We start from the raw sequence: 124,169 nt of genomic DNA, 5'->3' as shown, positions 1-124,169 counted from the left end.
GTTTGGTAGTACGCAAAGTATATAGCTTCAAGCAAATTCCATATGATATTTCTAATTGCTATAGCTTCTATAGAAATGATACCTCTTTGCAAATGACCCTGGTAACCCCAATTCGTTGAAAACCTACACGCATATCTATCCCTCAGGCGTATGGTTTGCGTGTAGGTTTATAACCTTTATATGACTTACTACTCATATGGTACTAAAACGTGGCGCTATCAGTAAAGATTTACATAAAACACGTGAAAATTGCCACTGGCTTTCATATAAGCTCTTATTCGTCCATCTACGAGGATCTATTTTATGTGACGACCCCATTGAAAAAATAAAAATAAAAGAAAGATACATCAGTACTACCCATTTTCCTTGTAGTTTAAGATGGGGGATTGCAAACCTCCGTACAAGAGGTTTTTATGTTGACAATTTCAATGGTTTGCTTTCCAATTTTCGAATCAACTCAATTATGGAAATGGGTACATCAGTGCTACCCATTTTCCTGGTTGTTTAAGATGGGGGATAGCAAAACTCCGTACAAGAGGTTTTTATGTTGACAATTTCAATGGTTTGCTCTCCAATTTTCTAATCAACTCAATTATGGAAATGGCACTCGAATGGGGCGCTATAAATATCGATTTTCAAAAAGTACATGACAATTAACATAAGGCTACTTATGATTTCTTATTCGTCTGCTTATGAACATCTGTTCCATACGACGACCCCATGAAAACAAGGAGACACGTCAGTTCTATTAAGGCAAACATGCAATTTTGTTTTATGTTTTTTGTTTTTGTTGTGTGTTTTGTTTTTTTCAAGACAGGGACTGTGTGCAATAGATCTTCGGTTGAAGATTTTCTATAATGGCAGTTTTAATGGTGTACTTTCCAGTTTTCTAATTCACCCAAAAGTGGCCCTTTCCTATAGCATCTGACATTCAAGCTTGGTGCCATACGTGACAATACAGATTAGCTTTTATTTGATGCCTTATTAATCTTTCTAATTATAATATCTTGTTTTGTATGATGACCCCATGGGAAAAGAGAAGGAAAAACAGAGACACATTAGAAACCATCCAAAAATATAATTTTCCTTGTTTTTAAGATGGGGGACTGTAAATCTTCAGTCAAGGGCTTTCAACAATGGTTATTTGAATAATGTACTTTCATTTCGGTTTGGCATCTTTTCTAAGGGGTTTCAGGTTATATTTAAAAATTCTCAAATGTCTTCATAATCACGAATTATTGACTAGTTAGATCTGAAATCAACTGATCATAAACAAATTCCACTACTAACAACTCACTGCTGCACCAAGGCACCTGAGGCCAACACAGCTACGCACGCTCCTCTTCTATCCCAATCTATTCAAAGCCTCCCTCTTTAATAAATAAATCAATAAAAGTTCCTATTTTGAAATCAGTTTCAATTAGGGAATTTTCCTCACTAGACAATTGTTGCTAAATGTGCTTTTCAAGTCCAGTTATTAAGTTATTATAATTATTATATAGTTATTAATAGTTATTATACTAAGTTGTAGTTACAGCTGCAACAATGATACATGTTCAGAACTAGACAGCAATATTTTTGGCGCCATTTTGTATACTATGGGATTTTGCATACACAATGCTTACGCTTAGAAGGGCAGTTTTTGAATCCTAGATAAGATCCAGATTAAGTAGGATTCATGTAAGTAATCGTACCATAGGTATTTATAGCTTAATGGTCTTTTTTGCGAGCAGGATAATATTTCTACATTATTTTAAAGGTTAAAACCTCTTCGAAGTTTCAAATAATTACGTTACCTGAAATCACAAAATTTGGCGTTAGCCCTTATATATTATTTATACAGAGCCGTTCTTAGGGTTGATGGCACCTGGTTAAAAATTAATTACAGTGCCCCCCCCCACCCCCGACTCAAATATAAGAAAAAAAACGAAACAAAGTGAAAAATTAGATCAAAGTGGGCAATTTCCCACCCGTGCCTCCCCTCCCCTAGGCCACGGAACCTTTGGAAACTTCCCCAGTTGCCTCCCACCCCTAGGAATGGCTCTGAATTAATGTCAGCACTTTTAAAAGGTATGAAAGAAAGTCCATATGTGTCTGTAGTCATTAGATAATAGTGTGTTGGAAGTTCTAAGGTATTAGTTGATTATCTACCGTCAATTCTAACGGAACTCAATTGTTGGAAAGAAAGTCCATAGAGTAAGTGTATGTTTTCAACCTCGAATTTATCAGATGTACGACAGACTTCCTTCGCACCAGAGGTGCCTTAATCTGTGACAGGTCCCCCGCTCTCACCTCTTATAGATTATATTACCGAGTTCGATCTAGTTCCGCAAATATAACGGAACCTAATGAGTCTTCACTAGTAAATAGTGCAATGACTAATATAGGCATTGAGGAACATGAAGAGGCATGAATCTTGAGGCCTCTTGAGTCTGATGCGTCTATTGATAAAGTGACTGTAGGGAATAAATGAGGTGTTTCTTCCCTGGATGAGATTCCAGAGAAATAAAAGCAAACAAAGATCATAGAATTTGATACTTCCGTTATCAAACCTCGTGGCTGTTGATATACAGCCTCTATCTGTTGTTGAAAACCCTAGATTTCAGAAGTAGGTACACAATCCAAAATATTCTCTACAAAGTCGAAAAAGATTCCCACATCCTGGCTATCCACTACATAAGTGCAACAGAGGGTTTTTCTGGCGAAATAGCTGAGTGCAGTTGACTTGATGGAACTTAAGATAGGCATTCAAGGTTCCAGAGCTACTGAAGCACATATAATGATCATATATTACACTGACCCCAATTTCGTACGAAATAGGAGAGGACTGTGTACAAAAAATGAGTGAAAGCCAAACTTCTCTTTATATCTGCTTCACCTTAAAGAGGTGACAGAAGAACGGAAGATTGAAGATATAATCTCAACTGTAGCAACTGACAATGGTGCGAACATAGTGCGTGCAAAATAAAATATGGGTGCTCGCCAAGTATCATGCGTTGCACATATTCTTAATCTAATTGCGACGCAAGTAATTGAATAAATAAGCGTACTGAAGGCACTTGTTGATGCTGTAAGAGTAATTTTGACATACTTTAGAAGAAGCACTGTTGCGGCAGACAAATCCAGGCCCAAAATTCCGATGGAAACCCACCAAAGATTTTATAACTGACGTTTCGACATGGTGAGACTCATGCTTGACAGTGCTGAGAAGTTTGTACTAAGAAGACAGTGCTAAAGAAGATATCTCGACTAGATTTGCAGTGCTAGGTCAGAAGGATTTACTTTGACTGAGAATGAGTGGAACATGGTAGAAACAGGTTGCAGCATATTGCTACCCTTTGAAAAGGTTAAGCTACATAAATAATTAGAAAAATATTCGTCTATGTTGAAAGTCTTGCCTCTAAACACACTGTTGAAATAAAAGGGGAAGAAAGCTATGCTACTAAAACACCTATAAATGCCATTAAGTTTCCTGGAAATCCAGGAAACTTCAGGTAAAATAGTAAAAATCCATCGACTTCGGAATAGAACTTACTTAGTTGAACTTGTAGCAGGACCAGGCATCTTCCACCTCATCTGGCATCTGAAACTCAGATGTTTCGCGGGAAGTTGTTTAACCGTAAGCTCCACAGACTCAAGGCATTTGAGCTTGCAGTCTCATACCACTAACTCCAAACCAAAGGAATGACAACACCATAGTTTGAAACCCGGCCCAAAGAATACAGGACTGGAAGTCCAATGTGCCATCCATTCAGCTAGAGCAGCTCGAAATGGTAACTACGGATATTTTGAGGTAGAGGGTGGGCCCAAAGGACTACTGCTTACTCCTCTTTTAATATTTGCTCTCTATTAACTTTGTACACCTACAGAAACAACCTTCTGACAGCCAACTGGTGCGATAAACTAAAATGCAAAGTAATAGCTGTCTGGAATCGCGTAAAGTATGAGACATCACCAAAATACTGTTTTGAAATTCTGACAAGTGAGGTAGCCAAGTTGAGTTTGGCCAACAGTGTAAATTCAAGTCTTAAAATAAGCCATGTGCCTTTTCATTTGCTTTTGAAAATTTGGAGACACTCTATAGCTTCGTTTGTTAGGAATTAACTTTAAGAGAAACTTTCCAAAAAAGAATTTGCTTTCAAAAAATGTAGAGCTTTTTGAAACTAAACCAAAGACGGGCACTAATAAGGTGAAATAATAATTCAAGCTTAAACGAACAGAGATCACTATCAATGAATCAATAAAACCCAAAATGAACATAAGTTACAATGAAGAATCAAACTAAACTCAAAACGAACAGAAATTACCACAAAGAGGAGTGGGCCTAACACTTCTAAAGTCATTTGTGTTTTACTGAAAAAAAATTTTTGTTTCAAGAAGTGTGTGATAATTTTTTTCGTAACATAAAAAAGAAAACCACCATAATAACCAAGACTACTGAAAAGAACTATTGAAAGTTGAATGACTGTTGAGTATATGATATTGATTCCTAGAAAACTAAGCAATTTTCTAGATAATTTCGTAGACCACAATGCCTTTCCATTTACAATTGAAACGAAAATATATTAATAACGGGTAATTTTTTTCAACAGTGGTTCACTTTACCCGTTATTCATAGATTTTCGCTTCGAATCAGAAATTTTAGATTTATTTGCGTTATAATAGAAAAAAAAAAACTTAAAATATATTTTGTTTTCAGTAAAGCGCCAATGACGCTCTAGCATTTAGAAGACTTAGGGTGCGTTAGCCTTACTCCTGTTTGTGGTTAATTCCTTTCGACAACCTGGAAGTACATAGTGGCTTTCGATTTACATCATCCTTTTCGAGACGCCCAGAAAATTTCAGCTTAATACCCTCACCCGTTTCTGAGATAATGCAGATACGTTCTTTTGACAAATTGGATGCAGACAGTGTCTCTCGATTTAGTTCAACACCCCCCTTAGTACTTCCTGAGAGTTTCAACTTGATACACTATGCCGTTCCTGAGATATCGCAGATATACTCTTTTGACAACTTGGATGTACACAGTGTCTTTAAGTTTAACTCCCACCCTAACATGCCCTGAAAGTTTCAACTAAATACCCTTAGTTGTTCCTGAGATATTACATATACGCCCTTTAGGCAAACTGAGTGAACATTTTGTCTTTTGATTTAGTTCTACACCCCTCCCCTTCAATCTTCCCTGAGAGTTTCAAATTACCCTTAGCCGGCCCTTATTTATTGCACATACACCCTTTTGACAACCCAGTTGTGCCTAGTGTCTTTCGGTTTAATTTTACACATGGCACATGGGGTCTTTTTGATTATTTCAATATTCCCCTTAATATGCCCTGAAAGTTTAAATTTAACCTCTTTAGGCGTTTCCGAGATGTTGCAGATACGCACTTTTGACCACCTGGATCCATTTAGCGTCTTTTGTTTTAGTTCAACATTTCCCTCAATATTCCCTGAAAGTTTAACCTTAATACACTTAGCCGTTTTCAAACATGCTCCCCTTTCTCAATACCAAAACCTATATGTAAACAATGGGCAGTATTGGAATTTTAAAGACCTAGCCACAAGGGTTGTGGGGGGTTATGTCATACACCGAGCCATTGATTTTGAGCCTTTTGACTTTTTTTAAAAAAATGGCTGTCTCAGATATTTGTGGGATGTGATGGCGGTAACGCAGCTAGAAAGGGTACGGTAGGGGGCGGGTTTCCCTCCAAGGCCACAGGGAACTTTTAATTTCAAATCGAATCAGCCCAGTCCAATGTCTCTACGACAAATACTTCCATGCTAAGTGGTCTGGGAAAAAAAAAAATCACATTTTACTTAGGCAGGACTATTGCGCTGCCTATGAGCCTGAATTTTTTTAACATTTCTTGATGAAACCAATTTGTTCATGGATATATCATTTTCTCTTTTTTTGTTATTGAATCTATCGTTCAAAGGGTAAATTAAATTTCAAATTCAACTTCAGATGATTTTGGTGTCAGAGCCCCTATTTTTAGTTTTGAGATATTTCCTTACTGATTGAACCAACTAACACACAAAATCTCTAACTTCCCATATGAACTAACTTTCAGTATGAACATAAATTGGTAACTACTTAGAACCATTAGACTAATTTACTAAGATGGATGATCGCCATTAGAGTTAAGAAAAAAAATGTAAGGAAAAAGAAGCACTACCACCAAAGGAATCACGAATTCCTGCATAAAAGTTCGATAACGGTAACTGACCATTCTAATAAAAATAGTATCAACAACCAAACCGATTTGTTAATATTTTCATGGACATAAAATTTACGTTTTGTCATGTATTTCTAGAATTTTCTAATTTTTATTAGCATGAATTTTCTTGTATTCTCAAGTTTGCAAGTAGGTAATGCCTTATAAATAACACAAATGACAGATGTGGCAGCGTTTCTTCATTTCATCTCTAGGATTGACATCGAATTGTGCTGAAATTTGGATTTGTAAACTAGGGTAAATTATGGTGAATCTACTTGTTCTATAATAAGTTAATTAAATTATAATTTACGTCTCATCTCTGATAATGATATTCAATTGACTAAAAGGAAAAACCATTTATCGTTGCAAGTTATTTTCTTACATAGATTTTGGCATGCTTTCAAGTCTTAAAAGCTTTCATAATCTTTCGATTAATATAGAAAATTAATAATAAAAAAGTGGGAAAGTAGCCTAATAAGCAAGATAGAAAGCTTGTCCTGGATCCTTTAGAATTAAAAAAAATTCTTAAAATCTCCTTTTTGCAAGAACTTAACAGTAAAATCATATTAAAATGTTTCTCTATTTTGTATTTTTTTTTTTAATGTTTCGAATAACTACCATACTATCACCTTTACACAGAATCAATTTTTACAAAGACCAGAAACATGCAGGATAGTCAATTCAAGTTCTAAATTATTAGAAGTAAAAGGTAAAAAAAATGGATGCGGCATCAGACTTGAGAGTCGACACCGGCAGTGCGACCTCAGTCTCATGGCCCTTCAGCCAGGAAGTGAAATGGGGGTGGGGGTCAGCCATCCTTTGGTTTCGCATACCCTTCGTGTTCATCTTCCCCAGATTTTTCCAGGTACCCACTTGAAGTTGGGTTTTCTCTGGCTGAGCTTTCGGAGTCACGCCACTGACCCCCATCCCAAACCAAATGAACGGTGACACCAGGAACAGAACCCCGTCATGACAGACATATAATTGCACGTCCAGCTCGCTAACCACTCTGCTACAACGAGCGGGTAGGATTATAGCGAGTGGTAAATTGCAATAGTGACTTCAAAGTAAATATAACATTCCCACGCGTATACCGGGTGTCTAACTAAATGTTTTAAAACTATCTTCAAATAAAATTAATTACAGCGCCCTAACACTCGGCTGGGACGAGTTGTCGGGATCATGACGAATGGTCAATTATTAGGGAGACTTCAAAGTAAATATGGCATTCCTACACATTTGGAGTGCCTTTCATCTGGTGTTTTGACTAATGCCCTCCCCCTCCATATTATCACTCCAAGCAAATATTCTTATCAACGTGCCTGCTCTTTATCCTTCCGAGTTCTTATGTCACTCTTCAATTTATATATGAGTGGCTTAGGTGCGACATCGATTAACACCAAAAAAAAAAACAAAAAAAAAAACAGAGGAAGTTGACAAAGCAAATATATTGCTGGTACAGATTATATTGTCGGTTGAAAAAAAATATCCATCTATTCGAGGCCTAGCAGTGTGTTCAAATACATTTTACTATCGAGTCAGTCAAATCTATCATATATTTGAAAATTTACGAATTTGTAAACTTAGGCAAATTGATTGCTCAATTCGTTTGTTAGCTGAAGGCTTAAAGCAATATATATGTCACCGCGAAAGACCAAAATCTGGAGAATGTCGACATTCACCGGTGAGAGTCCGAAATAAGGATATTTAACAAATATTTCGTGCCTACACCAAGCAACTATGTGTTTGTTGACCAGTCAGCTTTCTCAGTCTTATGCAAGGATTGATGGTGACAAGTTGGGTTAGGTAATAAATCTCAGAAATGGGTTAGAATCTCAGAAATGTTCAACATTCACTATTAGTGCTTGGTGAATGTCAACAAACACATAGTCGATTGGTGTATAAGTAGGATGCCTCGTCTGGATTTGCTTGGTGCCATAGCAATTCCCATGTTATTTGCTTGCCTGTATAGGACCATGTTATTTGCTTGCCTGTATAGGAATTCCACATTCCATGGCATCTTTCCATGGCAGATTACCAGACTGATTATTGCTATTGTTGCCAATTGCATATGAAATTATACAAAACCTACCAGACAGCTTTCTTGGCCAACCAGACAAGTTTCTGGGCCAACCAGACAGGTTTCTGGGCTAAAACGGGGATTCCCCACCTGTTCCTAAACATTGCAAAAAAAAAGATAGCAGTATGAACGGGGATTGCCCACATAAGTTTGTTTCAACTCCAAGTTTTTCAACCACACTGGTTTTTGAGCCAACATCTGTTTTTTAGGGGGCCAATCAGAGACAGCGGAGGTAATTACTCCTCTCTCTCTATCTCAGACAATTTTTTGTTGCTGCTAGCTCAGTTTCATTATGGCAGTGTGAGTATCAACACATGAAAATATGTTCCATATATGTCCGCTATGTGTGTACACACTGGGCAGCTGGTCATCATGTGAGAATTGCAAAATGATTGATGAGTATGATGAATAGTGTAGATTATGCAACCCGTGTAAATTACATAGAGGATATGCTGTGCAAATTAAAGGTTGTAATTCCTGTTATGAAGAGGTGTGTGACTCTCATCCTAGAGGACACCTATGCTCCAATTGGCATTATGATAAATTTAGTCAGTGGGAGAATAGGTTTACAGGTATTACTGGGAAGTATCCTAAGCGTAATTTTAGTTTATTGCTACGAAATTTGTATTGCCTCGGTCTTCGATTTTTCATGGAGGAAGACTCAGGTCAGCGATTCAACTGTTGGAACAACAAAAGAATATGGTTTCTACGTCATCGTTGTGAAGACGATTTTTATTTGGCTGTGACGGAATGTGATTCGCCGCTTGAGGACACTGTTTGTGAAATTGCTTCAAATAAGCAAATTGAAACATGCAAATTCCATATAATGAATGAGAATAGTATCATTGATAATAAAAAGAGATATATCAAAAGTGAAGTCACACTATTGTATAAAATATGACCCCGACATTGCACTACATCAGGATGAGTATACTATGAATTCGGATAATACACTTGCACTAGTTGTTGTCGATAAATACCTATACCTCGTAAAAGGAGAAGCCCAAAGGGAGGTAAAATCGTTTTTATCGTGCATTTACATTTTTATCTTTATTTGTTGAACAGTTCCGCATACATTTTTAGAACATATTGAACTTAGAGCACTAAAATCTATATCAAACGCATTTGTAAGTACATTTTCCACTAAAAGGTTACCCAATCGAGGTAAGTAAGCGTAGATATTATGGAACTGCTTGTAAGTGTAGCCGCAACAACTGAACATTACAAAAAGTAGTGAATGAAAGCTAAATGTCTTAGTCGTTAAATCCTGTACTCGTCATTGATTTTTAATAATGGGTTTCCCACCGATTTCAATAAAGTAGCTGATGAGTGGAGTATAGATTTAATATGACAGACCAAGAGGATCCCAAACCTCAATATTCTTCGATGTTTGAAAAATAAATAGCCAATGACCGGTCTTCAAAGTCGATGGACTGCTATTAACAATGATTAGGGTATTGTTAACGCTTGGATTTTTTTTCAATGAAGTCCGAGGGTATATAATAGGACTTGTACTGTGACATGTATAGATCCATACTAAATGTGTTGATTATTTGGTTTGTATTCAGGGTACTAGGTCTAGTAGAACAGTGCCATCGGGTGTGGTTTCCCAATAGGTTTCAAATTGACTCCATGATATTAGCTTGATACTATCAGTCAAAGCATCGGAAATTGTGCACTCTAACCGTACATTCCCTGTTTATACTCTTCTTATATCCTGAGTCCCCGACAAGTCCAAAACAATAACCCCATAGTTTTTTGAAAACATTGAATCGGTTATTCCATTTTCAAATAATTGATAGTCATGATCTAGGGATTACAGGGTCAACTCGTACAGAGTTCTATAGGATTTTTTGTCAAATGATAGAGTGTACAGTGGAATATCATTCACTTTGCACACAAGGCTAGATAGGCCGAAAAAATTAAAGTCATGGGGGGATTCAGTCCAGGATCCAACGGCACTGCTACTATTCAAAAAGGTCAAAGACAATTTTGATGGGACTTCACCATGGATAAATGATGAATCGCTAAAGCTACGAGAGCCGTTAGCAATGTGACGTTGATTGGTGATCGAATGGGGGACAATAAGTTTAATGTTGTTACCATTGGCTCTTAGCTTTTCACTGCCAATGCAACAGAGCTCATAACCTTTTTTTTCGGACGTGGAGAATTGTCGATGTGATAATGACATTTGCATCGGGTGCTGCTGGGCGTGTTTTTCTCAAAATGAAATTCGATGGGGCCAGCTTTAACTTTATGTCAATCTTGAGATTGGGGGGTAGCCATTGGGATATATTGAATATCTCATGATTTAATTTTCCAACCAGATGATACTCTTGGCTCACCGCGGTTGTCAACTCACCGTTATTATCAACACCTGATCGATATTCATAGCCTAATGATTGTCTCTCAACTCCTTCTATGCCTTTGGTGTCATCATCATAAATTGTATGTAGCTTGCATAGTTTGATAAATTTTTGCTAGTGCTCAGCAATGTTCCATTAATAAATACATTAATTTGTTTGAATAGGTTGTGTAGAATACAGTTCTCGTAGGAGAGACCATTACCAGCATTCGGAGCTGTATTATCTGACTTATTCTTCACTGCAACAATTAAATCAATAAATGTTGATGACAGATCAAGGAAATAGTCTTCATTCGAAAATATTTGAAAGTGTATATTTTCCAAGAGGGGCTGTTGGGGATGAAATTGTTCATAGTAGCCATACTTGACACTGACATCAACATTTTCAGCATTGAATAGATTCAATGAGGAACTGATTAATGGATATGATTCCTTGTGGGGGAGATAAGTCATCTTAAGAGAAGAAATCCTTCTTTGATCTAAAAATCTTTTTCTTTTTCTTCTTCTGCTTATTGGTATTCCTTGTTTTATTCCTCAAAGTCCTTGTTGATGTCCTTCAGTTCCCGCCTGGGGGGAGACTGATGAGTGAATGACGCGCACGCATCCTTTTCAATCCCTCCCAATTTTGCCGATATTTTAATTGCTCACCAACGGCTCTTGCTGAAAATCTAATATTTTCCTTAACACTCTCCTTAAAATTCTTGCCCGACCCCCAGTCCTGTAGTTTGGAGGCAGCAAAATTTGATGCAGCAGGCACAAGATATTTTCTGGCAAGGGGTAGTGCAGAATGAAATAGCTCAGCAAACCAGTTACCAAGACCATAGCCATAACATTTAGTACAACCCTCGTAGTAGTTCAATCTGTTAACTATTTGACGTAAACTCAAAGCATCAGCAGAGTACTCGATATAGGGGAAGACAAATAGAATTATTCTATTTTTACCTTTAGGTGATTGTGCTTTGGTCGAAAACTGGTCGAAAACGACAGGAAATCACTGCTAAACCTTTTGTTATTGCTAGAGGGTCACCGAATTCACTTCTTAGTTTTAACTGGCAGAGTTCCAAATACGAAGTGTTTACAGGAATATACTGAAGATGCTTTATATTATAGTGATGAACAAGTTCATGAGATGTTTTTCGTTCAAGTACATGTAGGAGGGGGACATTTCAATTACCGACTCTCGATGTTTCCAGAAAGGATGCATATAGAAATATGCAAGAGTCCGAGACGAAACCAGGTGGATAATCAGCAAAAATAACTTGATCCATCCCGTAAACGGCGACAGCGTTTCCCCCATTGATTTTATTCTGTTTAAAGCCAAAAACATCTCTCATATTATCATTGAGAATAATTATTTCAGTGTCAACAGGTGAGGTTATGTAAGTCCTATTGTGTTCTAATGAATAATTAAAATGGAATCTTCCATTCCTACGAGATGAGATTTTCCTATTAATTGTACTACACAAATCTGTCATATTATCATATTCAATATATTTCAATATTGCATGTGTGTATTTGCTATATTTAAGGGCTTCAATCCATGCATAGTCAAAAAGGAATGATCGATCGAATTGTACAACATTTAAATAAGGCACACGAAACCTTCTAAGGATGCCATATGTATTTTTGAGAATACAGTCGACAAGAGCCACTTCATACGCACCGTCAAATTTGATGGCGGGGGAGAGTTTTGTCCAAAAATCACTTGTCCTATTCAAGTCATTGTAGAGACGATCGGGAATTTTGGACATGTATTTTACATAGAAATCATTGGGCATTGTCAATATCTTCAACACTGATCCAAGAATCAAAATCAGAGTTGTATCATCCTAGCCACCGAACAAGTAACTGTTTCCTACCCCTGTGAGTACGAGTCTTTAATATCTTTTCAATTTGATAGATTTCACTAGTATTTTTAACCTTTTGTAGTTTATAGTCATAAAAGCCGCTGAGCATCTCTTCATCTTTGGTATTGCGCAAACAATAAGTTATGGGTTTAGTGTCTAGGATCTTTGCCACTTTAAAAAGTTTGATTGACCAGAAGTATTTCTCCTTTTCAAAAACATTAGTTACCCTATCAGGTCGAACAGTATAACCAAAATTAAATTTATTTTTCTTATTGACAGTTGATTCATTGAAATACTTTTTAAGAAAAGTGTCAATTGTGTCATGATTAGAATGATAAACTTCTAATCGGGCTGAATTGGACAATGATCGACGAAGTCGTTGATTATAAATTGACATGATTTTATCTAAATCATGAATACAAGCAGGTGTATTTTTCAATGTACAATATCTTGAAATAAGAAGTCGAATAGTTCTTATCTATCGTTAAGCCAATGCAGCCTTTATAGGACTATGACAATAATAGAGCAGTGTATTATATTTCACTAATACTTTTGCAACATGGGGATTAACAAATTCACTCCATGATCCGTTTGAATTTTTTAATATGAATCCAGTTTGAAAACTCTTACAATTACCTGAGCAACCTCAACACATCTATTCTTGCGTCTTAGAATGATTCAAGCTTAACGACTATAAACACTGTTTGTGTTAAGAAAGTTATTTCACGGTTTTTCGTAACGTCTCTGTGCTCTTTCTAGATCTTTGTTTCCTACGAGCATTATATGCAATGGGTAAAAGGCTTTATTGTTTCGAGCTTGACTATCACGAAGCCTAGAATTTCTATGCAGAATGTAACTTGATTCATTTTGTAGATAGCAATGCTCACTTTTATTGTGAATACCAATGATCTTGTAGAGAGTAGCGAGGGAACTTAAATTCTACACCTCGAAAACATTTTTATATGCACCTTTCGGTACTTCGACTACTTTGAGTGTTAGTATTTAGTGTAACTTCCGTTACCCTCTTGTATCCTAGTCGCTGGTGGTAGTGGTGACGTTGACTTGATACGTCCTTATGGTTTTATTGCTATCATTGGCGTGCTAGTATTTTCCAAAATCGACTTAAAGTTTCCTTTTTTTTCTTCTTCATGTTCATTTTATTGGTGTTGACAATGGTGCATGTTCATTTAATTTTTTTTAGAACTTTTCTATTTCTAATAAGGCTTTTGGGAAAGTTTAATGTATTTAGAAAGTTGTAGATGAGTGTCAAATAATAATAGTCCTTTACGATTTGTAACCATATCAAATATTAAATCAAGTAGATTATAGCTCTTACCCTGAATTATAATCCCTTTCCCATTGCTCTCAACTTGAAAATGATTTTGACCACTTTCCATGAGATAGGTTATGAGTCGTGTTATTTTTTCACGCTATTAGTGGGGCATTAGATTCACAATTTTCAATACAATTGAATCCAAGTCCTCCTTATTTAATTGTGTTCCAGCAGCAGCAGCAGCAGCAGTAAAATGACGAGATGATTCTTTTTTGTGATCAATACCAGCAGCAGTGGCCTTCACACGATGGGGCCTAGGTTTATCCACTCGGCAAAGCGCACCTTGAGTTAAAAGCAGTTTTTTATCATCCTCAGTTTTCTCGTTGTCAATGAATTTACAGATTGTTCTCAAAATGTTCCACTGGTGAGAGATCGAATTTTACTGGAGTCAATTTATAGGATTTATCCATATAGAGTTAATTGCTTAAATGTTCTGTAATTATCGGTAGTAAAAGTATAAAAAAGCTAACACCTGCCTGAAGAAGTCTTGTACTTTTTAAATTATTTCCTCTGTTTTTCTCTGCCACATTAAGTAAAAATGAACGATTCTGCTTTTTCCTGCTTCTTAAATAAATATGGCAGTTGAACATTACCCTAGGTCAAATTTAAAAAAAGTTAAGATATTAGATTAATGAAATCATTGTCAATACCATGTTTGAGTATGGCTTTCCTAAGCGAAGGTTTTGAAGGGCTTAGAACTGAAAATAAAAGTCGATTTTCATGTAGTTTCTTGAGTTTCATGATAGCAACTAATAGGTCTTTTTAGTGTTCAGGGGAGATATACTGTGTTTTTATTGTCAAAAATATCTGTGACCACACGTAAATCCTCGGGGGTATTTCGATTAAGATCTAATTGGATATAACCTTGGGATTTATTAGTTTTTTGATTTTATGGTGAGAGCAGAAATTTAGAGGCGGCGGGATAGATTTGCTTAGTGTGAGTTATTAGGTTGCTAGAATCATGAACAGCCCTGTAGATGTTACAATGCGTATAGTTCTAAGCAAGTGTTTACACATATTGCTCTGATGAAAAAGATTGTGTAGAACCAGAGTAACGGAAATCTGTTCATGATGAGAGCGAACGGTGAATAATTGCAGCATTTCCTGGGACCATTGTTCAATAGATTCAGTCAGATCATCAATAATCAGCCAAGAGTTTGCTTCAATACTATTGAAAACAGCAAGTCCCTGTATGAATTGTATCTGAAGCACTGCCGTGGTGGCAGTTTCTTTAATATTATTATAGGACTACTGCCCAGTAATATAACAATAGTAAATTTTTTCGGATTCCAAGCAAAAATTTTGTCGCAATATTGCATTATTATATTTAATTTTATTGTTTTTACCGACATTGACGGCCCACATAGAATCAATCTGAATGGCATTTAGAATTGACACATGTTCCCCTTCAACAGTTCACCTGGACAACTAACTGTAGACTATAGATGTCTAATGACTAAATAATTTCCCCACTACTACTACTACTACTACTACTACTACTACTACTACTCCGTTTAAGAACAAAAACAATAAAGAATCATATTTCTTGTATTAAAAAAACAGCACTTTACAGAAAAAACAAAGAAAAAAACACACTTTTTAAATTTATTTATAAAAAAAAATGCACTAAGCATTTAAAATAATATCACTTTTTTTTTATTTCAATGCAGCATGTATATTTATAAAAGCACAAAAAAAATCTGCTCTAAGTAAAAAAGATAACTTTGGTAGTGGCGGTGCGCCCCCCGCTGGCGGCAACCCCCCCCCCCCCCCCGGGACGCGAGGCCCCCCCCTCCTGGGCCGAGAGGCCCCCCCCCAAAGGCCGTGAGGCCCCCCCCCAAAGGTTTTGGGAAAATTTTACTGAACTTTATTCAAACCGAGACTTTCCCTCTGGATAACACATTTCACCCAATCTGAATTTAAAATGCCCCAAGGAAAGTATAGCCCCGCCGTCTTGTATAACCTAGACCTGGTTAGAGACGGTACTCGTTACTATTTTTTCTACATTTACAGTAAAGTTTCTGCAGTGGTGAGGACATCTTACCTATCATGCGGCTTGCAGAATTGTAATCTCAGTCATGCAATCCTTCTTGATGTCTGAGTCGAACGTCTTGAACATATAGCGCGTGGGCACTCTTTTGCAACTTTTCTTTATTTCCTCGTCGTGTGTCTGTATAAAATACACCTTTAGACTTACAAACATACCACGGGAAATCATGTTGCTTTCCGTTTCTGATTAAAAAATAAAAGCGGATTTAGCGCCTGACGTTTCACTAGCTCTGGGTAAAGCCCACTCCAATTGGTGTAGTCCATCCCTGAGCTGATAATTTGACCGTGCGCCAAATCATCAATTAGGTTTAGGGTTTTCATTTTTAACAGTAGAGAATCTGTGACCCCGTAGCAGACCTCTACTTGCCCCTTCTCCGGCCACTGTACCCTAGCCACATTGTAGTAGAATTCCAACAAGAGCTTTTTAGAGATCTCCAAGATCCCACTGCCTGCAGCAATATTTGTATTCAGGACAATGCTTCTTTTTTTTTCTATTCAGTATTCCCATGTCCGGGCCAAAGATTGCGAAGAAAGTGTAGCTTGGATATGCAATATTCTGAGCGCATCGTTTGGGATCAGTTACGATGTTAAAACGATTCCTATTGCCAATATTCTCACATAATTTGTCTAAACTTGAATTTAAAATGAGCTAATAAATTCTTTTTTCGGCTTTCTTTTGCGCTTTAGAACGTTTCTTGACAAAAGTGTCAACAAACGTATTTTAGATATGGTTTTTGGCTAAACTGGAGCGCTCTGTGAACCTTTGTGACGTTGGAACCGTTGTTGCACATCCATTTTAAAGCCATATGATGTACAACAATATTTTTTTTCGGCAGAAAGTCAATAATAAGTTTTTCTTTTGAAGGTGACCAATGCAATCCGTCCACTTCGAATGGACAAACGTCTATTAGACAAACGTCTGCATAGACAAACGCCTATTGCAGGGACTCAAAGAGTCCCTATTCATAGGTCCATTTATGCATGGAAAAACAAAATCCTTTACTGAATCGTGAAGCTCAACTGGTATCTCCCCATCAATTTGAAAAAAACATCCAACTGGTCCAGTCTCCTCAACACTGTCGTCGTCAATGTTGGGGAAATGGGGAGCTTGAGGGTCATTGAGCCATTTATAGTCAACGCAAGGTAGCGCATAATGGGACATGGTCGAGGGGTAGATATAATTCATATAAAGGAAAACTACTTCTGATTTTGTCCCTCTCTTCTTTCCTATCGGATCAGTTTCCCGGTGATAATCCCCGTGAAAAACATACTCACCCAACATTGACTTTTTGATGAAACGGTGCTGATCGATGTCTGTAATTATCCCAATTTTTTCCCCGCTAATTTTTAGGATGAGTTCCATCACCAGATGAGGAGATGAAAAATAATAGCCCAAATCAAGATTAAATTCCACATAGATTTTGTCCGTATTTTTACAAATAATTTCTAACAAAGTTAACATATCACTCGGAAAATACAGCTTACAGCAATCAAAGCCATTTTTACACCCTCCCACTGCCCATACAGTTTTAGAAAAACTGTAATTATCAGGAGTGAACCTACTAGCGTTCAGACTTTTATAAACGATTCATTAAAGGGAATAGTTTCCTCGGCGAATCTCAACATGGAACAATAATAATCATAAGGATATATGCCCTTGACCGTCAACAAATCATATAAATAATTCGGAAATTGTTGCTTGAGAAGGGGGAAAGCGTTGCAGCCGTCATCGTTTTTCTGCACTTGAATTAATTCGCTCAATGATTTGGGGGAAAAACTGTAGGAATCTATAAAGCGAATTTTATTCGTGTACTCAACGTCGGCTTCAACGAATTTCCACATAAATTGAAAAACAAGCAACTTTTCCGATGATTTAGGTATGATTTTGTAGGAAAAGCTATCTATCACCCATACATTATCCACTGTTTAATTTCTTTGAAGATGTGACATTGCTGGTAGCACATTTTTCAGACCGTAGTTAGAATTATGTATTAAAACCGGAAGAAAGAGTTGCTGTTTAATTTTTAAATTACATGAATTGTGAGCCCACCCCCGAAAGTTACTTTTTCCCGTTGAATTGGGGTCAATAAAGTGATTGTGATCCTGAAAAGCGTCTTTTGGGTCAAGAGCACTCCTACAAACCCAACAAATCTTTCCTTTTTCTAGTGCCAGTTGCTCTTTATCTGATAATGTCATTGGATAGTTGGTGTGACGCAATCGTGAAATTGCGGTTTTTGCTGTGTTTATTAAGGATACCAATAGCTTTTCCATATTACCCTCCTCATCCATACCCAAAAAAAACTCTTCCAACTGCATTTTATTATTATAATTGCGACGGGCATGCACGTAGGAACACGCAACTAGTTTGTGGTCATTGACTATTTGGCCTTGATGGGTCTGATACCTCCACCAGTCTTGATTCACAATCGAAAGATACTTTATCAACTTGTAGCAGGGACTTTTGGAAATTTTTAAATTGTAAAGTATCTTTGCCTTCTGCCGGCATTTCAGTTCTTTGATTGCCATGAATTTTGCAATGCCTCGTGTGATCCGAGAATGTTCTTTCAATTTTAAATGAGGAAAGGCACATTGGACAATAGTGACGTTCCCCATATTTTTTGCCTTGGGATAAGAGTCGACTTATTGCTGTAACGGGGAAAAAATGACCATAGGAATTTACATCTTTGGGGGGCTCATAAATAACCCAAACCCAATTTATAACATTATCCACCATCGGTGTCCTAACTGAATACAAAACCCCTTTTTTATTTGGTTTCTATCCCCCATCTACAAATTTCATGTCATTCTGGAGAACAACCACCCCCAACCCAAGATTTTCATTTGCTTTTTCAAATAAGGTTATTTCTTTCAAGGACACCGGATATTTCCCCTCTAAACAATCAAAATTTATTCTAGGGAAATTTTCTCTACCGTCATGAACAAGTCCGTCGAGATTTTTCATTGACAAATCTTTTTTTAGTGTTTTATGGGCTACCGCTAAAAATACGTACTCAATATAATGCTTTCATAATTCAAAATTGAAACCCTGAACTCAATTTAGAACCGAAACGTCTGGGTGTTATTTTACTTTTCGACTACCCCGCCCTTCTAATCAAAAAGTTTTTTTTTAAATCTATTTATATTGAGGTCCCAGCGTTAAAGGCATAAAATTGTGAGCCCGCTTTCCCTCTCATTAAATGTGTCCAAAGTTGAAATTAATTTATTAACCCAGTTGAAAAAGTTATCCTCAAATTCATTTAGACCAGGGTAAAAAGTTTGGTTGCCGGTTGAAAAATGAAAATAAAAAATATCCCCAGATGTTCCCTTTTGTAAATAAACTTTTTGATTTCCTGATGCTTTAACCCCCCTTGACCCCCCCATTTCTGAATCGGATTCTCATGATGGGCTCAAATTTTGTTAATGAAGCGATATAGAACATTTACAGGGTCTGTTAAAATGACCCCACCGTCAATCACGTTTTCCTCGGGAGGGTTAAAATCTACCCTATATTTGCATAAGACTGTCCATTTCTTCAGCTGTAAATTGAAAATCCAAGGGGATATCAAATGGCGGACTTTCACTAATACTATCCGGCAAGAGGGGGCAATTGCCAATGATGGTTTGAAGTTCCGTACCAGGGAAGGCAGAAGTTTTCATAGTTTCCCCCTAATACTAGAAAATGAATGGATTAAGTTTTTTTTTCTTTGACTAAAGTTTTATCACAATTATAACACACATTTTTTTTTTTATCAAACAATTTTTTTTTTGCTTAAAGCCTTATATACAGAACAATGTATAATAAATTAAAAATTTTGTTAATAACACACATACACACGCGCACATGCACGCGCAAACTCATACACGCACACACACACGAGCATACGCACACGAACACTCACACACAAGAATACACACGTTCTATCAAACACGAACACACGATAAAACAAACAAACACACACAAACACACACACACACACAAAATCTTAAACAAACACACACACACACGAACGCACACACACACACACACTGAAATATTCTTACAGGTTGAAAATACGTTTCTAACCCCTATATATATTCCATTAGCCTATAAGTAATTATGTCTCTGAAGTTAAATAGAAACGCGCTGCGGAAACAAATTATGCGACGTTAGAACTTCTACTTCAAAAATTCTTAATTTACTCATAACTTTTGATGGATTACGTTAAACGAAATAATTTAAAGATATTCAAAATCAGCACTAAAATACAATTCATTTGATATGTATATTGAAAAAATTACAGCACCCGGATCAAACATAAGAAATAAGTATACGCCATTCAATCATTACATCGTTATTGAATTTGCACTATTCATTATACTATCTCAATGAATTATTGAGTAGACGCGGCGCATGCACCGCTCACACACACAGACACACACAAACACACACACATGCGCAGACATGCGCACACACTCACACATTCTCACACACACACACACACACACACACACACCTTCACACACACGCACTCACACACACATGCCCACACACGTGTACACACGTGCACACACACACACACACACACATATGCGCACACACTCACACACTCACACATACACACACACACGCACACACACACACACATACACACACTTTTACAGTGTTGAAAAAATGGCGAAAAGGCTAATTCATTAACCTATAGAAAAAAGGTTTTTATTTTCTCTGTGAAATAACCATTATTTTATAAAGTTAAAAAAAAAACATGTTAATTTTTTTTTCACCCCATCCTCAAAACTCAATTCCTCCTAGAATTATCTAAACTAAATACTTACCTCCACCTCCCTCCCACAGAAAGTTCAGAAAGACGCAAAAGAATGCTTTCTTTGCTAATAAAAAATGCATTATATTCAGCTATCTCTGAAAGGGAGCAGAGAAATTTAAAACAATGGTCGGGGGGGGGGGGGGGAATAACATTTTAATATTTCTGACATACACTTTTACGGTGTTGAAAAACGGCAAAAAGTGTAATTCATTAACCTATAGAAAAAGGTTTTATTTTCTATGTGAAATAACCATTATTTTATAAAGTTAAAAAAAACATGTTCATTTTTTCACCCCATCCTCAAAACTCAATTCCTCCAAGAATTATTTAAACTAAATACTTGCTTCCACCTCCCTCCCAAAGAAAGTTCAGAAAGACGCAAAAGAGTGCTTTCTTTGCTAATAAAAAAATTCATTATATTCAGCTATCTCTGAGGGGAGCAGAGAAATTTAAAACAATGGTTGGGGGCGGGGGATTAACATTTTAATATCTCTGACATACACTTTTACGGTGTTGAAAAATGGCGAAAAGAAAATACTTAAAAAAAAAACAAAAAAAAAAGTTGAATAGAAATAGGTAGAAGCGATAGGTGAAAATACTCACATTTCCAAATTAAGACTGCTGTTGAGTGCCGTCCGTTTCTTGCATAGATGTGGTGGCGACGTCAATGGCTTGTACAGATGAGCCAGTGGGGCTCCCCATCATGTGAGTAACCATCCATTCTCTTTTCAGCTTTCTACCTGGCTGCATAGGGGTTGGCACTGGTGGGTTTTGGGCAGGCAGCACCGGTCTGGAATGGTTGTGTGGCCCCCAATGGACCACCTATCTCCGCTTGTTGTATTGGAGTAACGTTGTTAGCCTTAGCTCTCTTTTCCGGGGGAGAGTAATTGTAGGGATCCTCTTCCTTAAAAAAGAAGAAGAAAAATTTAGTAAGGAAATAGTAATAACCTCTCTTTTACAGATAAATTGTCCTCTAAAGTTTATTCTGATGTTTGTAGTGCTATAACTATTAGCACTTTATAAATATTTAAAAAGAAAAGCTTTTAAAGTAAAATTTTGGAAAATTTTGAGTTTGGAGGGAAGGGGGATTTCAAAAAAATCTCCCCATAATATAATTTGGCCTATAAAACCGATTCTGATATTTGTAGGAGTCTATGTCTTAGCGCTTTAGAAATATTTAAAAAAGCTTCTAAAATAAAATTTTGAGTTTGGGGGGAAGGGGGATTTCAAAAACATCTTGCCATAAAATAATTTGGCCTATAATGTCGATTCTGATATTTGTAGGAGTCTATGTCTTAGCGCTTTAGAAATAATTAAAAAAGCTTCTAAAGTAAAATTTTGTAAAATTTTTAGTTTGGGGGGAGGAAGGGGGGGGGGTTTCAAAAACATCTTTTCATAAAATAACTTGGCCTATAAAGCCGATTCTGATATTTGTAGGAGTCTATGTCTTAGCGCTTTAGAAATATTTAAAAAAGCTTCTAAAGTAAAATTTTGGAAAATTTTGAGTTTGGGGGGGGGGGGAGGGGAGATTTCAAAAACATCTACCCATAATATAATTTGCCTTATAAAGTCAATTCCGAGTTTAGTGCACGGTAACGCTAGACCCTATTTTAAACTGATGACATTGTTCAAACATCACTCACATATCACATTTCAAAGGCTTCATTCTCGCCTAATTGACCACAACAAGAATCTATTTTCTCAAGGAAATTATTGGCACTTTGCTTTGGCATGGGGTAATAATAATTCTAGATAATGAACATATAAAAGGTTGTTTTGGAAATTGTCACTCTCGCTAACAAGATAAGACACAGATGCCTTTAGGTAGACCGGAAAAAGACAAAATATCTTAAACACACACAATTGGGAAAAGCCACATTTTGAACGAGATATGTAAAACTACAGAATTATGCTCCTAACAAAGCAATGACAAAGGGGGTTTTTGTTTTACATAATAGAAAAAAGCGTGCTTTGCCTTTTCTATCGATTATACTCATAATATTTTAAAGTTTGTGTTGTTGGAGGGAGGAGGGGGGCTAAGTCCCCCTGAAATTTCAATGTACTGGTAAAGTGCTTCTTATCTGGAAATAAGTTAAGAAAACTATACTCACATTGAAAATAGAAATATCCATTGTTTCAAAGTTAATAAAATTAAGTGTACTATTCTCGATATGTTAAAACATAATGAAAATTAAATTATAATGCATGAACATTTTATACAGAATTTCAAAGACGTAAAAAAACGGATGTTGCCTCGAAAACCACTGGTTGAGCTACATAATTTCGTGCATGCTCCCAAAACATGTTTGACTACTTTATATCATACCAGTTTTTTAAGAAAAAAATTGTGCACGTGAACTCATGACGTACATTCTTATTAATAACAGAAAAAACCTGTTTGACCACATTATACACTGCCAAATAACCAGTCTGGTAATCTGCCTTGGAAAGGTGCCATGGAACGTGGAATTCCTATACAGGCAAGCAAATAACACGGTCCTATACAGGCAAGCAAATAACATGGAAATTCCTATACAGGCAAGCAAATAACATGGTCCTATACTGGCAAGCAAATAACATGGGAATTGCTATGGCACTAAGCAAATCCAGACGAGGCATCCTACTTGTATATCCAAAATATTTGTTAAATATCCTTATTTTGGACTTTCACCGGCCAATGTCGACATTCATCAGATTCCGGTCTTCCACCGTAACATATAAACAAAATAATTCTTTAAAAAATCCAATATATCAAGAAATTAGCACAACAAAGACGTTGATTGAGTTCCAGCTAAGTCATATTAGAGTCTACGCCAATGGCTAGCTTATAAGAATGGGAACTGGTGCTAGCGTCAACAACAAAAAACAAAACAAAAACTAGCAACACCAACTAGCGTCCGACGACATTTGGCATTTTTTCAGTGTAATAATAAATTTAATTAGCGTAATTGGTAAAATTAGGGTATTAATAAGTGTCCGATCTTAGTTCTTGACAGGAAAACGACTACAAAGCTTAAAAAAATGTCAAGTCTCGCCAAACGCTAGATGGCGTTGATGCCTTTTTTGTCGATACTAGCTCCAGTTCCCACTCTTGTAAGTTACCCATGCTATTTGTCTACGCAATAGCGTTGACACAGGAGAGCGATATGCCTTCCTTTTTTCGCAGCAACTTCGCATGCATTGACAGGAAAACGACAACAAAGCTTAAAAAAATGTCAAGTCTCGCCAAACGCTAGATGGCGTTGATGCCTTTTTTGTCGATACTAGCTCCAGTTCCCACTCTTGTAAGTTACCCATGCTATTTGTCTACGCAATAGCGTTGACACAGGAGAGCGATATGCCTTCCTTTTTTCGCAGCAACTTCGCATGCATAGGATAGTCGTAGAATCATCCAAGGGGGTTTATTTGATAACAAACTGAGATTTTATAGTGTCTTTTTTGAGGTTCAAGAGGGACTAAAGGGCAACCATCCCCTTACTGTACCCCTTATTGCCTAAAGGACCCCAATGGTATTGAATTGTAATTTTTAGATAGCCATTTTGCTAAAATAGTTTTTTATCTTATTGTTATAGCATTAAAAAAGTAAAAAAGATTGCTCAAACTTCCAGAATTTCTTTTTGTCATCCATCATTATATTTTAAGCAATAAATCCAATCTCGTTAGTTTGATAGGCAATAAATTTTCATTAATGTTTTCTTCCTTTTAAAGAAAGACATTCCTTCCAAACATATTGAAAATCAACGGGCTAATCATCTATTGATTCGTCGGTTCAAAATATTGCCACAACAAGCTTAACAGATTGCTCCCAAAATTCTCCATATCCTTTTCAAAATGTATTTGAAAAAAAGAAAACAATTTTTTTATATGTTTTAATGAAATAGAATCAAGGATTGATGGTGACAATTAATTGAAAATTACTAATATAACAACTGTATCTTTTTTCTTTAGCCTCGGCTTTTTTCTTTCTGAGTTGATGTCTTGACAAATAAAACTAAGCTGACGTAAAACATTCAAGCCTTTAGAGGATACAGGAGAGCGGCAGTCCCTCTCTTATTAGTGATAATTTATCTTCATTTAGAGTGTGACTTTATTATTCGTTATTTTTGTCTAGTTTATTTTAGGTTCATGTGTTCAACAATAGCAATATCTGTTATTTTTAAGCTTGATACGATTTTCATTTTAATATATGTTTGTTTTAGGTTTCATTTATTCATTCATAGTAATACCGGCTCGAATTAAATTTGACTTGTTTGAGCATGACTTAAATTCAGCCTATTCAGAGGTTTTAATATCGCTATTTACTCTTCTTTGAAAAACTTTTGTTTGGAAATGTTTTTTTTAAATAATCTTCAAAAAGAAACAATGCAAATAACAACCTTAAAATCAAAGTTTAAAAAACTTCACAAAAACTGATTAGAAAGTAGATAATACTTTTCTGTGGTTCTTTTTTCTAATAAACATGCTTCTCCAATATTAGATTTCTCCGTATAAGGCTTGGAACCATTTTATGCCACTCTGCAGCTTTTATCGTTAAAACGATCATGTTTCATACCCAGAAGTTTTCAATTTATGAGGAAATCCCTAACACTTTACCAATTCATTTGTAACTTGGCAGCTCAAAAAAGGATTGAAAAGACTTTTTAGGTCGAATCTAGAGAAGTGCTGGACAGTAACTCATTTGGGAAACGGAAAGTGGGTAAAAATCAGCTTCGACCAGGATAATTCCGAAAAACAGGTGAACGTTTTGAACGTTTACTGCGTTGACTCGCAAAGTAGAATTCAATCATCGTTTATTTTAGAATATGAAAATAATTCAGGTTTACATTCAAAAACAAAAATATGACCCAGAGGTTGCCAAAAATATAAGCTTTAAACGTGCTGGGATGGAGAACTGATTGTGGGTGTTTTGTCCATAGGTGGATTAATACTACCACTAGTTGGTTTTAATGGTAGCAGTAAGTATATGATTCATGTTACTATTATTTGAAAAAAACTACGTTTTCTAAAGAGTTAAAGAGGCTGAGTCACAAGTTCGAACCTTAAAACGTACAGGGATTAGAAGGTACAGTTGGGGGGCTGCCGCCCCCAAACCCCCGCTTTCGCAGCCTTTAAATAAAAAAAAGAATTTAAACTGAAAGTAAGGAGCGACATTAAAACTTAAAACGAACAGAAATTATTCCGTCTATGAAAGGGTCTGTGCCCTCCTCAACGCCTCGCTCTTTACGCTAAAGTTTTTATTGTTTAAAAAAAAGAGTTGTGAGAAAGTCAAACTTTAGCGTAAAGAGCGAGGCGTTGAGGAGGGCACAGCCCCTTTCATATACGGAATAATTTCTGTTCGTATTAAGTTTTAATGTCGCTCCTTACTTTCAGTTAAAAAAAAAATTTTTATTTAAAGGCTGCGAAAGCGGGGGTTTGGGGGGCGGCAGCCCCCAACTGTGCCTCCTAATCCCTGTACGTTTTAAGGTTCGACCTTGTAACTCAGCCTCTTTAACTCTTTAGAAAACGTAGTTTTTTTCAAATAATTTCTGCACGTGTTTGTACAGTTTATTACTTATTATTGCTTGACTAACTGTTAGATGATTGTGTATTATTCTGTTCTTTCTCGACAGGGTGTTTTAAGGGTCGACCTTGTAACTCAGCCTCTTTAACTCTTTAGAAAACGTATTTTTTTTCAAATAATTTAAAAAAGAAACTGAGTTTCTTTTTTAAACTTTAAATTCAGTATATAAAAAGTTTCGTCTGACGGCGAATCAAACCCGGGTCTTCCGCCTGACAGTCAGGAGTATCGACTGCTGTACTAAAGAGACACAATTGTAATTGTTTTTTATTAAGTGGAATCTATTTTTGACGCAAGCAAATCCCCACAAAACTTGATATTTGGTTTTTGGGAAAAAGGGAAGGAGTAATCAGATTGAGCTGAAATTTCGAGGATAAGCTCCCAGGCCCCTGAAAAGCTTATCCTCCAAATTTCAGCTCGATCAGACAACGTTAAAGGGGGGCTGTGGTGGGAAAAATTAACATGGGCTCTTATAGGAAAACGAGGTTTTTCGTAAATGTAAATTCGGGGGATAATTTTTTCGGTCTGAAAATATCAAAAAGCCCTAACAGGTCGAATTCTGCTTCGAATGAGTCCTCATTCACCCGGATCAGTTGCCAACTGTGGCCTGTAGGCGTGGCTAACAAGAAAAAAAAAAATTTTGAGCTTTAAGTGGCTATATTTGGTTTTTGGAAAACAGGGAAGGAGCGATCGGATTGAGCTGAAATTTCGAGGATAATCTCCCGGGCCCTAGGAAAGCTTAACCTCTAAATTTCAGCCCAATCGGACAACGTTAAAGGGGGGCTGTGGTCGGAAGGTCGAAACTTCCGGCCCACTTTTACCCATGCAGATAAAGTCGGAGGGGGGGGTGAAATTTTGCACATTGCTTAGTTTAAGCTTGGGCTACAAAATGAGAGTACCGCTGTCTCTCTGTAACCGCTAGGACTGGAAATCGCTTAACATTGTGGTGGGTCGCCTCTTTATAGAGGCACAATTGTGCCTCCTTGATAACTAAGTTTAGCAACAGCAAATGTGTTAATTTAAATTTTCTGAAGTGAAGAAAAAGATGATCAAAGAACTAAATTTTTTATGGTTTTAGAATATTAAGAAAAAGAATGAAAACAGAGTAGAAGATTCCTTATTATTCATTATCTTATGATCAGGAATTCGGGATTAGCAGAAAAAAAATGCGACTAAATGCAGCTATTATTTGTCGAATATAGAAGTAGCTTGCGACTAAACTTTCTCAGATTTTATAAAAATCAATTTAGTTATTACTTTGTATTTTCTAGTTTAAAAATACGACCTAGATTATAAAAGTCAAGCAAAAAAACAACAACAACAACAACAACAAAACAATGTTGTCAATTCATAGAAATGTAGGGGGAGGGGCAAAAATGTGTTCCTCAAATCTAGGGGGTAGGGTAATTTTGCTGTTCTTCAAATTTTTTTCAATGAAAACACAAAAAAAAAGTTCTTCGACGAAAATACTAAAAAGATATTTTCCAAAATCTAGGGGGAGGGCCAATAAATCTTTTGGGGCACTTACCTTTCCTCCAACTATCACCACTGAAGAAAACTGCGAAAATTTTAATAAGCGAAAATGGCAAAATCTCACCTATTTTGGCAAACCCCTTCGATAAGCCGTCTTAAATGAAAAATTACATTAAAAAAAAATCGTAATTTTCAACCTAGATTTATTTTCGTCTTCTTGTTTTATTTTCGTCTCTCGCAATTTTCATTTATTTGTCCCCATCTTTCTTTTTGTAATCTTCTTGCATTGAAAACGACTTAGCGGACCTTGGTCGAAATATATGCACTCTTATTGTTTCTTTTAAAGGTAAGAAACAAGCAGATTAATCAAATTAGTGATTAATTAGTACAGACAATGAGGATCACCTGGAGGTTAGGGTAAAAATGGATGTAACCCTAGGCGTGGGAAGATCGTTCCAAATCTTACTTTAAGAAGAAGGAGTGTCCGGGAACCGTTTGGTTCTAGGTTCTTTGAAACTCTCATCAGTACTATTGGCGTTAATTCACAGAAATAAAGGGAGAGGGGGTGTAAAAATATAATTCTCACAATCTAGGTGGGTGCAAAAATGCATTATTTAAAATCCAGGGGCGATTTTGTTTTTTCTAAATATTTCAATGAAAATACAAAAAAAGGTAATTTTTTAATAAAAAGACCAAGAAAGGTTTTTTTTATACAATCTACGGTGGACAGAAAACCTTCAGGAGGCAGATGTCCCCCCCCCCATATTGCCCAATTTACGTCACTGATCAGTGCTTGGAGTAATGTAAAAACAAACAACTATTCCTTTAGCAAATTCAGAATCACAGACCGACAAGTTTGTAGGGAATCGTTCAGAGCCCCCCCCCCCCACCAAAAAAGGGAAAGAAAATGATCTCCATTTCATGTGTCCCAACTTTAAGGTTTTAAGTTTTTCGCGGGAACAATTTCAAAGGTTTAAATAAGACAAAATATGAAAAAAATAGATTGTAGCCGAATAATATGGTACCCTTTTGGCACACATTATATAAAATGATTTCAGGTGGTCATCGAGCTAGAGGCACTGATGAATTTTTTTGCGATCAATATTGGTCACATCTATCTCCGATGAAGGAATTAGCAAATGCAAGCATGGATGGGGCCCCCCACAAAAATCTTAGGAGCATAGTAAATCCTTTTCAGCAAGTATATAATACCCCCTTTGGCTCTACAGCTGATCATACAATGCACCCCCATGTACTGATTGGACGAATATGGGCTTACAAAAATATCCCCTACCCTGAAAAGATTAAGTGCTCGAGCCACGCTTTAGAAAATAAAGCTGCAAATAAGGCCACTACACTCCAGTAAGGTCACAAACCTGATTGAATAGATATCCTCAGAAAATTCACAAGAACAATCCCACCTAAGTTTTCCACGTCCTCACATGATATGTCAAGCTTCCCGAATTCGCTTGTTCCAAGAATACACATCCTTAGGCAAATTTCCAGGAGAAGTTAGACAATCATCGAATAGTCATAGCTACTTGTAGGATTTAACAAGTCGTTTTCATTTTTCTCATTTTTTTTTTTTTTTGTAAAATGCTTTTTTTGAAACAAAAAGAGCAACTTAAAAAACAAATGTTTTTTCCTCACGAAAAATAAAAGGCGATCTAGAATCGACAGAAATTAAACAAGCATTTCAAATGAAAGTAAGGAACGGCATTAGGACTTAAAACAAACGGAGATTAGCCTATGCATGAAGCGGGCTGCTACCACCTCAACCCCAAAGTTTTAATGTAGCTCTTTACTTTATTAGAATTTTGTTTTCTTCAACAGTTCAAAATATGTCCATTTTTAACATCTTATTCAGAGTAATCTAAGTATTATGGGGTTACCAATCCCGAAAAAAAAACCTTTTTTTATGCTCAAGTTTTATTTTATGTAACAATACTTTGAAAACAAGGGCTCATTTACATTTAGTGGCAATACACAATAGAATACAAGTTTCCAAAATATGAGATTAAAAGTTTCTATACTGTTAGGTTTCTTTACTTTTTTTAAAGTTTCTTGTAAAAGTTTCTTTACTTTTTTTTACGATGCTAAGAAAAATTTGGGCCTATAAATGCACTTTCGAGGCTTTAGACACACCCTCCCATAGACAGTTGACGTCCAGTAATAGCTGGCACGCAACTCTGCAGTGACATATTATTGTTAATATTGCTGATTGCAGGGTCTAAGATACAGCAACCGTTCGTTTTGTATGGACTGAATTTATTTTTAAGCACGAATGCATCACAGCGTGGCAGTATGTCCTCTCCGACTGGGAGGCTATATATTAGCTTTTTGAAATTTCTACACAGATTGGCTATCTCAAAATCATCGCTCGATGGAATTTTCCTACCATTTGGGCCAAAATCGTCGGCATAAAATGACATAAATCCACACCGTGCAGTAATTTGTTTCCTTTTGTTAACTAAAAAAGGCCACTACAGCCTACTCTCCGTTACTGGACTTAGTACTCTTAGTTGCTCTAGTGCCGCTTCTTTAGAATGGGTGCACCCCCGAGATTAAACGACCTTTATTAATCTGATAAAATGACCCCCCCCCAAAAAAAAAAAAATCCATATCCGTCAACATCCATCCTTTTCGGGAAGCATACGAACCTTCGTACTTATGTGGGCAAAGAGCTCGAAGCTTTCGTTCTAAGCGTATAGATACTAATTCCACTCTCAAAAAACCGTAGGCTGCATTTATTCTAGAGGAGAAATTAAAGGGGGGAGGAACCATCCTCATATGTACGATATATTAATTAATTTCTATTCGTTCATATCATATTGAGTTTATATCCAAAATATGACGGGATTTTTCACCCCCTCAACAGCTCGATCTTTATGCTCAAGCTTAAAATTTGCACAACAATGCTTCAAAAATGAAAATCATTCGTTTTTTTATGATGATTTCTCCGGTAGTGACGTCTAAATCCTATAAGAGGAGGGAGGATTCTTTACGTAAATATTTCTCCTGGGGGATGCCACATCGCCGCCTCTGAGCAAGCAAGCACATGAGAATCTAATCTTTTACTTCACATTATAAATATTTTTATAACAATAGAGAAGCTATTGTTACCTTGGCGTACACACTTCACAGCTCACGCTTAGTTGTTTTTTTCCAATGAAGGGATAAATCTGCTCCGCATACTGATGACAGACCCATCACAAAAAATTAGGCCTAAAAAATAGCCATTTTCAGACTTCAGGCATTCCTAACCTTCCCCCAAAAGAAATATCTACTAACCTTCTTCCTTCCGACTGCCATTAATACCGTAGAAGTACGCAATATTGTACAACCACATATCCATTCGCTGTGATAATTAAAAGGGGGACATATTCCATTTCAGTTGAAAATGAGTTATGTATGTGTCGTGGGTAAACTCGGCACGACGAATCGAAGGGTGTAGTCAGAATTGTCCTATCTCTTACTGTTACGAAGATAAAAAGAGACTCATGTCACTATGTAGCGTAGGTCTCTTTTTTTATCAGGTCTTGTTGCAATTCAGAATGCCAGAAGAGGATTATCTTAGGGAGCTGTAACATAGAGACCAAGCATTTGTCTCCAATTTTTGTCAAGGAAAAAGGAGACACCATAAAAAGGAATAATTTTGAATTGGCTCGGAATAATTGAATTTAATTTACCCCACTGAAAATAGCATAAAAAATGGTTTAGAATATGTTCCCTTTATCTCCATTAGCCTCATACTTCAAAGCGACAACAGCCAACAAATTTTTTTCCGTTTTGGTTCTTCTGAAGTTACAAAAATGGCGTATGTCGCCCTTATAATTACCACAGTCGCGTTCTACACAACTACCGTTCATTTTGTGAAGACTAGATGTGTTGAGGACGAATGAGCCATCACATAGCAGCAAGACCTCTGAAACTGGGAGTAATTGTGTATGGCCTTTTGACAGTGTTAAACTAATTTTGGCTATCTCAGAATTTTTGCTCGGTAGCATTTTGGCCCTCGTCGAGCCAGATTTTTGTAGTAGAACTATTAGTAAAGACCACAGTATAAAGATAATAGCAGTAAGTTTGCCGCAGATAATTTCTGGCTCTTCATTCTCGGTGCGAACAAACATCTTCTCCCACTTCTTCTTGCATTAGCGCGTACAAACAACTCCTCTCATTTGATCTGCCATCAGCGGTTCAATTACCCTGGAACACGTATTTTGGCAGAAACTTTCTCAAAATGCATTTGAAACCAACCTGAGACTTCGAAACCTACTTTTAATTCCTAAAAACATCTAATAATAACATTGCACTACTAGTTACCGATTTTCATATATGTATTGGAATAAATTAATTTAAAATTAGTTTCTTCAAAATTTAGTGTTCCGACGTTGAAGCCAAGTTTCGCTTTCAAGAGAAATCTGACTTGTCTACCCGAGAAAAGATCTAATGTCGCTTATGTTTCTACGTTCTCTGGAGCACTCGCACCTCGGTCCGGGTTTTTATAATGGGTGAGATAGGGAAAGATCATACTGCCTATAATTTATATACTGTGGTAAAGACAATATATGCAGTTAAGTTGTATGAAGTCGAATAGACAAGGCCCAGGGTGTTGGCTACAATGAAAGAGAGGTTAAGATGGCCAGGCCATGTTGACTCTTTACCACACACATTGTAAGTTGATAGTGGTAGTAGATAAGGTGCATTTCGACGGCAAATAGAGCTCGTATGTCGTCTCGAAGAACCCACAACTTTTTCTCTTGGATTTGTGAAACAAATACAAAATTTCAAAGGGTCAGATGTTGAATGGGCCTGGATACTTTGGAATCTACAACAAATTTCAGGCTGAAACCTGTAAATGAGGTAGTTTAGATACCAGCGGAACCTGCTGAGTTCCAAATATTTTGACCATCCAGATCAATAGATGGTTTCACAACTACAACATTTTCTTCATTTCAAGCCGATATGGGACGCCCTAAGTGTTTTCTCTGCAGTGAAACGATTTAAATTTCGAAGTCAATATTATTGCCTTAACGTAGCTCTCTAAACTACAAAAACATTATAGAGCCGACTTGCGCATGACAGAGAAACCTACAGAAAGTACATCCTACATTGTGGACAAAAATTTTTTACGCTTTTTGATCTCCCGTTGATTTTGAATTGAAGTTATCAAGTATTTTGGGCAATAGGTTGCATCAAGACTGGGCTGGGTAATTGTAGACAGAGAAAAGCCAAGACCAGATAGTCCAAGTAATTTAAAAGCAAATGTTTTAATGCCTGAGGCATGGGTAACTGGCAGGAGTATGAAGGACTCTCTTATTGGACACATACTTGTCAGGTTAGTTTTTGGAAAGGCATACCTGCCTAGAGTCTTAGGCATGCTGATCAAGAATTTAAAAAAGAGGCAAACAAGGCAGACCCGCCTATGGTCTTAAACCAAGCTTTGCTAGGTGAAGCGATTTTAGACATAAAGACAGTGTCCGGCGTATCCCCCCCCCCCCCTAGTTGGAATGCAGTGCCCCCATACCTTGATTCACACAAAAGACGTTTTTGTCTAATTTTTCTAGATTTAGTTGTATCGACATTCATTATTTTTGCACCTAATCAATTCATGAGGGGAATCGAATTTTCCGAAAGTCGTGATATATCTAGATTACTTTCCAAATCAGAAAATGACAGTTTGTAAATTTTCAGAAAAAATTTAGTGTCGTATCGAGAAAAATATAGATACACATATATAATTATTGCTCTTTTAAAGACATTAAAAAAACTATTTTTTTTTAACTGAAAGTAAGGAGCGACATTAAAACTTAAAACGAACAGACATTTTTAAAACAATAAAACTTTATCGTAAAGAGCGAGGCTTAGAGGAGGGGACAGCCCCTTTCTTATACGAAATAATTTCTGTTCGTTTCAATGTCACTGCTTACCTTCAGTTAAAAAACTTGTTTTTTTAAATTTAATTTCTGAACGTCTTTCAACTAATGTAGGGTCAAATTTGGCTGACCGCGCAGAAAATATTAAAACTAAATTTGCATATTAATTTTGGCAGATTTACACCGGACATGAAGGGTTACCTCCTCATCAATACCTTATTCTTTACGCAAAAGCTGTTAGCACTTTGAAAAAAACTTCGTATTCTAATTAAACCACCCCAGTTTTTCAATTTCAGTAAACAGTCAAACTTTAGCGTATATGGAAACCAAATAGTCAAACAAACCATATATGGCATAATTTCTTATCGTTTTTCAAATAATGCCGGTAAATCTGGCTAACCCTCTATGAAATATACCCCTCCCCTTCACAGAACTCCTCCGTGGAAATTTCATCCAACGTAAAATACACCCCCGTCAAATTCCATACAGACAGTTCCTTCCTCGCTGAGAAACGCCCCTCCCTGTAAAATTGCTTGCGGATGACCCACCCTGAAAAATTCTTCTTAACATTCTTTCATTTGAACAAGACTTTAATCTCTAATCGGTTTCTCGATCACTCCAAAAATGCCCCTTCCGTGGAAATTATTTCCCAGAAAATAAAACACGCGAAAAAAAAAAACCTTGATAATTCCCCCAGAACATCTCCACATAAAAAATTTGGCAAAGAAAATGCAAGAAAATTAAAAATAATTCGTATATTAATTATGTCGAAACCCCCAGTGTAACATTTCCCCCGGAATATTCACTCCCCAAGGAAGATTCTACCTATAGAATTCTATCCCAAGCACACTCCTCCCCCTAAAAAAAATGGCTGTATACTTACCAATAACAAATACTATACGTAAACAATGGGCGAATCTCATAACTTACAGGTCTCTCCCCACGGACTGTGGGGGATAATTTTCCACCTAAACACATAATTATTTAATCTTTCAACTATACTGAATAAAATGGCTATCGCAAAATTTTGATCAGATCATTTTGGGGGGAAAAGGGCATTGGAGGAGGCCCAGTTGCCCTCCAATCCTTTTGGTCACTTAAAAAGGGCACTAGAGCTTTCAATTTCTGTTCAAATGAGCCCTCTTCCAATATTCTAAGACCTTTGAGTCGATACGATTACCCTGAAAAAAAAAAAAAAAAAAAAAAAAAAAAAAAAAAAACAACGCATCCGTGAAATTTCTTCTGGCAAAAAATTCAAAATTCCAAATTTTCGCAGACAGGAGCTTGAAACCTCTATAATAGGGTTCTCTGACGCTGAATCTGATAGTGCGATTTTCATTAAGATTCTATGACTTTTAAAGGTTGTTTCTCCATTTTTTCAAAAATAAATTTTCTCAGACTCGTAACTTTTTTGGGTAATACTAAACTTAATAAAACTTATATATTTGAAATCATCATAAAAATTTCATTCTTTTGATATATCTATTGGTATAAAAATTCCTTTTTTTAGAGTTTCGGTTATTATTGAGCCGGGTCACTCCTTTTACAGTTCGTTACCACGAACTGTTTGACAAGATATAATTGAATGTTTGGTTCTCCCCAAACACGAACAAAGTTTACAAAAGGGTGATTAAAATTTGCTCTAACACAAGAATTGTGGTATAACATAAAGTGGTTCAACCATTCAATGAGATAAAAAAATAATAGTCACAATTGGCTTTATAATCGTTGTAGATAGAGCCGCGAATCTTAAACAAGAAAAAAACTGTAGTTTGTACATGTAATTACCTACTATTCGGCAGTAGAACTTTGTTAAAAGATTTATCATATTTTATTAAGTCTCGCTTGCATTTGGTGAGAACCAAGTTTAAGGCCACAATAATTCACGAGGGGAGCTAAAAACGTAAAAAAAGAATTATTCTTCTGTAATAGCTTTGCCATCGAAAAAAAAAAAACAAACTTTGCCACAAAAAAACAAGTCTTGTTTTTTTTAGCATTCGTACAAGCAGGGTCATTCCACAAAATGAAGAAAGCTTTTAATACCTTCAGGTACTAGAGATAAGAGTAGATCCGTCGACCAAGCGTACTCAGTACGGCGTCTAAACCTCATCTTGAGTAAAAAACATTAGATTGTATCTTTTTTAATTGGTCGATTTGACCGCCATTCCAGGTATATGATTTACGAATTGGCCATTCGTAATCAAAACACGCCATTTACATTTTTCACGGATTTAGTTTCGATGCCTATAGATTGCCACAGCCTAGCTGCATCAATTGGTAACGTCCGAGAAACGGCAAAAAAATATTTTCGAATCCTTATAAAGCACAAAACTGCATCATTTTCCATCCGCAGTTGCTCAAAATTTTGCTTACAATTAAAGCATTTAATTTGTGATGCCCAATTCCCATTTGAACACCAGAAGATAGATATATTGGATAATAAAAGGACACACAAAAGCTACTTAAAATAGTTCCTTTTTCTACAAACTCATAAATTGTCAACATTTTATCAACACCAGGTTTATTAATTATTCAATAAGAATATGCAGAATCACAAAATAATTAAAATTTAAAGATCGAATTCACTATCTTGAAACACTTATGATGGAGGAGGAGGTGGAGGAGGGGGGAGTACTGATGCAATTCCCCCTTGAGCATAGCCTCCCACATCACTTGATGTACTATCTGACTGACCTATTCGTGGGGGAGGAACACCTGAATAACCACTCCACCCTCCTTGGTACATCTGCATCATGTTGGGAGGCATTCCCATTCCAGCCATGGGATTCCATTGCTGCTGAGTGCTTTGTCCAGGATATCCCCATCCCATCATCTGAAAAAAAAAACAACACAAAAATGATTCTCAAATGATCTATTTTAAAACTTAATAAAACAAAACAAAAACCAAACAATAAACGATGCTTTCTCATTTATTTGGATCATTAGTTACTCAGGTACCAAAACTGGTCAAATCTAAGGCTTTACAAGAATTTCCGAAATACATAACTCGAATTTGACTTTTGTGACTTGTCATATCACCATGTCTCAATAACTCATGGTCGTACATAAGTTTATTAGAAAAGTAGATGTCAACATTTGCCAAAAAAAAACTAATAGCAAGAGGAAAAAAGAGAGCGAAAAATCTCATTTAAAATAGACCGATAATTTATTGTTTTGCAAAATGAAGAATCAAAAACGGAAAGAACCGCTTTCTGTATTCATACCACTACAACCATGCACTTGACAATTTATTACGTTTCTAAATCTATTAATTATATATAAATTAAAGCTCAACCTTTAATTTAGCTGATAATCACTAGCACACATGAAAAGTAACGACGGTTATTGTTATTTATGATGGAAAGTGGCAGACAAAAAAAGAAAACGATAGTAAAAGAAAAAATAAGGAGAGAAAACCTAAAGCAAAGTCGTTAAATGAAGTTGTTTAGTAAAATAAAATAAAAAGGGAAAAGCTTCGCTATTAACATTACAAAAAAACATGCACTTGAATGTATCCTTGCATAATTGTCCAGCACAAAGAAAAACACCAAAACATACCGAACAAAGGAAAAGCCCCTCTACAAAAGAAGAGTTCATAAAAACAAGTCAAATGCTCTTAGGATAGATGTGCTTGATTTTCTTTGTACGCCACCCACCCCAAACATGAATTATCAAATCAGACCAAGGGTTGTACCCAAGCGCGTTCGAACACACATGCTGTTATGAATAGCTTTAGGAATAGATGCACAGTAGACATCAGACATTTCTAAAATGAAGACTCATTCCTGAAGATACCAATAGTCTTCCATTAGATCTTGACCTGTCAAGACGTCTTGTTCTGAAATAAATGACGCTTGTGATTTTTAAGTGAAGACGCGAGATCAGCCTTGTGAACTTTTCTTTAGCAAGTACCAGTGCTAATCCTGGCTTAGGCGACCAGGTTTTAGTTGAAGATATAGTTTCCAATTCAAGGTCTGTCTTGTTTTTATTCCTTAGCCTAGAATGTCCCATCCTTGTAATGAATGCTACAGAAAATGTGGAACTGGGTCTTTCCAGTGCTCTAAGTGCAATGCTTGGTTGCACCCTGCTTGTGCTGGCATAACAAAAAGTAATCGCCTTAAAAACCCTAATTGGTTATGCGTTCAATGCCGAACGTCGATGGTTGAAAATGACGTGATTAATACCATCGATAATAAACCAGAAGTGGTTCAACCAATCGATCCCCTGTTATTTCGGATGAAGAAAATTCATCCATCTCCAACGAAAATCAACTTGAAATGATCGTTCGAAGTGGTATTACAAAACCCCCTACTATACCTTGTGCTTCGAGTAATGTCAACAACAGTTCTGATGGATCGATTGACTCTACAAAAATAACTACAACCCATCATTACCAAATTCCCCCCCAAATCAATGGCTTCAGTAATGGTGAATAGGCAAGCATTGCAGAAACCGCTAGTGTCTTCGAGCCCCATACCTGTGAAGATTGCATAAAAAAAGACGCGGAAATCGTCAATCTCAGGAAACGGATTACTAATCTTGAATTTCTTTATGATAGTTTATCTGATCTTTATGAACGTCATAAAAGTGATCTTTTCAAGGACAATGAGATCAAAATGTTAAAAGTCGGTTTTCAGCTAGCAATTGTTGATGCTATACATGAATTCAAATCCCCTACGTCGCCCAGTGTTTCTCCTTTAGCTGATACTTCTAATTTAAATATGCATTATCCAAATTCTTCAAGTTGCGTAAAAACTGTAAAACCCTTTGAATCTGAAAAATTCACTATATGTAATCAAGCAAGTGCTAGTGAACTTCCCTCGGCAGAGTTTTTTCAAGGGATTAAAAAGGTTACACAAACTAATCATTCTGACCTTGTTTTAACTTAAAATAATTTATTCATGAAATCCAGTGGTAATGACATCTTTAAAGATTGACAATAATCTTGAACTTACAAGCGTTAATTATCACCCAATGCAATAATATATTCAAAAAAATTAGTTCAGTGATCTTAAGTGTAATCAACCGAATATGTGCTTTAGTTTTTTAGACAGTAGATGTATGTCTAGTAATTGTAAATATCTACAAATTGGTAAGTTTCATGTTTTTAGCCGTTGTATGAATAATTTTTGCAAATACCCCCATGTTGATATCTGCAAACGCTTTTCAAGTGGAAGATGCTTTGGCTGTCCAAAACATAATATCAAATTGCCCATTAAGAGTCGTATTAGGTTCCACAAGCTGAGCCACAAAACCAACGTTTTTTAGGGCGACGCCGAAAGTATTCACGACCCCCCCCCCTCCCCTAGGTCGTGTTCCATTCAACTTTCAATCTTTTCCCCCTGCATACCCGATACAGCGCAGTATACCTCAGGAACCCATCCCTCGAAACAATCCTCCGCCCCATGTACGTACGCCTGCCCAGTCAGTCCAACCCCCACAAACACTTTACTCAATTCGGACCATCCCCAAACCCCCCCTTACTCATTTTCCAAATTTGACTTAGTACCAGATCACCCGGAAACCGTTCTCCCGTCCCGTGCACTTTATACCCCCTGGCTACCCAACCAGGATGACTCTGGTTTTAGAGTAAGCAGGCAGAATGATCCACAGTTAACACATCCATGCAAAATTTCTAAAACTTCAAATAGTAAGACGAATTCCTCCGCAGTTCCATCCCAACTTAATAGTGTTCCCATAATTTGTTCGCTGTCCTCCTTTTCTCTCAAGCCCGGTCCAGTCCCGCCTTTTAATAATGCCTCAAAACCACACCCTTACCCACAACACCCTTCTCACAAACTTCAATCCCAAATAACTCCATCACGAATTGAAAAAAAGTCCCAATACCCAAATCGGTTTAAATTTCCTACTTTCCTACTCACCAATGCTGAGAGCCTGAATTTTGACAAAATTAACGAACTCGAGGGTATATCTGAAATTCATAAAATTAATATTATTTCTGTGACAGACGTTCAGTCCCAGAACCCAGATTTCCTAAAAATTAGCAATTATACTCAATTTATAAAACTTCGCCCTCCCGACCACCCTCTCGGGAAAAAAGGGGGTGGTATATTATTTTTTGTCCGAGATAACCTCCAACCTAAACTCATCCTCACCCCCAACTTATCAGATTATGATGAAATTCTGTACCTGAGCCTTCGACCGAAAGTACTTCCCCGCTCTTTCAATTTAATTGTAACCGCCGTCTTTTATCATTCCCCTAACCAATGTATTGACCAGAAACGCAAATTTATCCAACAATTTCTTATAAGTGCTGACTTTGTGTTATCAAAGTATCCGAACGCTGGTATTTGCTTACTTGGTGATGCGAATGACCTGAGGATAGACTCTATCTGCACCTCTCTTAATATTAAACAACTGGTTAAAATATCTACAACAAAAGGTAACACCTCTCTGGATGTTATTTGTTCAAATATGAGTAAGTTTTATAACTCCCCGCAAGCACTGCCACCACTAGGAGGCAGTTACCACTAGTGTCTTCTTTTTTCTCCCTCCTCAGCCATTGAACATTCCTTTACTACCTCCATTGGGGTTTGCCATCCCCTCAGTGACGCAGGACTTTTTTCTTTTGGATCATGGCTGACAAGTGAAAGTTGGTCAGACCTTTATAATTCTAATAACCTTGATGGAAAAATTTTGATTTTTCAAAAAAAACTAATTGATTCCTATTCATTATGTTTCCCAGAAAAAAAAATCAAAAAGTGCTCCAGTGATAGACCTTACATAAATAATCACATAAAAATTTTAATCCGCAAGAAAATAAGCTTATTTAACAGGTGTAATTTAGCTGAAGCAAATAAGTTAATAAAGGAATTAAAAAGTCAAATTAGAAAAGCCGCCCGAGTCTATTATAAAAATAAAATTAAATACTTTTGCTGTTATAAACCAAAGAACTGGTACTCTGAAATTAAAAAACTTACCAGCAAGAGTCAAGAATAACTAAATTTTAATATAAATGAACCTCCAAAGACCACAGCTAATAACTTCAATAAGTTTCTGGCTTCTATTGTCCAGAGTCTCCCGCCACTATCTTATGAATTTCCAGATATTCCTGTTCCTTTTTCACTCCCACATATTTCTCCACTTGATGTTGTAAAAAAAATTGAAAAACTAAAACGATCAAGCATTTGCCCATTAGATATTCCTGTTCTTCTGATTAAAGCTTTCGGTGATTACCTCTCAAAACCCCTATCCACCCTGTTCAATGAAATTACCGAATCTGGACAGTTCCCTGAATATTGGAAACAAGGCTTTATTACCCCAATCAAAAAGAAAAATGGGAAGCCTGGTTTTGATGGCATTCGTCCTATTACCCTCACCTCGATTTTTTCAAAATTGTATGAAAGTTTTCTCGCAGACTGGCTTAAGATGAAAGTCCTCCCCCTCATTGATCTTAGACAGTTTGGTAATCTCAAATCCACGTCAACCTCTCAGTACCTGATCCATCTTGTTGATACCATGGGTAAACTACTTGAAAAACCTAACACTTGGCTTAATCTAATTTCTATTGATCTTCAAAAAGCTTTTGATTTGATTAACCACAATTTACTCATAGATAAACTTATAAATGAATTCCACATTGAAACTTTCCTTGTTAAGCTTGTTGCCTCTTTTCTTTCTAATAGATCTCAAGCAGTTAAATATTTAAATTGTTTCTCAGATTATCTCCCCATATTTAATGGCATTCCTCAGGGGACTATTCTAGGCCCTCTCCTTTTTTCACTTATGATTAATAACCTTTCAACCCTTTACGACAATAGATGGAAATTTGTCGATGACTTGACAGTTTTAGAGATATGTCATAAAAACATCTTTAGCAACCCAATGGGCATACTCCAAGATATTGCCTGTGAGGCCTCTTCCCTTGACATGACTGTTAACCCTTCTAAATCCGCAATAGTTTCAGTAAGTTCCCTTAAATCCCCTCCCCTTTTTCTTGCTCCTATACCTCCGGAAACTTCTGTCACATCTCTTAAACTCCTTGGTATTACAATTTCTTCTAATTTGAAATGGGATGCCCATATAAATAATATCCTACGACAAGCAAACTCCTCGCTTTCCCTCCTTAAACTTTTAAATAAATTCAGTTGCCCCCAATCACATTTACTACAAGTATACATTTCTTTTGTGCGTCCCATATTAGAGTACACTTGTCCTGTGTGGCACCCTGGCCTCTCTAATGAAGCAACACAAAAAATTGAAAATGTCCAAAAGAGAGCTCTAAGAATTATTTTTAAAGAGGGCAAGATACCGTATTTGTATTTGTTAAATATTTCAAACCTAGAGACCCTCGAGAGACGAAGAAATAATTTGTGCCTCCGTTTTGCAAAAAATGTCATAACAAACCCTCGGACGGCAAGTATTTTCCCCAAACGTCACTCCCAATCCAGATTACGGCCGCCTCGAGCTGTTTCTGATCCCATCCCTGTTTTTTCCCCCATTCACTGCGTTACTTCGACATATGAAAGAACTTTTGTCCCCTGTAGTACAGGAAAAATGAATAAAATGTCCCAATAGCTTCTTTTTTTTTCTTTTTTTTGTCTCCCCCCCCCTTCTTGACCAGTTTTTATTTTTTAACTCTTTTATTAACTTACTGTAGTTGGATTATTGACACTTTCTTAGTGTCTCTTTTAATTCATATGCATTTATGTCTCGCTCTTTTTTTTCTGTGTATATGCGTTTATTCCCCCCCCTCCCTTTTTTTATGTCTGTTATAAATATTTTTACGATTCGTATTTGTGTAAGTTTATTTTGATCAGTTTTTATCTTTTTAATTTAATTTTTAAAGTTTTAATTATTGACTGTTAAATGATTGTTCATTATGATTTTTCCATTTCGTTGTTGTTGTTTCATTTTTGCCAGTTTTTAGTGCAACCATTTATGTTGTCGACTCCGAAGTCCGAATTCGGCCCTTTGTGGGCTTGTGATAGTGATCTTTTTGAAATAAATATCTTACCTTATCTTACCTGAAGTGACCCTGGAAAATTTACCACAGTTTTCAACGCAAAAACGTTTGAAATAAAACTGCCAGCTAAGCAACTGTCGCAATTAGAGAGTAAAGGTGGAGATATTTAACCAAGCATTCCTTAAGACTCTTGGGAATATTAAGAGGTATTCAAAAAAGCAAGTGGGAGTGCTATGAAGCATTAAAGACTAGCATCCGATGGAAATCGTATTGCACTTATACATCTTTTACGACTTAAAGTCTGAAATACGAATGGTTATTGAAGCCATTACATGTATTGGGAATTTTCGAAATCATCTCACCTAAACAGAAAGGGTCGATCCTCTAGTTTACCAAAATTGCGAGAAAGCCTTGGAAACAAGGAGGCATCTAATAAAGGAACGACGAGCATGGATTAAATTCAAGTTAAAGATGTTTCATAAACTGGAAGTTAAGCTGGAAACATTAATAGGAACAGTAAAATCCGGCAGCTGTCAAAATATATGACAAGGATGGGTAAACTAATATTAGATCCCCACCATTAATTAGGTTGTAGCTTTCTTTGGGGGGGGGGCGGGCGGTATCGAGGCAATGGGCCTTTTATGGCCTAAGCCATAAAACTTTACAAAATGCAAGTAAAATTGCTTACATGTAAGTTTGTTACTTTTGTACGAGTCGGACAAAATTTCGGAGGGGGGGGGGGAGAAGGGATAAAAATCTTAGCCATTATTGTCACTCGTAAAATATATTTGATAAAGTAGAAACATTAACTTAAGTAAACTTTAAATATTGAATAAATACGAGCATAACAACAGAATGTCTCATGGATACCTCAAAATTCCTCAAGTAATCAAAAGACTCCAGAGAATACTTTGGAACTTTCTATAATAAAAAGTTCTCTAAAAAAAAAACAGAAAAAAGCGACAACCAAAAATTACCGATTGTTGTTGCTGCTGCTGATATTGGCTCTGTTGAGGAGACTGTTGCTGCTGCTGATACTGGCTCTGTTGAGCAGACTGTTGCTGCTGCTGATACTGGCTCTGTTGCTTCTGGTCCATCATTGTTCCACTTATTTGCATCATACCACCAGGAGGTGGGGGTGGCGGGGCAGTGGATTCAGTACCAGGAGGTGGCGGAACACCCGACGGTCTTTGAAGTAGGGATGAGCCCCAGCTTTTGTGCTGCTGCTGTTGCTGTGGTTGAGACTCTTGTTCCTGCAAGAGAAGGAAGTATAGTTGGTTTGCGACTTATACAAATGATTTTTTTTTTTAATTTACGTAAATCTTGAATTTAATAGCTTAGTTTCAGCGTTCATGTCTAATAATATTAAACTGTTAAATTGAATTCAAAGCTAAACTTTTACAGAGCCAAAAAGCAAATAAATAACAAACAAACATAATAACAACCAGACACATTAAGAAAAGCTTATTGAAAAGGCTATACATTCTCGATTTCTTGATTTTCTTAATTCTGAACATTTTTTTCGAGGCTCTCAGTTTGGTTCTGGAATTTTCATGAGAGATGCATGTGCAACTCTCATGAATTATTTGCATTCATCTCTTGATCCTGGTCTGATACCTGCCTCTGTGTTTCTTGATGTGCGAAAAGCATTCGACTCATTAACACACAAGATTCTTCTTCAGAAATTGACCCCTATTTGTATAAGATGTAGTGCTTATTCTTGGTTTCTTTCGTATTTATCTGGTCGTCTTTTGGTTGGTTCGCAAATTTATAATCCTTCCAAATTAGAGCTTTGCGTTCCGCAAGGATCTATTGTTTTGCCAATATTTTTTTAAATCTATGTGAATGACCTTGTTAATGCGGCTATAAGTTCAAAACCAACGATTTGCTGTCGTCTTTGTCAAACAGCCTCAGGCACTATGACAAGATTTCGTCTTTTACTGATAGACTTAATGCTTTTGTTGGTAACAGTACTCATGGCACAACCGGCAGAGATGAGTCCGATCTTTGTTCAAAGATGACAGCCCTTTTAAAAGAGTTATCCAGGGGTTTGATATAAATCAACTTGCTTTAAATGTTGGATAATCATGTTTTCTCAAGAGTCTCAAAGGCTTGTCCATATAAAATGATGAAATACATGCATCAAGAGGTTCTTTAAGTAAAGCTAAAGATCGTTAGGTTTGATTTCTAGGCATCTTGCTTGAAGAAAAAGCTTTCATTTAAGTATCATATTGACCCGATCAAGATGAAAGTCTCCAGGAGTGATAAAACCAATTATTAATAACAAAATAAAACCAACTTTATTAAAAAAAATTTCTTTTGTACTTAATATTGAAAATAAACTTTAAAATTATAGTAAAATTTTGAACTGATGAGCTTTCAGCAATTAACATCATTATACATCAAATATTCAGTTTAATTTATTAGCTCTTTCTAAAGTTGTTCAAGACGAATATAGTTTCACTACAAACAAGAGTTTGGATACTGCCCCCTTCCTTAACTGTAAAAACCAAAAGCCTACTGCGTCACTGGCGCTTCACCGAAAACGAATTATATTGCAAATATTTTCTTTTCCAGTTCTTGCAGCATTGAAAATAAGAATAAAATTACAGTGAAATAAATTCTTGAACTGATGGATCTTTCAACAATTAATATCATTATACATCAAATATTCAATTTGATGTTGTTTATACTTTCCATGACTGTTTAAGACGCATATAGTTTTTAGTAAAGCAACAATGAGGCAGTAGGTTTTAGACTTTTACAGTGAGAAGGAGGGGATATCGGAACCCGAGTTTGCGGTAATATTTGTTCGTCTCAATCTTCAAGTCCGCATTACATTTAGGTATCAATCGTTTCAAAGGTTGCAGATTCATGATTCCTTGTTCCTATTGTATAATTGTTTGCATCAGTTGCTCGTTTACTTTCGATTCGTTTTGAGTTCAATGTATAAATCGTTGGCAGAATATTCTCTTTCGTTTTAAATCATTACTTGTATGTTGTTTGGTATGATTGTCTATTTAATTTCTGTTCGTTTTGAGTTTGAATTTTAACAGGTATTTGTATTTGCTGAGCTTAATTTTAAAATGGCCTTTACTTTTCTTTAAAGAGCTTATTTTTCGGAAAGTTTTTTTCAACTAATTTCCGTTCGTTTTTAATTGTAAAAAATTTCAAGTTTTTAAAAATTCCTTATTTCAAAATGCAACTTAAAAAAAATGTTCATCAAAATATCAAAGCCGGTATCAAAGTAGCAATATCGAATTGAAAAAATGGGTTTGTGTCTACCTCGGAGTTTTTATTATTTGATTTTGGAACTATTTTTAACAAAATGGCTATCCGAAAGTTTTTATCGGATGGGTATGGGGAAAAATGGCGTGGGTGTGGGGGCTAATTGCCCTTCGGTCTCTTTTGACTCTTTAAAAGTGAACTAGAAATTTCTATTTTCAATCAAATGAGAGCCCTCTCTGAAGTTTATACGAGCATCCCTTCTATAAGAACCATCTATACCCCAGAGCAAAATTTATAACGCCTGTTCCAGAGCCCTGGGGGTTGTGTCGACCCCACAGTTTCAGTTGCTGATGTTTGAAAAATTTTTAACAAAATGGTCACCTCAAATTTTTATCGGATGGGTTTATCCATTTGATAAACCCAAAGGGATGGAGGGTGGGAGTGGCTAGTTGCACTCGATCTTTTTTACTCTGAAAACATGAACTAGAACTTTTAATTTCCATTCAAATGAGCCCTCTCTGAAGTTTATACGAGCATCCCTTTCATAAGAACCATATACGGCCCCAGTACATAGCTTACAATGCCTGCCCTCTCCGAAGTTTATACAAGAATCCCTTCCATTAGAACTATATATGCCCCCAGAGCATTACTTACAACACCTGTCTCCGGGCCCTAGGGAGTTGTGTCGACCCCAGTTTTCATTAGATGATCTTTTAACTATTAAAAAAAATGACTATCTTAAAGTTCTTATCGGATGGGTTTGAGGAAAAAAAGGCATGGCGGGGGGGGGGGTCTAGTTGCCCTTTGATATCTTTTGACTCTTTCAAAGCGAACCAGAATTTTCAATTTCCAATCAAATGAGCCCTCTCCGAAGTTTATACGAGCATATCTTCCATAAGAACCGTATATGCCCCCAGAGCCATACTTACAACGCCTGCCCCAGGCCCTGGGAGGTTGCGTCGACAAAGGAGTTTTCTTATCTGACCTTTGAACTATTTTTAACGAAATAGCCAAACGTAAAGGAGTTTTTGTTATATGATCTTTGAACTATTTTTAACAAAATGGCTACCTTAATTTATTTTTTGATGTATTGGGGGAAAATGGGCTTAAGGGGGGGGGGGCTAGTTGCCCTCCGATCACTTTTGACTCTTAAAAGGGCATTACAACTCTTAATTTCCAATCCAATGAGCCCCCTTTGAAGTGTGGGTCAAAGGGCGTGTGTTTTTTTAGGGGGGGGGGGGCTAATTGCCCTCGGATATCTTTTGACTCCTAAAAAGTGAACTAGAACTTTCAATTTCCAATCAAATGAGCCCTCTCTGAAATTTATACGAGCATCCCTTTCATAAGAACCATATACGCCCCAAGGACAACACTTACAACACCTATCCCCCGGGCCCTGGGGGCTGTGTTGACACCTGAATTTGTTGTTATCTAATTTTTGAACAGTTTTCAAAAAACTGACGATCTCAAAATTTGTAGCGGATGAGTTTGGGGAAAAAGGGCGTGGGGGGAGAAGACTAGTTGCCCTTAAATCTCTTGACTCTTAAAAAGTGAAGTAGAACTTTCAATTTCCAATCAAATGAGCCCTCTATGAAGTTTATACGATCATCCCTTTCATAAGAACCATACATAAGAACCTTTAGGGCAAAACTTAGAATGCCTTCCCTCGGGCCCTGGGGGGTTGCATTGACACCGAAGTTCTCTTATCCGACCTTTGAACTATTTTTAATAAAGTGTCTATCTCCAAACTTTCATCAGATGGGTTTGGAAAAAAGGCGTGGGGGGAGAGGGGGGGGGGGGGCTAGTTTCCCTCCGATCTCTTTTGATTATTAAAAAGTGAGCTCGAAATTTCAATTCCCAATCAAGTGAGCCCCCTCTGAAGTTTATACGATCATCCATTTCATAAGAACCATACATGCCCCATGGCATAACCAACAGCACCTGCCCCGGGCCCTGGGGGGTTGTGTTGACACCTGAGTTTTTGTTATCTGATCTTTGAACTATTTTTAACAAAATAGCTATCTCAGAATTTATATCGGATACATTTGGCGGAAAAGGCCGTGAGGGGGGGGGGGGGCTGGTTACCCTCCGATATCTTTTGACTCTTAAAAAATGAACTAGAACTTTCAATTTCCAATCAAAAGAGCCCTCTCTGAAGTTTATACGAGCATTCCTTCGATAAGAACCATATAGGCCCCCAGAGCATAACTTATAGCCCTTACCCTGAAGACTGTGGGGGAGTGTCCTACTGAAAGATATGATTTCCAAAACCTTCGACCACGTTGAACAAAATGGCTATCTCAAATTTTAATTGGATGTGTTTGGGGAAACGGTGGGCGTGGAAGGGGTGTTAGTTACCTTCCAATCACTTTCGACTATTAAAAAGGTTACTATCCATTTAAATTTCCAATCGAATGAGCCCTTTTTGAAGTTTCTACGACAACACTTTCTATAAAAAACCTTATATGCCCCCCGGGCATAAGTTACAGCCAATGCCCTGAGGGCTGGGGGGTCTTCATCCCCGAAGACCTAATTTCCAGAATTTTCAACTACGTTGAACAAAATGGCTATCCCAAAATTTTAATTGGACGTGTTTGGGAAAAAGGTGGGCGTGAAAGAGGGTTTAGTTGCCCTTCAATCACTTTTGACTATTAAAAAGGGCACTAGCCCTTTGAATTTCCAATCGAATGAGCCCTTTTTGAAGTTTCTACGACAAAAGCTTTCTAAAAAAGCTTATATGCCCCCAGGGCATAACTTACAACCCTTGCCCTGAGGGCTGTGTCATCCTCAAAAACATAATTTCTATCCAGAAATCAACTGCGTAGAACAAAATGGCTATCACAAAATTTTGATTGGATGTGTTTGGGGAAATGGTGGGCGTGGAAGGGGTGTAAGTTGCCTTCATATCACGTGTGACCCTTAAAAAGGGCACTAGAGCTCTCGATTTCCAATCGAATGAGCCCCCTTCCGAAGTTTATGCGATGACCCCTTCCATACGAAGTGCCTCTGAAAAAAAACCCAACAACATTGGAGCCGTATGGCCTTTACTATAGGCAACGCTATAGGGTTGCCTGATTCATCACTTCCTGCACTTCCCAATAATTTACAGCTTCCCCAAACTCCGTCATTTCGGTCGGACTTCAACCCTTTGATAGCTTTTAATATGACCCGGGAACATGCTGCCGAAAAAGCTACCACTCATTGGGCCTCTTCAAAAAGAATATCGAAGAATTTCTAGTTACGAATTGATTTTTTTTTTTTGTCTCTCATGAGGTTGATGTCTGGATTGGTTTTAAATGTTTGTAATAAGATTTAGAAATACTTCAGCTTTATTGACTGTTTGGTTTAAAATGCTCCCTTGCCTAGCTTGTAATTTTGGGGATTTTTGAGGTGAGAGATTGGACTTCGTTTTTTTTTCTCTTGGTCATGGAGCCTTAGGGAGGAAACCATGTTCAAGTATTTTATTTCAAATTTATTGCTGAATAAACTCTGAAAAAACATGAGTAAGGCTAAGGCTACGTCTAAACTATAAAATAGCTTCTAAAATAGCTGTCTAAGCACGAAATAGTTGCTTCTTTTTTTCTAGCTTGTTACGATTAAGCGTCCAGCGTTTAATGCTTGTCACTGTTTTAAATGTACATAGCTCCTAGAGCTACAACATAATGGTCGTATATGCGTCTCCCAAGAGAGCATCCAGGGTACAAGAGAGCAGAAGAATTGACGTATAAAATAAGCAATCAACGCCCTAACAAGAAAATATTCGAACAATAACATGTCTTTCTTCAAGTTTAACTGAGAAGTGAATAGCAATTCTCAACTTGTTCCCTCTTAAATTTTTACTAATGCACTTAGGATAATTATGTTTAAGGGTTGCGCTAGAGGGTTTTAAGAGAAAAATCCGGAAAAATTAGTCGTAGGGAAGAATGTAATTAAGCATATAAAATTTTATTACCTTTTGGGTTTCAGCTTGGGAAGCAGTAGAAGACGTACCATATCCTTGCAATAGAGATCGCTGGTTCATTCCTCCTCCAGGAACACCGGGACGTGAAGCACCTGGAGCTCCTGGACGTAGAGTCCCTGGAGCCACAGGACGTAGAGCACCAGGAGCCCCAGGACGGAAAGGACTTGGAGCACCAGGACGTGAAGGAGGAGCAAATCGATTGCCCTGAGTGCCAATGGGCATACCGGGACGCATTTGTGGCCTTGTTCCAAACGACGGTCTTTGAACGTTTCCTTCCTCCATTTTCAATCTTGGTGCCTTCCAAGGTTCCATCTGAGGGGGGGGAGCCGTGTAAGTATTAAGGAGTGAGGTTGGGGGACCTCCTAGGCCACTTGGTGGAGGACCTCGTAGAAGCATACCAGCTGCTGGAGCAGCAGGAGGATTAGCTAATAAAGAAGTAGCGGGCGTGGCTTGACCGATAGCTTTCATTGGACCAGGACGATTAAATAAATTGCTAGCACTGAAACGAGGTGCACCTTGCTGACCAGCCATCCCCGGAGTCTTAACAGCGGGCGGCGTTTCACCAAGTTCCGCCATCAAGGACATATACTGAAAAAGAAAAAAAATGTTTTACGTCCAAATATTTTTTTTAACTGCTTTACATCTTTGAAACAAAACGATACCAATTATACTGAATAAACTGATTGTAGTCCACCTTTTTTAGGAAGCTTTAAAGGAAAACTTAAACCACTACTTAAAATTCAAACTCAAAAGTAGTAAACATATTTTGACCACGAATTCTTTCTTTTCAATAAAAGAATCTTACAACCACGTTTCTTCTTTTGAAAAATACATACTGAAATAAAATAATCAAGTTCTGTATTTAAATATGTATCAAGATAGGAAATTTAAATAAAGATGAGATTAGCCTCTCATAAAAAAAAAAAAAAAAAATTAAAGCCAAAATAACAAAAAAGAAACAAAAGAAAAGAGAAAAAGAAAACAAATATCTGGTTTGTCTCAAAGCAAGGTGTCTTTGGTGCGGATGAAAAACCAAGAAATGGAAGCAGAAATAGCAAAGAACCCCAGAACGAAAAAAAAGAATGAAAACGAGGAAAATAACAACCAGTGAAAAAATACAAGAGAACTATGCAAATATTTCGGTCGAGACCTCTGCTCAAGCGTCTTCAGCGCAGAATAAAATACAGATAAGAGTCCAAAGGAGAATATAAAAAATCATGCCTTAAAACAAACGCTAAACTTAAAAAAAGACCCTTTCCAAGTAACGATGAAAGGATAATTGAATAGAAATCCGACATTGACGGACATTTCAAAGTTTCATTTTATGTAAAGCTGATTTAAAGGCTAATCGCTTACCAGGCAAGGTATTATCAAAGATCCTATTAGGTTGTGAAACAAGATTTTGTGGATCGATATAAAAACAATCGGATAAGTTCATTATAAATGGGGCTTACATAAGTTTCTCCAGTATCTCTATTAATACTGGGTAATCAATCCTGGATAATAATGGGGATAATCTATCCACTAAATCATACTTCATACTTGTCAATGGCCTTAGATCAGTTTATCCACTCGATTTTTTTTTTTAGATTATCTATAATAGCCCGTTCAGATGCATGAGGAAAAGCTTAAAAACCGATCTGTTTTTCCCGTAGTTCCGATCTATTTTGGGGCCAGGAATTTTTTCTAGTTTCCATAAGGTACCAATCGGTTTTTCATCTGTCGTCAAACAAAAATGAGCAAGCATTTTTGAAAGCGGAAAGCATGTCAACTTTCAAGCACGCGAAAGTTCGAGAATTGGTGGTACTTATCCAGAACAATCAGTCTTTATCCAACACAAGTAATCCTTCATATAAAATAACACTAAAGGGGAAGATACTTCCCCTTTAGCAAGAAATACACTTGGCTTAGAGGCTTGGCGCGTACAAGTGAATGTTATCTGTGCTTTTTACGAAAAATTTTGCACCTATCCTTTGTATACTTTTCCTTCGTATCGATCAGAAAACTCTTCATAGTTTTCCCATACGTCTAAACGGACCATAATATGATATTTAACTTTTTTGACAGTAATTGCTTATTTTCATTTATTCTGTGCTTTCGTTTTTTAAACCATGCCCTTTATGGTAGTGCGATTGATTATATACATGCGCAAAGACATTGAAAGAAAGAACGAACTAAAATATAGAATAGAATATTACTAATTCACTAAAACAGTATAAAACTAGCATTCGTACACCACAAGAAAATTCAGAAAGCAGTACGAAAACAGAAGGTGTGCATTTAAAAAAAGGCTTGACAACGTTTAATTTAGAAATCTCCGTGATAGAGCATATCATAATAAATTAAGCATAAATACACAAAGAAACTTTAAAAGGGCAAAAGCCTATTATCAAAATAGGGTACACGATTTTTTTACGTAATGGTCGACATAACTGTACATGTCTATTTCGACACCCCCTGGTCTTTGCATCCAAAGTATTGTAAGCAGAGATTTGGACCCGTGCCTGTCTGAGCTTGGAGATTTTAATATCCGCATATATTGTGCGTTTTATCGAATAATCCCTACCCCGGAACGAATCCTTGAACACATAACAGAGACAAATATCAAAATGAAAAACACAGCAGCGGGTCTACGACCATATTTCGCCTGTATAAAACTAGGCGTCTTCAAAACTAAATATAGAAGAAATTAATTAAAAGAGTAAAGATAAAATGTAAAATAATCTACAAAATGTAAAACTAAAAACAATGAAAAATAATTTCAAACCAATGTCTATACATACAATTAATCGTACCGCCACACACCAAAGAGTATTGATATGAACAATTACCAAAACTCTTGTGAACACACTAAAGCAACTGGATAAAAAATAAGAAATTAATTTTTTTGTTGTGAAACAATATTTCTGTTGGCATTCGATGCTGCGATTTTTTTTGCTCTTGCATTTACTTTAGTCCCCTGGTGATTTTACGAGAATTACTAACTATGGGTTCATTTTTAAGAAATATTAGAAATTGAGTCAATATATAAATATTCCGTGTCAAGAGTGGTCGCTGACCTATTTTTATACACATTCATCTTTATGAATTTAGAACATTATTTACTAATATTAATGGTTTAATTAATTATATATATATTGATAAATTTAATTTATTACATTATATCACTATTGTGCCGTAACTGACACAGACTAATAACGAGTTTCCAAATTCTTTGCGTTCTAACCTTGTACTGGGGAGAATTTCCTGAAGGAGGAACAAGACGTTGGTGGGAGTCGAAGTTGAGGTATTGGAGCTCAAAATTCGCAGTCAGATAATGTCTTCCCTTTAACGTTATGCTGAGTTTTGTCAAACCGTCAAAGTAAGTCTTGTATTGGGAGGGAATTTCCGTAAAATAGGAGAAGTCCTGTTAAGAGCTGAGGCTTTTGAGTTGAAAATCTATAGTTAGACCATATCTTTTTTGAATGACATAAGGTTGGGTCTTGTCAAACCTTCACCTTAAGTACAGTAGCACAGCTTTTTTTTAAGTGGGTTCAAGATTTGAACACTGATCTTTGGTTGATTGAGGACGCCACAAAGAACAAGCGTATTCAAGACAGAGCCTAGCGTAGGAACAGTAAAACTAATTTAAGACTCTGGATTGGTACACCAAATCGTTTGGATTTCAAGAGGATACTGTGTATAGGAACAATTTAATTCGGCGGGAAGTCCGTGTCTCCACTTGAGATAAGTTATTTGAGCATATGCAATTTACTCCAAAACATGTTATATATGGATAGGACTTTATATTACTTCTTTTAGGTATTCTAGTTTAACAACGTCAAGATCATCTTTTAATTTGATCGAACCATCATTCCTAGTCAAATCGTCAGAAGACTTCCCACGACGGTCAGCATTCAATAAAACTTTAAATACAGTTTAAAAAAACAAGATACCCAGTACCCAGTGTTCTCAAGGTATTTAGTATCCTAAGGAGCATCACAAGATACCCAAAAAATTTAACGTGTCGCCATTAGAGACAGCTACACATTGTTAAAGTTAAGATATGAAGCTAGCTAACATACCAAGGACGAAATTCCAGGCATTTACAGTCTTTGTATCATTTATAACAGTTCCGTGATATAAAACTTCACCAGTGTCAGCAAATTAAAGTTCAATGGACGAATCCTTAAATTTTTAAATACTTCAAAACTGTAACCAAAATACAAAATAGAAAAAAAGAAAGTGCAATGGAAGTAGAAGTGCGGAAACTCGAGTGCGGAGAATTTTGATTCATACCTGCTTGACACAAGATGCCAGGTCTTCTCCCTCAAAGACTGGCGACCCTTGACGTAAATATAGCAAAGAAACTGACAAGGTCATGCATTGCCTTAACCTCAAGCGGCTTTGTAATGGAAGTCGTTAGTAATGGAGGTGTTGAGTAAGAGAAGGCATTGAAATGACAAAAAAAGGCGATGTGAGGTATTTTTAGGTTTGAACTTACAGCCCGATCAAAATGCAGAACTACCTGATGTTATTGACCAAATTCAACTGAACTCTGATTTTGACTAAATCCATCATTAGGAGTTAGCAAAACCTGCATTTTAATCGAATTTAAATTCAACTGATCCCATTTCCTATATTATTCATTTCCATTATCCTCATTATCTATGTCTCATAATTTAGCAAAACCTCATAAAGAATAGACCTTTACAAGGCTAATTCTGGTTAGTTTAGTGATATCCAAAGTCTCATCGAGACTGGAGCGAAATACAGAAAAGACAAAAACTAGTTAATCAGTATTAAATCTCGATGAAATAGCGTGTGATAACAAATTAAAAATAAACACAAAATAATTTTATTTCTGTGACAAATACAGCACATAATTTCTAATTGTGGATGCCTGCCCTTAATTTTTCAGGCTACCTTCGGTCTCGTTGTTGAGAATCTTGAGTAATTGATTTTGGAGCTACAAATCATTTACCCTAGTCAGAGACCCCGTACTTAGCTATAGCAACAAGGATGGGACATATATAATAAGAAATTTGGAGCTTCACAGAAACTATTGCAATCCATTTATTGAATTTCATTAGAATTTATTGCAAGGGGTCCTTTAACTTACCTCTTCGTCAATGTTGCCTTTATCTCCTCCATCAAACGGCAGAGCCAATCCTCCAGGTGGCTTTTGCACTTTACAATCCTTGGCTATATGTCCTGCACCACCGCAAATTGTACATATTATATTATGGGTCACGTTAGGTTTGTCTTGACACTAAAACAAAAGACAAACATTAGGCATATGGCATTTCACTTCAACTTTGGTTAAACACTATAAAAAAATACACGAAGATTATAGTACCATGGACTTCTCAAAAGGATATTAATACATATAAATTGAATTACAATACGAAAGTCCAGTGACCGCTAGAGATACGAGCAAACGCTTAGCCTGCGTCTGCCATTTACCCTAAAGAATAGGTTACTTCACCTAACCTCACCCTTATTCCATGCCTATCTACCTTAGTCCGGCCATAGGATGGATGAATGATAGACCATCTATCAACAATTGAAATGACATCATTTTTATACAGTTCTGGAAAAGGCTTATGTTAGCTTTGCCTCTCACTGGGACTATCTGTCTTGTCTTTTTCTCTAATTAGCCATGGCATGGCTCTTAACCTTTTCATCACAGTTCACCAACTTGATTTTAAGCTAAGGGGAATTCTTTATATCCCACTCTTGATCCTCTGGCCCTTTTTGAGATTAGCTAGGTAAATAATTTTTTAAGTTAAATTGGGCAGTTCAAAATTATTTCTATTAGGTAATTTTCAACTAAAATTTAACATGTTGACTGTGGATGTTAATCAAAATATCTTAGCAAAGACTTAATAACAGTATACTTTTTGAATTGAATTTCTGGCCCTTTTCTCATATCCCTCCCTTAGTATGTGTCACAGAAAAACAGTGGATGACGAACCAAACAAACGTAGTGACAAGATTTATGTGAAGTATAATAATAAATCGGTGCAGTTTGCTGGTTGAGCATCGAAACAATAATAAATGGCATCATTCCTGACGTCAGTCCTGAAGAAAGCAACCAGCTTTTGGAGCTACGCACTGCAAACGTCGGTCTTGTCAGTGGTAGTTGCCTGGGCATTGGTAACATAGAAACAGACAAAAAGGATCAGTGAAATAACCAAACTTTATTTTCTGTCATGAATCCCTTTAAGATCAAGAATCTTATGAATCACTTCTTTCGCAAATTATTCCAGATCAAACCATTCGTTTCCTGGACTATTTTCTTGTTTTAATTTGAAAGTAGTTCAAGTATGTACGAGTCTTTAAATTTTTTTTTTTTTCAACCTGTAGATTAAGCAAATGGGTAGTAGCCTGTCAAGGTTTAGACCAAGGAAGTGGACCTGTTGTAGCTGTTCGGCTATGCTGTCCAACTTCTTACATGCTTTATTTAGTATAACCGTGATTGTCGATGGAATAATACCTCCAGTCTGTTGCCTCTTCTGGCATGTAGATTGTGAACTTCAGAGGTTCTTTCTCCTCTTTGTTACACTTCCAAAGCACTTTCGCAACAGCAACGACTTTGTCATAGTACTTCTTGTGCTCTCACATTAGAAAACCGTAATTCACAGAATTTCCCATGAGCTTTCTTCGCTTGCATTATTGTCCCTTACGCTTCCAACTCAGTTTACAAAGATTTCCGTCTTAATCCCTTAGTCCACACAGGAAAGAAAATTCATAAATAGGTTCCAAACTAAATCAGTTTCATTTCCTATTTGAGTTTCTTTTACAAACAAAGAGCCCCCGCGCGTGAAAGGCTAAATGAATTCAATTCAGTGAATAGACATTTCTTGACTTGCGGAGAGTGCTTCCTATTTGCTACCACTCTCTTCTGCGAAAAAAAAAAAAATTCACCCAAAATAATGGCAACTTAAATTGACAACTAGAGATTTTGTTGACAACTAAAGAAAAGTGAGACAATTCATTTCTCAGTTCATTTAGGTTGGTTGACCAGAAATAAACAAAGATGGGAATAGTTTAGTGTAAAACAAACCAATTAAATTAGATGATTCTGCTATTGCCAATATTAGCGACAATTGGCAAGTTTAAATAAGACAGAGAAATTAAATTTCGAACTTCTTTCTTACCTGCCATGATTTGTGGTCAGTGGCACCACAATTGGAGCAGCGTTGGTCAGTATCTCGAAGGGTGCCGTTCAACAAAGCTAGCTCCCTCAGTTGCATTCGACGTAAATCGTTTTGTCCTTCAGGAACTTCAATGCCCTGTCGAATTACCTCTTTAACCTAAAACAGATAAAATACTCGTACTACGCATTTAAAAAGCCTGTTCAAAAAGTACAGAGAACATCCTATGGAACTGTCATAAAAAAATAGGATAATAAACTATAAAGTATTTAGTTTCGCTGCACTTCAATTCATTTGAGTACTCTTCGTCATCAATTAAATACAGTAGTCGTCAAGGTCAACCAATCAAAACTTTCAAATAGTGTATCCAGACAACTTTTCTCCAAAACAAAATAATGGTACATTCCTTAAAGACGGTCTTAAAATATACTGTTTCTGTTTAAAACCACTTTATTATTCTCCGTTCTTGATAACCAATCAATGGTGTTGCTTTAAAAAAAAAATCCTGTGTACAAGCTAAATACTGTGGCACTTTGATCCAAAGAATATGACCGATTATTTGTCTCCCGACGATATTAGACTTATTAGACGATAGTAAGAATTTGGCCCCGATAAAAAGATATTTCTTAGCCTTGAAAAAAGTTTCGTAGCACATCAGAAATCAATAACAGCGATAATGGATACTAGCAAAGCTATAGATCCAGTATTACCGAGATGACAATTTTCGACAGGAGATTGTTATCCCAAAAAGCATAAACCTTACATTTAGTCTGATACTGCTAAGCTTAAAAACGGTGTTCGAAAAAAAAAAAAAAAAAACAACATTGTAATATGATAAGTTTTAACATAGCAGATCATGTGATACTGTGAAATAATTTTACAAACTCAGCACAATACTCTAAGGATAATTACTTTTGAACTTGATATAGCTGCTGTCCTTAGTGCTGCCACCAAACATTTTTTTTAGTAAACCATGGACCTCTTTTCAAACGGCATGCACTATTCCTGCAGAGAGCAAGTCTGATGAGCCGTAACTAAAGTAGAACAGAATTATTCATTAAAAAGCATAAAGGGTAATCTACAGGTAAAGGGATTCTGGCTGAATTTTGTAGTTGAAGTAGCATGACTGTTTTTTTTTTTAAGTTCAAATTGGGGGGGGGGGGGGGTATAGAGGTACCGCCGGCCGCTATGGTCCTACAGTCAATCAGATTGAAAATCCATGCATAATTACACTTCATATAAGGTGAAAAATACCTGCTTTCTAATAAAAGTTGCTGTCGGGGCGAAGAGTTTTTTGGCGGTGTAGGCATACTTTATGCCTCCAAAAGCAAAATCGTAAGGAGGTCCCATACCAAGGACATACACAGTTAACCCAGTGACAGATTTGAGAAAAGTTTAACAAAATTGTCGATTCTTTCACATTGTCCACACGCGATCAGTTTACACGGTAGTTAACCCCAGAAGTGACCACAAATACTGAAATTTGGTAGGCAGCTGCAATGCCCATGACACTTCACCTACGAAATTTTAGATTGCTGACCTTTACAGTCTAGATACAAGCAAGCTTTAGTTCTGAAGAATCCTCAGCTTTTAAAAGTTAAACCTTCTAGCACAAGAACCATACGAGGTACCAGTCTCAATTTTCTTGGGAAGGCGGCTAAGTGCCGATCGTCTTTTTTTCTGCGGCTAAGTGCCGATTAAACTCCAAGCTAAGCCCGGCACTTTCGATGATTAAGTATGATATGTCAAGGACAAGGACAAATCACATGCTGTTGATTAGCGTAAAAAAGAATTATCTCGTCACTTTTATGAAAGCATCAAAGGCTAGACCCCAAACTATTGAAGTTTAGGAGGCACCTGTAATACCTTTCCTTTACTTCAGTCCCAGACACAGATAATGAAACAAAATACCCAACCGAAACTACGGCTACCAACAGTGGATGGCAAAAATGTTGTTTTTTTGTGATTTTTTTTTTTTTAGCCCTATATGTTTGTCTATCAATCTAAGAAGCTATTTTGCTGATGGACCTGGAAGAAAGAGAAAAAAAGAAAGAAATAACTGTTGCGTCATAACACAGCAATCTTACAAAAAAGTTACTTTGGCAGACATGATGTCTAGGTTAACACTAGGCCACTTACTTTTTCGACAGCTTTTTTGACTGCTTCAGCACTTGATGCCGTGATGTAAGCATGCAGCGGCTCATCTTCACCTGGAAGAGGTTGACCATCTTTTCTCCCGACTTTGCCCTCTTTGACAGATCCCTTGCCCCGAATAATGATTTTGGCTCCAGTATCTTTTTCCAAAGCTTTAAAATAGGAAAATGGATTAATGAAATATATACCACAAGGCAAAGAAATATCGAAAGGATACTTAAATCAAGACACTCAATCAAGCACTTCTTAGTTTATAATCTGTAATTACAAGGTGTAATGTCAGGACGCCTCCTTTAGCCATTACATCAAAAAAACTTTAAATGCCACTTATATTTCAGAACGAATTTACAAAATTTTCCGTTGTATCAAGTTTTGGCAGAGGTCAGAAAGCTGGATCAGCAATACGTTTTGATTATTCCGAGACAAAATTGTACCTTACAAAAGCGCTCTTATGTTTCATATTTATTTCACTGTTGCTTTTAAAGGTAAATATATGATATAACGCAAAGGGCCACCATATTCAATTACCCGAACTCGAGGCGTCATTAATTATTTGTCATTTATGGATGCCCCGACTGCCCTACCTGTCCTTTTTGAGCGGATCTATGAGCAAACAGCTTGCCACAGTGGTCCGGCTGATCAAGTAGTTTATTTTTTTTAATTTAAGTGATATTAAACCACTTTTGGATACAGTTCAATGTGGTGTTAATGCGCTTTTATATATATTATGAATCTTTCAGTGTATGTCCTTTTCTTTTGTTTTTGTGTCTTATTCCACTGTTTTTTCTCTTGAGTGGGTAATAAATGTTTGACTGATTGATTGATTATCTCTTTCCAAAGGGTTATTTGAGAAAAAAAAAAAAAATGAGAAGCAAAGGTAAAAAAATCTAAATTTAATTAATAATCTTTGATGACTCAAAGAAACTTTCTACAAAGGATTTCTACAACTTTCTACAAAGGTTAGAAAATCCTTTGGTTGCATTTATGCAATTGATAGAACAAGATGGATAAGAGCATAAAAAGGACACAGAAAGCAGAAGAGCAGAAAAAGATTTCTTTGACATAAATACCAATAAAAAAAAAAAAAAAAAAAAAATGTTTCCAATCTTTCCCATTGTAACTTGTTGTTTTTTTCTCTCTTGTTCATGACCTTTTTCTCAATAGTTTCCTTCTTTTGGCACAGCTTTGACCTCTTCTATTTGAATTATTTTATTCTTTTTCACTAGTCTTTCTCTAGAGTCTAAGTCTTTTCTCTATTACTTTCATTTATAGTTTTATAATGATTTGAATTAGAAGTATAATTGTTTTTTTTTTTTTGCTCCACTTAGATTATCATCTTCCTTAAGATACATCTTGTTTAAAAGGCCATTGAGCCTTATAAAATCTAACTTCATATATTCTCTATTATTTCTGTTTTGTCAATAAATTCTGTTCTATAAAAACTCCTCACATTTCAAAGTATTGCCTCTTGGTCCGATGAGTAATCCAACAAAATTGATGTCTGGGTTTTCATCTTGGGGTATCATGACCTTGTCACAGACACGGTTGGCTGGCGGCCTAAAAAAAGAAAATAAAAAAAAATTTATTAAACTGAAAGAAAACACATGATAAAAGTAATCAACTGAATTTTTAGAGGGACGGGCTCTTGTATCATTAAAGATGGAGGTGGCCGACTTTGTTTTCTTAAAAAAAAAATAAAAAAATCTAAAAATCTTTATAATCAGACTGTGGTTATTTTCTCCTTTAATTTGTCTCTTTTGAATTATTATCTTATTTGTTAACTTTTTTTTTCAAGTTACTCTTCTTTGATTTTTGAAGTTGTACAATTTTTTTTTTTCGGTAAGTCGTCTCTCGATTATAAACAGGCCAAATATATGATTTTCTTTAGATCTTTGTGATGTTGAAGGCTTTTTGGCCGGTTATTACACAGTTCTTTTGCCTTGATTTAGTGATTGTTGCAGTTGCAACATTTGAATTATTGCCAGCTTTTTAGGCTTCTGTAGAATGGAATTCATAGAAAGGTTAGCTGCCGCTATAATCAAGCTCGATCAGAAAAACATATCTGATCGATCTGAATATTTGTAATATTTGAAAGGTCTATTGTTGTTTGTTTTTATGTCTTCCACAGGGCTGTTTCAAATCATTGCAGGAAGAAAGAGGTCTGAAATAGGTGCATCAGCAGACTTTTCGAAAAGGAAGGTACCAGTGGCAATTAGTTAGCTCCCTATCACATACCCGAAATACATTTATTCTCTAGAAAAAAATGATCATAAAAAGATACTCCATTAAAAACAGCTCATATAGAAGAGGAAAAGAGAAGGAGGACAGAGAAAAATAAATACAAGAATAAACAGCATGTGAAAAATTATTCACCTGTAATCAGCTGGTGGCTTATATTCTGGGTTGATGATTTTCATTCTCTCGATCAGCCTGTGTCGCTCCTCCTCTAGTTTTCTACGCGTTCTAAAGTCACGAGTATTCAGCCTCTTGCCTTGAGTATCATAAATTGGCTCAGGAGATGGAGACCTATTCAACGAGTCATTTAAATCATGAAGCCATAAACGTTATCACTACGCTATAGAAGATATCAAAATATGCTCGACTAACTGAATTGAAATTACCACCCTCATTTTTAATTGTATCTCTAAACAGTAGCAAAGCATAATAAAAGCCAATTTGTACTATTTCTTTTCATCCAATTTAAACAATCTTAAATTGTCCATTAGAACTTGTTTTACTTGACAGGGGTTATTGCGCTAATGATTGAATTTTAGCTTAAAAATATAAATCAGAATGCTGATACATGATAAAGTTTTGTTTCCCACACATAAATAATGATTGTTCATAAGTAGGAAGGAGGGGAGAGAACATAAGACAAAAAGGGCGAACCTCCTATTCTAACGACGCTGATTACAGCACTCCGGCCCCGTGCAAACTCGTAAATTTGTGCAATATTTGGCCAACATTTGAAATTTTTCTTTTGAAAGCAGTTTTCTAAAATCCCTATGGAACTACGCTTGGCTCGATTAACTGAATTGTAATCATCACTCTCATTTTTCAAATGTATTTCAAAACAAAAGCAAAATAAAAGCTAACTTTTATTCTTTTTTTTTCACCCGAAATGAGAGATCTTAAATTACTTATTAGAATTTATTTTACTCGATGGACATTTTGAGCAAAAAACACAGTTCAGAATTAAGATATATGAGAAACCTTTGTTTCCCATACACGCAAAAATCATGGGTGTTCATGAGTATGGGGGGGGGGGGGAACAAAAAAGGCATATCTTCTACCAGCGTAGACAACCACATGCCGGCCCCGTGCAAGCTCGCGAATTTGTGCAATACTGGACCTAAATATGAAACTGCTTTTAAAAAATCAGTTTTATTTTTAAATCTGTGCTCTTCCCATGAAACTCTTTTCCGCTTGAACACACAACCCCACCCCTGCTCCAAGAATCCTTGTCTGCGGATCCTTGACCTAAATATCTGACTCAAACCACACAACTAATTACAAGTAAAATAGATTCCTCATTATTTTAATATTGAATCCTCAAACCTCAAATTTTGGCCATTGTACAAAAAAAGAAATAAGAAGAAGGCATTATTACAATTCAGCCAAAAATTATTATTCCGTACTCAGCAAGAGAAATAGCTCACTCAAATAGTTCCTTTAAATCACAAACACGAAACTGTGTTGTCACAAGCGATTAATGGGCAATATCACACAACTTGATACAAACTTTTAGATGTACCTCTTCAAACAAAGTCTTCCTGGGGAGAAAGGCGGTGGGATATTTTACAAGCCTGGTGTATACTTTAACAACAATCCAGACAGCACAGACAACATATATTATATAAGTCAATGGCAAAACCAGCACCAAAGCTTTCAACGAAAATTCTTCTATCTTATACTCATGAATATAAGCCAGGGTAACGAAATTATGATACGAAAAAAGGCTCAGTTAAAACTAGTTAAGAAGATTTTAGAGCACTAGAAAAAAAAAGCATAATCGTTATATAGTAAATGTTTAACTGATTAAGTTCTTTTTTGCAATTGACAAACTCCTACAGAATGAGTGAAGAAGAGGATCTTGCAACTGAAATAACATCCGAGACAGTGCTTGCCCAACAGTAAACATCCGCTTTTCATTTAGCTGTAACAGCACTCAAGAAAAACTGCTAACAAAACAGGAAGATAAAGACAGAAAACTTAGGAGCTTTTTCTTGCACATTATATTAACAACTACCGCTTTTTGAAACGATCTTCAGAACGGTAATAATAATCGAAACTGCTAGAAGACAGCTGATTATTTATTCACGATTCTATTTCACCTTGACCTTCTTTTTAAGAGTATAAACCAAAAACAACCTAATTTTTGGAATAATACTATATTTCCCTGTGGGATAACAAGCTGGAATAAAGAATACTGCTATAGTGAAAATAAACATTAGTTGGGGATTCATGGCTGAGCACAGTTAACAGAACTCATTGTACATGGCAAAGAAAGGGCTAAGATTTTTCTGTGCAACATGCAGAACTGAGAAAACAGTTACTGAAAAAAGAGGACTTAGAAGATAAACAACTACATTGTAACTGAAGCATTAGAAAAACAGTCACCTATCATGGAGATAAGTCTATAGCAAATGTGTTTCTGCTTTAGGCTACTCTTAGAATAGATAATCCCACAACAAACATAGATTGATCTTTGTGTAAATAAATAGTTAGCACTATTTAATTTCTATCAAAATCATAAAGAAGAAATCTGTTGCTGCAAAAACCTGTTACTGCTCTATACCTCATGACCCATCTATGCTGCTGGAATACATATGTATCACACTAATTGTAATAGTCGAATAGTATAAGTGGTAAGTTTACTTGAGGCAAAATTTTAAAATAATGAACCAGACATCAGCAACAGAAAATATTATTTTGATATAAATAAAGATAGTTTAACTTTCAGTCAGTTTAAAAAGTATATAGCATTGTAACTAGAGATGTTTCTAAGCTCCGCGTGACTCTAGATAGACCGAGTTTTTAGGTTAGACAATATGTTGATGACCATTATTTGTTTATGCGCTTCAATTAATTTACGACAACGGGAACAACTTTCGACTGTTTGAGTGCTTATTGAATACCACATACTGCTAAGTTTCATTTTTCGTATGATTGTTTACCATATTAGAATGCGTATTTCAGTACATATGTTTGTTTTTTGATACAAGAAGTAAAAGAAAACCGTTAAATATATGCTCTAATTTACTAATAACATACAATTATATTTCGGACGATCATATGATCAGTTTCAACACAGTTCAAAACGATCCTACCATAATATAATTACATATTTGAGGAATTGAAGCACATTACAGAGAGATGAATCAACAAAACGTGTCAAAATATCTTCTAGCTTATATGTAAAACCTGAAACGGTATTAAGCACTCATATCAGGGTTTAACTGTAAACAGTTTCAATTTTTAAATGTTATGAGGACAAAATAAAATACATTTTTGGTTAATTAGTGGAAACCAATAGATTAAAGAAGACACTGATAAATAGAGAAGTAGATAAAAGACACAGCTATATTAACACAGGGTTAATTGCTTTTCTGGAAGACAAAAACGTATCTACTGTGGGAAGCTGTTCACATATGATCATGTGGAAATGTAGCTTCATGTTTTATGAATTTGCAGCTTTAAGTAAGCTACAGCAATACCAGCGATCTTCATCCTGCAGAAATTAACCCTGTAAGTTTCAGAAATTATACAGCTGAAACGACTGTTTTGGCTTCCTAATAATTTCAAAGTAAAATTAGAAAAAGGGTGATAAAACCGTAGTTTCCATAAAGTTGTCTCTGCATCTTCTCTGAGAAGCTGTAGAAACCTAGCACTAGATATTATGATTAATCGCACCTTTCTTCAGGATTTACTGGTATTCCCAAGTCACCAGTTCGTAATTTTCTAGATAATTCTTCAATTTGTAGTTGAGCTGCAAGAAAACGGATTAACGGGCACAAAGGTGCCCCAAAATTAGTTTGGTCAAAACAAACAGTACAAGCCTACACTTAAGTCTAGGAAAGAAACAGACGAAAATCAAAATAGAAATTCAAGTAAATTTAAGTGTTTAATAATAATTGATTGCAATTTGTACTTAAATTGTTTAGCCACATCTCAATTTTATGCTTTTTATATCTAAATTCAGTTAAATTTATCAATATTATAAAAGACAAAGCTTAAATTATAATAGCAGTAAATTCTAATACACAAACCTACAAAAACATATAAAAACAGAACAAGATAGAAAATGTTCACTGTGCCAGGTCGATGCTGGAGATCCAATAATAATAATAATAATATTACAAAAAAAAAGAAAAATCCAAGAGTGAGGTTTTGCACTAGATCTCTCAACAGAATCGAGGCTAGACCAAAGGAAAAAACGTAAAGCCGAATGCCGGGTAAAAGGAGTCAAGTTCTATATATCTGTGAGACACAGTGTACCTATAAAAAAAGGGTATATACCCCCCTCACTGAAAATCACAGCCTAATAATTCCCTTTTTATATTCGAACTCCCCAGGGTTTAAATCTATGTACACTCATTGCAGACAGTATGTGAGGACCTTGGACCATTTTATAAGTTAAAAGTCTAGTTTTAAAACTTAAAACTTTTTTATTCACTACAGAAAAAAAAGGTTCCGGGTTCCTACGGACACTCTGTTTTTAATTTCTATTAACTTAATTTAATAAATTAAAGTCAAAAAGCAAAGCACGCACAAACACACAATCAATTCTAAGGAATTCCAAGACAAAAGGAAACATTTGTTAATGGTGCATTCAAATCCGATCCTTAGGGGACAGGAATATTGTGATATTTTTTTTTTCCGAGAAAAAAAAAAAAAAAAAGTTTTTGACATGTTATTTAAATTTTCAAGAGGGATTCTTTTGGAACCATCTCCTGATCCCCTCTCCTTGAGTACAAGTAGAAGAAATTGCATTTACAGCTGTGATAACAAACAAGGCCATTATTTTTTAATCTGAATCAAGTTGAAATGCAATCACTGGACTAAGATAATAATCAGAATATTTTCGTAACTAGCATATTAGCAATTAAAATCTCTTCCATCTTTTTTTCTACCCAAAAAAGCTTCAAATATTTATATATCACCAAAATCGTAGCGTACAGTAAGCTTTTATGTGTATCCAACCCCTCTTTCAACAGGGAAAGTTATATACCCCTTCCCAAGCATTAGGCCTTGGTGCACTTCTGAATATTTTAGACCAGGATGTTAGCATGACCAGGTTAGTCAATATAAAACTGGAGGGAACTCAAACGCAATTTTTTTTAAATAATGTAAGTGATTTCGCAAGGTAACCACAGGTCAAAATAAATATTTAACTAGTCATAGCTCTTTTCCGACACCAATGATCATTAAAATTGGACTTTTTTGCATTTTGCTATCATTGGAAGAAAATTACGCTATAATAATATGAACATTTTCCAGAGGGTTACTAACAATGATGACATCAAATCTTGAGCGCCCTCATAAAGGCATAGATCAGAAAAAAATGCAATGCATATATAGGATTACTAACCTAAGCTTCTAGGAATAACCCATATTAGTTCGAAAACGAGAAATTCTACGATCAAGGAACTGCAAAGTAAGACTTATTAGCTAGAATAAAAGAAATAACCACAGAAGCAAGTAACATTGATAATAACTTTATGTCTAATAAAATATACAATGGAACACCACAATATGCAGCTTGGTTAATGAAATAGATAAATTTGCGTCCTGAAATAGTGTCAAGGATAGAATAGTTAAATGTACTAAAAGACAAACCTAATAATACTCACTATCATACATACCCAACATTATTGATAACTTTCAGCTGTAAAGTGCATTTAAAAGAATTTATTAAGTTATTAGCTTCTACGTTCACAGAAATCTAGCTGCAAATGTTCCATATTCAGCAATATATCTCAATGTTTAATTGAAATTGCAAAATCAGCTAGAACCAAAGGCAAAAATAAGGTTAATTTATTAAATGAATTACTTCAATTAATACAGACCTCAAACGCATGGCTACAGCTCCTTAAATCTGATCCACTTTTCTTTAGAAAAAAAAAATGTACCAATGGAGGAAATTGCTAAATTACACATTGATTAAAATAAACCCTTGAATGAGAACACTGAATATATTTAATAATCTTATTTAGTATAATATTCATTTCCAGAACCATAAATTCAAAGACTCCAAATCATATCAAAGGCTAAGAGTAGCACAAGTCTGGCAAAAGCAAATGAAAAATATTGGTGCAATAAGAGCAGAAAAGACAACAAAATTAACTTACCCAAATATGCTTCCTCCTGATCCTTAGTCAAATTGGAAGGAAGCATAGTTGGCATGCCAGGTATAAATGCTTTTTCGGTCTCATCACCAAAACGGGACTTCCTTTTCTTTTTTCTATCATCCTTTTCTTGTTCTCTATCATCTAAAAATTTAAGACATTTCAACAAACAAGCCACAGAAAGGGAACATGTCTCAAAATCCAAATTTTATGAGAGGAAAAACAGAGCCTCTTGTGAACAAATAGACATGAAAGTCTCTAAATTATTCAACAAGCATTGGGTCCCTACGAATCTTAAATTAATAATGAAAGGTGTTCTCAAAACATTATGAATAGGTACTCCTGACTAGTGGTGGTATGTGAAATATACATACCACCCCTTCATTCTAGGAGCTTTGTAGACCCATGTTGGAAATAATAAATAAATGTGCAATTTAGGAATTGGAGTACTATTTTCGATCTATTCCATCCTTATTAGAGAATAGATAAACGGCACGTTGAACAAGAAAACTAGTTGTGGGACTTACTGATAACAAGACTGTCAGACCTATTGACATCCCGCCAACTTTTTCCAGTTATACTTGCCATGGTTGTCTTACTGATCTATACACAATAGATGTTTTCAAAATTCTATTTCTACTCATAAGCTAAACAATTAATTTTTCTTCAAGAAAGGACAAATGGGTGTCAGCACGAGGATCAGAGAAACAAAAAGCCCCCCAAGAAACAAGAAGACTAAAAAAATTTTAAAGTATAAAAATAAGAAATATTTCCATTTGAATCTTGGGAAAAGCCTGGTCGCAATTGCCCAAACTTCCAGTTTTCTCATTTCAAGTTCCATTTTGTAGCTAGGGAATGTTTTTTTTTGTAAAATGATTAATACTTGGTTTCTACCGAATGCAAAAAACGTATACAAATCATTCAAAAACCATTATTTCTAACTTTAAGTTACAGCATGGTATGTTTTTAGAATAAAATTCTGTTATGGACCCTTTAATGGTGGAATCTTAAATCGCCACCACCACTACCTAAATAGTATTCTACATAATGGCAAGCTAAGTGATTTTTTTTCTACTTATTTTAACAATTCAATTTTTTATTGAAGCTTTTCTTAGTTTGAGAATTTAATTGATTTCTTTTCAGAAGAAATGGGCAGCATTTCCCAACAGCATTCATTATTAGAGGAAATCCTTAAATGCTAGATTTATTTTCAAATTGGATAAAAAAAATTAAATAGCCCCAAATTCAAACTACCTTTACTTAAAGTAAAAACCATGTTTTGACTGATCAGTACCTGGTATTCACCTTATTTCACAAGCATGGCATAAACAAAGGCATATTTCTGGTGAGAACAAAGCAAAAAGTTTGCCACATTAAACAAAAAGTTTAGCAAACTTAAATGCATACATCTTAGCAAATCAAATGTATAATTTAATTAAAATATTATCTTAAGAAGTTTAAGATGTTAATAACTCATTATAGAAGTTACATTGTTCAAAAATTCCTATTTCTTCATTAAGCTCGGTTCTCATCAAATGTGTTATTGCAGCTTAATTTCTCTATGCCAAATTACATACAAACTATGCAACATATCTGTAAGCAATTGCTGACATTAGCATGGCATGTGTTTTGAAGAGAAGAATTTATCATTTTGCAAAATGACTAATGAAAGTTGAAAAACAAATTAATGTTCAATGGCAAGCAAAAATTTACTGTGTCATAAAATTTGGAAAATATGGTAACATTTTTGCATCATAATGTTAAAAATTACATCTAGATGGCAATTACAAAAATTTCATGGGAGCATTGCAAAATCTGTCCTTTAAGTTTTTAGTCTCAGTGAAGCATGCTTTTCAGCAAATAAGATTTTATTACCCACAGCAAAGTGAAAAAAAAAAAAAAAAAAAAAAATCAGATTTAACTAAATACAAAAACTCATGTGCAACAAAGCTGCATAAAGATGGAGTACCTTGCAGCTCAGTGCAAGAGTTGCATTGATAGTAAATTTTGGAATTGGTCAGAATCATTAACCTGTTGGAATATAAATCAGCCACAGGCTAGGAGACAGAATATATAAAATAAGAAAAATTAGAAACTTGGTTGTTCTTAAGTTCTATAGCTATACTTGTGAGTAAATAAATATTTGTACTCTTTTTTGGCAATGTGGCAGCAAGGCATCTGTTATAGTTAACCTCTGCACGTCAACCATGTCATGGAAAAAACGGAATTGACAACTGAGCACTGTTATTCAATTAAATTTGGTGCTAAACTGAAAAAAGATATTGATGTGACTAATAAAATGATTTGGGAAGCTTACAGGGACTCTGATCTGTCCTATTCACAAGTTTGGAGGTGGATAAAGACAATCAGGGAGGACTGAAAATGGTTCATAGATCAATTAACCATGGTGCAAGCAATTCAAAGGTTGAATGCTCTGAGTGGCAGTTGACCAGCAAAACAACATGGCTTGTGTTCAATAATTAAATGAACTCTGACCATTGATTGAGCATCAAGATGGTTACCAATAGACAGAGCTTGTTATCAAATTTTGTGTTTTGCATTGTTAGTGAAGTTTCCATGATGAGAAAAGTGTGCACAACGCTTGTGCCCAAGGTGTTGGCAGAAATCAAAGAGAAACAGAGTGGAAATTTTAAATGAATTTTAGCATTGCGCTGAAAATGAACCTGATTATTAGAATTATGTCATCCCTGATAAATAAAACACAAGTTTTTGAATATAACCGAAAAACAAAATACCAAAGCTCTACGTGGCACAGAAACTAGTCCTCCAAGTAAAAAAAAAAAGAGGCAAGGATGAGCAGATCAAATGGTCATTGAGTTCTTCAACATCAAAGGAGTAGTATATAAGGAGTTTGTTCCTCAATGACAGACAGTTACCAGTGGTTACTACATGGATGTACAGGGAAGACTTTGAAAAAGGTCAACAGGATGAGAAAAGACATGAAACACAAACACACCTGGCAACTCAATGAAAACACATCTTGACATAATGCACTACAAGCCTACAAGCTCCTGGCCAAACACAAGATGCTAATACTACCACATCCCTCTATGGTCCTGGAAAGAACCCATTCTTTATCCATTAGAGTGATCCAATCAGCCATATAGATAGATAGATAGACATTTATTGCAATAAAAGCCGCTTTTGGCCATGGCAAAAAAATAGAAAATCGCACAAAATAATAGCACATGATTATAACACTCATAGCAAAGTATAGTAGCTTACATAACAATAACAACACAAAATTACCAAACAAAACAAAAACCTAATAAAGCACATAATACCATTAAACTAACATACATAGATAGATCTATGTTACATCTATCAAGTGCCATGACTACAAAAAATAATAAACAAGAAAACAACTTACACACATACAACAATAATTTCAACACTCATTCCACCCCCTATACAAAAATCTATCTCTATGTGACATACCCAATTTTATATATTTTGCAATCATTCTTATTGTCCCATAATTTTTTGATCCCATTACTGAAACCAACCACTCACTTGTCCCCACATTATCAAAAAATAATTCTTCCCTTAAATCCTGTAATTCGGGACAAAGGGCCGCAAAGTGAAGCAGATCCTCCCATTTTCTCCACACATAGGGCATGAGTAAGGACTGTCCGTTACCCTTACCCTCCCTAAATATTTCCTCCTTTTTCCAAGTGCTAGAAAATTACCCCTCCCTTATATATACCACTTAATTTTTTTACTATTTAAACCCGCTTTAATATCTCCAGACCTCCTTCCATTGCCGGTAAACGCCGAGGGACACCGAGGCTGCGACTTCACACTGCCATTTCTGAACCTCCTGATCTTCAAACATACATAATGAAGACACTGTAAGAGGTCCCTGAAGCCGTCTTCCAGGGTATGTACCATTAATTTATTTATTTATTAATACCAAAATACGGCAAGCTTAAACAAGCTTGTCGCACTAAACAATTATAAAAAAGTCTATAACAATGTTGATGACATAACAAAAACATACAGTAACTGAAAACATAATAACTGAAACATACATTAGCATACCAAACTAACTGAAACATATCTGTTAATAATTGAAACATACCAAAAAGTAAGCCTATAAAATAACTGAAAACAAACTGTCGCAAATCAGCTAATACAAAAGTAAAAATATTCTCAAAATGGATTGTGATAGGACCTAGTATAGAAATCTGTAGAGGCTAAACTATTTTTGAAAGACTCGACAGTGGTACTTGCAACTACCCGGTTCCGCGCCGGCGGATCGACCGAACGCCGCGACAGAGGCGGCGGTGTTCGGTTGACTTTTAGATTAGTTTTGCGGCAACTCTTAATTGCGTCAACCGCAAAGTCGGATCTTTTCCTTCTCGTGTGTTTTAGTATTTCTATTTCCCTGATTAGAAATCAAGCAGGACCTGCACATTCCCCAGATTTTCAGGTATTCCCCGGAAATCTATGCCTCACCCCGAATAAAAATTTGGTTCCCCGAATCCCCGAAAATCACGCAATCACGGTGCCACCCCTAGCGATTTATCACCAGTGACTTTCCCTGCCAAATATTACTTTGCATACCAGAATTCTTCACTACTCTCTTGTTCACTCATTATCGTCTCTTTCGTTACTTTGCATAAAAACGAGACAGATGCAATATGCAATTGCAAGTATTGCAATATACACAGTTCTTCATATGCTGACTAAAAAAAGTATCGTCCTTATAAAATTAGTTTAAATAATTTCGAATGTAGTTTCCCAATCACTATTTCTAATATCGTTCGTAGTCAAGAGTTTTATTTTCAAGTTGAATAGAATTATAGAATAAATTCACTACTCTACGGCTTCAGCCTTCAGTTGGATTTTGAAATTGACTGCCGACAGATGTTTCTACAGCTTAATTGTAATTTTGCATATTTTTTTTTGCTGTTTTTATATGATGATTTTTTAATTTTTAATGATAAATTTTAGTACCCCTTAAAGTTAGATAGTAAATTTTTCGGAAAATACCTCACAAATATGTCCCAAAAAAAAAATGTAAATCATTGCCTATAGGGGGGGGGGATAGGGGGCTATCATGTTTAGGTGACGATAACTTTTTTTTTTTACTGAAAGCAGGGATGCCAAAAAGAAAACTATTTTTTTCATTTAAAGTGGAGACAAAATAAAATGATATCAAATTTCCTGGGAAACCATTGAAATATTCTGATAGACCCAGGGCCCATCATTAAGACTAGTTCATTGTCTTGGGTATTTTGTGATTTCTCATAGGCTACTGGCCTAATTTGGCTTTTGTGTGTGCTCCCTTTTAATTAGATTCTTTGGATCTCATTGAATGCCATGGCGAATCTATGACTCAGTTTTCCAATAATTTGAGTCATATCTTAATCATTTTGACATTTTGTTGTTGTCTGTAACCCTTTACTCATACCCTCATTTTTTTCAAGGAACACTAAGCTGTTTAACGTTATTTTGCGTGTTTTTTTAAACAATATAGTGACCTAGCTATTTATTAAGTAAATTATTTTTCTAATGAAATCTGATACGGTATCCTATCAAGGTGGTATCCAGAAGGGGGGGGGTAGGGGGGTATTACATTTAAATGATAATATCTGAAATTTTTTTTATTGAAAGCAGGGATCCCAAAAATGTATTTTTTTTTTTATTTAAAGCAGAGGGCATTTTATCAAGGTGGTATCCAGAGGGGGGGGGGTGAGCTATCATATTTAAATGATAATAACTCGATTTTTTTTCGAAAGCAGGGGTGCCAATAAGTTATTTTTTTTTATTTAAAGCAGAGACGGTATCCTATCAAGATGGTATCAATAGGGGGGGGGGGCATAGGGAGTTTTTATATTTAAGTGATAGTTCCTTGATTTTTTTTTATTGAAAGCAGGGATGCCAAAAAGTTAAAAAGTTGACAAAAATTAACAGGATTTTCGTGAGTTATACTTGATACAGCACTTGCATGGGTTTATCGTCCAAAGGGAAAAGGACATATGCGTCCAACCCGTTTTTTTCTTACTGATGAAGCGGGTTTAATTTGAAAACATTCATTCATAAGTACCAGGCAGATTCACACTAAAACGAATTGGTGTGACGAAAGCGATATCGACATCCCCACCTAACGTTGCGCTCGAGTGACAATGGCGCCCTTGGTCCAGTTCCCAAGTTACATTAAAAGGCCAGGTCATAATAAAAGTTTTTAATTTGGGAGGTTCAAGGAGGAGTCTTTGACAGTCTTATGACATCAGGGTACTAGATGTTGTAGCATTTTTATGTATCAAAAGGGGTTTAAGCAAGACGATCACCCCACAAATGATTGTCGAAAATATACTCAAATAAAAACAAATGTAACATTTGGAATATTATAAAACTTTTTCAAATCTTTGATGAAAAGCAAAAAGGCTAAATACCCCTAACTATGCTTAAAAGCTATTTTAAAAAGAAAACTCTTAAGAGATTTCCATGGAAATGACCGTAGCAGAAGCTTTGAGCCTGGGTGGGAATCTAAGAGGAGTCTTTGAGTATTTTGACCACAGGTGACTTATTGTTGCGACTTTCTTAAATTTGGTATTTTTTGTGAGCATTTGGAAATCAAAGCTTACACTCAATAACTGATACTAAATGTCCTAACATTTTGCTTGGATTAAAAGTGACGAACTAGGATGAAAATATCAACATCTTCCTGGAGCTACTTCAGTCTGCATATTATTTCATTTAATTACATTTAGAACGGAAGAGCTTTTCATTTTTTACCAGAAAATAGCTGGCATTTAATTTTCTTCATACGGAATAAACCATTAAGTGTTTTTTGTTTCATTGTAATTGAAGTGTTCTCATGTGAAGTGTTCATCATGTATTTTTCAATTTGATAAATTTACTCCTTTCAGATGAGGTTTATAATTTGACTGATATTATGTATTCATCAATTTATAATTTAGAATGAATCCCCAAAGAAAAAAAAAACGAATAATATCCAAAAGAGCAGACAAAAGCAATAAAAAAGCAGCAGTTCAGCCTTAGCCTACATGACATATATTCTATAAAGAAACCAAAAAACTTTAAAGTGTATTTTTTTTAAATTGCAATTAAAAACCAGTTTTTAATACAAGAAGTCTTTTTAAGAATCCAAAAGAGCAAAAAAAAAACAATCAATATCAAAGTCGCCCATTTCAACTGTTTTAAAGGGGACAAAACAGATTTAGGCAAAGGGCATTATGAAAAAACTAAGCTTCTAAGTTCAAAGTTTTTACCCAGATAACTGACGAATTTTGTGATACGGTATTTGATGTTGTATATGCAGTAATGCTCGATGAAAAAACTACTAATTTTGATAATTATTTATGTTAAGAATACATAACTAATAGATAATTCAACTACTCATATTATGCAAGGGTTCTGAAACGCCACAGTAATTTTGTTTCTATCACATTTCTACTTCCCTTGATGAATAACGAAGAAGAACAGTTTCCAGCCAGCGACTTGTGAATTTTAGAACTCATGAATGGGCTCGACTCTGTTGTAAATTTAAAGCCGTGATTTGAGAAAGACTGATGAAAACATTAATGTTTGCGGTCAACATTGATCACGCCGACGGCGCGCCACCGACATCTTACCGGCGGCGTGCCGCCGACATCTTACCGGCGGCACGGCGCGCTGTTTTTGGCCCCGCCACCGCCGGTCTTCCCTCATCGGCGCGGCGCCGGGGTCTACTTGCAACTATTTCTGATGGTAGTGAATTCCATGTCTTCCACACTTGGCTAGACAAAGAGTTTTGGCCTAATCTTTTCTGTGAACATGGTGGGTAAATTTTGTGTTGGTGTTGACGGGTATTACTGTATTCTGTAAAAGTGAGTTGGGGTGGTATTATCAATGTTCCTAACAATGCGGAATGTATTTATTAGGTCGGCTCTATCACGTCTGAACTGGAGACTAGGCAACTGTAGTCTCTGCATTCTCTGGTGGTAAGGTAGATGACTTAGGTATGGTATGAGTTTGGTGGCCCTACGTTGCACTCTCTCAACCCTCTCTCTATCTCTCTTATTAAGGGGATACCACACTGATGAGCAATACTCAAGTATTGGACGTACAGTATTGGACGTACATAAAGTGAAATCAGTGAATGAAGATTAAACTTAGAAAAAGTATGCCTTAGAAGTAGTAATTTGCCTTATGGGTGATATCCAATACATGCTTATCAAATTTGAGACTTGGATCAAAGCAAATCCCAAGGTCACGAACATAATCAACACTTGAAATTGATTTACCATCAACAAAGTAATGGTAATGTTAAGGGAGTCTACGCAAATAGTACACAGCATTGCACTTGGTTTCATTAATAAACACAGAGTTTGCAGTACACCACCAGCCCAGAGCAACCAAATCCTCTTGAAGTAAAGAAATCTCATGTTCACTCATGACTGACCTGTAGATTTTAACATCATCTGCAAACATTTTTAAGGTCGAATTCCTAACAACACCTGGCAAATCATTGATAAAAAGGCAGAAGAGTACTGGTCCAAGGCAACTGCCTTGTGGAACTCCACTTATGACACAGAGCATCACCTACTGCAACCTCTTGGGTTCTATTTGCAAGATAATCCGTTATCCATGCTTTAATTTGTGGGTAAATACCATATAGTTGACATTTATTTATCAGAAGTGGGATGGAAATTTTGTCAAATGCTTTGGAAGAGTCAATATAAATACAATCAAACAAAATACCATTATCAGCCATCAATTGAAAATCATGAATCACCTCAAGAAGTAGCGTATTATAGGATCGTTGTTTATGGAAACCATGCTGAGCAGAGTACCATAAATTATTTTCCTCAAAATGTGCTTGAATTCTATCCATCACAGTTTTCTCCATTATATAGAAAAAGATTGATGTATTTTAAATTGGTCTGTAATTTATGGAAATGGGACTTTGAACCATTCTTGTACAACAGCCTAATGATAGTTCTTTTCCAAGCTGAAGGACATTTACCAGATGAGAGAAAGATTAAAGAGATATGTGAGTGGTCCAGCAAGCACTGATGCAAGTTCACGTAACATCACATTGTGAAATCCATCAATATCTGGTGCCTTTCCTAGATCAAGGTTTCGGAGTGTCAGATAAACCTGCTGGACTGTAAACTCTGAATCATCAAATTCTTTTGTTAAATCTGGAGGAGTAAACTGAGTGTGTGTTTCGGTGTGTGTTTGAGTAAAAACTAAACCAAATACCTACCTTATTGAAAAGTTGTGATTTTACAATATTATCATCTATATGTGAAAAAGTTTCAGGATCTATAAAGGAAGTGGATGATGGGGATTGTGAAACTTGATTCCTTCTCATATATTTCCAAAATCTTTTTGGGCAACTTTGGACTGATGCTATGACATTTGTCTCCACCTCTTGACGATTTAAACAAAGGAATTTAGTTGCTCTATTTCTAGCTCTTTTATAATTTAACCAAGAATCGAAGGTTTTAATTCTTAAATGATCACACTACCTATAACCTTTTCTTTTAGCATTTGTACAATATACCAAGGAAGGATCTGTCTATTTTTGAAAAACTGTCTACTAGTATACATTGGTACATATTGATCTTTACCTTCTATAAGGGTCTGCTTAATAAAATCAAAGGATGCATCAATGGTAGCATTACATTGCTGTAACTCCTCTCATATAGAAAGAGATGAAATATAATCTGAAAATGTAATGTAATTTCCTCTATCGTAATCATATTTGGGAGAATGATTTCTCATCAACTACTAAGGATTCACTTATAATTGAAGAAATTGGGTCATTAACTTCAATATACTTTAATAAGGTATGAACATAAATGAAAATTCCGCGCTTATAATTAGTATTTATAATGTATTTATAGTATTATAATTCAGTGAAGTTTCTTGGAGTGATAGTTGATGAGTGCTCGAGTTTCAAAGACCATATTAATCAAATTGCAGCTAGAGTTGCCCGAAATTTGGGAATTATAAGGAAGCTAAAGCGTACTTTCCCTACACCGGTTCTTAGAATTCTTTATTTCTCTCTTATTCATCCGTATTTGATTTATTGTATATTGGCTTGGTCTTCAACGTTTGTGGGTCATTTATCGCAGATTAGAGTATTACAAAATAAAGCTGTAAGAGTACTTACTGGAGATGATAAGCGTTCCTCGGTTAGAGCAAGGTATGCTGAACTACATATTGTTCCACTATCTGGATTGATTAAGTTTTATAATGCTCTTTTTATGTTTAAACATCAGAATAAAATGCTACCAATTTGCTTTCAAGATTTTTTTTTCCCTGTTTCTAGTTTTCATTCTTATAGTTTAAGACTTTCGAATGAATTCAGACTACCTAAGCCTGTGACAACTAGGTCAGTGTTTTGTATCCGCCATGTAAGCCCTCGTGCTTGGAATAGTCTGCCAGAAGGGATAAAGAAGGTGACGGATGTTTCTGAATTTAGAAGTCTGTTAAAAGAACACTGTTATAGGGTATATGGGGGTGAGTGAGTCAGTTCTCCGGTCTCTTTTGCCTTTAGTTTGCTAATGGTTTTTTTTTTTTTTTTTTTTTTGTGTTTGGTTGAGGATTAATATGTTGAATATTAAGAATTGAAGATATTATTGAGTAGGAGCGGTATAGTCGCTTATTAGTTATTTTTATGTGATAGGTTTGTTTTTGTTTTGTTTTTTTCATTATTTTTTGTTCTTTCTCAATTTGTTTTTTTGTTTTTGTTTTTTTAGGCCTAGTTGGGGTAGTGATCTCCTTTACAAGCTTAGCTTCTGGATTTTGTTATTTTTGGTTGATGAATAAACCCTAAAAAAAAAAAAAAAAAAAAAAAAAAAAAAAAAAAAAAAAAAAAAAAAAAATTATAATCAGGCACTTGCTGGAAAAACACATCTGGGTGCTGACAGTTCTTGGGTAATGATTCTGTAATAACAATAACATGGGGTTTGCGGGTTGATATTAGGGCATGAAATTCATTAATTTTTGTAGAAAACAGTCTGTGTTTGTATACAGAACAGATAAATTACTTCGTTTGTTAATACTATGTAGAGGCAGGGAATAGGTTTTTAAAGGGCCATTCTGTTGTTTGGGATAATGGCTCCCCGGTTTAGCACGTTTTTTGTCACTATACAACCATTTTTAATTCCTAAATTTTGCTCACCAGCAGCAGCTCTTTTCTTGATTTCTTCTACTAATTCTTTTCTGTGTAGCCGGTCTTCTTTTGAGGTATCGGCGCAGAATCGAATGTCTCCCTTTTTTAATGCGGGGCTGTGTTAGAATATCAATTATTGATTTAAAGAAACAAACTGAAAACAGTAATGGATCTGTTTAATTTGATGAGTTGGGAACATTTGAGTTAGGGTTAGTGCTTGTCAGCATTTGCAAATTAGTCACTGAGCCTATATCAATTTGAAACCTGTTTTTAAGAAAATTTTGTAAGAACTGTAAGTCATTGGTTTGGGGTGGAACACCATATACAACTAAATTCATACGTCTTTTCAGTCTGTCATTTTCTTGTAGCACCATCTTTTGAATTTCAGTTTCAGCTTATCAACAATGGTATGATTGACCATTTCCTCAACATTGGCAATGAACACCTTAGATAAGATAATATTTTCTAGGCTCTGAATTCTAGCATTAATATCTTCAAGAGAGGTATGTATTTCATTTTGAAAACCAACATACATAGCTTTCATTTCACTACAATGATCATTAAGAGCTGACTTCAGCAGCTGGGGAAGATCTTACTAGGCTGAACCTCTAGATTTACACATGGGGCATACCCAGGTGCTACCAAGTTGGTCATTCATTTTTACAAAGATATCATATTCAGAGGAAGACATAGAGAGGTATTGTGCACACAATCATTGGTCACATTTATCACATTATACAGCGCAAGAACTGTCGTCAAGCAAACACCAAGCAACAGCACATTTATCTATACCTTTTTCAGGAGTAGTTGGTTTCTGACGTTTGTTAATTTGTGGAGGGGGCATCGACCTGGTAATAGGCTACTAAACTGGCTGTAATCCCGAAACTGCCAACAGGTGTGCAGATTCTATAATCAATAATCAAGTATACTGAGGCTACCCAGACTGCTAAGGTGAGGGGTAACACAACACAGTAGAAACATACCTATATTCATGGCAGACTTACAGGGAAAAAATGTGTAGAGGCCCAAGAACAGTGCTTTGAAAATTTTTGAAGTGTTTATTCAATTCTGTTCAATAAATACAATTTTTAAATAATAATTGCATTACTTTTGGAATGTACCATGTATATAAATAAAAAGGAGTTGAGCTAGGATGCTGCTTATCATACTCAACTAACTTGTAAACCCTACCCAAAATTGATATTATGTGGTGGTGTCAAATCCAAACCACAGAAGAATGGTCATTGGATCATACCTATCTATTTTGAATGTTACCAAGTGGGCTTGGGGTAAGACCCCCCCCCCCGTACTCATACAGAGTCTAATCTCTGACAAATATCTTGATTAAAACGTATCTTTTAAAACATGAACAATATACTTCTAATTTTGAGCATGTGGCCCATTACTTCTAATAGGCCAATAGAAATTGGCTGAATACAATCTTGCAAAACTTTATTTTTCAACATTTAAGTTTAGACATAAGTTAACCCTAGCCTATTTGAATATAATTATTCTGCTTCACAACATCTGTCTTGCACTCTCTCTGTCTGTTTATTTAGATACTTAGTTCTAACTTAAAGACCCCATGTCCAAAGATTAGACTACATTTTTCATGATCAGGCTCCACTATTGACTATTTGTAGATTTATTATATTCAGCATCATTTTTGGATAAAATAATCAAGCTAATCACATTCTTACTAAGAAAATTCAAATAAATCCAATAGTGGAACAATCCAATTTCTATGTGATATAAGAGATTTTACAGTGATTAAACTGTTGAAGCTGTGATTAGCTATCTGAGTACTGGGTATTTTACCCTAAATTGCATCTATCCAGCACTCTCCTAGTCAGAAGCCATGTCATTGGGCCAAAACAGTGATGGCATATTTTGACAAAGGTTGAAAAAGTAGCTCTGCAGAGGAAGAAATGGTAGAACAAAAATGAAGCAATTTTATATTGCTAATTCTATGTTCATTTTGTGGTTTGTTTTATTTTTGGCAATTCGTCTCACACCCCCTAATGGTATCATACAGATCTTGACTATATAAAAAAGACAAACAAAATTTTTTTTTATAAAATTCTCACTTAATAATATGCAGCAACTTTCAATTAATCATATCACCCTGTTATAGTTATTTTCATCCATGTTTTTTAAGTCATTTTTGATAATATACTTTCATTTGATTATATCTGAAAAAATTATCAGATTTGGGTAGCAATTCTGATTGCCTGGTAGAATTGAGAAATACGAATCTATAAACCTTTGTTGACCCATGGAAAACATAATTTCTGATATGTTTGACCAACAAATTGACCAAATCTGTAGGTCAAATGCCGTCATTTTTCAAAAATTATAAATCTGTTTCAAATAAAAATCAAATGAAATTATATTATCCAAAAATGGATTAAGAAACATGAATGAAAAAAGGTATTTTTGTTTAATCGAAATTTGCTACTTATTACAAAATTAGGATTTCATTGTTTTTGGTCATTAGTTTATCATAGTGTTTACAAACAAACCCATATGGACGTATGGAAATTGAACCCTGGATAATAGCCCTCAAATTGTGAGATAAAATAAATTTTTTTATATTGTATGTATTATCCCCAATTTATCTTAAATTTTAATCCAAGTGGCTTATCTTAGTGCAATGTCCTATGTATTTGGACTTACAAGTTAAGAGATTTATTTTTTCTGATTCCCTGTGAAAATAGCCTATTTGTTGTTTATTGCTTCCATTACACTTTGTTGCCAGGACATAGTGGCCAAATATTGTCTTTTTTACCAAACCATAGTGTATAAGTGAACCAAGCCATTTTTTTTTTTTTTTTGGAGATAACATGTGCAGAAGAGAGCAATAGCAAAGAAGACAGGCCATAATGGTACAGGCCAGATATTAATCTTTAAACTGCTGGAAAAAGGCAAATCAAGCACCAGCACTTCCCACAGGTTCTGTCTACTGTTTATTGTAGCATGAAAGCTAATTGTGCTGTTCTTTTTGTTAAATTTCTTTTTCATAACTGCGTTCTGTTTTTGTGCTACATTCCAAGTTCTGATATCTATTTTGATAAATTATATCCTGAATCTGGCCTATGTGATCAAACACAGCTTGGTAAATTTCCTACCAATAATGTTGCTGTGATTGCATGATGTCATTCAAAAATCCTGGAAAAACCACACCTAAACAGCCAAAAGCAGCAACACCGGAAAAAGGCACAGACAGGTGTGCAGCAGAAGGCTGTGCATTGGATGAAAGTTCTAGAGCTATTCAGTGCAATAAATGATTTTGTGCTGAGTGTCTCTTGATGTCAGATGTGGAATTTTACATTTCCAGAAAAATGAGCCACAGACTGGGTAGTGTCTGGGAATGCTCCACTGTTGCCTGGAAGTGGAATTGGTGTACTAGGCACTTTTAAGCAAAATTGAGTTATCAGTGCCATCTAGTGTGAAATTTTATGCTCTTTCTGGATCTGGACTCTGTTTTAACGTATCGCACTCCCATGCAATGCAGGAGTCAAAACCTTTTTGACATAACTTGTATTGTTTTCAATCTATTTGAAGCATAATTGACATATCAGAAATGCACTTTTAACAGAGGACTTTTTGACATATCTGTGCATTTGCCTGTGCTTTTTAGAAGAAAAGATTTAGAGAATGTAAACAAACAAAAATGAGGGATAGAAGATCAAATAGAAAACTGTTTGCTACTGATGCAAATGTGGAGAAACTTTTGGAAGGTGCATATGATATTGAAAGTTTCAAGTTTGTGCTAAGTAGGCCAGAGAACTCCCCAGTCTGACCATTTGCATTATGAAACTAATGAAATTCGGGCACACACGCCCTTAGACAAAAGTAATTCCAGTCCATCCAGCTCAGTAGAATTACCAGAGAATATGTCACCCCTCAACACTGCTTTCAGACAGAAAAAAAAAAAATGAAAAGGCATAATTATAACATTTGACTGTACCCATTTATTAACATTCTTTTGTATCCATTTGTTAATATATTATATCTGAATTTCATTAAAAGTTTTACTCAGATTGTACTTGCTCCTTAGTCCTTACACGTCAGTTTTACCATAAGTCACATGTCTAGTGTTTAACACACTTTGAACCATTTTTGACATATCTGACAAGTTGACCAACTCTTAAAACCCAATTGATGTAACAGTATTTTGGCAATTTATTGCATCAAAACTGTTTGATAATTTGCTTGGAAATTCTCACTGTATGTTTATAATACCATGCTTTTCAGCATGCAATTTTTTCGCGCTTTTTACACCAGTCATTTCTGTTCTGCAAGATTACAAACCTTCAACCGCGTTTTTCTCGAAATTTTTTGTTCTTTGCTTACGCCAATTCTGCTCCCAGGTCATGCATTGTGTAAGGTCAGTGGTGCAAAATAAATGATCAAAATGTCTTAAAAACTGCATTGAATTAGAACCAAGAGGAAATGTTTCGCTCATTTGGGGAAGACATGAGCATATCTTTCAATTCTGTGAATGCTAAAATTCATAATTTCAAGGAAAGTGTCAATAGAAAAGTGTCTGTATCTGGAATCATGGACATAGTGGGTTGTGTTGTTGCTAAGAAGCTAGAAGTTTGTAAAATTGTCAGGGAAAAGCAAGAAAGATGTAACAGATACCCAAACACCACTGCATATGTCATATGACACTAAGCAGATGATGCCCTTTTCATAAGAGAATTCTTAAAGAATGAGTTCAAGTCAGAGGAGGTAGTATTTTGAACATTTGATGGTACTAGTGCATTAAACGGATACTTTTATATATAGTATATGGAATGTCAAACAGGAGATGCTACAAATACTGGGACAGATACCCAGTACTAAAACAGTTGTTAGAGTGGAATTGATTGAAACAGGTGATCTAATATGAATATTAAAATTAGAATTTGCCATTTATGTAATCCTTATTATTTTTTTCATAAACCATTATGACCAGGTACCTGTCTCTGGTTAGTAAGTAAAAGTAAGTATGACAGCACTAGACCCTTAATGTCCAAACCGGCGGTGCTGATCTCTGTTTCATGGCCCTTCAGCCAGGAAGTGCAATGGGGGGCTGGGGGCCAGCCATCCTGCGATGGCTGGTCTCTGGTTAGGTTACGTATTTAACATATGGTATGCTTTACTCCCCCCGCCCCTAGTGTTCATCCTATTTTATTTCATTAGCATTAACCTAACTTGACTTCTTTAGCAGTATATAGAAGTTGCTATATAATGCACCAGTACCCATTTGACATCTGCCAAAAGCTCAAGACTAAAATGATCCCAGAATCCAAGCTGCTACAAAGCCTGATCCTATATTGTTTTCATTAAGTTCAAGCAAGCAAAGTTTTGAGGAATCCTCAAAATTTGTAACACTGCTACAAAGTTAGATGAATTTGGAAAAACAGTTTGTGTACTTTGCACAAATTCTGAAACTCTTGCTCCAGAACTTGCTGAACTGAAAGCTTTTAATTTGATTTTAATGTTGATAGTATTTGTGTTTGTGAGATATACCCAAAAACTCAGTGCACAAGTTGGAAGAATCTCACATTCAAATTCCCAGATTCAACCTGTGTAGTAATTTAGATAAACCTGAGTGACATAGAGGAGTTACAATAGATTACAGAACTAGACTGAAAGCTAAAACTTTGAGTTACCCTTGTATTCATTCCTCTAATAGTTGGTCAAAAATATTTCCTTGAAAGTCCACACTGGACCTGAATCATTTATGATAGGTGTAATTTACCAAAGTCCATCCATCCCTGATTTTAACATGCCTGATGTTGATTGGGTTGCAGGGTGGGGGTAATCCCCCCCCCCCCCCAAAAAAAGCCGCCCACTGTGTTTCAAAACAAATCCTTTGCCAACAACCTACCATACTGATACAGATCACAGATGAGCCAACATAATTTAGGCATCAACAACAACCCTCCTTACTTGAAATAGTTGTCATAAATGATCCAGAACAAGTTCTCTTTATTTCTTGCCATCCTGCTCTTGGAAACAGTGACAATATCTGCATTGTTACTGAGATACAGATAAATAACAAGAGGGGAATAGGATAAAGAAATGTTTCACAGATAAGGCAGGACCTATCCAGGGTTGAATGGGAGAGGCAGTTGTAAGTTGGAAGATTGAGAAAAACTGGGAAACTTTTAAGAAATTTATTTTAGATGCTGAAGAGGAAAGCACCAACACATATTGGTCTCTACTACCTATAACACTTCCATTCCTGCCAAAAGAAGTAAAAACAGCAACAAGGAAAAAGAAAAGAGCATGGGCCAAGTATGTAAAATGTAAATGTGACAACCTTCATGACAGGTTTAAGAAACACAGGAACATCTTAAGAAATTTGACTTGACAGGTTGTAATTGATCATAAAGAGGCAACTGCAGCTGATGCTAAACTAAACTCAAAGATGTTTTGGTGCCATGTTTCAGCAGTTAACCTATCTAGATGAGATATCCCAGCCCTAATAAGAGGGAAGATAGCAAAAAATCAGCAGTGTTCCCCAGGGCTCGGTCCTTGGCCCTCTCTTATTTAACCTGTATCTCAATGATCTAGTAGAAGGTATCAACTCTGAGATTCTACTGTATGCAGACGACACCAAGCTGTATAAAGTAATTAAAACAGCTGCCAATGCACATTCTCTGCAAGAGGACCTTGACAAGCTCAATAGTTGGAAGTTCAACTGGCTGATGGAAATCAGTATCAACAAAAGCCACAAGCTAACAATAGGGAAACCTACTATCCACTATGAATATAGATTAGGAGACTTACCGATCACATCATGCCAGGAGGAGTGCAACTTGGGAGTTGTCATTGACAGCAACCTTGACTTCCAGGCCCACTACAACAGAATTATTGGGAAATCAAATTGTGTTACAGGAGTTTTAAGGCACAACTTCACTTTTGGAAATGATAAGACCCTTTGCCTTCTCTACAATGTTTTAGTACAGCCAATCCTTGAATATGGTCATTGCACTACACATCCCTTTTACAACAAAGACATTGAAGCTCTTGAAAAAGTTCAAAGACAAATAACAAAGTTCTGACCAACTTTGAGAAATTTATCCTACAAAGATAGGCTCCGGAAGCTCAAACTCCCTTCACTAGCTTATTGACTGCACCAAGGAGACCTCATTGAGGTATACAAGCTTTGCTACGCCACCTACAAAAACATCCGGGCTACCGATGTTCTCAGCTTCAGCCACACGAACCTTTGTGGTCACAACCTCAAGCTTCAAGAGGAGAGGTTCCAAAAGGACATTGGCCGTTGGGCGTTCAAGCATCAAGTAATACAACACTGGAACAGGCTCCCCTTTGAAGTCATCAATGCCAACTCATTAAATTCGTTCAAGCAGGAACTGGACAAATACTATGGTGAAAGTACCTACAATTTTTATCAATTTAAAAGATTTTTGTAGAGGCCCTGTGGCCTATTTGTTTTGCATTATATTATTATTATTATTATCATTAAAAAAGCCTCAGATACAAGAGAAACAGCAAACCCCTTAAATTGTAGCTTTGGTACAAATTTCTCTACCCTACCCACAGCTAACCCACCCCCCCCCTGCCCACTCCCTTCCACAGCAAATGATCCCAGAATAAATGGTTATGCTATTTATTTGTAAAGAGGACATCAAAAATGGGCTAAAACAGTTTGATGTTAAAGAAAGGAAAAAGAAGCTTGCTAGCAATTATTGGCCTACAAGTCTTGCATTGTTTATATGTAAAGTAATTAGGGGCATTATATACAGAGCACCAATTACTGAAAAAAAACTTTCTTCTTGGGTAGATTGGCATGCCATCTATAGCATAAATTTTCATATCACCATTTTTGATTTCTTATCCTTAAGAAGCATACAGGGAACAAGCAGAAGAGGGGAAGGAACCAGAACCGGTTTTCGTTGTTCTCAAGCCAATCATACACTTGGTCAGTTGCTAGTGTCAGCAAAAATACAAAAACAAGGCCACTTTATTTTTGCTAGGTTGATATGTTGGGCACTTTTGACAATATTGTATGTTTACAAGTGCTTCATTGCTTAGTTAAAGCAGGAGTTAATTCTTTTGTCATAAAAGTTCTTCAATAATGGTATTCCAATTCATTGGTTTGGTTAACATGAATGTCTGATATATCCAAGCCTATCTCAGTAAAGAAGGGAGTCAGGCAAGGTGGTGTGCTGTCTCCATATATTTCTAAAACTGTGCTTGTGGACTGTTTGTGAATGCTGTCTCCTATTGTGTTTTTAGAAAATACTGCTGTTAGTCATATTGCCTATGCTGATGATTTTCTGCTAGTTAGTCATACTAGGTCATGCCTCATGAAGAATTTAAATGTTCTGATTAATGCTTTGAGTATGATTGGACTTTCTGTAAATGCTTCAAAATGCAAGTTTCTGTGTTTTATTATTTCTAACCCTGCTCCTGCTTTACATGTGGGTACAATGCTACTTAAGTGTGTCTCAAAGTTAATATGGCTTGGGATTACTTTTTCTGATACACTTTCACCTACATGCTCATCTTTGGTTGCTAGTGCTCTGAAGTGTATTTGCTTCTCATATGGTAAAATCCCACCTAGTAGAGGAAGGTACAGCCACCAAGGCTAATGTAAACTTTACCATAGTTTTTTATCTTCTCCTACAATTCTTTTTCTTTTTGGTTTGGAGCCTCTAATGCAGAAGAAAGACCATCGTCAGCTAAGGAGAGGCTATTTTAAATATTGTAAATTCCTGCTATATTTACCAAGATGGTGCAGAAATCACACAATTATTTCTCATTTTGGACTTATCAGCACCCTAGTGCTGCTTGACAACATTGCTAAAGATCTTATTTCTTTCCAGATTAGTGATTCTATGGACATTGTTATGTTATTTATGTTGTATTTTCCTTATTATTTCCTTGTTGATTATATTTTTGTTCCCTTTTCTTACTCTGCATTTATTTTATATTGTTGGGTAAAAATAAACTTTCTTACTTACTTACTAGGTAATAGCCTAAAGATATATAAGAACATTGGGGGAGAAGGGGGGATTGGGATTAACTCCCAAAAATGCAAAAAAAAACATAAAAGTTGGGGTAAAATTCTAGATAAACTATTTTTTACTATTTTGGAAAGTGGTCAGGTCAGGAAAATAAAACCTACAGTGAAGAATCTAGGGCCGAAAACAAACTCTGACAAGGTATTGCCAAGCTACAATGTTAACCTTCTTCTAATTTCTAGGCCTATTTCTTAGAAATCTGCCTACTTGAAAAGTCTATACCTATTGGAATTTTGACAAAACTATATTATACCAAAAATTTCAGTTTATTTTTCTCTGGTCTTAGTTTTGAAATTGTAGGCTAATTCTTGTTATTTGAGTAGATTTTGAAGCCATATCAATGGGTTTTTCTAGGCTTAGGTAGGCTAATGTATACACAGATCTTTGAACCCCCATAACAAAGTTGTGAAACCAAAAATACTTTTCTTGTAGGCTACTTTATTTAAGCAGAAGATCTATTTTGCAAGGTTTCAGTATTGCTTAAAAATAAAACCATGAGCACTGTGAAAAAATTTCCCAAGGAATTGAAATATTTGCCAATTATCATATAAGCATTGCCATACCACAATTTGAGAAAATATTTTTGGGTGAAACCAAGAAGCATTTCTCAGGCAGTCTGAAAGTGAAAAAGAACAGGAATGCTTAGATCACCTGTATCCACCCCCAGAACCCAAAATATACCATCTCAAATTTTGCAACAACCATCTCAGTCAATGGGAGCCACTGAATTAACAAACAAACCAGCCAACTCTTTGTTGGGTTATCAAACTCACAAAAAACACCAGGCAAAAACAAAAGAATGACTTAATTCAGTCACCCCCAATCAGTGAAGGACTCAGACAAATTAGAAAAACTATATTTTTACTTGCTCAGTGCAATTTTGAATTATCAATAAAATGCTCAGGAGAAGTTCACTTTACTGAAGAAATAATGGCCAAAAAACAACTGCAGTATGCATCTTCATTAAGCCTTTCTGGATCCCTTTTAGAGGCAAAAAAAAAACACAAGCTCAAAACTGGACTCAAGCTTATCAAGTCAAATCCAGAAATCAGCTTGAACCTGTATTTATATGGGCAAAAAATAAATTACAAACTTTTTAAGCCAAAACCACTTCAGTGCTCAAAATGCTTACTGTATGGTCACACCTTAAAAAATTGCAAAAAAAGAAATTTCATCATGCCAAAAATGTGGTAGTGATGCTCACTCTGTTGATTCTTGTACTGAAATAAATGCTTATTGTAAAAACTGCAAGGTTTATAGTTCAATGCAAAAAATGTGTGTCCTTCACACCAAAGAAGAGCTGAAATCCTTCAGATATCAAAAACAGCAAATCTTCTATATAGTGTTGTAGCTTCAAAAATCCCAACACCAAAACCAGTCAGGAGAAATGAAAACCCCCAGTTGGTAAGAAAATTCACAAGAAACTATATACAACAAACCACTCACCCACTATATAGAAAAAACTCCCAGCAGTCACCCAGAAACCCTCAGACTCCCAGCAGTCACCCTCAGAGAGATTCTGTGCATCAGAAAAATCAGCCACAGCCTGATAATACAATTTCACATTCAAACACAAACCCAGTAGAATTGCTGCAAAAAATTTGTAGGTACCTAACAATGCAATTCATGATTAATGCAAAAAAAGATTTGTCAGATATCAAGCCTAGGTTGACAAGAAAAGCAATCACAAATCAGTTTGGAATTGATATCTGGAAAGTTTCTATTCAGAAGTGATCATGCCAAAACTCAACGAGACAAAAACCCCAACAGTAGTTCCAATAAGGCTATGCTCAACAAAAAGCAATGAAAATGAAAGGACCAAGCATATCCTGGGAAGGTATTTTGAAGTACCTATCTCCACTCCTTCTCACTGTAGAGGTCATGACTGTGGATGACCTTTAAAAATCTGTGTTATAAGTAATATTGTTTTTCAGTTACTGTATGTTTTGTTATGTCATTGACATTGTTATAGACTTTTTTATAATTGTTTTGTGTGACAAGCTTGTTAAAGCTTACCGTATCTTGGTATTAATAATAATAATAATAAAAGTGAAACCTTGCAAAATAGATCTTTTGCTTAAATGAAGTACAACAAAATTGTTTTCAGCTCCACAACTTTGCTCAATTCCAATTTATAAGGTCTTAAACATATGCAAATACATTTCATAAATTTTGACAAAAAAACAACAACATTGATATGGCTTAATATTCTACTCAAATAACAGGAATTGCATTTTCAGAACTAAAGCCAGAGAAAAAGAAACTGATAACTGAAAATTAAGGTAAAATGTTGTTTTGTCAAAATTTTTATTGGCAGGCTATAGACCTGTCATGTAGGCAAATTTCAGGACCCAGTAGAGGGAGAAGGACTGTAGGTAGGTATTTCAAAATACCTTTCTGGGACATATTTTAGCCTGTGTACCAATTCCTGAAAGTTTTATTTTCCCAACCTGACCCCTTTGCAAGATAGGCTAGAAAATAGTAGCTGAACTATAATTTATCATTGTATCACCAAGAATTTATTACAGCAGTAGGCTATCACCCTTTGAATCTCAAAGTCAAACCAGGCTAGCCAGAAAAAATAGGCTATAAAGAACAAGGCATCCCTTAAGGACTCAACATAGGATTGGCAACAGTAACCTAGGCTAGAAGGTCTAGCCTAATTGAGCTGGTAAATATATACCAAATCATATTATTGAGTTTCAAATAAAGTGAATATTCCATTCAATGCCTTTTTTTATGCTGATTATGAATATAACAACAATTTCTATCAAAAATGAATTTTACCCCCCCCCCCCCCCTATATATATATGTCAATTCAGGATATATATTGGCACATGTGGGGGTTAGGGGGGGGGGGGCTGAAAATAATTTCTGATAGAAATGATTATCATATTAGTAATCAGCATAAAAAAGGCATCAAATGGTGTATTCACTTTATTCCTAACTCAATAATATGATTTGGTATATATTTAGCCTACCATTTAGCCAACTAAATTTTGAAAGGTGCATCCACTAGTGGGCTATGGATCATCAACAACCATAGCCTGATGTGGTAGTCTAGTGGTAAATTTTTACCAAATCCTATTATTGAGTTAAGAATAAAGTGAATACACCATTTGATGCCCATTTTTATGCTCATTACGAATATAATAATGATTTCTCTTGGAAATGAATTTCAGCCCCCCCCCCCCTAACCACCATATTTGCAAATATAGCTCCTGAATTGACATATATAGGGGGGGGGAGGCTAAAATTTATTTCCGATCGAGATGATTGTTATAGGCTATTCATAATCAGCATAAAAAAGGCATTGAATGGTATATTCACTTTATTTGAAACTCAATAATATGATTTGGGAAAAAATTTACCAGCCTAGCTTTGCTGAAGATTGTAACAGCCAAGAAAAATGTATAAACAGGCAAAGCACAAATAATACAAAACTTACTAGAAGTGTCTCTTTTCCTAGAGCTTGAGTTGCTTGATCTAGAAGACCTGTAATCATCCCGATCATAAGATCTGTCTCTGTAGTCTCTATCTCTATTATCATGTCTGTCTCTATTTCTTCTATCTCCTCTGTCTCTATCATCATATCTATCTCTTCTCCCTCTGTCTCTATCTCTATCATCATGTCTTCTATAGTCTTTATCTGCACTCTTTTCATTTCTTTGTGGTTTATCAATGCTTGGTGTTTTTTCAAAGCTTGGTGGTTTATTAAAGCCAGACGGTATCTCTCCATATGCTTGCGCTTCTGGGTAATTTTGCGCTTCAGTAAACTGGGAATAATCAGGTTGATGGAATTGATTTACAACTTGACTTGCAGGCTGACTTTGTTCAGTAGCACTCTTCAGATAGCTAGGCTTTAATAGAGACATACCACCAGTATTCACCACCGGTTTTGGGACCGGCATTCCGATTGGGGTTCTATTTGCCCCTGTCATAGACATTTTAGTTGGGATGCGCTTTGACTCCTACTTCAAGATTCATTCAAAGTTGCAATGGCGTATTTATCATGAATATGGGGAACCGATGATGATAATGGAAGATGAATTAGGGCCAGCGCTAACTATAATGATTACTTTATATAAAAGCAGAAATCAGCTAAATTCTTCTAGGCTAATCATTAACAGGTCTGTTTCATTGTTTACGATCTTTATAAATTCGAAAAAAAAAGCTTGAACAAGTCGTCTTCAATCTGAGTACACAACAATTTCAACTATGACGAGTAGGGAGTGAAAACATGGAAAGAAACTGATTGAGAAAACATATTAAATTCCCAACACAAATTGACTGATGTGTGAAGAGTCGTTTAAGAAGAACAGGGTCGTTTTTTCGATTTGTTTATCTCAAGATAGCCTTTCTGTCCTCTTGATGCAAATGGGTTTGGATAAATCATGAATCATAATTTAGGTTCAATATTGTCGTTGCTATTATGAAACTTTTTTAATCATAATCCTGCGACTAGGCCGAATATATAATATAGGTCAGGGGTGGCAAACCTTTGGCTCGTGGGCCGCAAGAGGCCAGACTTAAGAAAAATTCCAGACCGCGAGATTCGTTGCATTTTTACATTATATAATGGCCAAAGTAGTGAAAACTTGGGAAAAAATGTTTTTTTTTTGCATCCATATATTCAAAAAACAACAATTGAAATTACGAAAGGAATTAATTTTGATTTTAAACATATTATTGAAACGTTAGAAAATTTTAAAACATTATCACATTGCTGATACTTTAAAATACAAAATGGGCTTTTATAATAAATACATCACAAAACATTTCCAGTTTGACAAATATGGCATAAATAGCTGTTACCGCTTATGCTTTATCTTACAGCTGCATATTGTTTTTTTTTTTTTTTTTTTTTTTTTTTTTTTTTTTTTTTAATTGATCAAACACAAACGCACTCAAACATAACATAACAGATAATATATAATAACTCACCTCAGCACCAACTGCCTGAGGCCAACACAGTTACGCACGCTCATCCTCCATCCCAATTTCTTCAAAGCCTCCCTCTTTACACACGCCCAGGAAGTTCCCATTTCCCTGAAATTTTTCTTTATGACATCCTCCCACCCCAACCATGGACGACCTGTTTTCTGTTTAGCCCTTGAAAGTTGGCCAAACAGGACAATCTTTGGCAATCTGTCATTCTTCATCCGCAGAACATGCCCAGGCCATCTCAACCTTTCTCTTATTATAGCCCAAGAAACAGAGATAGAACCGCATTTTTCGTACAGCCTACTGTTTGAAATACGGTTAATCAGCCGGGTACCGAGAACAGTTCGTAGGCAATTTCTCCGGAAAACATCTAGCAAAGTTTCATCCGCTTTTCGGAGTGCCCATGCTTCTGAACCAAATTTGACGACTGTCTTCACTGTAGCTTCCAATATTCTAATTTTGGTTTGCAGACTTCCTATCTTCCAATTCTTCTAGACTTTTTTCAGCTGTGAAAAAACACCCTTAGTCTTGGCTATTCTACTTTTAACATCTTCACTGCTCCCACTGTCTTTACTAATAATACTAACAAGCTAAGTGAAGCTCTCCACCTCATCAATCTTTTCGTTCCCCAACGCAATCTTTTCATCTTCACTTATTCCTAGCCTTAGCGACTTAGTCTTCTTAACATTAATTTTCAAACCTATTCTTGTACCCTGAACTTGCAAAACCTCTAAAGGCTTATTCATTTTGCTCACACTTTCCTCTAGGATGTTTAAATCATCAGCATAATGTAAGTACATAAAAGTTTTTCCTTCCCATTTGATTCCGTGCTCTTGCATTGTCTTTCCTGTGCTCCTTAAGGCAAAACCCATGAAAATGATCCTTATAAAGGGGATAGAAAACAACCCTGCTTAACTCTAGATTTAATACGAAACCAGCTGCTAACCTCATATCCTACCGTACCGCAGCAGTGCTATTGTCGTTCATAGCACTAATTACTTTAATGTATTTGTCTGGTATACAATACAAGGATAAGCCCTTTGCTAAAGTTCCTGTATCAACAAAATCGAACGCTGGCTTTTAATCTATAGGACTGAGGACCGAAGGTTTTCGATAACTCAGACTTCTCAATTTTTAACCTGAGAGAGAAAATTTGGTCAAAACGTCCTCTTCCCTTTCTAAAACAATATTGTTTTTCTCTTATCACTTTGTCTACAGCATCCCTCAGTCTAAAAAATATGACATTGCTAAGTAATTTGCTACCTATAGAGACCAGTCTAATGCCCCGATAATTACCATACTCTTTCTTAACACCTTTCCTTTACAGTGGTTTGATTAGGGTTTCCTAAAATCGCTAGGTACTTCTCCTTTTAAAAAAATCATATTCATAATCTCCAGGAACTTATTTCTAACCTCAGAGCCACCACATTTAAGACTCATTTACCAAAGTATCAGAACCCATTGCCTTATTATTTTTTAATCCTTTTAAAACTGTCTCTAATTCTTCCTCAAAAAACAAATCTTTCTTCACATCCAAGGTATCACCAACTTTTTCATTTTCCTTTGAATATTTTCTTGCAACTCTATCTCGATTTAGCACATTCTCAAAATATTCTACCAATCTCTCTCTAACTTTCCCCTTATCACTAATTGTGTCCTCGTTCCTATCCTTAACTGGGACGAGTCCGGATTGACTACTCCCTTTCAATTTATCAACATGATAGTACAATATTTTACTATTATGCAGTCTAGCTGCATCTTCCAGATCCTCGGCACTTCTATCCATGGCCTCCACTTCACACCTTCTTAGTTCATATTTTAATGTTTTCTCCAGTTTCTTTACATTTCTCTTGTTTTCATATGATCTATCCCTCAGATGATTCTTGTACAAGCCCCTTCTCCTGTCTATTAAAAATGAAGCTTTTTCACTAATATTTCTAGCCGATTTCCTAATTTTCTTCTCTAAGACACCATCAGAAACTTCGCAAACTATTTTCCTAAGTTATTCCATCCATCTTCTACATTGTCAAATATTAAACTCACCAGTTTAGTATTCGACTGTTCTGTGAAAGTTTTTCTGAAATTTTCATCTTGGAGTTTACCAACATCATAACTTCCCGGGAGGTAGTTACCCTTCCGAAATTTTAGCTTTGAATTAACCCTAGACACTACTAGATGATGATCTTTTATTTTAACATCAGTAACATCACTTCTATACACCCTAGTATCTTGTATTGATCCTGCTAGTCTTCTGTTTATAATAACATAACCAATAAGGTTTGCTGTCTTACCATTACGTAAATACCATGTTAACTTCTGGGCCAATATATGACTGAACACTGTATTGGTCATAACTAGATTGTTATACCTACAAAACTACAGCAGTCTGCAGCCATTACTGTTTTCCTTTCCTATACAAAATTTACCTAGGCTGGGATACCATCTATCCCTATTTCTACCGACCTGGGCGTTAAAATACCCAATAAAAACGCCCTATTTTTACCCGGAACCCTGTCTATTTGCTATTGTATCTGTAAGTGAAATTCATCTGAGTCACCAGTATCTCCGGCAGCTGGTTTTACTGTGGCATATACTGCTATAACTGATGGGTTTTTTTTTCAGAAAGACAAAAAAGGAATATACCGAGTGTGTCAGTGACCTTAAAGCTAGGTAAGCTAATTGGGCCTCTGCTGAGGCTCTTTAAAATACAAACTTAGAGTGGAAAAAAGTATAGAAAATTCAAAGCGGTGGTAGTAAAGCGAGTGTGGTATTTCTGAAGCGCAATGGCTACGCCATTTTTCTGCTGTGATTGGTTCCCGTGATACGAGTTTAGAAATAGGAGTTAAATTTTTATTAAAAAGTAGGTTTGCCCCTCTATTGAATAAACGTAACATGTTTCTTGTTTCTAAAAGCGAAGTTGTGAAAGTAATCCGGCTTTTGAGGCGTCGTAAAGCTCCCGGTCTTGACGGTATCACACCCCTTCACCTTCAAAACGCAAGTGCAGTACTGATTGAGTATCCGACACTTGTATTTCAAATGGATATTGATACAGGTCATGTACCTAATTCATCTGGTTCTGGCGCAATAACGAATATTATAAAAAAAGAAAAAAAAAAGCTAATTCATGTAGGAGTTACCACCCAATTACTGTCTCTAGCGTTTTAAGCAAGGTTCTAGAAAGTCTTATCCTGCCTGAATTGAATCGTAAATGCGTGCTAGATTATAGACAGTTTAGTTTTCGTAAATCTATTGTTGTAGCAGGTATATAGAGTCTTCTTCACTGAAACACCTCGGCCTCTTTTATGGTCCAGACAAGTGTGGTACTCGTTTTCTTACCGTTGAACATGCCATATCAGGTTTCCACGCCAGCTATGCCAAACATGCTGCATTGACATATAGTTATAGTAAGCGTGTACTTGCTAAACTATATAGTGCCCTAAGTAGTGGAGGGATAATTACTTCAAACGCATGCCCTCCCTTTCCACATAGGATTTTAAACGCAGGCCCTTTCTTTTCCATAGAACTTTAAACGCATGCCTTACCATGTTTTTAAAATGCATGCCCACTTTCCAGCTGGCAAGATTCCTGGGATTCCAGATGACGTAATTTTGTTTAAGTATTCCCATATGATTAATCTAACTTCTCTAGTGTGCTCGGGATGATTAACAAGTAGCAATAAAAGGGATTTAACAGGGGATGTCAGATAAGTGGAGCTCCTAGTCCCTCACATATGTACAATACAGTTCCTGTTTCTAGGTGCTATGACACAAATTCGTTTCAGTATTAGCAAGATTCCGAGCGCATGCCCTGTTTCCGTGACCAGGCGAACGGAATCTTGTTTCAGTATTAAAAAAGAGTTAAGTGAGTCAACATCAAAGATATTGTAATGGATGCTTATACACTATTGGATATGGAAAGCGTTAGCGAATGGAACCTAGAGTGCCTAAAGTAGCAGTGGAGATTACAAGGGGTTGCCGACTAACTTAGAATGGGACAAGATGTATGCAGGATATGTTATATCATTAAGTGAATTCAAGTCGGAAGAACAATTGTGCTTTGCGGATAAAGTGAATATAGTGCATATACAGAGACTACAAGACGGATTAAATAAGTTAGCGAAATATATTGAAGAATAATCCATAAAAACGGTTTGTTAATAGTGAGATTTTTTTTAGTTTGTATTTGGCAGTGAGAGTGTTAAAAATGGATGGATTTGAGAACCCGAAAATCTTACGTACCCTAGTAAAATTGGAAGAGGTTAATTTTAGATGATGATTTTCTTGAATTATCTCATCAAAGAAAAATATTTTCTCGAGAAAAGCTAAACGATATAACGGGAGCTGATTCCCCATCTTTGGACTATTGCATGAAACTTTGTCTTCGTAGCCCAGTTGCTTTTACTCAATTTATAGATATATTAATTGAGACAAAGCAAAATAATATTGTGGTTTTGCTTTTAACCACTATTTAGACGGAAATTTTGTAATTAAATCATGTCTAAACAAGTTTTGTCAGGTCACTCCTCCTGGAAGACATTTTATTGATCGTGAGTCAGTTTCATTCTGGAAGTGTGACAGTCAACATCGAAAAATGTTTTACACATGCCCAATATGCTTGTATATATTGGGCAGCTGGTCATCCTGTAAAAATTGTACCTACGATGATGACTATAATCAAAAGTGTAGATTATGCAATCTTTGTCAATTGCATAAGGGATATGCTGTGCAAATTAAAGACTGTAATTCCTGTCTTGAAGAGATTTGTTGCTCTCATACTAAAGGACTCTTATGCTCCAATTGTCACTATGATAAATATGATCCATGGGAAAATACTTACCCTGGCACGATTGCAGAAAACCCTAAACGTGAGTTCAGTTTATTTTTGACTGGTATGGTCGCAGCTTTAAATTGTTTTGGGACGAAGAACCTGGTCTACGCTTCAAGTTGGAATAATAAAAGAGTTTGATTTTTACGAGATTGCTGTGAAGATACCGGCTACTATGATTATAAACCTACAGACTTTTATTTGGCTGTTACAGAAAGTGATTCTTCATATGAAAATTTTGTGTGACATTGCTTCAAATAACCAAATTGAAACACGTGAATTTTGTAATATGAATCAGAACAGTATTATTGACTTTATGAAGAGATTTAATAAAAATGAAGTTACAATATATTGTGGAAAATGTGACCCTGACTTTCCATTTCAAGATGAATACAAGTTCAATTCTGACGAGCTGCTGCCACTTATTGGTTCTAATGATTACCTATACGTTGAAATAGAAATCTAAATAAAGGACACACTGTTTTGTACATAAAAATTTTATTAATAAAAAATTTCGATACATTATTAAAGTATTTCACTCTTAGGGTACCAAAATTGTATAGGCAGGAAAGAGTATTTTCAACAAGAAAGTCGTTCAATCAAGGACTGTCACCATAAATGCTGAGGAACTCACTGTAGTTATGTCCACGACATCGAACAACAAAATGTAATAGTGCATGAAAACCACAGCTGTTGGTTGATAAATTTTGTACCCGATTCAAATTTTGAAAAATAGATTTTCCACTTTTATCAAGAAAATTTTTAATGCGAGGTGTGTAGAATGTATACGGTAGGCCGAGAAGATCAAAAAATGTTATATTCTTTCTTGTTTGAAAAACTCATAGCCAATTACCCGTCTTTAGAGTTGATGGACTACTGTAAACAATAATAATGGTATTGTTAACGGGTTGAATATGCTCTAGGAAATCCGAATGTATGCAATAGAATTTTTATCTGGACATGTATGGATCCAGATTGAATACACTGATTATTTTATTCGTGTTCATGGTGCCAAGTCTAATAGAACGCTGCCATCAGGGGTAATTTCCCAGTAGTTTTCAAATTGATTTAGCGAGATTAATGCAATACTCTCCGTCAACGCTTCAGAAAAGGTACACTCTAAACTTACATTACTCGTTCGGACAATACTCATATCTTGAGTACCGGACAAATCCAATACAATCATACCATGAGATTTCGCAAACATTTTTTCGGTTATACCATTTTCGCATAATTGTGAATCTCGATCTAGGGATTGCATTTTCAATTCATAATGGATCCTGTAGGATCTACCAAAGGATAAACTGTAGAGTGGAATTCCATTTACTTTACACACAAGAGATGAAAGTCCAAACAGTTCAAATTTAAATGGGGAATCTACCCATGATCAAACGGCATTAGCGCTTTTTACAAAAGCCAATGTAAGTTTTGAAGGAATTCCACCATTGATAAATGATGAATCAGTATAGGTAAGTGTACCCGTAGCAATATTGGGTTGATTCATGATTGTATTAGGAACGAGTAATTTGATATTATTTCAGGAGACTCTTAATATCTCAATTGCCAAGATAACAGAACTCATAACTTGCTGTTTTCATACATCAAGTATTGCCGACGTGAGAGAGACTGTTACATCGGGTGCAGTACCAAGTACTTTTTACAAAATAAAATTGGACGGCTTGAGTTGTAGCTTTATATCAATCTCTACATTGGAGGCAACCAATGAGGTTTATCAAATATCTCATGATTCAGCTTACCAACTAAATGCAAATCTTTAGTTGTCGCATATCTAAGTATAATGGTAGTGTCAGTGTCCATTTTATATTCATATCCAATACCCGTACCTCTCAAGAGTTTATAAGAAATTAGAGTCATCAAAATGAATTATATATAACTTGAATTATACAAATTCCATTTATATAGACACTTATTTATCTAAGCAAATAGTGTTGTACACAACTTTCATAGGATAACCCCTCGGCTGCACTTGGTTTTTAATTGTTAGATTTTTTAACAATGACATATAAATGTTGAACTCAAATCTATGAAATAATCTTTACTGGAATTAATTTGAAAATGGACGTTTTCAGAGAGTGGTTGTTGCGGATACATTTGTTCAGAATATCCTCTGCGTTGTAAAGATTCTGCCATAATATTTTCTGCGTTGAAAAGATTTAGAGGTGGGCTGACTGAAGGATAAGATGCTTGTGGTAGCTATGTCATTTCTAGGAAAAGAAATCCTTTTTCGATCTAACGAATTTTACTTTCTATTTTGATGCTTTACACTGCCAGGCTGACTTGAGACTGATGAGTGATGAGGTCATTTGCACCTTTCTTAAATCTTTTCCACATTGTCGTGATTTTAATCGCTCGCCAAGGGATCGCGCGCTGGACCTGATATTTTGTGAAATACTTTCTTTAAAATCCTTCCCAGAGCCTCAATCATGTAGTATAGAGGACGCAAAATCCGCAGCAACCGGTGCAATATATTTTATAGCCAGGGGTAGTGTAGAGCAAAAACAAATTAGCAAACCAATTGCGGAGACCGTAATCGGACATTGACGACCTACCCCTGTAATATTTCATTCCATGACCAAATTGTCATGGTCCAAGAGTAGCAACATAGGAATCAATATTAGGATATACAAAATGAGTTCTAATAACCACCTCACTGAATGGGCCTAAAACGACATGTAATTACGGCCAAACCTTTTGTTATTGCTAGAGGACCACCCAATTCACTTCTCAATATTAACTGACAGAGCTCCAAATACGAAGTGTTGACTGGAATGTATTGAAGTTGCTTTATATTGTAATAGTTGATATGTTCACTAGAGGTATTCCGTTCAAGAATACGTAGGAGGGGAAAATTGGAATTACCGACTCTCAATCTCTCGAAAAAGGATGCATAAAGAAATAGACAATTGTCAGATGAGACGGCGGTTGCATAGTCTGCATATATAACATGGTGCTTACCAATGAAATCTTTTACGTTAATAATACGATCTTTGAAACCGAGAACCTCACGTAAATCCTCATTAAGGAATATTTTCTCATTCTCAAATGGATTGGTAATGTAAATTCTCCTCTGTTCCGGTGAATAATTGAATGTAAAGCCACCGATTTTTCGACAAATTTCTTTGATAACCCGACACAAATCGTTCATATTGCTGTATTCCCCATAGGGTGTAATTGCATAGGGGTAATCGTCAGGGTCGAAATTTACCACTGCACCCTCGTCAAGAAAGTCAAAAGATCTTACTTTTATATCACATGTACAATCCTTTCTTAGGATACCATATGTATTTTTGAGAATACAATCAACAAGACCAACTTCATACCTTCCCTCATATTTAATGGCAAGGGTGACTTTTGTCCCAAAATCGCTCGTTTTATTCAAATCGTGATATAGAGGGCCAGAAACATTGGAAATGAATGTCATATAAAAATAATTAGACATTTTGAACGTTTTCGGCGACAATCCAGGAATCAAAATAAGAGTTGCATCCTAGCCAGCGAACAAGCAACTGTCGCTTACCCTTGCGAGTTCGTGTCTCTAATACCTTTTCAATTTGATATATTTCACTATTTCCAATTTTTGTAATTCATTATCATAAAAACCACCAAGAATCACATCATCTTTCATATGAAGAAGACGAAACGTTATGGGCTTAGTGTCCAAGTATTTTGATACTTTAAAAAGTTCAGTGGACCACAAGTAATTCCCCTTTTCAAAAATATTTCTTGTTTGATTGATTCGAGCAGTATTGCCAACATTAATTTTTTTTTCCTGCCTTTTCATTAGTATATTGTTTAAGGAAAAGTGAGTTGTCACTAAGATGCTTCCTAAGGGATAACGTTGGACAATGATCGATGGGGTCGGTGATTATAAATCAACATGATTTTATCTAAATCTTGAATAAATGCATTAGTATTTTTCAATATTCAATATCTTGAAATTAAAAGACGAATAGTTCGTATCAAGTTTTCAGCCAATGCCACTTTTATAGGACTATGAGTATGATAGAACTTTAGTGACTTTATCACTTCTCTTTGTCCGCAATGGAACTGCATATGCATAGCGACTAAAAATACTTATTTCAAATAAAATATACTTGTAGGGTCTATTATGACGTCTTTGAATCACGTCTAGCGTCAAAAGATCTGCTTGTAATATATACAGACGGTAAAAGGCTTTGATTTTTCCATAGTCACAATCTCTCGTCCTATGATTTGGATGAAGAGTATAACTGGGTTCGTTTTGCAAAACTCATTTGTTAGCTTCTTTTCAATTCTGGTAAACTTAGAAAGTGTAGCGAGAGAACTTAAACTTCCTGGTTCTCAAATATTTTCATAAAAACCTTTCAAAATTGATCCATTTTGAACGTAATCGTGGTGTGAAGCGGCGGCTACCCTTTTGCGAACTAAATGATGTGGAAAGACGAGTTCTTTCAATACCCTAACCAGGCCCACTTGGCCTACTATCCAATGAAATATCTCGTGATATTTCTTCAATTTCCCTTAATCGTTTTAAAAGGTGTTTAATCCCTATAAGACTTTTGGGAAAATTTGACGGCTTTAAAAATTTATATAAATGACTATCGAAGGATTCAATTCTTTCACGATTTGTAATCAAATCTGATAACAAATCAATTAAATTGTAGGGTTTGCCCTGGATTATAACTTGATTCTTTTTCTCGTCAATTTGTTCACGTTCGGCGATATAAGTCAAGAGTCTTTTACTTTGCTCAATATAGAATGGGGGTAATAAGTCTAAGACACCTGTTAATAAATCTTCTCCTTTTTTCGGCTTTTTTAAAGTTTCAAAATTTTCAGTACTTCCAGAAGGCTGATCAGTGATTTTTACTTTGACCAGTTTTTACAATAAGGTTTATGTTTTTTGACACGTGGAAGGGCATTTTGAAGCAAAATTAATTTTTCATCATCGGCAACTGTTTCTTTGTGATAAATCTATCAAGATTATCTTCAAAGTTCTCTTTTGGGGAAAGAGCAAGTTCAGTTGGCGTCAATTTTTAGGGTTTAGCCTTTTTTCTAGAGAATATTACAAGTTCAGTGATTATCGGTAGTAACAATGAAAAAAGAAGTACCATCCGCTTGAATAAGTCATTTTCTCTTGCAATTTCTTTTATTTTTTCAGGCTATAGCACGTACGAGTGAAGGATGTTGCTTTTTCTGTTGTCCAACACCATCTGACAGTTCATTATTATGTTTCGTTAAATTTAAACGAAGTTCAGATAAGAGATTAATCAATTCTTTGTTAATACCATGTTTGAGTATAGCTTTCCTAAGTTGTGGTTTTAAATTGGCTAGGACAGAAAATAAAGGCCTGTTTTCATATAGGTTGTTCAGCGTCATGATAACGACTAATGACCTTTTTTACTATTCACTGGTAGATATACAGTAATTTCATTATCAAAAATATCAGCAACTACACGCAACTCTTTGGAGGTGTTTTGATTCACGTCCAATAAAATGTATCCATAAGGCTTATTAGTAGCTTGATTTTACGCCAACAGTAAAAATTTTGGTTCGCCAGGGTAGTGTTTAGAGTTAAAAGAGAACTTGACTGGCGAACAACCCAATAGATGATATAGTAAGTACAATTCAAAGTAAGTGTTCTCAAATATTTACTCTGATGAAAAAGATTATGGAGAACAACAGCTATGGAATTTTTTTTCATAATGGACCGGACTGTGAATAATTATAGCATTTCCTGAGCTCATTTTTCAATAAATTCAGCTAAATCGTCAATAATCAACCACGAGTTTGGCGCATGACTATTAAACACGTCAAGTCCTCAAATGAATTTTTGGCTTGGTGCAATACTCTTTATCTGATCATAGGACTATTGCCATACACTAAAGCAACAATAGATATTGTTAGGATTCTCTAGAAAATTTATCATAAATTTAAATTATTTTCGTTAATAGTGTTGTTTTGCCCAATATTGACCTTCTGAATGGTCAGAAAGGATCTGAATGGCGTTTTAAATTCATAAATACTCCACCCGTGTAAAAATAAAAACAACCAAACCCAACCTCAACCTGTTGAATAAATACTCAAGAAAGAGAATACATGGTTTTATCAATAGAAATTAATAAAAAAAACATACATACATGAACAGTGGATCACTAAAAACATTAAAACACTTAGACCAATGCCTCCCCTGCTCGGAGAACTCAAGTACTCCTCCAGAGGACGCGGTGGACAGCGACCGGAAGGTGCCCGCAACGGAGCGGGGAGCCACGACGGGGCCGGGGCGGTAACAAGTAAATAAAATAACATTTAAAATATATAAAAATAAATAAACACTTTCAAATTACCGCTTTGTGCAAGGAAAACAAAATATAAAAGATAAAATATATAAATATAAATAAATATAGAAAAATGAAAATACTGGAAAAAATAGGCAGTGCTGATCTTGAGACGGAAAACGGCCCTCCTCCCCCCACTGACGGAAAAATGACCCTCCTTTCTCCACTGACGACACCCCTCGCCTCTTCCACTAACTATAGCACTCTTTAAAGATCGAGTTGTAGCCTGTAATCTACACATTCAACTTGATCTGAAGTAAGGTAGTGACCGTGTGGTAGTACCCTCAAACCGTCCTCGCGTACATAAACCTTGTATTATATGGCGGATATGGCATTTTTTTTACTCGAATTGCTTAGCTTTTATATTTTAAAGAGCGAATAGCCATGACACTCGCTCTTGGAACTAAATTATTGTCTATACAATTTCTATAAACAGTCATGGTAAATTTTTCCATTACATATTATGACGGCATCCCCTTGCAGGCTTTTTTGGTAACCTCATTGTACGTTTCCACACAGTACACCTTCGGACCGGGAAAGACACAGTGGGATATGAAGTCGCTCCCTATATCAGATTTTAATTTTAATAATTGATTTGGGGCCTGGCGCTTCACTAGCTCCGGATAAGTGGACACACTCCAGTTGGTGAAATCCATCCGGGAGCTAATGTACTCATTGTTTTCCAAATCTTCTAATAAATGATACATGTATTTCATTTAAGTCAGGGAAAGCCTTTGAAAATCTGGAGAAAATATGACTTCCCGACATTTAAGGCAAGATAATTTACATCAAACCATTGGATAGCTCTTTCAAAAAGGGCTTTCATCTTTGAACGAATATAAGACTTAGTTCAACCAGCTGTGCCAAGAGTATTGTCATCAGCAAAAGCAATAAGTACATCCAGTAAGGACGAACTCCTGTCACAATTAGTGACGGATGCTGGTTGAAAAAGACGACAGCGAATGGTAGGTTTAAAATTTTTAACCACATTAATAAGGTCATTGACGTAGATTAAAAAGAGTATTGGTCCAATGACAGATCCTTGTAGAACGCCAAAGTCTATTCCAGAAGGGTTAGCAAAGTGAGGATCAACCGAGATGACTCGACGAGATAAATACGATAGAAACCTAGAATAAGCATTTCCTCCTATACCAATATGGGACAGTTTCCAAAGAAGAATCTTGTGTGTTAATGAGTCAAATGCTTTTCGTACATCGAGAAAAAGAGCAGCAGGTATCAGACCAGAGTCAAGAACTGAATATAAATAATTCAAGAGAGTTGCGCATGCATGCTCAGTTGAGTGCTTCGCCCTAAAAGCAAACTGAAAATCATGAAAAAAGTGTTTAGAATTAAGAAAATCAAGAAGCCGAGAAAGCATTGCTTTTTCAAAAATTTTACTTAACCCTGATAAAAGGGATATGGGACAATAATTTGCGAGATCATTCCTTGATCTACCTTTAAAAGAATAATAACGCGATGACGCTTTAAAGTACTTGGGAAAACACCATTTTCAAAGCAAAGATTGATAAATCTCGTGAGGGCAGAAACGATTACAGAAAGACTGAACTTTACAACCTTAGTCGGGATACGGTCTAGGCCAGAAGATGAAGAACCCCTCAAACCATTGACAATTCTGGCTATTTCAGCTTCAGAGGCAGGATCCAATGCCATTGATTTAAGACAAGGCGGTCCAAGGTAAGACCTAAATTCAGGTAGAGATGAAGAAGGACTTACAGAAGAGCCCGTAGTTTTGCCGATATTAACAAAATAAGAAAAAAATGCATCTTGAACTTCTAGCTCACCCTCTAAATTTTCGCCTTCCATCACAATACTTGAGGGGGCAGAAGGAGACAGAGAACATGGCCTCATAATAGAATTGATTACTTGCCATGTCTTCCTAATGTATTTACCACACGCAGAGAATTTTCTGTAATAAAATAACGATTTGGCCTTTCGGCAAAGCGAATTGTAAACTCTTCTATAGGCTTTGAAAAGTTGAAGTTGAGAATCACGACAAGATGGCCTAGAGGATCTGTAAGCCTTCCAACGATTATTTTTCATCCTCAAACTTTTAAGGAGTCCCGGAATCATCCAAGGATTCAAACAGATTGTTCTTTTCGATGCAGGATTTGACTAGGGCTTATCACATGTATCCAAGGTAGCTTCTTTCAATGAATCATAAAAGGAATTAAAAAAAGAATCTATATCAGATTTGTTTTCAGAAATACTCCACAAACAACGCACTAACATTGACCTAAGAAGATACAAACTCTGATTATTAAATTTTAATGAGTAAAAATGCTTATAAAACAGACCTTGGTAATACCCTCCCAGTAGAGTCATCCCCCTTTTCAATATCGTAAAAATAAGGATTTGCTAGGAACAAAACTAGCCTAAAATTCCATTTTTAACCTATGTTGATTGAAAAATGTGTCATCTGTTCCCCGTAAGGTATATTGTGGCAATTGTGACGGCAATGGACACTTTGGCACCCTTGAAATTGCGGCCTTATTCATAAAAGATGCTTGCCAGTTTTAGACAAAGGGGTGTGTGATAGATTTGACAATTTATATATAAGCGCATGAGGGGAAAAAGACTGTTTTTCTCGAATAATTAATTTATTACCAAAAAAGAATAATTTCTTTTGATTAGAAGAATTCTTCACTGATGGAGGATGGGGTTTGGGGTTGGTACATGGTAAATAGAGAATAATATAAGCTGAAAAATGAGCATGGACAACTTCATGTGGAAGGAGGGGAATTAGGGTTTGGAGAAGGGGGGGGGGTTAGGAAATAATAGAGAAAAGAGACTCACCTCTTGATAACGAGAATTATCCATTTTTTTAGATTGTTGTAGCACTTTCGAAATCCAAATGAGTACTGATGTAGAATCGCCTTTTCGTTTTCTATTTATAGCACCTCAGGAAACGAAAGCTTTGCACGGAGCGTCTATTTTAGGGGTCCTGGGACAAGGTAAGGGAAGTACAGAAAAACAAGACATGTTTAGAATCCTATATGGGAGCTTTTATTTATTGAGGGGGGAACATCTTCCAGAAAAATAATGTGCCAAAAATGGCTGCGGATCGTGAAAAAATGGCTGTTGCTAGGGGAAATATTGGAACACCTGGAATCTCGGGAATCTTGCCAGGGCATGTAGTCGGAATCTTGCAAGGGCTGTCGTGACGTAACAGGACTGTCGTGGAAATCCTATGGGAGAAGGGAGGGTATGTGTTTAAAATCCTATGGGAAAAGGGATGGCATGCGTTTGAAGTAATAATCCACCCACTACTGCCCTAGCTCTGCCCCACGCGCTGTATATTTCATCACTTGGGATTCGCTATCTAAAACTGAGCTTTTAAAGGTCCTATTTGGGTTTTGCTATTATCTGACCTTTTTATTAAGATTTCCGCTATATTACAGGGATAGTTTTATTTTTGAAAGATACTGTTTTCCTGGCCCTTTGGATGTATTGGATTCCTTAGAGTGCGATACTTTTAAGAGAAGTTTAAACCTTTTACTCCATTTTCTGCTATTTAACATTATTTACCAGTGCTGTTTGGTGTAGTTTTCTATTATATATTTTCGTTGTTTAGAGATTTTTCTTTACATTTTTTCCTTTACTCTGCTTCTTTTTTGTATATTGTAAGCGGGCAAAAATAAACTTATGTTATCTTATAACGACCTATATATCTTCTATCCTCTTATTTTAACAATATTTTCAGGAATATCTCTGACTTCTAAAATTTTTTTCATGCTCTTTTGCCAACTTGCTCTTTTCTGTTTTCCCTGCTTTCTTTGTTTCTTATTGTCATTATTATTATTGTTATTAATTGTTTTTTAAGTTGCTTTCCTTATTCTAGTATTTATTCTCCCTTTTATTTATTTTGTATGTATTTCATGATTAAGCGGATTGTTGATGGTACTTTCGGTATTTTATTATTGTGTTGCGTGGTCCACAATTGAACAACTGTCTTGGGCCAGATAACCAAACTCTGTCACTCTACCACATTATTTGTACATGGCATCCTTTTGGAAAATGTTGAAAAATTCAGTTAAGTTAGAACTCACTCATTTTACTTTTGTTTTGTAAAATATTTTCTACATTTTCCCCATTTACCTGCAACTCTTATCTTGCAAGAAAGTCCAGCTTGGCTGACCCAGTTATCTCTGCATTGTCCATATAATAGAGCAAGTGTCTATATAATACTCGTCTATTGAAGCTGAACGATCCTTGCTCTTTGGTACTGACCCGATAACTTATTAAAGTACTTGATGCGTTTTATAACTGTTTTTTTTTTGCAGAGGTGGTTTTAGAGGGGGAGGAGGGTATAGAGGGGGCACTTGACCTGGGTGCCGATATTTTAGGGGCACAAAATTTCAAATAAATAATCCAACGGCTATAATCATTTTGTAATATTTGAAATTTAATTTCTATTAAAATAAAGTAATGGGCGCAGTTGATAAATAAAAATAAGGTACTGGTGCATTATACGGACACTTCTATATACTGCTAAAAAATGTCAATTTTGGTTAATGCTAATGAAATAAAATAAAATAGGATGAATATATAATAGTTTATAAACAAACTTGGGCTATATATTTGCGCAGTAGGGGTGGGGGTGGGGGGGAAAGCATACCATATATGTAATGCCTAACCTAACCAGAGGCAGATACCCGGTTATAATGGTTTCTGAACAAAATTACAAGAATTACATAAATGGCGAGTCCCAAATTGTAATTTTAACATTCATATTAGATCACCCGTTTCACTCAATTCCACTCTAACAACTGTTCTATTACCGGGTCCCCGTATCTGTAGCATCTCCCGTTTTACATTCCATATACAGTATATAAGTGTCCGTTTAATATACTAGTACTGAAAATAATTAATCAATTATTGATTAGTTAATAAAATGATAAAATTAATACAAGAATAATCAAATAATGCTAATTAAATTATGATAATTAATAATACTTAATTAACTAATTAATTGAACATATTTTTTTTATAAATATATTTTTTTAATTTGGCCTAAAATTTTTTTGGCAGACAGGGAGGGGTACACTAATCAAGGGTTCGCCTCGGGCGCAAGAGAGACCAGAACCGCCCCTGTTTCTTGTGTTCATTGTCCTTTTTATTTCTTTCTTTGTTTTTGTTCTGTCTTCCTATTTTGTATGATGGATTTGTATAAATATAAAATTGTAAATAGTATTATTGATAGTAAAATGTTCAATCTAATAGTACTACTTTTATTTGTTTGGTATTTTTCCTTCAGAAGTGACCAAATACTAGATACTAATAGTGGGGGCGTAGGCACTTCTGCAACAGCCAACCCCAGCTTTCTACAACAGCCCTGTCCCTTTTCCATTGTGTTTCAACGGTAGCCCTCTGACGTCACGCAACACACCTGTTTCTAGGCGAAAATTCCCGTGTTGTTTCTGGAAAAACCCTCTGACGTCACGACAGCCATAGAGAAATAGCATAGGATTTCTACGGCATGCCCTCAAACTTCACGGCAACCACTGGGAAAATAACATTGGATTTTAAACGCAGCCCTCTGACGTCATGTGACACATCCTTTTTCCCTGTTTCTAGGCAAAATCATGTCTAGACATATTCCCAGGTGATTAAACTCCCCTGCAATGTTACTCGACCCCTCCCTCCCCCCCCCCTCAGGTAGCTGAAGTCCCCGGCATTCTTTCTCGACGAAAAAATATCTAGGCACACCCCCAGGTGGCTGAAACTCACCTGCCTTGTTACTAAACAAAATTCCCAGGTGGCTGAAACCCCCTGCAATGCTTTTCTAGGCAAAACATACCTCGCCAATCTATTCTATATATAGAGTGGGTAAAGACATTTCCCTATTAGTTTCTTTCAAAAAGTTGACAAGTACACAAGCATCTAAAACAATGGATAATACCTATGAGAAAGTCCCCATCACGTGAATACCATGTTAACTTGTGAGCCATTTTATGACCAAGCACTGTATTGGTCATAACTAGATTGTTATACCTACAAAACTGCAGCAGTCTGCAGCCATTACTGTTTTCCTTTCCTATACAAAATTTACCTAGGCTGGGATACCTAGGCTGGGATCTATCCCTATTTCTACCGACCTGGGCGTTAAAATACCCAATAAAAACGCCCTATTTTTACCCGGAACCCTGTCTATTTGCTATTGTATCTGTAAGTGAAATTCATCTGAGTCACCAGTATCTCCGGCAGCTGGTTTTACTGGGGCATATACTGCTATAACTGATGGTTTTTTTTTTCAGAAAGACAAAAAAGGAATATACCGAGTGTGTCAGTGACCTTAAAGCTAGGTAAGCTAATTGGGCCTCTGCTGAGGCTCTTTAAAATACAAACTTAGAGTGGAAAAAAGTATAGAAAATTCAAAGCGGTGGTAGTAAAGCGAGTGTGGTATTTCTGAAGCGCAATGGCTACGCCATTTTTCTGCTGTGATTGGTTCCCGTGATACGAGTTTAGAAATAGGAGTTAAATTTTTATTAAAAAGTAGGTTTGCCCCTCTATTGAATAAACGTAACATGTTTCTTGTTTCTAAAAGCGAAGTTGTGAAAGTAATCCGGCTTTTGAGGCGTCGTAAAGCTCCCGGTCTTGACGGTATCACACCCCTTCACCTTCAAAACGCAAGTGCAGTACTGATTGAGTATCCAACACTTGTATTTCAAATGGATATTGATACAGGTCATGTACCTAATTCATCTGGTTCTGGCGCAATAACGAATATTATAAAAAAAGAAAAAAAAAAGCTAATTCATGTAGGAGTTACCACCCAATTACTGTCTCTAGCGTTTTAAGCAAGGTTCTAGAAAGTCTTATCCTGCCTGAATTGAATCGTAAATGAGTGCTAGATTATAGACAGTTTAGTTTTCGTAAATCTATTGTTGTAGCAGGTATATAGAGTCTTCTTCACTGAAACACCTCGGCCTCTTTTATGGTCCAGACAAGTGTGGTACTCGTTTTCTTACCGTTGAACATGCCATATCAGGTTTCCACGCCAGCTATGCCAAACATGCTGCATTGACATATAGTTATAGTAAGCGTGTACTTGCTAAACTATATAGTGCCCTAAGTAGTGGAGGGATAATTACTTCAAACGCATGCCCTCCCTTTCCACATAGGATTTTAAACGCAGGCCCTTTCTTTTCCATAGAACTTTAAACGCATGCCTTACCATGTTTTTAAAATGCATGCCCACTTTCCAGCTGGCAAGAGTCCTGGGATTCCAGATGACGTAATTTTGTGTCAGTATTTCCATATGAGTAATCTAACTTCTCGAGTGTAGTCGGGATGATTAACAAGTACCAATAACAGGCAATTAACAAGGGAAATCAGATAAGTGGAGCTTCTAGTCCCTCACATATGTACAATACGGTTCCTGTTTCTAGGTGCTATGACACAAATTCGTTTCAGTATTAGCAAGATTCCGAGCGCATGCCCTGTTTCCGTGACCAGGCGAACGGAATCTTGTTTCAGGATTAAAAATAAGTTCAGTGTGTCAACATCAAAGATATTTTAATTGATGCTTATACACTATTGGATATGGAAAGCGTTAGCGAATGGAACCTAGAGTGCCTAAAGTAGCAGTGGAGATTACAAGGGGTTGCCGACTAACTTAGAATGGGACAAGATGTATGCAGGATATGTTATATCATTAAGTGAATTCAAGTCAGAAGAACAATTGTGCTTTGCGGCTAAACTGAATATAGTGCATATACAGAGACTACAAGACGGATTAAATACGTTAGCGAAATATATTGAAGAATAATCCATAAAAACGGTTTGTTAATAGTGAGATTTTTTTTAGTTTGTATTTGGCAGTGAGAGTGTTAAAAATGGATGGATTTGAGAACCCGAAAATCTTACGTACCCTAGTAAAATTGGAAGAGGTTAATTTTAGATGATGATTTTCTTGAATTATCTCATCAAAGAAAAATATTTTCTCGAGAAAAGCTTAACGATATAACGGGAGCTGATTCCCCATCTTTGGACTATTGCATGAAACTTTCTCGTCATGGCCCAGTTGCTTTTACTCAATTTATAGATATATTAATTGAGACAAAGCAAAATAATATTGTGGTTTTGCTTTTAACCACTATTTAGACGGAAATTTTGTAATTAAATCATGTCTAAACAAGTTTTGTCAGGTCACTCCTCCTGGAAGACATTTTATTGATCGTGAGTCAGTTTCATTCTGGAAGTTTGACAGTCAACATCGAAAAATGTTTTACACATGCCCAATATGCTTGTATATATTGGGCAGCTGGTCATCCTGTAAAAATTGTACCTACGATGATGACTATAATCAAAAGTGTAGATTATGCAATCTTTGTCAATTGCATAAGGGATATGCTGTGCAAATTAAAGACTGTATTTCCTGTCTTGAAGAGATTTGTTGCTCTCATACTAAAGGACTCTTATGCTCCAATTGTCACTATGATAAATATGATCCATGGGAAAATACTTACCCTGGCACGATTGCAGAAAACCCTAAACGTGAGTTCAGTTTATTTTTGACTGGTATGGTCGCAGCTTTAAATTGTTTTGGGACGAAGAACCTGGTCTACGCTTCAAGTTGGAATAATAAAAGAGTTTGATTTTTACGAGATTGCTGTGAAGATACCGGCTACTATGATTATAAACCTACAGACTTTTATTTGGCTGTTACAGAAAGTGATTCTTCATATGAAAATTTTGTGTGACATTGCTTCAAATAAGCAAATTGAAACAAGTGAATTTATATTATGAATCAGAACAGTATTAATGACTTTATGAAGAGATTTAATAAAAATGAAGTTACAATATATTGTGGAAAATGTGACCCTGACTTTCCATTTCAAGATGAATACAAGTTCAATTCTGACGAGCTGCTGCCACTTATTGGTTCTAATGATTACCTATACGTTGAAATAGAAATCTAAATAAAGGACACACTGTTTTGTACATAAAAATTTTATTAATAAAAAATTTCGATACATTATTAAAGTATTTCACTCTTAGGGTACCAAAATTGTATAGGCAGGAAAGAGTATTTTCAACAAGAAAGTCGTTCAATCAAGGACTGTCACCATAAATGCTGAGGAACTCACTGTAGTTATGTCCACGACATCGAACAACAAAATGTAATAGTGCATGAAAACCACAGCTGTTGGTTGATAAATTTTGTACCCGATTCAAATTTTGAAAAATAGATTTTCCACTTTTCTCAAGAAAATTTTTAATGCGAGGTGTGTAGAATGTATACGGTAGGCCGAGAAGATCAAAAAATGTTATATTCTTTCTTGTTTGAAAAACTCATAGCCAATTACCCGTCTTTAGAGTTGATGGACTACTGTAAACAATAATAAGGGTATTGTTAACGCGTTGAATATGCTCAAGTATATCGGAAGGTATGCAATAGAAATTTTATCTGGAAATGTATGGATCCAGATTGAATACTTTGATTATTTTATTCGTGGTCAAGGTGCCAAGTATAATAGAGCACGGCCATCAGGGGTAATTTGCCCGTAGACTTCAAATTGATTTAGCGAGATTAATGCAATACTCTCCGTCAACGCTTCAGAAAAGGTACACTCTAAACTTACATTACTCGTTCGGACAATACTCATATCTTGAGTACCGGACAAATCCAATACAATCATACCATGAGATTTCGCAAACATTTTTTCGGTTATACCATTTTCGCATAATTGTGAATCTCGATCTAGGGATTGCATTTTCAATTCATAATGGATCCTGTAGGATCTACCAAAGGATAAACTGTAGAGTGGAATTCCATTTACTTTACACACAAGAGATGAAAGTCCAAACAGTTCAAATTTAAATGGGGAATCTACCCATGATCAAACGGCATTAGCGCTTTTTACAAAAGCCAATGTAAGTTTTGAAGGAATTCCACCATTGATAAATGATGAATCAGTATAGGTAAGTGTACCCGTAGCAATATGGCGTTGATTCGTGATTGTGTGACGAACGAGTAATTTGATATTATTTCAGGAGACTCTTAATATCTCAATTGCCAAGATAACAGAACTCATAACTTGCTGTTTTCATACATCAAGTATTGCCGACGTGAGAGAGACTGTTACATCGGGTGCAGTACCAAGTACTTTTTACAAAATAAAATTGGACGGCTTGAGTTGTAGCTTTATTTCAATCTTTACATTGGAGGCAGCCATTGAGGTATATCAAATATCTCATGATTTAGTTTACCAACTAAATGCAAATCTTTAGTTGTCGCATATCTAAGTATATTGGTAGTGTCAATGTCCGTTTTATATTCATATCCAATACCCATACCTCTTAAGGGATTATAAGACATTAGAGTCATCAACATGAATTATATATAACTTGAATTATACAAATTCCATTTATATAGACACTTATTTATCTAAGCAAATAGTGTTGTACACAACTTTCATAGGATAACCCCTCGGCTGCACTTGGTTTTTAATTGTTAGATTTTTTAACAATGACATATAAATGTTGAACTCAAATCTATGAAATAATCTTTACTGGAATTAATTTGAAAATGGACGTTTTCAGAGAGTGGTTGTTGCGGATACATTTGTTCAGAATATCCTCTGCGTTGTAAAGATTCTGCCATAATATTTTCTGCGTTGAAAAGATTTAGAGGTGGGCTGACTGAAGGATAAGATGCTTGTGGTAGCTATGTCATTTCTAGGAAAAGAAATCCTTTTTCGATCTAACGAATTTTACTTTCTATTTTGATGCTTTACACTGCCAGGCTGATTTGAGACTGATGAGTGATGAGGTCTTTCGCACCCTTTTTGAACCTTTTCCACATTGTCGTGATTTTAATCGCTCGCCAAGGGATCGCGCGCTGGACCTGATATTTTGTGAAATACTTTCTTTAAAATCCTTCCCAGAGCCTCAATCATGTAGTATAGAGGGCCCAAAACCCGGAGCAACCGGTGCAATATATTTTTTTAGCCAGGGGTAGTGCAGAACGAAGCATATTAGCAAACCAATCGCCGAGACCGTAACCGGAAACTAAAGAACAACCCCTGTAATAGTCTATTCCATGACTTAACTTTCGTGGCCCAAGAGTAGCAACATAACAATGAATATCAGGACATAAAAAATGAGTTCTAATAACCACCTCACTGAATGGGCCTAAAACGACATGTAATTACGGCCAAACCTTTTGTTATTGCTAGAGGACCACCCAATTCACTTCTCAATATTAACTGACAGAGCTCCAAATACGAAGTGTTGACTGGAATGTATTGAAGTTGCTTTATATTGTAATAGTTGATATGTTCACTAGAGGTATTCCGTTCAAGAATACGTAGGAGGGGAAAATTGGAATTACCGACTCTCAATCTCTCGAAAAAGGATGCATAAAGAAATAGACAATTGTCAGATGAGACGGCGGTTGCATAGTCTGCATATATAACATGGTGCTTACCAATGAAATCTTTTACTTTTATAATACGATCTTTGAAACCGAGAACCTCACGTAAATCCTCATTAAGGAATATTTTCTCATTCTCAAATGGATTGGTAATGTAAATTCTCCTCTGTTCCGGTGAATAATTGAATGTAAAGCCACCGATTTTTCGACAAATTTCTTTGATAACCCGACACAAATCGTTCATATTGCTGTATTCCCCATAGGGTGTAATTGCATAGGGGTAATCGTCAGGGTCGAAATTTACCACTGCACCCTCGTCAAGAAAGTCAAAAGATCTTACTTTTATATCACATGTACAATCCTTTCTTAGGATACCATATGTATTTTTGAGAATACAATCAACAAGACCAACTTCATACCTTCCCTCATATTTAATGGCAAGGGTGACTTTTGTCCCAAAATCGCTCGTTTTATTCAAATCGTGATATAGAGGGCCAGAAACATTGGAAATGAATGTCATATAAAAATAATTAGACATTATGAACGTTTTCGGCGACAATCCAGGAATCAAAATAAGAGTTGCATCCTAGCCAGCGAACAAGCAACTGTCGCTTACCCTTGCGAGTTCGTGTCTCTAATACCTTTTCAATTTGATATATTTCACTATTTCCAATTTTTGTAATTCATTATCATAAAAACCACCAAGAATCACATCATCTTTCATATGAAGAAGACGAAACGTTATGGGCTTAGTGTCCAAGTATTTTGATACTTTAAAAAGTTCAGTGGACCACAAGTAATTCCCCTTTTCAAAAATATTTCTTGTTTGATTGATTCGAGCAGTATTGCCAACATTAATTTTTTTTTCCTGCCTTTTCATTAGTATATTGTTTAAGGAAAAGTGAGTTGTCACTAAGATGCTTCCTAAGGGATAACGTTGGACAATGATCGATGGGGTCGGTGATTATAAATCAACATGATTTTATCTAAATCTTGAATAAATGCATTAGTATTTTTCAATATTCAATATCTTGAAATTAAAAGACGAATAGTTCGTATCAAGTTTTCAGCCAATGCCACTTTTATAGGACTATGAGTATGATAGAACTTTAGTGACTTTATCACTTCTCTTTGTCCGCAATGGAACTGCATATGCATAGCGACTAAAAATACTTATTTCAAATAAAATATACTTGTAGGGTCTATTATGACGTCTTTGAATCACGTCTAGCGTCAAAAGATCTGCTTGTAATATATACAGACGGTAAAAGGCTTTGATTTTTCCATAGTCACAATCTCTCGTCCTATGATTTGGATGAAGAGTATAACTGGGTTCGTTTTGCAAAACTCATTTGTTAGCTTCTTTTCAATTCTGGTAAACTTAGAAAGTGTAGCGAGAGAACTTAAACTTCCTGGTTCTCAAATATTTTCATAAAAACCTTTCAAAATTGATCCATTTTGAATGTAATCGTGGTGTGAAGCGGCCGCTACCCTTTTGCGTACTAAACGATGTGGAAAGACGAGTTCATTTAATACCCTTACTAGGCCCACTTGGCGTGCTATCCAATGAAATATCTCGTGATATTTCTTCAATTTCCCTTAATCGTTTTAAAAGGTGTTTAATCCCTATAAGACTTTTGGGAAAATTTGACGACTTTAAAAATTTATACAAATGACTATCGAAGTATTCGATTCTTTCACGATTTGCAATCAAATCTGATAACAAATCAATTAAATTGTAAGGTTTGCCTTGGATTATAACTTTATTATTTGTCTCGTCAATTTGTTCACGTTTGGCGATATAAGTCAAGAGTCTTTTACTTTGCTCAATATAGAATGGGGGTAATAAGTCTAAGACACCTGTTAATAAATCTTCTCCTTTTTTCGGCTTTTTTAAAGTTTCAAAATTTTCAGTACTTCCAGAAGGCTGATCAGTGATTTTTACTTTGACCAGTTTTTACAATAAGGTTTATGTTTTTTGACACGTGGAAGGGCATTTTGAAGCAAAATTAATTTTTCATCATCGGCAACTGTTTCTTTGTGATAAATCTATCAAGATTATCTTCAAAGTTCTCTTTTGGGGAAAGAGCAAGTTCAGTTGGCGTCAATTTTTAGGGTTTAGCCTTTTTTCTAGAGAATATTACAAGTTCAGTGATTATCGGTAGTAACAATGAAAAAAGAAGTACCATCCGCTTGAATAAGTCATTTTCTCTTGCAATTTCTTTTATTTTTTCAGGCTATAGCACGTACAAGTGAAGGATGTTGCTTTTTCTGTTGTCCAACACCATCTGACAGTTCATTATTATGTTTCGTTAAATTTAAACGAAGTTCAGATAAGAGATTAATCAATTCTTTGTTAATACCATGTTTGAGTATAGCTTTCCTAAGTTGTGGTTTTAAATTGGCTAGGACAGAAAATAAAGGCCTGTTTTCATATAGGTTGTTCAGCGTCATGATAACGACTAATGACCTTTTTTACTATTCACTGGTAGATATACAGTAATTTCATTATCAAAAATATCAGCAACTACACGCAACTCTTTGGAGGTGTTTTGATTCACGTCCAATAAAATGTATCCACAAGGCTTATTAGTAGCTTGATTTTACGCCAACAGTAAAAATTTTGGTTCGCCAGGGTAGTGTTTAGAGTTAAAAGAGAACTTGACTGGCGAACAACCCAATAGATGATATAGTAAGTACAATTCAAAGTAAGTGTTCTCAAATATTTACTCTGATGAAAAAGATTATGGAGAACAACAGCTATGGAATTTTTTTTTCATAATGGACCGGACTGTGAATAATTATAGCATTTCCTGAGCTCATTTTTCAATAAATTCAGCTAAATCGTCAATAATCAACCACGAGTTTGGCGCATGACTATTAAACACGTCAAGTCCTCAAATGAATTTTTGGCTTGGTGCAATACTCTTTATCTGATCATAGGACTATTGCCATACACTAAAGCAACAATAGATATTGTTAGGATTCTCTAGAAAATTTATCATAAATTTAAATTATTTTCGTTAATAGTGTTGTTTTGCCCAATATTGACCTTCTGAATGGTCAGAAAGGATCTGAATGGCGTTTTAAATTCATAAATACTCCACCCGTGTAAAAATAAAAACAACCAAACCCAACCTCAACCTGTTGAATAAATACTCAAGAAAGAGAATACATGGTTTTATCAATAGAAATTAATAAAAAAAACATACATACATGAACAGTGGATCACTAAAAACATTAAAACACTTAGCCTCCCCTGCTCGGAGAACTCAAGTACTCCTCCAGAGGACGCGGTGGACAGCGACCGGAAGGTGCCCGCAACGGAGCGGGGAGCCACGACGGGGCCGGGGTGGTAACAAGTAAATAAAATAACATTTAAAATATATAAAAATAAATAAACACTTTCAAATTACCGCTTTGTGCAAGGAAAACAAAATATAAAAGATAAAACATATAAATATAAATAAATATAGAAAAATGAAAATACTGGAAAAAATAGGCAGTGCTGATCTTGAGACGGAAAACGGCCCTCCTCCCCCCACTGACGGAAAAATGACCCTCCTTTCTCCACTGACGACACCCCTCGCCTCTTCCACTAACTATAGCACTCTTTAAAGATCGAGTTGTAGCCTGTAATCTACACATTCAACTTGATCTGAAGTAAGGTAGTGACCGTGTGGTAGTACCCTCAAACCGTCCTCGCGTACATAAACCTTGTATTATATGGCGGATATGGCATTTTTTTTACTCGAATTGCATAGTTTTTATATTTTAAAGACCGAATGGTCATGACACACGCTCTTGGAACTAAATTAATTTCAATTCAGATCCTATAAACACTCATGGTGAAATTTTCCTTTACATAGTGCGACGGCACTCTCTTGCAGACTTTTTTGGTAACATCATTGTACGTTTCCACACAGTACACCTTCGGACCGGGAAACACACAGTGGGATATGAAGTCGCTCCCTATATCAGATTTTAATTTTAATAATTGATTTGGGGCCTGGCGCTTCACTAGCTCCGGATAAGTGGACACACTCCAGTTGGTGAAATCCATCCGGGAGCTAATGTACTCATTGTTTTCCAAATCTTCTAATAAATGATACATGTATTTCATTTAAGTCAGGGAAAGCCTTTGAAAATCTGGAGAAAATATGACTTCCCGACATTTAAGGCAAGATAATTTACATCAAACCATTGGATAGCTCTTTCAAAAAGGGCTTTCATCTTTGAACGAATATAAGACTTAGTTCAACCAGCTGTGCCAAGAGTATTGTCATCAGCAAAAGCAATAAGTACATCCAGTAAGGACGAACTCCTGTCACAATTAGTGACGGATGCTGGTTGAAAAAGACGACAGCGAATGGTAGGTTTTAAATTTTGAACCGCGTTAATAAGGTCATTGACGTAGATTAAAAAGAGTATTGGTCCAATGACAGATCCTTGTGGAACACCAAACTCTATTCCAGAAGGGTTAGAAAAGTGAGGATCAACCGAGATGACTCGACGAGATAAATACGATAGAAACCTAGAATAAGCATTTCCTCCTATACCAATATGGGACAGTTTCCAAAGAAGAATCTTGTGTGTTAATGAGTCAAATGCTTTTCGTACATCGAGAAAAAGAGCAGCAGGTATCAGACCAGAGTCAAGAACTGAATATAAATAATTCAAGAGAGTTGCGCATGCATGCTTAGTTGAGTTCTTCGCCGTAAAACCAAACTGAAAATCATGAAAAAAGTGTTTAGAATTAAGAAAATCAAGAAGCCGAGAAAGCATAGCTTTTTCAAAATTTTACTTAACACTGATAAAAGGGATATGGGACAATAATTTGCGAGATCATTCCTTGATCTACCTTTAAAAGAATAATAACGCGAGGACGCTTTAAAGTACTTGGGAAAACACCATTTTCAAAGCAAAGATTGATAAATCTCGTGAGGGCAGAAACGATTACAGGAAGACTGAACTTTACAACCTTAGTCGGGATACGGTCTAGGCCAGAAGATGAAGAACCCCTCAAACCATTGACAATTCTGGCTATTTCAGCTTCAGAGGCAGGATCCAATGCCATTGATTTAAGACAAGGCGGTCCAAGGTAAGACCTAAATTCAGGTAGAGATGAAGAAGGCCTTACAGAAGAGCCCGTAGTTTTGCCGATATTAACAAAATAGGAAAAAAATGCATCTTGAACTTCTAGCTCACCCTCTAAATTTTCGCCTTCCATCACAATACTTGAGGGGGCAGAAGGAGACAGAGAACATGGCCTCATAATAGAATTGATTACTTGCCATGTCTTCCTAATGTATTTACCACACGCAGAGAATTTTCTGTAATAAAATAACGATTTGGCCTTTCGGCAAAGCGAATTGTAAACTCTTCTATAGGCTTTGAAAAGTTGAAGTTGAGAATCACGACAAGATGGCCTAGAGGATCTGTAAGCCTTCCAACGATTATTTTTCATCCTCAAACTTTTAAGGAGTCCCGGAATCATCCAAGGATTCAAACGGATTGTTCTTTTCGATGCAGGATTTGACTAGGGCTTATCACATGTATCCAAGGTAGCTTCTTTCAATGAATCATAAAAGGAATTAAAAAAAGAATCTATATCAGATTTGTTTTCAGAAATACTCCACAAACAACCCACTAACATTGACCTAAGAAGATACAAACTCTGATTATTAAATTTTAATGAGTAAAAATGCTTATAAAACAGACCTTGGTAATACCCTCCCAGTAGAGTCATCCCCCCTTTTCAATATCGTAAAAATAAGGATTTGCTAGGAACAAAACTAGCCTAGAATTCCATTTTTAACCTAGGTTGATTGAAAAATGTGTCATCTGTTCCCCGTAAGGTATATTGTGGCAATTGTGACGGCAATGGACACTTTGGCACCCTTGAAATTGCGGCCTTATTCATAAAAGATGCTTGCCAGTTTTAGACAAAGGGGTGTGTGATAGATTTGACAATTTATATATAAGCGCATGAGGGGAAAAAGACTGTTTTTCTCGAATAATTAATTTATTACCAAAAAAGAATAATTTCTTTTGATTAGAAGAATTCTTCACTGATGGAGGATGGGGTTTGGGGTTGGTACATGCTAAATAGGGAATAATATGAGCTGAAAAATGAGCATGGACAACTTCATGTGGAAGGAGGGGAATTAGGGTTTGGAGAAGGGGGGGGGGGGGTTAGGAAATAATAGAGAAAAGAGACTCACCACTTGATAACGAGAATTATCCATTTTTTTAGATTGTTGTAGCACTTTCGAAATCCAAATGAGTACTGATGTAGAATCGCCTTTTCGTTTTCTATTTATAGCACCTCAGGAAACGAAAGCTTTGCACGGAGCGTCTATTTTAGGGGTCCTGGGACAAGGTAAGGGAAGTACAGAAAAACAAGACATGTTTAGAATCCTATATGGGAGCTTTTATTTATTGAGGGGGGAACATCTTCCAGAAAAATAATGTGCCAAAAATGGCTGCGGATCGTGAAAAAATGGCTGTTGCTAGGGGAAATATTGGAACACCTGGAATCTCGGGAATCTTGCCAGGGCATGTAGTCGGAATCTTGCAAGGGCTGTCGTGACGTAACAGGACTGTCGTGGAAATCCTATGGGAGAAGGGAGGGTATGTGTTTAAAATCCTATGGGAAAAGGGATGGCATGCGTTTGAAGTAATAATCCACCCACTACTGCCCTAGCTCTGCCCCACGCGCTGTATATTTCATCACTTGGGATTCGCTATCTAAAACTGAGCTTTTAAAGGTCCTATTTGGGTTTTGCTATTATCTGACCTTTTTATTAAGATTTCCGCTATATTACAGGGATAGTTTTATTTTTGAAAGATACTGTTTTCCTGGCCCTTTGGATGTATTGGATTCCTTAGAGTGCGATACTTTTAAGAGAAGTTTAAACCTTTTACTCCATTTTCTGCTATTTAACATTATTTACCAGTGCTGTTTGGTGTAGTTTTCTATTATATATTTTCGTTGTTTAGAGATTTTTCTTTACATTTTTTCCTTTACTCTGCTTCTTTTTTGTATGTTATAAGCAGGCAAAAATAAACTTATCTTATATTATACCGACCTATATATCTTCTATCCTCTTATTTTAACAATATTTTCAGGAATATCTCTGACTTCTAAAATTTTTTTCATGCTCTTTTGCCAACTTGCTCTTTTCTGTTTTCCCTGCTTTCTTTGTTTCTTATTGTCATTATTATTATTGTTATTAATTGTTTTTTAAGTTGCTTTCCTTATTCTAGTATTTATTCTCCCTTTTATTTATTTTGTATGTATTTCCTGATTCAGCGGATTGTTGATGGTACTTTCGGTATTTTATTATTGTGTTGCGTGGTCCACAATTGAACAACTGTCTTGGGCCAGATAACCAAACTCTGTCACTCTACCACATTATTTGTACATGGCATCCTTTTGGAAAATGTTGAAAAATTCAGTTAAGTTAGAACTCACTCATTTTACTTTTGTTTTGTAAAATATTTTCTACATTTTCCCCATTTACCTGCAACTCTTATCTTGCAAGAAAGTCCAGCTTGGCTGACCCAGTTATCTCTGCATTGTCCATATAATAGAGCAAGTGTCTATATAATACTCGTCTATTGAAGCTGAACGATCCTTGCTCTTTGGTACTGACCCGATAACTTATTAAAGTACTTGATGCGTTTTATAACTGTTTTTTTTTGCAGAGGTGGTTTTAGAGGGGGAGGAGGGTATAGAGGGGGCACTTGACCTGGGTGCCGATATTTTAGGGGCACAAAATTTCAAATAAATAATCCAACGGCTATAATCATTTTGTAATATTTGAAATTTAATTTCTATTAAAATAAAGTAATGGGCGCAGTTGATAAATAAAAATAAGGTACTGGTGCATTATACGGACACTTCTATATACTGCTAAAAAAGTCAAGTTTGGTTAATGCTAATGAAATAAAATAAAGTAGGATGGATATATAATAGTTTATAAACAAACTTGGGCTATATATTTGCGCAGTAGGGGTGGGGGTGGGGGGTAAAGCATACCATATATGTAATGCCTAACCTAACCAGAGGCAGATACCCGGTTATAATGGTTTCTGAACAAAATTACAAGAATTACATAAATGGCGAGTCCCAAATTGTAATTTTAACATTCATATTAGATCACCCGTTTCACTCAATTCCACTCTAACAAATGTTCTATTACCGGGTCCCCGTATCTGTAGCATCTCCCGTTTTACATTCCATATACAGTATATAAGTGTCCGTTTAATATACTAGTACTGAAAATAATTAATCAATTATTGATTAGTTAATAAAATGATAAAATTAATACAAGAATAATCAAATAATGCTAATTAAATTATGATAATTAATAATACTTAATTAACTAATTAATTGAACATATTTTTTTTATAAATATATTTTTTTAATTTGGCCTAAAATTTTTTTGGCAGACAGGGAGGGGTACACTAATCAAGGGTTCGCCTCGGGCGCAAGAGAGACCAGAACCGCCCCTGTTTCTTGTGTTCATTGTCCTTTTTATTTCTTTCTTTGTTTTTGTTCTGTCTTCCTATTTTGTATGATGGATTTGTATAAATATAAAATTGTAAATAGTATTATTGATAGTAAAATGTTCAATCTAATAGTACTACTTTTATTTGTTTGGTATTTTTCCTTCAGAAGTGACCAAATACTAGATACTAATAGTGGGGGCGTAGGCACTTCTGCAACAGCCAACCCCAGCTTTCTACAACAGCCCTGTCCCTTTTCCATTGTGTTTCAACGGTAGCCCTCTGACGTCACGCAACACACCTGTTTCTAGGCGAAAATTCCCGTGTTGTTTCTGGAAAAACCCTCTGACGTCACGACAGCCATAGAGAAATAGCATAGGATTTCTACGGCATGCCCTCAAACTTCACGGCAACCACTGGGAAAATAACATTGGATTTTAAACGCAGCCCTCTGACGTCATGTGACACATCCTTTTTCCCTGTTTCTAGGCAAAATCATGTCTAGACATATTCCCAGGTGATTAAACTCCCCTGCAATGTTACTCGACACCTCCCTCCCCCCCCCTCAGGTAGCTGAAGTCCCCTGCATTCTTTCT

The 124,169-nt window shown here is 35.9% G+C and overlaps 1 protein-coding gene across 1 annotated transcript; it reads right to left on the bottom strand.

Moving 5' to 3' along the window:
* Positions 1-36,101: 36,101 nt before the first annotated feature.
* Positions 36,102-91,568, bottom strand: LOC148952003 (uncharacterized). The gene is made up of 11 exons (XM_089089474.1): positions 91,007-91,568; positions 67,357-67,497; positions 64,919-64,994; positions 61,379-61,531; positions 60,456-60,562; positions 58,991-59,157; positions 56,855-57,010; positions 54,814-54,963; positions 49,704-50,300; positions 43,501-43,776; positions 36,102-36,430 (listed from the first exon to the last, which is right to left on the bottom strand). The coding sequence occupies exons 1-11, from the start codon at positions 91,503-91,505 to the stop codon at positions 36,197-36,199; spliced, it is 2,556 nt and encodes an 851-aa protein (XP_088945600.1). The 5' UTR covers positions 91,506-91,568; the 3' UTR covers positions 36,102-36,196.
* Between the last annotated feature and the right edge of the window lie 32,601 nt (positions 91,569-124,169).

Source organism: Artemia sp. Qi Xiang Cuo, chromosome 5 (genome assembly GCF_049724085.1).
Source record: "Artemia sp. Qi Xiang Cuo chromosome 5, ASM4972408v1, whole genome shotgun sequence".
NCBI lineage: Eukaryota > Metazoa > Arthropoda > Branchiopoda > Anostraca > Artemiidae > Artemia > Artemia sp. Qi Xiang Cuo.
This window is presented reverse-complemented; position numbering and strand designations above follow the sequence as displayed.

Coding starts and splice junctions, on each gene's coding strand:
- LOC148952003 (XM_089089474.1), bottom strand. CDS start 91,505: ATGTCTATGACAGGGGCAAATAGAACCCCAATCGGAATGCCGGTCCCA. Junction 54,964..56,854: donor CTGACCACAAATCATGGCAG/GTAAGAAAGAAG, acceptor CTTTTGTTTTAG/TGTCAAGACAAACCTAACGT. Junction 50,301..54,813: donor AAGGCAACATTGACGAAGAG/GTAAGTTAAAGG, acceptor TTTCTTTTTCAG/TATATGTCCTTGATGGCGGA.